The 120,138-nt window shown below is 29.3% G+C and overlaps 2 protein-coding genes and 1 long non-coding RNA gene across 7 annotated transcripts; 2 read left to right on the top strand and 1 right to left on the bottom strand.

Annotated features, from left to right (window-relative positions):
- Window positions 1-20,294: 20,294 nt before the first annotated feature.
- Window positions 20,295-21,552, bottom strand: LOC135955863 (uncharacterized). Its single transcript, XR_010576311.1, has 4 exons — window positions 21,146-21,552; window positions 20,919-21,074; window positions 20,681-20,846; window positions 20,295-20,565 (listed from the first exon to the last, which is right to left on the bottom strand). It is a non-coding gene; the product is annotated as an uncharacterized LOC135955863 (long non-coding RNA).
- Window positions 21,553-23,095: 1,543 nt separating this feature from the next.
- Tgi (Tondu-domain-containing Growth Inhibitor) lies at window positions 23,096-77,643 on the top strand. 2 transcript variants are annotated; one of them, XM_065504650.1, is made up of 4 exons: window positions 23,096-23,212; window positions 32,792-33,411; window positions 74,038-74,646; window positions 74,713-77,643. In XM_065504650.1, exons 2-4 carry the CDS (start codon window positions 33,351-33,353, stop codon window positions 75,723-75,725), a joined length of 1,683 nt encoding a protein of 560 aa, XP_065360722.1. In that variant the 5' UTR covers window positions 23,096-23,212; window positions 32,792-33,350; the 3' UTR covers window positions 75,726-77,643. The 2 variants fall into 2 exon arrangements, with proteins under 2 accessions (XP_065360722.1, XP_065360721.1); XM_065504649.1 differs by lacking the exons at window positions 23,096-23,212; window positions 32,792-33,411 and adding an exon at window positions 55,619-55,997.
- Window positions 77,644-83,636: 5,993 nt separating this feature from the next.
- On the top strand, window positions 83,637-113,749 carry Spt20. Of its 4 annotated transcripts, none has more exons than XM_065502995.1 (8): window positions 83,637-84,109; window positions 85,168-85,547; window positions 85,611-86,858; window positions 107,112-109,526; window positions 109,593-109,824; window positions 109,894-111,720; window positions 112,329-112,703; window positions 112,773-113,749. In XM_065502995.1, exons 2-8 carry the CDS (start codon window positions 85,512-85,514, stop codon window positions 113,204-113,206), a joined length of 6,567 nt encoding a protein of 2,188 aa, XP_065359067.1. In that variant the 5' UTR covers window positions 83,637-84,109; window positions 85,168-85,511; the 3' UTR covers window positions 113,207-113,749. The 4 variants fall into 4 exon arrangements, with proteins under 4 accessions (XP_065359067.1, XP_065359068.1, XP_065359066.1 ...); XM_065502996.1 differs by having other exon boundaries at window positions 109,891-111,720; window positions 112,803-113,749; XM_065502994.1 differs by having other exon boundaries at window positions 109,891-111,720.
- Window positions 113,750-120,138: the final 6,389 nt, after the last annotated feature.

Genomic DNA, 120,138 nt, shown 5'->3' with positions numbered 1-120,138 from the left:
ATCATATTTCTGATCAATAAGCTTTTAAACAATCATATTTCTAATCAATAAGCGTTTAAACAATCATATTTCTGATCAATAAGCGTTTAAAACACTTATATTTCTAATCAATAAGCTTTTAAACAATCATATTTCTGATCAATAAGCGTTTAAACACTCATATTTCTAATCAATAAGCGTTTAAACAATCATATTTCTGATCAATAAGCGTTTAAACACTCATATTTCTAATCAATAAGCTTTTAAACAATCATATTTCTAATCAATAAGCTTTTAAACAATCATATTTCTGATCAATAAGCGTTTAAACACTCATATTTCTAATCAATAAGCTTTTAAACAATCATATTTCTGATCAATAAGCGTTTAAACACTCATATTTCTAATCAATAAGCGTTTAAACAATCATATTTCTGATCAATAAGCGTTTAAACACTCATATTTCTAATCAATAAGCGTTTAAACAATCATATTTCTGATCAATAAGCGTTTAAACACTCATATTTCTAATCAATAAGCGTTTAAACACTCATATTTCTAATCAATAAGCGTTTAAACAATCATATTTCTGATCAATAAGCGTTTAAACACTCATATTTCTAATCAATAAGCGTTTAAACAATCATATTTCTTATCAATAAGCGTTTAAACACTCATATTTATAATCAATAAGCGTTTAAACAATCATATTTCTGATCAATAAGCGTTTAAACACTCATATTTCTAATCAATAAGCGTTTAAACAATCATATTTCTGATCAATAAGCGTTTAAACACTCATATTTCTAATCAATAAGCGTTTAAACAATCATATTTCTGATCAATAAGCGTTTAAACACTCATATTTCTAATCAATAAGCGTTTAAACAATCATATTTCTGATCAATAAGCGTTTAAACACTCATATTTCTAATCAATAAGCGTTTAAACAATCATATTTCTGATCAATAAGCGTTTAAACACTCATATTTCTAATCAATAAGCTTTTAAACAATCATATTTCTGATCAATAAGCATTTAAACACTCATATTTCTAATCAATAAGCGTTTAAACAATCATATTTCTGATCAATAAGCTTTTAAACACTCATATTTCTAATCAATAAGCGTTTAAACAATCATATTTCTGATCAATAAGCGTTTAAACACTCATATTTCTAATCAATAAGCTTTTAAACAATCATATTTCTGATCAATAAGCATTTAAACACTCATATTTCTAATCAATAAGCGTTTAAACAATCATATTTCTGATCAATAAGCGTTTAAACACTCATATTTCTAATCAATAAGCGTTTAAACAATCATATTTCTGATCAATAAGCGTTTAAACACTCATATTTCTAATCAATAAGCGTTTAAACAATCATATTTCTGATCAATAAGCGTTTAAACACTCATATTTCTAATCAATAAGCGTTTAAACAATCATATTTCTGATCAATAAGCGTTTAAACACTCATATTTCTAATCAATAAGCTTTTAAACAATCATATTTCTGATCAATAAGCGTTTAAACACTCATATTTCTAATCAATAAGCGTTTAAACAATCATATTTCTGATCAATAAGCGTTTAAACACTCATATTTCTAATCAATAAGCGTTTAAACAATCATATTTCTGATCAATAAGCGTTTAAACACTCATATTTCTAATCAATAAGCTTTTAAACAATCATATTTCTGATCAATAAGCATTTAAACACTCATATTTCTAATCAATAAGCGTTTAAACAATCATATTTCTGATCAATAAGCTTTTAAACAATATTTCTGATCAATAAGCGTTTAAACACTCATATTTCTAATCAATAAGCTTTTAAACAATCATATTTCTGATCAATAAGCATTTAAACACTAATATTTCTAATCAATAAGCGTTTAAACAATCATATTTCTGATCAATAAGCGTTTAAACACTCATATTTCTAATCAATAAGCGTTTAAACAATCATATTTCTGATCAATAAGCGTTTAAACACTCATATTTCTAATCAATAAGCGTTTAAACAATCATATTTCTGATCAATAAGCGTTTAAACACTCATATTTCTAATCAATAAGCGTTTAAACAATCATATTTCTGATCAATAAGCGTTTAAACACTCATATTTCTAATCAATAAGCTTTTAAACAATCATATTTCTGATCAATAAGCGTTTAAACACTCATATTTCTAATCAATTAGCGTTTAAACAATCATATTTCTGATCAATAAGCGTTTAAACACTCATATTTCTAATCAATAAGCGTTTAAACAATCATATTTCTGATCAATAAGCGTTTAAACACTCATATTTCTAATCAATAAGCTTTTAAACAATCATATTTCTGATCAATAAGCATTTAAACACTCATATTTCTAATCAATAAGCGTTTAAACAATCATATTTCTGATCAATAAGCGTTTAAACACTCATATTTCTAATCAATAAGCGTTTAAACAATCATATTTCTGATCAATAAGCGTTTAAACACTCATATTTCTAATCAATAAGCGTTTAAACAATCATATTTCTGATCAATAAGCGTTTAAACACTCATATTTCTAATCAATAAGCGTTTAAACAATCATATTTCTGATCAATAAGCGTTTAAACACTCATATTTCTAATCAATAAGCGTTTAAACAATCATATTTCTGATCAATAAGCGTTTAAACACTCATATTTCTGATCAATAAGCGTTTAAACACTCATATTTCTAATCAATAAGCGTTTAAACAATCATATTTCTGATCAATAAGCGTTTAAACAATCATATTTCTGATCAATAAGCGTTTAAACACTCATATTTCTAATCAATAAGCGTTTAAACAATCATATTTCTGATCAATAAGCGTTTAAACACTCATATTTCTAATCAATAAGCGTTTAAACAATCATATTTCTGATCAATAAGCGTTTAAACACTCATATTTCTAATCAATAAGCGTTTAAACAATCATATTTCTGATCAATAAGCGTTTAAACACTCATATTTCTAATCAGTAAGCTTTTAAACAATCATATTTCTGATCAATAAGCATTTAAACACTCATATTTCTAATCAATAAGCGTTTAAACAATCATATTTCTGATCAATAAGCTTTTAAACAATCATATTTCTAATCAATAAGCGTTTAAACAATCACATTTCTGATCAATAAGCGTTTAAACACTCATATTTCTAATCAATAAGCTTTTAAACAATCATATTTCTGATCAATAAGCATTTAAACACTCATATTTCTAATCAATAAGCGTTTAAACAATCATATTTCTGATCAATAAGCGTTTAAACACTCATATTTCTAATCAATAAGCGTTTAAACAATCATATTTCTGATCAATAAGCGTTTAAACACTCATATTTCTAATCAATAAGCGTTTAAACAATCATATTTCTGATCAACAAGCGTTTAAACACTCATATTTCTAATCAATAAGCGTTTAAACAATCATATTTCTGATCAATAAGCGTTTAAACACTCATATTTCTAATCAATAAGCTTTTAAACAATCATATTTCTGATCAATAAGCGTTTAAACACTCATATTTCTAATCAATAAGCGTTTAAACAATCATATTTCTGATCAATAAGCGTTTAAACACTCATATTTCTAATCAATAAGCGTTTAAACAATCATATTTCTGATCAATAAGCGTTTAAACACTCATTATTCTAATCAATAAGCTTTTAAACAATCATATTTCTGATCAATAAGCATTTAAACACTCATATTTCTAATCAATAAGCGTTTAAACAATCATATTTCTGATCAATAAGCTTTTAAACAATCATATTTCTGATCAATAAGCGTTTAAACACTCATATTTCTAATCAATAAGCGTTTAAACAATCATATTTCTGATCAATAAGCGTTTAAACTCTCATATTTCTAATCAATAAGCGTTTAAACAATCATATTTCTGATCAATAAGCTTTTAAACACTCATATTTCTAATCAATAAGCGTTTAAACAATCATATTTCTGATCAATAAGCGTTTAAACACTCATATTTCTGATCAATAAGCATTTAAACACTCATATTTCTAATCAGTAAGCGTTTAAACAATCATATTTCTGATCAATAAGCGTTTAAACACTCATAGTTCTAATCAATAAGCGTTTAAACAATCATATTTCTGATCAATAAGCGTTTAAACACTCATATTTCTAATCAATAAGCGTTTAAGCAATCATATTTCTGATCAATAAGCATTTAAACACTCATATTTCTAATCAATAAGCGTTTAAACAATCATATTTCTGATCAATAAGCTTTTAAACAATCATATTTCTAATCAATAAGCGTTTAAACAATCATATTTCTGATCAATAAGCGTTTAAACACTTATATTTCTAATCAATAAGCTTTTAAACAATCATATTTCTGATCAATAAGCGTTTAAACACTCATATTTCTAATCAATAAGCGTTTAAACAATCATATTTCTGATCAATAAGCGTTTAAACACTCATATTTCTAATCAATAAGCGTTTAAACAATCATATTTCTGATCAATAAGCGTTTAAACACTCATATTTCTAATCAGTAAGCTTTTAAACAATCATATTTCTGATCAATAAGCGTTTAAACACTCATATTTCTAATCAATAAGCTTTTAAACAATCATATTTCTGATCAATAAGCGTTTAAACACTCATATTTCTAATCAATAAGCGTTTAAACAATCATATTTCTGATCAATAAGCGTTTAAACACTCATATTTCTAATCAATAAGCGTTTAAACAATCATATTTCTGATCAATAAGCGTTTAAACACTCATATTTCTAATCAATAAGCGTTTAGACAATCATATTTCTGATCAATAAGCGTTTAAACACTCATATTTCTAATCAATAAGCGTTTAAACAATCATATTTCTGATCAATAAGCGTTTAAACACTCATATTTCTAATCAATAAGCGTTTAAACAATCATATTTCTGATCAATAAGCGTTTAAACACTCATATTTCTAATCAATAAGCGTTTAAACAATCATATTTCTGAACAATAAGCGTTTAAACACTAATATTTGTGAGCAATAAGAGTTTAAACTTTAAACAATCATATTTCTGATCACTAAGATTTTAAACACTAATATTTCTGAGCAATAAGCGTTTAAACACTCATATTTCTGAACAATAAGCGTTTAAACACTAATATTTCTGAGCAATAAGCGTTTAAACACTCATGTTTCTGAACAATAAGCGTTTAAACACTCATATTTCTGAAAAATAAGCGTTTAAACACTAATATTTCTGAGCAATAAGCGTTTAAACAATCATATTTCTAATCAATAAGCGTTTAAACAATCATATTTCTGATCAATAAGCGCTTAAACACTCATATTTCTAATCAATAAGCGTTTAAACAATCATATTTCTGATCAATAAGCGTTTAAACACTCATATTTCTAATCAATAAGCTTTTAAACAATCATATTTCTGATCAATAAGCGTTTAAACACTCATATTTCTAATCAATAAGCGTTTAAACAATCATATTTCTGATCAATAAGCGTTTAAACACTCATATTTCTAATCAATAAGCGTTTAAACAATCATATTTCTGATCAATAAGCGTTTAAACACTCATATTTCTAATCAATAAGCGTTTAAACAATCATATTTCTGATCAATAAGCGTTTAAACACTCATATTTCTAATCAATAAGCGTTTAAACAATCATATTTCTGATCAATAAGCGTTTAAACACTCATATTTCTAATCAATAAGCGTTTAAACAATCATATTTCTGATCAATAAGCGTTTAAACACTCATATTTCTGATCAATAAGCGTTTAAACACTCATATTTCTAATCAATAAGCGTTTAAACAATCATATTTCTGATCAATAAGCGTTTAAACACTCATATTTCTAATCAATAAGCGTTTAAACAATCATATTTCTGATCAATAAGCGTTTAAACACTCATATTTCTAATCAATAAGCGTTTAAACAATCATATTTCTGATCAATAAGCGTTTAAACACTCATATTTCTAATCAATAAGCGTTTAAACAATCATATTTCTGATCAATAAGCTTTTAAACAATCATATTTCTGATCAATAAGCGTTTAAACACTCATATTTCTAATCAATAAGCGTTTAAACAATCATATTTCTGATCAATAAGCGTTTAAACACTCATATTTCTAATCAATAAGCGTTTAAACAATCATATTTCTGATCAATAAGCGTTTAAACACTCATATTTCTAATCAATAAGCTTTTAAACAATCATATTTCTGATCAATAAGCGTTTAAACACTCATATTTCTAATCAATAAGCGTTTAAACAATCATATTTCTGATCAATAAGCGTTTAAACACTCATATTTCTAATCAATAAGCGTTTAAACAATCATATTTCTGATCAATAAGCGTTTAAACACTCATATTTCTAATCAATAAGCGTTTAAACAATCATATTTCTGATCAATAAGCGTTTAAACACTCATATTTCTAATCAATAAGCGTTAATCAATCATATTTCTGATCAATAAGCGTTTAAACACTCATATTTCTGATCAATAAGCGTTTAAACACTCATATTTCTAATCAATAAGCGTTTAAACAATCATATTTCTGATCAATAAGCGTTTAAACACTCATATTTCTAATCAATAAGCGTTTAAACAATCATATTTCTGATCAATAAGCGTTTAAACACTCATATTTCTAATCAATAAGCGTTTAAACAATCATATTTCTGATCAATAAGCGTTTAAACACTCATATTTCTAATCAATAAGCGTTTAAACAATCATATTTCTGATCAATAAGCGTTTAAACACTCATATTTCTAATCAATAAGCGTTTAAACAATCATATTTCTGATCAATAAGCGTTTAAACACTCATATTTCTAATCAATAAGCGTTTAAACAATCATATTTCTGATCAATAAGCGTTTAAACACTCATATTTCTAATCAATAAGCGTTTAAACAATCATATTTCTGATCAATAAGCGTTTAAACACTCATATTTCTAATCAATAAGCGTTTAAACAATCATATTTCTGATCAATAAGCTTTTAAACAATCATATTTCTGATCAATAAGCGTTTAAACACTCATATTTCTAATCAATAAGCGTTTAAACACTCATATTTCTAATCAATAAGCGTTTAAACAATCATATTTCTGATCAATAAGAGTTTAAACACTCATATTTCTAATCAATAAGCGTTTAAACAATCATATTTCTGATCAATAAGCGTTTAAACACTCATATTTCTAATCAATAAGCTTTTAAACAATCATATTTCTGATCAATAAGCATTTAAACACTCATATTTCTAATCAATAAGCGTTTAAACAATCATATTTCTGATCAATAAGCGTTTAAACGCTCATATTTCTAATCAATAAGCGTTTAAACAATCATATTTCTGATCAATAAGCGTTTAAACACTCATATTTCTAATCAATAAGCGTTTAAACAATCATATTTCTGATCAATAAGCGTTTAAACACTCATATTTCTAATCAATAAGCGTTTAAACAATCATATTTCTGATCAATAAGCGTTTAAACACTCATATTTCTAATCAATAAGCGTTTAAACAATCATATTTCTGATCAATAAGCGTTTAAACACTCATATTTCTAATCAATAAGGTTTTAAACAATCATATTTCTGATCAATAAGCGTTTAAACACTCATATTTCTAATCAATAAGCGTTTAAACAATCATATTTCTGATCAATAAGCGTTTAAACACTCATATTTCTAATCAATAAGCGTTTAAACAATCATATTTCTAATCAATAAGCGTTTAAACACTCATATTTATAATCAATAAGCGTTTAAACAATCATATTTCTGATCAATAAGCGTTTAAACACTCATATTTCTAATCAATAAGCGTTTAAACAATCATATTTCTGATCAATAAGCGTTTAAACACTCATATTTCTAATCAATAAGCGTTTAAACAATCATATTTCTGATCAATAAGCGTTTAAACACTCATATTTCTGATCAATAAGCGTTTAAACACTCATATTTCTAATCAATAAGCGTTTAAACAATCATATTTCTGATCAATAAGCGTTTAAACACTCATATTTCTAATCAATAAGCGTTTAAACAATCATATTTCTGATCAATAAGCGTTTAAACACTCATATTTCTAATCAATAAGCGTTTAAACAATCATATTTCTGATCAATAAGCGTTTAAACACTCATATTTCTAATCAATAAGCGTTTAAACAATCATATTTCTGATCAATAAGCGTTTAAACACTCATATTTCTAATCAATAAGCGTTTAAACAATCATATTTCTGATCAATAAGCGTTTAAACACTCATATTTCTAATCAATAAGCGTTTTAACAATCATATTTCTGATCAATAAGCGTTTAAACACTCATATTTCTAATCAATAAGCGTTTAAACAATCATATTTCTGAACAATAAGCGTTTAAACACTAATATTTGTGAGCAATAAGAGTTTAAACTTTAAACAATCATATTTCTGATCACTAAGAGTTTAAACACTAATATTTCTGAGCAATAAGCGTTTAAACACTCATATTTCTGAACAATAAGCGTTTAAACACTAATATTTCTGAGCAATAAGCGTTTAAACACTCATGTTTCTGAACAATAAGCGTTTAAACACTCATATTTCTGAAAAATAAGCGTTTAAACACTAATATTTCTGAGCACTAAGCGTTTAAACACTAATATTTCTGAACAATAAGCGTTTAAACAATCATATTTCTGAACAATAAGCGTTTAAACACTAATATTTGTGAGCAATAAGAGTTTAAACACTCATATTTCTGATTAATAAGCGTTTAAACAGTAATATTTCTGAGCAATAAGCATTTAAACACGCATATTTCTGAACACTAGGCGTTTAAACACTCATATTTCTGAGAACTAAGCGTTTAAACACTAATATTTCTGAGCAATAAGCGTTTAAACACTCATATTTCTGAACAATAAGCGTTTAAACACTCATATTTCTGAACAATAAGCGTTTAAACACTCATATTTCTGAAGAATAAGCGTTTAAACACTAATATTTCTGAGCAATAAGCCTTTAAACACTCATATTTCTGAACAATAAGCGTGTAAACACTAATATTTCTGAGCAATAAGCGTTTAAACAATCATATTTCTGAACAATAAGCGTTTAAACAATAATATTTCTGAACAATAAGCGTTTAAACAATCATATTCCTGAACAAGTAAGAAAGTATAGTCGGTCAAGCCCGATCATATAATACCCTACACCAAGTAAATGAGTAAAAATATTTTTCTTTTAAAATTTCAATAATTTATATTTTTGAGTGATTTTTCGAAGGGGCCTTATATGGAAGCTATGACCAATTATGGACCGATCACCATAAAATTGGGTCGTGTGATTTATGTCTATATGAAAGTTATTTATGTTGAATTTTGTGTGTATACCAACATTTTTAAGTGATTTATGCACGTTAAAGTGATTTTCGGAAGCGGGTCTATATGGGAGCTATGACTAATTATGAACCGATCGTAACAAAATTTGGTGACATGAATTTTGTATATATAAAACTTATTTGGAGCGAAATTTGTGTAGATACATAGATAAATTAAACATTTATGACCGATAAAGTCCAATTTCGAGGGGACATTTGTATGGGGGCTAGGTGAAATAATGGACCGATTTCAGCCAGTTTCAATAGGCTTGGTCCTTGGGCTGAAAAAGTAATATGTACCAAATTTGATCGAAATATCTTCAAAATTGCGACCTGTACTCTGCGCACAAGGTTTACATGGACAGCCAGCCAGCCAGCCAACCAGACGGACGGACGGACGGACATCGTTTAATCGACTCAGAAAGTGATTCTAAGTCGATCGGTATACTTTAAGGTGGGTGTTAGACTAATATTTTTGGGCGTTACAAACATCTGCACAAACGCATAATACCCTCCCCACTATGGTGGTGTAGGGTATAACAATAAGCGTTTAAACACTCATATTTCTGAACAATAAGCGTTTAAACACTAATATTTCTGAACAATAAGCGTTTAAACACTCATATTTCTGAACAATAAGCGTTTAAGCACTAATATTTCTGAGCAATAAGCGTTTAAACAATCATATTTCTGAGCAATAAGCGTTTAAACAATCATATTTCTGAGCAATAAGTGTTTAAACAATCATATTTCTGAGGAATAAGCGTTTAAACACTCATATTTCTGAACAATAAGCGTTTAAACACTCATATTTCTGAGCAATAAGCGTTTAAACACTAATATTTCTGAGCAATAAGCGTTTAAACACTCATATTTCTGAACAATAAACGTTTAAACACTCATATTTCTGAACAATAAGCGTTTAAACACTAATATTTCTGAACAATAAGCGTTTAAACAGTCATATTTCTGAACAATAAGCGTTTAGACACTCATATTTCTGAACAATAAGCGTATAAACACTAATATTTCTGAGCAATAAGCGTTTAAGCACTCATATTTCTGAACAATAAGCGTTTAAATACTCATATTTCTGAACAATAAGCGTTTAAACACTAATATTTCTGAGCAATAAGCGTTTAAACAATCATATTTCTGAGCAACAAGCGTTTAAACAATCATATTTCTGAACAATAAGCGTTTAAACAATCATATTTCTGAACAATAAGCGTTTAAATACTCATATTTCTGAAAAATAAGCGTTAAACACTCATATTTCTGAGCAATAAGAGTTTAAACACTCATATTTCTGAACAATAAGCGTTTAAACACTAATATTTCTGAACAATAAGCGTTTAAACAGTCATATTTCTGAACAATAAGCGTTTAAACACTCATATTTCTGAACAATAAGCGTTTAAACACTAATATTTCTGAGCAATAAGCGTTTAAGCACTCATATTTCTGAACAATAAGCGTTTAAATACTCATATTTCTGAACAATAAGCGTTTAAACACTAATATTTCTGAGAAATAAGCGTTTAAACAATCATATTTCTGAGCAATAAGCGTTTAAACAATCATATTTCTGAGCAACAAGAGTTTAAACAATCATATTTCTGAAAAATAAGCGTTTAAACACTAATATTTCTGAACAATAAGCGTTTAAACACTAATATTTCTGAACAATAAGCGTTTAAACAATCATATTTCTGAACAATAAGCGTTTAAACACTAATATTTCTGAGCAATAATCGTTTAAAAACTAATATTTCTGAACAATAAGCGTTTAAAAACTCATATTTCTGAGCAATAATCGTTTAAAAACTAATATTTCTGAACAATAAGCGTTTAAACACTCATATTTCTGAGCAATAAGCGTTTAAACACTCATATTTCTGAACAATAAGCGTTTAAACACTCATATTTCTGAACAATAAGCGTTTAAGCACTAATATTTCTGAGCAATAAGCATTTAGACAATCATATTTCTGAGCAATAAGCGTTTAAACACTCATATTTCTGAACAATAAGCGTTTAAACACTCATATTTATGAACAATAAGCGTTTAAACACTAATATTTCTGAGCAATAAGCGTTTAAACAGTCATATTTCTGAACAATAAGCGTTTAAACACTCATATTTCTGAACAATAAGCGTTTAAGCACTAATATTTCTGAGCACTAAGCGTTTAAACAATCATATTTCTGAGCAATAAGTGTTTAAACAATCATATTTCTGAGCAATAAGCGTTTAAACACTCATATTTCTGAACAATAAGCGTTTAAACACTCATATTTCTGAACAATAGGCTTTTAAACACTAATATTTCTGAGCAATAAGCGTTTCAACACTCATATTTCTGAACAATAAGCGTTTAAACACTCATATTTCTGAACAATAAGCGTTTAAGCACTAATATTTCAGAGCAATAAGCGTTTAAACAATCATATTTCTGAGCAATAAGTGTTTAAACAATCATATTTCTGAGCAATAAGCGTTTAAACACTCATATTTCTGAACAATAAGCGTTTAAACACTCATATTTCTGAACAATAAGCGTTTAAACACTAATATTTCTGTGCAATAAGCGTTTAAACAATCATATTTCTGAACAATAAGCGTTTAAACAATCATATTTCTGAACAATAAGCGTTTAAACACTCATATTTCTGAACAATAAGCGTTTAAACACTCATATTTCTGAACAATAAGCGTTTAAGCACTAATATTTCTGAGCAATAAGCGTTTAAACAATCATATTTCTGAGCAATAAGTGTTTAAACAATCATATTTCTGAGCAATAAGCGTTTAAACACTCATATTTCTGAACAATAAGCATTTAAACACACATATTTCTGAACAATAAGCGTTTAAACACTAATATTTCTGAGCAATAAGCGTTTAAACACTCATATTTCTGAAAAACACGCGTTTAAACACTCATATTTCTGAACAATAAGCGTTTAAACACTAATATTTCTGAGCAATAAGCGTTTAAACATTCATATTTCTGAACAATAAGCTTTTGAACACTCATATTTCTGAACAATAAGCGTTTAAACACTAATATTTATGAGCAATAAGCGTTTAAACACAAATATTTCTGAGCAATAAGCGTTTAAACTCATATTTCTGAACAATAAGCGTTTAAACACTAATATTTCTGAGCAGTAAGCGTTTAAACACTAATATTTCTGAGCAATAAGCGTTTAAACAATCATATTTCTGAACAATGAGCGTTTAAACACTCATATTTCTGAACACTAAGCGTTTAAACACTAGTATTTCTGAGCAATAAGTGTTTAAACACTCATATTTCTGAACAATAAGCGTTTACACACTAATATTTCTGAGCAATAAGCGTTTAAACAATCATATTTCTGAACAATAAGCGTTTAAACAATCATATTTCTGAACAATAAGCGTTTAAACACTCATATTTCTGAACAATAAGCGTTTAAACACTCATATTTCTGAACAATAACCGTTTAAACACTCATATTTCTGAACAATAAGCGTTTAAACACTCATATTTCGGAGCAATAAGCGTTTAAACAATCATATTTCTGAACAATAAGCGTTTAAACAATCATATTTCTGAACAATAAGCGTTTAAACACTCATATTTCTTTACAATAAGCGTTTAAACACTAATATTTCTGAACAATAAGCGTTTAAACACTAATATTTCTGAGCAATAAGCGTTTAAACAATCATATTTCTGAACAATAAGCGTTTAAACAATCATATTTCTGAACAATAAGCGTTTAAACACTCATATTTCTGAACAATAAGCGTTTATACACTAATATTTCTGAGCAATAAGCGTTTAAACACTCATATTTCTGAACAATAATCGTTTAAACACTCATATTTCTGAACAATAAGCGTTTAAACACTAATATTTCTGAGCAATAAGCGTGTAAACACTAATATTTCTGAGGAATAAGCGTTTAAACACTCATATTTCTGAACAATAAGCGTTCAAACACTAATATTTCTGAACAATAAGCGTTTAAACAATCATATTTCTGAACAATAAGCATTTAAACACTCATATTTCTAAACAATAAGCGTTTAAACACTCATATTTCTGAACAATAAGCGTTTTTTTTATCATATAAGGATTTTTTGAAATCCGAAAAATTGGCCAAAAATGGAAAGGAGCTCCTTATCTACTTAATGGGGTCGAAAGCCACTTATTCATAGATTACAGAACTATATTGCATATATTCAGAATCAGTATAGCATTTTCAAATTATGAAATTTGTCATATAAATATTTTTTGAAATCCGAAAAATTGGCCAAAAATGGAAAGCTGCTCCTTATCTAATTAATGGGGTCGAAAGAAATGTATTCATAGATTTCAGAACTGTATGGCATATATTCGGAATCAGTATAGCATTTTTGTAATAAGATTTTCAAAATTATGAAATTGTGAATTTTGTCATTTCAGGATTTTTTGAAATCCTAAAAATTGGCCAAAAATTTAAAGGTGCTCCTTATCTACTAAATGATGTCGAAAGCCATATATTCATAGCTTTCAGAACTGTATTGTTTATATTCTGAATCAGTATAGCATTTTTGTAATAAGATTTTAAAAATTATGCATTTTGTCATATAAGGATTTTGTGAAATCCGAAAAACTGGCCAAAAATGGAAAGGTGCTCCATATGTACTTAATGGGGTCCAAAGCCATATATTTAGACTTCAGAACTGTATAGCATATATTCAGAATCAGTATAGCATTTTTGTAATATGATTTTCAAAATTATGAAATTGTGAATTTCATAACGAATTACAAAGCTCTTGAAAACATTAACTAATACACCTTGGTACTCGAGTTCCAAATAACACCCTGTTAGTTAATTATACCCTACACCACCATAGTGGGGAGGGTATTATGCGTTTGTGCAGATGTTTGTAACGCCCACAAATATTAGTCTAACACCCACCTTAAAGTATACCGATCGACTTAGAATCACTTTCTGAGTCGATTAAGCGATGTCCGTCCATCCGTCCGTCCGTCTGGTCGGCTGGCTGGCTGGCTGGCTGTCCATGTAAACCTTGTGCGCAGAGTACAGGTCGCAATTTTGAAGATATTTCGATGAAATTTGGTGCATATTATTTTTTCGGCCCAAGGACCAAGCCTATTGAAACTGGCTGAAATCGGTCCATTATTTCACCTAGCCCCATACAAATGTCCTCCCGAAATTGGACTTTATCGGTCATAAATGTTTAATTTATATATGTATCTGCACAAATTCCGCTCCAAATAAGTTTTATATACACAAAATTCATGTCACCAAATTTTCCTACGATCGGTCCATAATTAGTCATAGCTCCCATATAGACCCGCTTCCGAAAATCACTTTAACGTGCATATATCGCTTAAAAATGTTGGTAAACACACAAAATTCAACATAGTTAACTTTAATATAGACATAAATCACACGACCTAATTTCATGGTGATCGGTCCATAATTGGTCATAGCCCCCATATAAGGCCCACTTCCAAAAATCACTCAAAAATATAAATTATTGAAATTTTAAAAGAAAATTTTTTTTTGCTCTTTTACTAAGTGTAGGGTATTATATGGTCGGGCTTGACCGACCATACTTTCTTACTTGTTTTTGTATGAATCCAGGAACCAACGTTAAAAAAATTATCAAAATTGGCTTAATAATTTCAAATATAATGTATTTTCCCGATTTTATCCCCTTTTTGGTACCTTTTTTATCCCCATTACGGTGGTAAAATTTTATTCAAATAAAAATCTGCATCGTGGTGGGAGTTCATAATAAAATATTCGTATGTCTATGTCATATTATAGAAAAACATATTTTATGAAAAAGTACCAAAAATAAACACAATTTTTATCCCATAAGGGTTCGAATTTCCAAAAAGTACCAAACTTATATTTTTTATTTTTTGATAAGTAAAGAAAACGATTTAAAATTTGATTCTATGTTTATTGGTTTAAAAGATACATAGGGTGCCAAAAAAGTACCAAAATACCGTTTTTACCCGTTTTCTCCCCTAAAAGTTTCGAATTTCGAAAAAGTACGAAACACCTGTCAGCTTATTTTTTAGATGAAGTAACATGCAATTTTAAGTTTTTTTGTATCTTTATTAGTTTTGAAGATATAAGGTTACCGAATTTACCCGTTTTTACCCTTCTTATCGGATCGTTTTGGGGAGAGAGGAACCCACAGTTAAAATTTCATGATTCTAGCTTCAGCCGTTTGGGCTGTGCGATGATGAATCAGTCAGTCAGTCAGTGAGTCAGTAACGTTACTCTTTTATATATATAGATTGTAGCTCTACCTTCTGCCATTACGGTTTCAAATTGCTTCCCAATGCTGATTTAATGTTTTTAATTTCTCTAATCACAACTATTTTCAATTTTTGTATGAGTCGTTGTCAAATATCGAAAAGACTCGTTTTCAGACAATGTCGACTTTAACGCGTCTTAGAAAATTTCAAATTGCTGTCAATAGTTATCAATTGTTATCGATATTGACTTCGCAAATATCGTTTTAGCGCCGTCGACGTGACTTAATGTCGACAACGACATACATAATAGGGGTGAATAGTTTTAAATAAAGCAAAAGGTACATCAAGCAACACAAGCAAAACCATTCTTCTTCAACATTATAATAAAATATTTGATTCGGGAATAATTCCACACTCATGGAAAACTGCTATTATAGCCTGCATCCCAAAACCTAACAAAAACCATTCGGATTTCTCTGGATATAGACCCATCTCATTATTGTCATGCCTTTCTAAACTGTTAGAAAGAATTATTGCGAAACGTATTTCATGGTACATAGAAACAAATAAACTAGTAGCTATAAATCAAGTTGCATTCAAATCCAATCGTGGTTGCGTCGACGCATTACTCCATATCGACTTTTATATTACAATAACCCTATCATCAAAGAATCATACGACATTTTTGGGCATAGATTTTGAAAAAGCGTTTGATCGTGTAGGAATTCATATTATATTGGATACTTTGCGAACCTGGGGTATTGGTACAAAAATCTTTAATTACATTAAGTCATTTTTATCGGGAAGAGACATTAAAGTTCAGATAAACCAAGAACACTCAAATAATTACCCACTTACAAATGGAATTCCACAAGGATCTCCTTTATCCGTTGTACTATTTCAAATTGCATTTAACCAAATCAGCAATATTATAAATAAACATAAATATGTTGACCATTGTCTCTATGCCGATGATCTCTACATTATGTGTAAGAACAATGATACGTCAAAAATAACAATTTGCTTGAGAAAGTGGTAATTGATATTGAAAAATGGTCAAAAACATCAGGCGTTATAAAAATCATCATTATTACATATCTGTAGAAAACACAAATGTAGCTCCACAAATCTAATTGTTAATAACACGGTAATTCCTATTGCTACTAAGCAAAAAATTCTAGGTGTTATAATAGAAAAAAATTATAGTTGGAAAGAACACATTTCATACCTGAAAAAATCACTTGGACCTAGAGCAAACCTCATAAGATATCTTGCAACCAGAAGTTACGCTCACATGAATACACTAACGTATTTAGTAAAAACACTCATTATAAGTAAAATAGATTACGTGCTATTCCGTTATGGGAAATCTGCTAAAAGCAATTTAAATACTATTAAAACAACTTACCACCAAACTGTTAGATCCAGCACTTACGCATTCCGTACAACACCAATACAAACTATACTAATCGAATCGGGAATGGAACAAATAATTTTAGAAGCAAAAAACCTACTGTTACCAAAATTATTGTCGTACAACAACTCTGTAATAGATGGTGATGTATCCAAAGTAATATCCTACAAAAAAGCTCCCAGGATTCAGTCAACTATTCATCAATGCATTAATAACAATGTAATAAATTACAAACAAAAACTAAGTTCATTTTACATAAGACACTCAGCTTGGAAATTTGATAAAAATCTATGTGATACTTCTATATCAAACCTACCTTTTTACAGATGCATCGAAGGACAAATGTAGTACTGCATATGCTGTAGTTGATAATAATGGTAACACACTTTCTACAAAAACTCTTTCAAACATTGCATAAATTTTCACTGCTGAAGCAGCTGGTATATTGCAAGCTATATACATTGCTAGCAAATTTAAGAAAAATACTATAATATTTTCAGATAGTCTATCGGTTATATCGGCTATACAAAACCCAACAAACAATAAATGGCGTTCTATAAACAAAATTCAAGACTTACTAATTACAAATAATATTAAAATTAAAATCATTTGGATTCCAGGACATGCAGACATATATGGAAATAAATTTGCAGACTCCGCAGAGAAATATGCTTGTTTAGCTCCAATATATAGAGATGAATTAAGTGAAAGGATAGACATTAGAAGTGCAATCACGGACGAACTTCAACATAGAAGAAAAGATGAAATGAAAAATTACTATCACCCACATTATTCCCAAATAAACCCAGAATTATATACCCAACAGATGTCAGCAAAAATAAAATAAAAATATTCTCCCGTTTACGTATGGGTCACACAATTTCCACACACAAACACCTTATTAATAATCTCCATACAAATAACTGCCAATACTGTGGATCCACAATTTCGGTGGAACATATATTATCAATTTGCCCTAAACTAACAAATCGACAATCTAAATATTTACTAAATAATGGTATCAATCTTCTTAAAAACCAACTAAAGATAATATTCAACATACAGTATTGGCCATAACTGCAGCACCCCCTCAATGAATTTTTTTCATATGGTATTTTTTTGTATAAAATCAAAGTTTTAAATATCTATTATGTTTTATTTTCATTTGTTAATATGTTTATTATTGATAAACAAATACTTTCAAAGTTAACCTTTCTATAAGAGGTAACTTAAAATCAAAAAATATTTTAAGGTAGAAAATGAAACGGACAAAACTAAAGCAACCCTTCAAGGATATACTATAAAAAAAAATTTTGTTAATTTTTTGTTGCAAATCCTTTGTTTTGGATGGCACAAGAACATCTCTTGGCATAGAAGATAATATGTTTTTATGGCGTTTTTCGATATTCCTTCCAAGGCTATTTTAACAGCGTGAAATAAATCGTGAAAATTTCCGATCCTTATTTCAACAATTTTCACGATTTATTTTCATATTAACAATGTGCCACAAGTTCTCTATAGGATTGAGATCGGGAGATTGACCAGGCCAATGAAAAACTTGAATCTTATTGCTGTGTAGCCAAGTTTTACAAACTTTGGAGGGGTGCTTAGGATCGTTATCCTGTTGGAAGCTCCCTATAATTGGCATCTCTTCACTGACATAAGGCAACATTACAGCTTTCAATACATCACGGTACATGAACCGATCCATAATCCCATAAATTTTATGATTTGGCCCAAATCCTTGACCAGAAAAGCAACCCCAGACCATTACATTGCCTACTCCATGTTTAATTGTTCCTTTGCAATACTTAGGATTCAGTCTTCCTCCTTTTGGTCTGCGTACACGCCTTATTCCAGCGGAACTTTTTAAGTTGTATTTGGATTCGGCAGGGAACAGTACTGTCTTTAATTTTTGGACACTCCAGTCGATGTAGGCTTTGGCAAATTTCAGTCTAGCTTTCTTGTTCTTAGCTGATAGAAATGTTTTTTTTTCTGGTCTTCAGCTGAATAATCGGGCTTCTACTACTTTTCTACAGATTGTTCTTTCGCTAACGCATAATCTTAAACATGTTCGTACTTGAATAGCTGATGCTATAGGATCTTTTTGTATTGCTCTTTTGATCAAGGAATCATAATATCGTGTTTCGACCAGTCTTAAAAATTTTTGAAGCGAGCCTGGAAATAACTGATCTGTTAATTGAATATTTTTTACTAAATTCATGTAGTGATAAGCCCGTCTTCCAGTTTTCAATATCTTTAATTTTAAATTTACTGGAGTACTTGTTCCTTGTCATTGGTTGTTTTCACAATAAACTGTATAAAACTTAAATTTTGCACACTACGTCTTCCTATATTTTTATCTTTTGGAATTTTTAAGTCCATTCATTGTGATTCCCGATAATTCACATTGCAAATATGCAGTACCGAGTCAAATTTTTAAACATCTTATAAGAGGGTGCTTTTGTTTTGTCCGTTTCGTTTTGAGATTTTATATGATTTATCATTTTAAATTAATTTTTAATAAAATTATCTTTTACTAAATAAATATTAAATGAACATTAACAATATTAGTTAATAAAATATATACAAAATACATCCCAAAAAAGCCGTTTTTATCAAAAAAAATTATGATTTGAAAAAATCCATTGAGGGGGTGTTTTAGTTATGGCCAATACTGTATATACAATTTTATATCTAATTAAAATATCAAAATTTAATATTGTAATCTCCATACCATACATAGCTGATGGCCCTGGCAGCTATGTATATATGTATGTATATATTATTCTTGTATTTATCTATAAGATTAATATTAAATAAATAATTTTATTATTATAAAATATTCGGACCAAATTTCGTATTTTTAGTTCCATTAGTTTCGGTCATATCATGTTATTAACAGCGGATGTTCGCTGAAGCTTAAGGATTTGTTTGTTTCACTGGAATCCAATAGAAAAAGGCATTTTGCTAATGTGTCCAAGAAAAAATATGTTTTAAAAAAAGTACCTTGGCACTCGATAATCCCCGATTATTTACAATCATAATCAATTATTAATCACAAATTTTCTACAGGATAATTATATAATCATTACAATTATTTTGAAAAAGTAATTTAATTGATTACCAATCGTAATCAAAATTTAACAGCTATGCCTTGTATTAATCATCAAATAATAGACAAATTTTAATTCGGTTTAATGATTTTTTCGATATTACGAATGGAACTGACATTATATAATCCGTTAAACCGGGAAACCACTGTATTATTAAATCTAAAATTAAAAACTTGTAAAACAGGTAAATCTTAACTTTATAATTGTAGTGACTGGGGCTTGACCACTTATTTTGTAAGGTTCCAGAGGATTAAGGTTTAGACTGGTGATGTTTTGAATACTGATGTTGAGAAGTTTGACTTTTCCCGACCAAAAGTCCTTCCAAATGTCGAACAGCTTACTGAATACAAAAAAATATATGTACATTATTAAATTAGACAAAAATAACACAAATATGTATGTATGTATGTATGTATGTATGTATGTATGTATGTATGTATGTATGTTAATCTTACCTTTATAACTATCTGTTAAGATTTTGTTGTAGTGATTGGGAATTGACCATTTATTTTATAAGGTTCCGGTTTTAGGCTGGTGATGTTATATGGCTTCACTTGAATACTGATGTTGAGAAGTTTGTCCTTTCCCGACCGAAAGTTCTTTCAAATGTCGAACAGCTTACTAATTACAAAAAAATATATGTACATAATTAAATTAAAAAATAACACAAATATGTATGTATGTTAATCTTACCTTTAAGATTTTGTTGTAGTGATTGGGGCTTGATCACCTACTTTGTAAGGTTCCGGAGGATTAAGATTTAGGTTGGTAGTGTTTTTTGGTTTCACTATAGTGGCCATGCGTTCGGCTGATACAAACCAGAAGACCCTCCAAAAGTTGAACAGCTTACTATACGTTTACATGTAAATTATGTGGAAATAAAATAACAATGAAATAAAATAACAAAGAAATAATCTTACCTTTAAATTTATCTGTTGAGGTTTTTTGCTGTTTATCAAAGTAAATTAATAAAGTAGCGACAGTACTACAACAAATACAACATTTACAAAAACCACAAGCAATTTTGTTTTTGGTTTAAGGTCTGAGCTGTCAAAGTTGCCTGTTGTTGTTTTTGCTTTTGGGCTTGTTGTATTTTTCGCCACAACAACCACAAGTGAATTGACAGTTCAGACCAAAGTAAAAAAATAGTCAGCTGTTCTACTGAGTCTACTTTATTAATTTACTTTGCTGTTTATATTTTTTAATATACACAATACATTATGTTTACATTTGTTATTGTAAATAACATAGTAATATTTTAATTCGCCTTGATTTTGACATTTACCGTACATTTTAACAAAAACAAATTTCCTGTTGTTTTTGCATTGTTGTATTTGTTGCCGGGACGCACTCACCTTGTTAATACGCCTTGCTATAAAATGTTTACCTAAGGTGCAAAAGAGATAGAAAGATAAATTTATATGTTTGTCCCTCTTTTAAATCTACCTTGGTTTATTATACATTTTCTTTTGTTAATTTTTCGTAAATTTTTTTTGTTTGCCTCCGCCATATTGCTAAAAACAGCTGATTCGGGTCTATGTTAGTCTATGTTCACAAGTTAACAACAATGAAAACCTAGTAAGTTGGCAACGTATGAAAACATATTTAAAGAATAAGAACAATAACAAATTTTATTTTTTATATTCACTACAACAAAACAATCAGCTGTATCCGGTTTGTTTTGTTTACGGGCGTTCTATAATTTGTAAAATATTCGGTATGGATGCAAATTGAACACGGCAAACAATTTTTATAATCAACTCTGGCGGAATTAAATGGAATTAAAATGCAAAATAAAACACTGGAACTCGTTGAACAAAATAATAATTATGTAAAATTCTCATTTATCAGCTCGCAAAGACAATTGAAATTTTTCAAATTGTTGATTATTTTAATAGCAATTTTTCGGCTGAATATTATTAAAACAAAGTGTTGCTGAACATTTGTTTGATTAATGTTTCTTCTGATTTCATTTATTTATCTTCAATTTATAAAACCAGCCTTATAATGTGAAAGTACATAACTTTTAAACTTTGAGAAATAGTTAGAAGAAAAAAAACTATTATAAATCAAGAGTAAATACATAATTCATTAGTTTCCTTTCAAAGGCATGAGGCGAAAATGAGAAACATCTTAGATCCCTAGGTGCATTCCATAATCTTAATAATCTTATGTAGAATAATCTTTCAAATAGTATTGCGGAATGAAAAAGTGGATATAAAAACTGAGGGTTCTATCAGAATTTAATAAATGAAAATTATTTCCTATATAATCAGGGAAATCTTTAAGTCACATAATTATGAAATGAACATCAAAGAAATCTGTACACAAAGGGAGTTACATGGTGACCTATTCTCAAATGTAAAACAAATCTCACGATCCTATTGAAAATTCTTTTTAATGAAGAACTTAAACAATCGGGACTATAGAACTAACCAATTAAATATTAATAATAATAATAATAATAAAAGTTTCAGTTCTATTCCATAAATTCCAAATAATAGTCACAGTGTTGATTTTTTAATTCCGCCATGGTAACATATGGCAACTCTGCACGAAAAGGTGATAAGTGAATGGCAATAAAAGTGAATATTATGTGGAATGTGCTAAATTAGCAACAAAGCAAAATTCCATTGAGATTCTTCGCATTCCACTTATAAAATTCATACAAGAAAATACATCGAATTGGTTTTTTTTTTGTTAATTTGTTGCGAAAACTACTTTAAAAAAGAGCAAAAACAAATATTTTTTTGTTAATATTAATGTCAAGTTTTAAACAGTGCGAGTTGTAAAAAATTAAATTTAGCTTTTACAAAATAAGATTGTACCCGCGATAATGCAAAATTTTTAAATACCTTATATACGCTTGTGTTCGTTAACAAAATATTTCTTATATATATAAAAATATACATTTATATCTATATTTACATAAATGCATGTATACATGTATATATAACATACATAAGTAGATATATTCGCTGAATAAGGTAAATAAATTAAATATTGTATTTATATTTAATGTAGAATTTGTATTTTCGATTAATAAATACTACTTCTAATTACATACTACTAAAATGGGTATAAATCAAGATCAGCGAAACAGCTTGCATTTTTATAATTTCTTTGGTGTTGATAGCTCTCATAATTAGAAGCACAAAAACGTTAATATTTTTGCCTGCTCTCTCTTAGTTTAAGAGTTATATGAATTTAAAGTCAATACATATAATAGTACATTTCTCATATATTTGGAAAACAAACTGATCGTTGTGGGTATCATTGAGTAGTGCTTCACAATACCTTTAATATGATATATAATATGGTACAGTTTATTAATATTGTGAACCAAAAATTCCTTTTTGATTTTATATGACAGTACTTCAGAAAATTTTGATATACAGAAAAAGTGATTTTAGCGAAGCCGGTGTTGGATACACCCCAGAGTTAAAGTGAATATTAACAGAAAAAAAATTATGAAAATATAAACTGTTACGCGGATCTTGATTTGTTCCCTAAAATGTTCTTGCCTAAAAAAATAGTCTCAACTTTCACCACTTGTTTTTCTAGAGCTTGCCAAAAAAATATTTGCAAAAGTTTTATAAAAACTGAACAAAATATGATGCATAAATATAACACAAATTGCTAAGTAATAATAGTGTACAAATACCTACTTCATTAGAAAGAAAACAACATTCAAATTTGTGAAAATTTATTTATAAATTAAAAACAAAATGTTTTTTACCACAATAATCTCTTCAATCTGTTTCAAAAATTAAAACAAACATTTTGATATCCATAATGTATATTTTTGAAACATGATGTTTACCCGATTGAATGTCCGATAACACGATTATAGGAACAAAATTAATAAACTAATTATTAAATCAAATAAATTTTTAAATATTTCCATTTACTATAAAAATAATTATTTTCATAAAAAATTCTTTGAAAAATCGTATAAATTATGGAATATCACATATTAATGGTAAGCTAGGACTTGACAAACTTAGCGTTGTATGCGGCTGCATGATCGCTTTCAAATGACACCCAATATCATATGGGTACTTTTGGGTGAAAATACAAGTACATACAGTCAGCGTCTAAAGAAAGTGTACAACTTGTTTCTACATTTAAAACATTTTATTTACATATTAAAAAACTATTTGTTCTCCAGTTATAGTATATTTAACAAAACATTTAATTGTTCTCTTGCAATATATAAACAAAAAACTAAACTAGTTCAACTGCAACAAAAACAGTAACAACAAAACCAAAAATACTCCATTTTTAACGCGTCAAAAGAAAGTGTACAGTTTAGGGAAATTAGAAGAAAAAACGTGTTTAGTATTTTATTTGACATCTTTTGGGTTTTAAAACAGTTTCAAGCCTCCTTGGCATTGTTTCTACCAATTTTGATGTCACCGATGTTGGGATGTTGAACCACTCTTCCTGCAGGATTTCGTGTAGAGAGTCATTGCTGGTAATATTTCATTTTCTGATCTGTCTGTCCAAATGCTACCACAGATGTTCAATGGGATTAATGTTCGGTGACCGTGGGGGTTGTTCCAGTTGTTTCGGTGTATGATACAACAACCATTATTTAACAAGTTAAGAAGTATGCTTCGGATAGTTGTCCTGTTGGAAGATCCAGGTTCGGTCTAGATTTAATTTTCTAATGATGGGTTCCATATTTTCTATAAGAATGTTTAGGTAATCGGTTTTGCTCATCAAACTATCAATAAATATGAGTTTTCCCATGCCACTTGTCGCCATACACCACCACACCATCACCTAACCACCACCATGCTTTACGGTGGATAGTACATTTTTTGGTCGAACTCTTGATTTTTGCTTCTCCAAATTTTACTCCTTTTTTTACTTCCGAAAATCTTAAACTTGCTTTCGTCCGTAAACAGCACATTATTCCAAAACAATTTTCTTGGTTTTTATACCTGTTTGCGAATTCTCGAAGTCGCTCTTTATTTCGTTTGAAAATGTGGGGTTATTCTCTCGGAACTCCACCATATAGAGCATTTGGGTGTAGCGCTCGGCGAACCGTACTGTTACTAACTCTCACTCCAGACGAATCTGTTAATTCTTCGTATAATTTTACTGCACTTACTGTGAATACTTTCTTCACTGCTCTCACAATCGATCGTATTTCAAGGTTGTTAAGGAGTTTTGGTGTTCCGGCACGTTGCTGATCTTCTAAAATTCAAAATTTTTTTGTTTGTCTATAATTTTTTTTTACAGTATTATGGCTTCTTCCTATTATAGAGGAGATTTCACGTGACGATTTGCCTTCATTTTTAAATTTTATGACTTACTTTCTTGTTTCAATTGCAGTTTGTTTTCCCATTTTGGTTTTAAAGTTCTCGCGATCAAACAAGAAAAGCTACTATCTTAAAATCTCATGAGACTAGCAGCAAGATCCACAAAAAATTATAATCTAGGCAAAAATAAAAAATAACAATATATTTTTTTATGTAGCTAGAAAAATCTTATTGCAATTCTAAATGTGTACACTTTTTTCTGACGCGTTAAAAATGGAGTATTTTTGGTTTTGTTGTTACTGTTTTTGTTGCGGTTGAAATAGTTTAGTTTTTTGTTTATATATTGCAAGAGAACAATTAAGTGTTTTGTTAAATATACTAGAACTGGAGAAAAAATTGTTTTTTAATATGTAAATAAAACGTTTTAAATGTAAAAACAAGTTGTACACTTTCTTTTGACGCTGACTGTATGTACATTAGACCGTGCATTGAAACAAATTTCCCGTATTAGTATTTCTGCAATGCAATAGAGTATTTCTGCAAATGCGAACGTATCCTTTTTAAATTCTTCATTATACCTATATTTGGCATTTACAGCCGGATCTTAAAGTATCACTAGACCCAAAATATTTTTTGGGACATATAAAAACGAACCACAGTCTATTCTGATGGTTGTAACAAAAATAATTTTTTCTGTGAATCGGTCTAATGTCGAAAAACTATATTCTATAATATACTATATAATTTTGTATCGAAGAATTTTATTCATTACTCTCTATCGTAGGTTTTAAAAGTTTTGATGGCAATCAATTTTATTGACATTGTTTGTAATTTATAATACATACATATGTACAGTGACGGACAATACAATAGAATCACTACAAATGAATTCGATTAAAGCGGTAAAACTACAAAATTTGATTTCAAAATTTAAAATTTGTTCATTATATATTAATGCTCATAACGTAAACAATAAATAGAAAAAAATAAAATAAAAAAATAACACATTCTTATGTTAAAAACGATGTCAAATCTAAAAGACTAAGGTCATAGAGAATTATACATAGAGACGAGTCACTACGATTTGTCAAACAAATATACAACAAAAAATATGTTTGACACAACAACAAAATACATTGACTAGCATGTATTTTGTTGTTGCGAGAGATAGGTTTTTGACAACAGACTTAGGTTTTTGACAATTACGTCTCGTCTCTATGTTACCCTATGACTAAGGTCCTAATTTTGTAAATCACGTCACAAAGTGATATTTATATGGAAAGCAAAAACAAAATTTCAAAAATTCCAAAAATTTGTTTTTGTTTATTTTTGCAAATGTTTTTTAATTTTTTTTGCCGAACGTAGGGTTCGCCTATATCTTCGCCATTTACAGTCCGATCTTAAAGTATGATATATCAATGTTTTGTCTCGAGGAGGCCAATGTTTTTCTCTAAGTGCCATTGACCTGAAGTATCCTGTTTTAGTATTTATCCACCAGATCTGTGTTCCTACCACCATAATGTCAGAAAATTAAAGCTCGCAAGAAATCATTCCCGAGACAAAACCATTGATATATCATACTCTAAGATCCGACTCTAAATGGCAAAGATATAACGAAAAATGTAAAAGGTATTTTAAAATTGGATTTTATTTCTTGTTTCGTTTTACATTCTCAGTTAGACATTTGACATTTGAAAATGAAAAATGTAAAAATTACAAACGGAATGACAAACTTATATGTATACTAGCTGTCCCGGAAAACGTTGTTCTACCATAGCTCACACACAATTTGAAGACTCCCACTATAATAGTACTCCAGATATGCAATAATAAATGTTTACTTTGTATGGGAGGTGCCATGCCCATTGTTCCTATATAGGTCAATTGTGAATCTAAACCATTCAGGGACCCACTCAAACACACAACAAATTTCATCGAAATCAACCCAGCCGTTAAGGAGGAGTTCAGTTACTAACACACGTACAGAAGAATTATATATATAAAGATATGCCCTTGCCACTTATGCTGAAGGCGTTTTTACTGGAATTCAGTGAAAGCTAGTGTTATTCAAGCCTTGAATTATAGCCAAGCAAATAAATTATATTTGTATTATACTTTATATCAAAAGCATTCTCCAGTAAAAGTTAAATTTTATTGAGCCTTTTTTTAAAAAAATAAAAGTATGTATTTGAAACATAAATTTGAAAAATATTTAATTTTTTCAAGTTTAAAACATAATTATATTTGCAATCAAGTCAAATTCCAACAAAATGTTCAAGTGCTTGAATTTGTTTGGGTTTTGGTGCTTATTGGGGTATAATTATTAAAATATAACTTTTTGAAAACTACTTTCTAGAACTTGAAGCCTACATAAATAAAAAATATTTTTTTAAATAAATAAGTAATATAATTTTTTATATTTTTTACATGTTTAAAATTCCTTTAGAATTTTCTTAGGAATGTAAGAGTTACGATTTTTTGACATCCTTTTATTTTTTGGAATTTGTTTTTTCGTTATGAATTCTGCACTATATTTAAATATAATTTCGTCCCCTTAATAAAACAATAGTGTATAATTTGTTTGCCATTTCGAAATAATTGAGTTTAAAATTTTTGTGTTAGTAGACATCTAGAACAAAAGTAATATTTCAATTGATCTTTTGACCTTTGTGGAAGTAGAATTTCATCAAATTTTTACCACATATAGAATCACTTATGTAGATTCTTATTAAGCAATAAACAAATAATGGTGTATATGCTTATACACTATTGTATTATTGAGGGGACGATTTATGCAATCTGGTCCCACAATTAGTAGTAAATATTAGTTTTTTTTTTTAATGGAATGAATCAATTAAAATTAATATTTTAAAAGTATTTTAAAAACAATTTAGTTAAAAATGTAACACTTGAAAGCAATGAAAGATAAAAATCGTAGGGATTTCATATAATTCAATAGCATTGTACACAATATTTTGCTCATAAGTTTCTTTTAGTTATAAAAGTTATATTGTGCTTAAGTTTTGTTTTATACATATATACATGTGTGTATGCGTATATACAGTGACGGACATTACAATAGAATCACTACCAATATTTCATTTAAAACCAGGAGCATTCATAAGGATTGGTGTCGGCCAGAAAATATAAAAAAGTGGCAAAATGTGTTGTGGACGGACGAAACGAAAATTAATTTAATTGGTAGTGATGATAAGACATGGGTTAGACGTCCAAAAAATGGCAAAAACCAAAAATGTTTAAACATGGTTGGGGAAATATTACTATATGGGGATGCTTTTCTTGATATTGCGTTGGTCCAATTTATTGGATTAAAGAAAATATGGATAAGCATTTGTATGTAAATATTTTGGAGAATGTTATAAAGCCACATGCAGAATGGAATATGCCCTTAAAATGGCTCATCCGGCAAGATAATGACCCAAAGCACACATCAGGTCTTGCCAAAAAATGGTCTTTATATAACAAAATTCATGTTATGGAATGGCCGTCTCAATAACCAGACTTAAATCCTATGGAAAATAGTAAAAGACAAACTCGGACCTGAAAAATTGAAAAACAAGGAAGAACTTTCCTGATCTACATGCGAAAATTTGTTAAATTCAATCCCCAAAAGATTTGATGCTGTTATTAGAAATAATTGATATGCAACAAAATATTAAGAAAACAACGAATTCTTATGATGATTTTTTATTTTTAATAATTTTAAGACTGATTGATTCTATTTGAATGTCGCATATTTTATTTAGTCTTTTAGATTTGACATCGTTTTTAACATAAGAATGTGTTATTTTTTTATTTTATTTTTTTCTAATTATTGTTTACGTTATGAGAATTAATATATAATGAATTTTAAATTTTGAAATCAAATTTTGTAGTTTTACCGCTTTAATCAAATTCATATGTAGTGATTCTATTGTATTGTCCGTCACTATATACACATCTGCTCAAAATAATAGATACACCAAAATTTATTTTTTAAAAACGAAAAAAAATAATGGTATATTGTAAAATTATAAAAAAAATTCAGTCGATTTTTATTTATAGTTAAAAGGAGAGTAAAAAACAAAAACAAAATATTTCATAATTAATAATAAATATTATAAAGTAAATTAAATTTCTTAAATTTCGAAAAATTTGGTGCTCATAATAATAGATACATTTTTAAAAATTCTTATTAAACAAAAGCTAATAAATTTTATCTTAAAAAAATTAGTTTATTATTAAAGTAAAGCTAGTATCCAGTATATCCACCTTTGTTTTGTAAAACTTTCTCCACTCTTCTGGGCATACTGGATATCAAGTTCTGACACTTCTCCAATGGAATCTCGTACCATATTTTTTGCGTTTTCTCCCATAAATCGTCTTTATTTTTGAAAACTTCCTTCGAAAGCCTTATCTTTAATTCACTCCACAAGTTTTCTATTGGGTTTAAATCAGGGGATTGGCTGGGCCAGCTTAAAACAGGTACGTTATTCTCCAAGAACCAGTTTTTAACTAATCTTGAACTATGTTTTGGGTCGTTGTCCTGCTGGAATGTCCATATTAATGGCATATTTTCCGATGCATATGGAAGCATTACGTTTTCCAATATGTCTCTATACCCACTAGCATTCATGGTATCTTCTATTCGGAATATCGGACCAACACCATTCCATGAAAAGCAACCCCAAACCATTATGTTTCCCCCGCCATGTTTTACCGCCTTTTTTGTAAATTTAACGTGGAATTCTTTTCCTTTTGGTCGGCGTACATTTCTTTGGCAGTCGTTTCCAAACTAATTTATTTTTGTTTCGTCGCTCCATAAAATATTTCTCCATTTTTTTTCGCCTTCACACCCGGACCATTGTAAGTGCTCTTTAGCAAATTCTAATCTTGTCTTGATATTTTTTTGGCGCATTAGTGGCACTTTTCTGGCAATTCTTCCCGGCAATTTAGCTTGTAAAAGACGACGACGAACTGTTTGTGGACTGATTTCGTTACATAGCTCCGCAGAAATAGCTTTCGATGATATGAAAGGGTCTTTTTTAACCATAAGGACGATCCGCCTATCTGTTTCTGGACTGGTTTTCTTTGGTCTACCGCGAGTTTCTCTTTTTTGTTTTTTAGATAAAGCATTTTGGACAAAATGTAAAGATCTTCCTATGCTCTTTGCTATTTCCCGTAATGATTTTCCTTGATTTCTCATCGTTTGAACAATTTTTTTCTCATCTTCGGTACAATGATGATTTCGTCCCATTTTCTTCAAAAGAGTCCTATTTTTTATAAAATTGTTGCTAAAATTTAAATTATACTTACTGTTTCACGTAAATAGGAACAAAAAATTGCACAAAAAAAAAATTGTATATAAACAAATTACAAATTACTGATGTGTATCTATTTTTATGAGCAAATAATTTTTTGTAATTCAAATAAATTCGTTTTTAAAAATCAACATGAAAGCAAATAGTTGCCAGATTTTTGACTGACATGACATTGCCAGATAGAAATTTTAATAATATGATGTATTCTTAACGCTTGCGAGGAAATTTTCAATGTTACCGCCATTTAAATTTTTTCCAATTAGGTGTATCTATTATTTTGAGCAGATGTGTATATGTATATGAACATTTATATTCAAACCTGTCCAAACTTCATCGTGCTTATTACTTCTTTTACGTCCCACTGACTTTGTTGAGTTTCCATTAAAATATAGAGTTTAAAACAGCTGCCTGACTTGTACATATAACAATTTCCAGCTTTTTTGTATTCTTCAGTACTCTATGACTAACTGAGTACATACATTTATAAAAGGAACCCATACATACAAAACCCAACTACCACCAACAAAAATATTAAAAACAACAAGTTGTTACCATATGGGCTCGTTGGCTTATTGATATCATGAGACGAATACTTTGTCGATGACGACCACAACCAACATCAGACATCAGCGTTTTATTTTGTTTTGTTTTCCTCTCCCTTTAAGGCATTTGTCCCTTTTTTGAACCTTAAAAATTACCCCTTCCTCCAGTATGTAATTTCTAAATATTAAATCTTGTTGAATAAGTATTGTGCGTCATATCTGTGTTAATGAGAATAGTATTTCAAAGTAACGACAGGAAGTGTCAAGATCCTTATTGTGTTACTACTCATTCAAAAATTTATTTTATTTTCAAAAATGTGTTATGTAAATTAAAACTACATATAATAATATTAACAATATGTATTGAGTGAAAGGTGTATTTCAGTCGGTATAGTCTGAATATCTAGATGAATTTATGTGCATGTGTGTGTATGAGTTTATATGCTTTTCTACTTTTGGTGTTTTCTTAAAGTGTATGAGAGTGTTTTCTGTTGTGCTCATTTGCCGGTTTTTTGCTGAGTCGTTTTGGTTTCCTACAATTCGGTTGCTTATACAATTTCGTTTAACTCCGACAAGTTTCGTTTGCTAAGGAATTGCATCCCAAAAATAAAACAATATCAACTATCAGCTACTACAACAAGACTTGAGAAGTAAAAATAAATGTACTCCCATTAATTGTTATTATTATTATTATTATTATTATTATTATTATTATTATTATTATTATTATTATTATTATTATTATTATTATTATTATTATTATTATTATTATTATTATTATTATTATTATTATTATTATTATTATTATTATTATTATTATTATTATTATTATTATTATTATTATTATTATTATTATTATTATTATTATTATTATTATTATTATTATTATTATTATTATTATTATTATTATTATTATTATTATTATTATTATTATTATTATTATTATTATTATTATTATTATTATTATTATTATTATTATTATTATTATTATTATTATTATTATTATTATTATTATTATTATTATTATTATTATTATTATTATTATTATTATTATTATTATTATTATTATTATTATTATTATTATTATTATTATTATTATTATTATTATTATTATTATTATTATTATTATTATTATTATTATTATTATTATTATTATTATTATTATTATTATTATTATTATTATTATTATTATTATTATTATTATTATTATTATTATTATTATTATTATTATTATTATTATTATTATTATTATTATTATTATTATTATTATTATTATTATTATTATTATTATTATTATTATTATTATTATTATTATTATTATTATTATTATTATTATTACAATTTATCATTATTATGATTCATTAGCATTAGAATTTTTAAATATTGCTGTAAAATAAAATTTAAATCACATATTTATTTTCTAATATTTTCAGGTTTCTGTAAAAATGCATACCACCATATAATATTACTAAATATTGTTTGCTCATTCAAAGTTATCATGGTGAAAATTTAAAAATTCGATAATAGACATTGTTAACGTATTTAAATAAATAAAAGTTATAAAAAAAACTGTAGTTGTCGCCGCTATCCTCTTTAATTATCACGGTGTTTAATCAAAACTTTTTCGGAAATTTACGCGCTTTTTATTACTTAATTATTATTTGTTGTTCGTGTTTGTTCGTGTATATTTTTATCTCCCACTCTCATCTACAAACGTAAACAATTTTTTTAAATAAAAATATATGTATGTACTTTAAAATTGAAATAAAAAAGATAAAATTTAATACGGAGCCTCGCCAGACATTTTGACGTCGTTTAATCGAAAATAATTATTGGTTCTTTTGCATATGTTTGTGTTTAACAGAAAAATAAAAACTTGTTTCAATAAAAAAGGATTTATAAAAAAACATTTAAAGTGAAAGTGCACAGAAAGTGTTTTTCTTATCAACTTTTTAGGGTAATCAAATAAATCTTCGAAGGCTGTTTTATACAATGGAATCTGCGTTGGATGTTTTATCACGTGCTGCTACTATGGTGCAGGATAATGCAAATGGTATGTACTCGTTTTTTGTTCTTATTTTAATTTTAATTCAAATTTAAAATAACTATACCATAGTAGGCATTGCAATAACAAGAAAGAGTAATATATTCGGCTGTACCAATGCGTATTAACAAGGTGAGTGCGTCCCGGCAACAAATACAACAATGCAAAAACAACAGGCAATTTGTTTTTGTTAAAATGTACGGTAAATGTCGAATTAAAATATTACTATGTTATTTACAATAACAAATGTAAACATAAACAATGTTTGACATATAGTGTACATAAATCCACAGCGAATTAAGAAACAGCTGATTTTATGCACTCACCTTGTTAATACGCCTTGGGCTGTACCCTTCACAAAATTATACTAAAAAAATAAATTTTGTTGAAACAATCTAGATTTTAAATAGCAATCTAAATTAAACAAATAACTTACATATGGACAATTTTATGAGTATGACAACCACGACTGAAACTTTTTTCAAGATGATTTAAATAGGAGAAAACACTAAAATTTTGCTATTTAGAGTATTTAGAGCTTACTACAATATTTTAAAGGCAAAAATAATAGTTTCATCTGACTGTATTTAATTTTTTAATTTAATTAGTATGTTTTAGGCTAAGGTGGCGGTTAAAACTAAGAGCCAAATTAGCATGTCTATAGTATGAAATGAATTTGACTCTGATTGTGTTTTTGCTATTATCATCACCTTGTTTTTTGAAAAGGAATATACATATATTTTTTAGTTTTTGTATATTTACAGAATATATATTGTTTTACTATAAGAGAAAAATATGTCGCATATGGTATGTCACGCACGATATTAAATTTTTTATTATAAAATCATCAACGATTTTTTTATTTAAATATGACGGATTGTAAAGGAAAAACATTTGATTTAGTGTAAGAAATTAAAAGGAAAAAAACGCTTCTCACGATTCGATAATTTTCGCATAAACATTAATGATAGTGAGTTAAAAAATTTTGCAATCAAAATTAAATTATTTGATTTAAAAAAATCAATCTTCAGTTTATTGCTACTTTTTTTCTCCACTAATACTTCATTAAAAATAACAAAAAACATTTAAAATATTTATTATTTGTATATAACTTCAATAATTTCATGAACACCTATTTTTGAAAATTTTGTGAGAGTATGTTTAATGAAGCTTTTTTTTTGATTGCATGTTAAAATTTTGCATTAACTGAGTGTAGTTCAGGTTTTTGCACTAAGTCTGCGTTTAGTGGTAGTGAAAAATTATCACTATTACTAATTTTTTTAGTGCTAGTGAAAAAATAACCATTAAACTGCGTTACAAAAAAAAAAGTTGAATACCCGCTTTGAAATGTATTTTTTTCTTATTTATACCTATCATTTATTAAACATACATACACATTATTTTCCATCTCGTCTCATTTTTCTTCCGTAAGAATGTGCCAAATTATTTATATCTTTCTCATATATAAATAGGCCACACGTTTTTTTTGTGGTAAACTTTTAAGTATGTTATTGTCCACCAATATTGATGAAACATACACACCGTCACAAAAGTATACATACGATTGACTTATTGGGCTTTTTTTAAACATCTATATATTTAAAAATACAAGGCCTGACTCTTTCATTCACTCATTCACTGACTCATCAGTGAGTGGGTGAGTGAATTTATGCACAATGACAATAATATAGTGTACACTGACAAACTATTTTATTCAAATCTTGGGATACTTTTGGGACACCATATATAACATATACATATATACAGTCAGAGTCAAAATTTAGTATACAACGCGCATTTTCATCTATGAAGTTAAATACATATTTTAATTAGAGAAAGAAATATATAAGTTTGAATAAATTTATTATGCAGTGATGGATAACGCTCTATTTTATATTAAGGAGTGAGATCGAAAAATTCTTAACATACATATATGTTTATAAAAAAGAAACCACTAAACTTACAGCTTTAATTTTTTTTTTATTTGATTGAAATTATTATTACAATTTACAAAAAAAATTATTTTTATAGTTTTAATCACTAGTGATGAAATTTTGAACCTTTTTCGGAAACCCTTCCATTAACGTTTTTATAGTGCTTTCTGTCACTTTGCTCGAACATGTAGTCCATCTCCGTTTAAAATCTACCACACTTTTGGACACCTTTTTTGTACTCTTCAATTCTCTTTTAACAAGAGCCCAATATCTCTCCACTGGCCTTAGCTCCGGGCAGTTTGGAGGATTTGCCTCTCTTGGTACAAATACCACATTATTGTTCTTGTACCACTCAAGGGCTTGTTTGCCATAGTGACAGGATGCCAAGTCAGGCCAAAAATAAGTGGACACATTATGAAGTCTTATGAATGGAAGCAGCCTTTTTTGTAAACATTCCTTGATGTAAATTTCGGTATTTATAGAGCCCGTTGTAACAAATGAGTGGCTTCTTTTGCCGCAACTGCATATTGCTTGCCATACCAAGAACTTTCTGGGAAATTTTGTCTGCTTTTGGGTCCTAAACTTTTCTTCAACATTCCCTCGAGCATCAGCAACATAAAATTTTTGACCTGGAAGTTGCGAAAAATCTGCCAGAACATACGTTTCGTCATCCATTATGCAGCAAGAATATTTTTTTATAAAACTTGACTTCAATTTCCGTGCTCTGTTTTTGGCCTCTAAATTTTTAGTAGCGTTCCTGTCAGGAACTTTTTGAGCCTTGTATGTTTTTAAACCTGCATTAGCTTTAACTTTTCGTACCAAATAGTCCGAGCACTGAGCTAACCGGGCTGCTTTCCTACCGGATGTGTTGGGAGCTCTTTTGAAAATGCGTTCTATTTTTTTGGCTTTAGAAACATCATGTGGACCATTCCTTCTACCTGAACCAGGTTTTCTATCAACTGACAAGTTCTCCCGGTACTGTTTAATAACATTGGAAACAGTTTGACGGCAGACCTTTGTATGCTTGGCCAACTTTTTGTAAGACCAAGTTGGGTTTTGTTGAAAATATTTAATAATTTCAGTACGCACTTTTTTCTGGTCACTCATTTTAATCAGATTAACAAAAAAATTAATATAATTGACATTACACATAATAACTGACATGTTTTTCAAAGGTAACTTGATCAAAAAAAAATTCAAATAATACTTGGGTTAAAAAATGTAATGAAAAACGTGTGTTAAGAATTTTTCGATCTCACTCCTTACCAAAATCCGAAAATAAAAAGTTAATATCCTCTTGTCACATTTTCATGGAGTTTACAAGATGTTCAGTTACATCGTTAGTAATTTGACCCCACTCTTCCGGAGTTCGTCCTTAGATGAAATGCTTCATTTTCTAGTATTCCGGTCTAAAATTTCACACATGTTCTCTATTGGGTTAAGGTCTGGAGACTATACGAGGCACGTTATACAATAGCCACTCCTTTACAATTCTGGCGGTTTGCTTTGGGTCATTGTCTTGCTGAAAGACCCATGGAGTTACAAGGCATACATTTTCAGCACTTCCCACCGCCATGTTTTGCGGTAGCACTAAAGTTTTGTAAAGGTAATGACCAGGGAAACCGGAAATATGCTCTAAAAAAAGTGTTTTAAGCGCTTTAAATATGCAGTAAAAACTTTAAAATATGCTCTTAAAATTTTAAAAATATGCTCTTAAAAAACAAACTTTTACATAATTTTTAACCAAAAAAAATTTATACAATTTTAAAAAAATCAATACATTTACAGCCGTATTTATAACCAAAATTTAGCATGGATTTAACATACAAGTTATTTATAATGTATTTCTTATCCACTCGCTAAACGCATGTTAACGAGCGATCAAAGACTTGCTAAGTCTTTAATCAACAGCTGTTTTGTGTCAAAGTAAATTTGTAAATAAACATATAAAAGTTTTGTGGGGGAAAAAATTAAATTATTTAAAAATGATGCAAACTCTTGACCAATTAGACAATTTAGAACTAGTTTCTTACTTGTCAGTTAAACTCAGCTTAACACGCTGTTATATTAATCCTGAAACATATTTTGCCGGAATTTAACCAATGATTGTGTTTCTCACTAGTGGATTAATTTTGTTAGCATTGATACTTTTCAGTCAAATCACATGTTTATTCTTCAAATTTTTTCATATACATATGGCAATACTATACATTTTATAAGAAAAAGCAACCGCGTTACATAACTTTTTTTGTAAATTTTAACTTCTAAAAGAAAAAGCGACATAAAAGTATATAAAATGTATATTAAAAATTATATTGATGTTAATAAAGCAAATAAAAACAAAGAGCTGCTGTGCTGAATTGTTTATTTTATTTTCCATCTGTGCTTTGGCATTTTATACTTAGGTTTAACTCACCAATGATGCTCAGTTAAACCTAGATTATATAGCATATAAACAATAAGTGAGAAACACAATTTTTAGTTTAATTTAGGTTTAAGCGAAGAATGTAGATTATCTCTATCCCAGAAACTAGCTCTTAGAGTTCTTAAGAGGTGAAACCCAACGTCGGTCAAAAAAAATTTACATTCAAATTTCAAAATTTGAGGGAAACAAGTTAAATATAAATGTCAAGAAATACATCAGAGTTGATTTTTTTCATTTTTTTTTTAAATAGTTGGCAATACATCACACTTTTCAGAGTTGATTTTCATATAAATTATTGACAGACAAAAGTGCATTATAAATAAACTCTTTGCTAACTTTCTGCTAAGCTTAATCGGTCTGCTAGTTAGCAGATCGTTGTGTGCGATGTATACACAGCGGCTAATTTTTCGTTATAGATACGGCCGTTAATTTCTAAAAAGGTAAATTAACATAAAATAAACAAAAATAACATGAACCAAAACAGGTATAACAAAAAATAAATACAACATAAAAACTATAGGAACTTAAGCTATGAAAAGGCCTCGAGAGGTATTTTTTGATGATATTTTATATAAATATAAAGTCACTTCTTCAATTAAGGTTATTATTGCAATAAATTACAAAATATTGACTTAAAATTTCAAATAAAAATCGTTGTCTATTGGATCTGAAAACATTTTTATACATAGAAAATGTTCTTTCGACTTCAACTGATGTTATAGGAGCAAATTTAAAAGACAATAGAACTAAAATTTGATATTTAGATGGCGCTATTATTAAAATAGTGCTTATTTTATATTAAAAAGAAAGCCATCTATTTTTCAATTTTGAATTTTAAACAATGTAAGTAAAAACCTGTAACACAACAGCGAAAAATAAGTAAGACAAAATTTGTTTTTGATAAAGTCAAAATATGCTATTAAACAGTAAAATATGCTCTAAAACGCAAAAATATGAAATAAATATGCTCTTAAAACAAATATATGCAAAAATATGCATTTAAGGGTAAAATATTTAAGTACAATGAAAAGCCGAGACTACTTACAAATTTTAAAGGAAAATTTGAAAGTAAATGCTGAAAATTTAGGCCTTGTAACTCCATGGGTCTTTCAGCAAGACAATGATCCAAAACACACCACCAGAATTGTCAAGGAGTGGCTATTGTATAACTTGTCTAAGAATTTAAATTCACCTCCGCCATCTCCAGACCTTAACCCAATAGCGCAAGGTGGGAAATTTTAGACTGGAATATTGGAAAATGAAGCATTTTACCTAAGGACGAACTTCCAACCCACTTTAACGAAAGAGGGGGGTGGCAAATTACTAAAGATATAACTGAACATCTTGTAAACTCCATGAAAAGGCGAAAGAGCTGAATAGAGGACTAACAAAATATAAATTTTGTATACTAAATTTTGACTCTGACTGTATATTAACATGTAGCTTAAAAATCGCAACGATTTAATTCCAAATGAGCGTTATCTATGCATTTCTGTTTATTGAGCTATAATTTTATAATATAATTAATTAAAGCAAAAAATTGTATAATTTTTAGCAGAATAATAATAATATTATTCTACATAGTTTTGGATTTCTAAATTCCACTGACGGAATACCAAACTATCAAAATTTGTTTATGCATAAGCAGAAAGAAATCGTGACAAATTAAAAAATTAGAAATGCATAGAGAATAGACATAGAGCGGAAACTCTCCTGTCAAAGACCTAACTCAGTTGTCAAAATCATAAGAGGTGAGAATGTATTAGTAGAAAAAACTATGTGAAAACAAAAACAACACTCGTATGCAGGGACATAACTGTTATAACCAATATTGGAAAAAATCCTGAAATAATTGTTTATCAAGAATTTTTGAAAAATGGTCCCTGAATAACAGTTAAAAATAACCAATATTATTTTGGTCTTTGGTAACCATTATAAACGATTTTTATTTTATTTGGTCTTCAATAACCATTATGAAAGATTTTTATTTTTTTAGGTCTTTAATAACCATTATAAAATATTTTTATTTTTTTAGGTCTTCAATAACCATTATAAAATATTTTTATTTTTTTAGGTCTTTGATAACTATTATTAAAGATTTTTATTTTTTTTGGTCTTCCGTAAACATTTTGAGTACCGACAAAGTTTTTTGGTCGCATGGACCTGGTTTTCTTGTATTTTAAAATAGACAGAGAAATATAAATTGGTTCAGAATTTCATAAGAATTAAGAATATTTATGATTATAAACAGTTTTCTTTTAAAATGTGCAATATGTGGGAGCTATGACTAATTATGGACCAATCGGCATAAAATTAAGTGACATGTCTTCTATATATATGAAAGTTATTTGTGCTAAATTTTATTTGAATACCAACTTTTTTAAGAAATCTATACTCGTTAAAATGCTTTTCGGAAGTGGGCCTTTTATGGGAGCTATGACTAATTATGGACCAATCGTCACAAAATTTAGTAGTGAGAGTTCGGCTTATATAAAACTTATTTGTGCTGAATTTGGTTTGGATATCTATATAACTAAGATATTTATGAGGGATTATCTATTTTCAGATAGGACAATCGTTTGGGGGCTAGGAGAAATAATAGACGGATTCTAACCAAATTAAATAGACTTCGTCCTTGGGGCACTATACGCTATATCACTATGGTGGTGTAGGGTATAAATATTTGTAATGGCTGTAGTCTATCGAAGACCAAAAAAATAAATTTTTTTTATAATGGTTATCAAAGACCAAAAAAATAAAAATCATTCATAATGGTTATTGAAGACCAAAAAAAATAAAAATCTTTCATAATGGTTATCAGAGACCGAAATAAATAAAAATCTTTCATTATGATTATTGAAGACCAAAAAAAATAAAAATCTTTCATAATGGTTATCAAAGACTTAACAAAATTAAATTTTTTCATAATGGTTATCATAGACTAAAATTTTTTTGAGTTATTTATAATTGTTATTACGGGACCTATTTTTTTGCAGTTATTTTTTCTATAACCAATTGCTTGTTTAAAAAAAAATAACAGTTATTTCGGGTCCCTGCTCGTATGTGTGATTATTTTGAGTAATTTTTTTTTTTGTTTGAGTTTTTTTCTAGTTTCCGCTCTTGTTCTCTATGTAGAAATGTAAAATTAATGTGCTTTTTATACCCTACACCACCATAGTGGGGAGGGTATTATGCGTTTGTGCAGATGTTTGTAACGCCCAAAAATATTAGTCTAACACCCACCTTAAAGTATACCGATCGACTTAGAATCACTTTCTGAGTCGATTAAACGATGTCCGTCCGTCCGTCCGTCCGTCTGGTTGGCTGGCTGTCCATGTAAACCTTGTGCGCAGAGTACAGGTCGCAATTTTGAAGATATTTCGATCAAATTTGGTACATATTACTTTTTCGGCCCAAGGACCATGCCTATTGAAACTGGCTGAAATCGGTCCATTATTTCACCTAGTCCCCATACAAATGTCCCCTCGAAATTGGACTTTATCGGTCATAAATGTTTAATTTATCTATGTATCTACACAAATTTCGCTCCAAATAAGTTTTATATATACAAAATTCATGTCACCAAATTTTGTTACGATCGGTCCATAATTAGTCATAGCTCCCATAAAGACCCGCTTCCGAAAATCACTTTATCGTGCATAAATCGCTTAAAAATGTTGGTATACACACAAAAATCAACATAGTTGACTTTAATATAGACATAAATTACACGACCTAATTTTATGGTGATCGGTCCATAATTGGTCATAGCTCCCATATAAGGCCCACTTCCGGAAATCACTCAAATATCTAAATTATTGATATTTTAAAAGTAAAATATTTTTACTCATTTACTTGGTGTAGGGTATTATATGGTCGGGCTTGACCGACCATACTTTCTTACTTGTTTTCTATAGCGAACGAGTACTTTGAGTGGAAATTTAACATGTGTTTTGTTATTGTAACAAAAACAAAATACATGTAAAACGTCCACTCAAAATGCTCATTCGCTATAGAAAAACAGCACATAAAATGTGTATGTTGAAGAATATACATAATACAAATTAAATTATTATAAAAAATTTAGCTTGCCTTGGAATTTCATGTATTTTTTCAAGCACAGTTATTTTTAATTATTTCTTTTAAAACTTTATTCAATTTAATTTAGATGTATAAAGTATTTATGACTGTTTGTTACTGCTACTATAAATGTAGGGTAGAAGGGGGACCACACGCCACGTTTTTTTTTATGCGATCTCAAATTAAAACTAAAATACATACTCTTAAATTTTTTCTTGTTTCGGATACTCAGATATGTTGGCTTTAGTATTTTTCATTTCAATCTTGCAAATTTCATCTTAATATACATATTTCTTTAACATTTCTGGACTGACCAAAAACGGCGAACCACCCCACCCATGGGGTAAATACGCCAAAGGTGTCAATTGTAAAATAAAACAAAAAAATCCAAAAATATAAACGTATTTTACTGTTTTATACCTTAATTCACAAAACAAAATTTAAACAATTTGTGACAGATTTTTTTATATATTTTATCAACATTTTGGCCTACATCATAGGGATTCCTTGTATCTGGTGAATGTGCCCCAGGTGGAGTTTTGAGGTTTGAAATACATTTTTTTCCTACTTCAAATAAAATGATCACTTATTGTTCACTATTATTGACATTCTACCACCAACCAATATAGTTTTTGTATCACAAAAAGGGTGAATTCCAAAATGTATGTATGCAATGCAACCTTAAAAAGTCGAGCGATTATTAACGCAACCGTGTAAACTTTGATAATGTTTCATATCGCAAAATGTATGAAAAAGTAAAAACAGGCAGTATGATAAGTTTTTTTTAAAAATTTAACTACGCGTTTGCATGCTTTGTCTTGATAAAGTTATGACTGCATTGCATACATACATTTTGGAATTCACCCAAACTTAAGAAGTTAGCAAAAAAATGTATACGATGAAATATTTTCAGGAATGGTAAATAATCGATAAACGAAAACATAACTTGATAATGCAACAAAATCGATTACTCGGCTTTTAAGTTATTCGGTGTTGGCAGATGTGCTCCTATGGCGAATGAACCCCAAACAGTTTAATTTTGAAACAGTTGAAATTAATTGGAATCTGGATCTTAAAATCAGTTCAGATAAATATTATTTATTATTTTCTTATCCTGAAATAATTTCAGATATTGTAGATATAAATTTGTTTATTACAAGTAGGGTTTTTATCCCGAGAATTCCCGGTATTTTTGGTCGGGATTCCCGGAAAATAAAACCTGATGAAATTACAAAGAAAACAACTTAGAACTCCATTTTTTTTAAAGTGAAAAGTTTTTTTTACAGTTTTTCGTTTATATCTCGGAAATAATAGGTCACTTAATATTATTATTTAGTTGGGGTTTAACGAATTGACATTTAAAAGGACATATGGAAAACTGGACGATCTAGAAATAAAAGTGAATAATCTTCAATGCCAAAATGGACCGGTGCGAATTATTCCACAAAACTCTAGTAGAATAAAGGCCCCCACTTTTGATGGCGGCACACGCTTTGGTATTTTAAAGTATAGAATTGATTTTGGCTTTGAAAGGAAACACAGCAATAGTTCTTGGTAACAATGACATCTTTATAATGAGTGTGTTTTTTGCAAAAAAATTCATTCTGTATTATAAAAATTCATTATTCTTCATTTTGTGAATGAACACCTTTGAATCCAATAATTTGGAAATTTTCATCTTTAAGCTTTCCGTCATTATATTTTTTAAAAATTATTTGTATAAACTTTTATATTTTGTAAATAAGAAGGTGTAAAATTTTGTTTCAGTATATTTTTTCTTTGGATATTTGCGTAGGTTAATGTGGTTCTTATATGGGCCGATCATCAAAAATTTGGCACAGCGATTTTATATACATATGTATGTATATTGGCATTTTTTGTTTTTAATTTCAACTTGATAACTATATTTTTAAGACATTTATGCATGTTTAGGTGATTTTCAGCAATGAACTCTATATGGGGGCTATGGTCAAATAAGGGCCGATTCACGAAAAATTTAGTCTTGTGATTTGTTTTAGCACGAAACTTATTTTTCCTGAATTTTGTGTGGATACTGCAATTCTGTAGGCATTTATAGACCATAAAAACATATTTCGGGAAGAAATTAGTATGGGGGCTATGAGAAATCATGGAGCGATTCTTATAATTTTCAGCAGAGTTAGTCCATTTATCATAAAAGTAACGTGTAAAATTGTATCACATTTTGGTTCATAACTTTGAAGATTCATTTAAAAGAGTGATCAGGTTTCTTTCCAAACCCGTTAACAAATTTGAAGTCGGAAAAAACTGACTGAGTTACAGGTCGATAAGTTGACGAACATCACTGAAAACGGTTAGTTTAGAATAACTTCTGAATTTGAGGGTTCTTCAGTTATGTAAATAATAATGCAAGTACTGATGAGATTTGGCAAAAATCTGATTTGCAAGGGATGCATTTATTTTTTTAACACGCCCTTAACATCTTCAGCTCCAGTTGAACGATTGATTTCTTTTGCCGGGATCGCCAACAGTGCAATCATTGACAGATTTTTCATTTGAAAAATTAGTTGTTATGAAAGCCAGTTGCAATATTTGCAAATTATTTGTAAATTATAGCCCTTTTTTGTGTAAAATGATTTAATGTACACTGAATGTATTTGTTTTTCTTTATTATTTTATTCATGTATTTTTCCCTTTTTGTTGAGTCGGGAATTGCAAAAATTGTTATTGTTTGTGTTATTATTAAATAAATATATTAGTATATTTTTTTTATGAAAAAATTATGTAAATTAAAATTTTGGAAAATAATCTAAAATAATCAAAAGTAATCTTTGAAAATAGTCGGATTATTTTTTGATTACTTTTGATTATTTTCTCGTAATAGCAAATAAACTTGATTATTTTTTGATTATTTGTAATCCTAATCAATTAGTAATTAGAAATTGTTCTAAAGACAATTATATAATCCATTAAATTATTTTTAAACAAGTAAGAAAGTATGGTCGGTCAAGCCCGACCATATAATACCACTAAGTAAAAGAGCAAAAAAAATTTTCTTTTAAAATTTCAATAATTTATATTTTTGAGTGATTTTCGGAAGTGGGGTTATATGGGGACCAATTATGGACCGATCACCATGAAATTAGGTCGTGTGATTTATGTCTATATTAAAGTTTACTATGTTGAATTTTGTGTGTTTACCAACATTTTTAAGCGATTTATGCACGTTAAAGTGATTTTCGGAAGCGGGTCTATATGGGAGCTACTAATTATGGACCGATCGTAACAAAATTTGGTGACATGCATTTTGTGTATATAAAACTTATTTGGAGCGGAATTTGTGGAGATACATATATAAATGAAACATTTATGACCGATAAAGTCCAATTTCGGGAGGACATTTGTATGGGGGCTAGGTGAAATAGTGGACCGATTTCAGCCAGTTTCAATAGGCTTGGTCCTTGAGCCGAAAAAATAATATGTACCAAATTTGATCGAATTATCTTCAAAATTGCGACCTGTACTCTGCGCACAAGGTTTACATGGACAGCCATCCAGCCAGCCAACCAGACGGACGGACGGACATCGCTTAATCGACTCAGAAAGTAATTCTAAGTCGATCGGTATACTTTAAGGTGGGTGTTAGACTAATATTTTTGGGCGTTACAAACATCTGCACAAACGCATAATACCCTCCCCACTATGGTGGTGTAGGGTATAAAAATAATCTAATTGATTACTAATCGTAATCCAAAATTAACAGCTATGATTATAACACTAAGTTTTTATATGAAATTTTGCTATAATCACCCTTATCGTGGTTGGCGTAAACGTCATACGCCTACGACAGTTTCGTACTAGATTAAAGACACAGTTTGCATTTTATCTTTAATCTAGTATGAAACAGTCGTAGGCGTAAGACGTGTACGCCAACCACGATAAGGGTGAATATTCATAATTCACAGTTCGTGAGTAACTTAATTATTTAACCATAAGTGTAAATACTTCTTTTATATGATGAAATTAGATTTTGTAACTAAAAATTCGTAATAAAATATTTATGTACAGTATCGGCCATAAATAAAGCACCCCAACAATGAATTTTTTTCATATTATATTTTCTTTTATAAAAACAAAGATTTAAATTTCGAATATGTATTATTTTCATTTGTTAATATGTTTATTATTGATAAACAAATACTTTTAAAGTTAATCATTGGATTTCCATAAGTGGTAACATAAAATCAAAAAATATTTTAAGGTGGAAAATGAAACGGACAAAACTAAAGCACCCCTTGATGGATATAATATAACACTAATTTTAATTACTATTTTGTTGCAAATCCTTTGCATTGGATGACACAAGCACATCACTTAGGCATAGAAGATATTAAGTTTTTTATCTTGTCTTGCAATATTCCTTCCCAGGCTATTTTAACGGTGTGGAATAAATCATGAAAATTTCCGATCCTTATTTCGGCAATTTTCACGTTTTATTTTCATATTAACAATATCCCTCAAGTTCTCAATAGGATTTTTATTGGGAGATTGAGGAGTTCAATGAATAACTTAAATTTTATTGCTCTGTAGCCAAGTCTTACAAATTTTGGAGGTGTGCTTAGGATCTTTATCCTGTTGGAAGCTCCCTTTAAGTGGCATCTCTTCATTGGCATAAGGCAACATTACATCTTTCATTATATCACGGTACATGAAATGATCCATAATCCCATTAATTTTATGAATTGGCCCAATTCCTTGATCAGAAAAGACACCCCAGACCATTACATTGCCTCCTCCATGTTTAGTTGTTCCTTTGCAATACTTAGGATTTAGTCTTTCTCCTTTTGGTCTGCGTACACGCCTTATTCCATCGGAACTTTTTAAGTTGTATTTGGATTAATCAGTAAACAGTACTGTCTTCCAGTTTTGGACACTCTAGTCCATGTGCACTTTGGCAAACTCCAGTCTAGCTTTCTTGTTCTTAGCTGATATAATGGGTTTTTTTGCTGATCGTCAACTGAATAATCCGACTTCTACTGTTCTTCAACGGATTGTTCTTTCGCTAACGCATAATCTTAAACTTGTTCATACTTGACTAGATTATGCTGTAGGATATTTTTGAATTGCTCTCTTGATCAAGGATTCATAATATCGTGTTTTTTTCGCGGACGTCCTCCAGAATGCACCGTTGATATGCGACCAGTCTGCAAAAACTTTGAAATGAGCCTGAAAAAAACTGATCTGTTAATTGAATATTATTTACTCAATACATGTCGTGATAAACCCGTCTTCCGGTCTTCAATAACTTTAATTTTAAATTCACTGGAGTACGTTTTCCATGCCATTGTTTTTATTACAATAAACTGTATAAAACTTAAATTATACACACTACGCCTTTCTTAATTTTTATCTTCTGGAATTTTTAAATCCATTCGTTGTCCGTCCCGTCAATTCACAATGCAAATATACAGTAGCGTAGTCAAATTTTTAAACATCTTATAAGGGGGTGCTTTTGTTTTGTCCGTTGCGTTTTGTGTTTTTATATGATTTATCATTTTAAATTAATTGTTCATAAAATTATCTTTTACTAAATGAATGTTATATCAACATTAACAATATAAGTTAATAAAATATATACAAATCAGAATTCAAAAAAGCATTTTTTATCAAAAAAATTATGTTTTGAAAAAATCAGAGACATAACTGTTATAAGAAATATCTAAAAAAAATTTAGTCATAACTGTTATATTGTAGACATAAATTTTTGTTTCTTTAAATAATAGTTATTATCAATGAAAATAAGTTTTGCTTTTCAATAAGTGTTATTCATAATAAATATTTTTTTACGTTACTCATAACTTTTATTTTCGATTTATATTTTTTTACGTTGCCTAATAAGAGTTATTTATAATAAATATTTTTTTTCGTTACTCATAACTTTTATTTTCGATTTTACTTCACCTAAAGTATCTCCACTTCAACCAATATCCGATTTTCGAAACATAAATTAGAGAACTTGAAGAGGATTTATCTTCAGAAGATGGCAAAGGCAATACATCGCGAGAGTTATTAGCGCTATAGCTGAAATAGAGAGCTTTAAACCTATGAGACTGGACGTAGAGCCGATTTGTTGAAATATTAGGAAGAGAAAAAGGCTACTTTTGCAATTTTTAAATAAATTGGTTCATATTGTCTATGCACTGCCGGCTAAACGGCTTTCTGTTGAAAGAGCATTTTCCTCTTTGCGTATTTTGTTGACTGAGAAAAGGTGCAACTTGGCGGACAATGCGTTTGCTAAAACATTGATTGTGAAACAAAAGTCTTCATAATCAAAAAACACACAATAAAAAACATCAATCTCATACCAATCTTATTTTTTGCGACTTTAAAGGTTAAATTCAATGTATGTACTAATAAAATGCAACCAAGGTGGCGAAAGAAACTTCTTTTGAGTTATGAGCAACGAAAAAAATATATTCTTTAGAATAACTCTTATTAGGCAACTTAAAAACATACAAATTGAAAAAAAAGTTATGAGCAACGTAAAAAAGTATAAATCGAAAATAAAAGTTATGAGCAACGAAAAAAATATTTATTATGAATAACTCTTATTTGAAAACGTAAAAATTATTCATTGATTTATGCCTAACTTTTTCAGTCTCAAAAAATTTAATAACAGTTATTTTTGGTCTCTGGAAAAATCTATTGAGGAGGTGCTTTAGTTATGGTCAATACTGTATGTGTTTTGAAAATATTATTTGTCCACAATGGGGTATTTCACTGTACGCATATGTAAGCAGTTTTTACACCTTTGTTTTCTTGTTTGTATTTTTCGTATAAGTTCTTCTAGTTAGAATGGCAAATGTTCTGATATGACTTCTTTCTACTTTGTTTTTCATTACATATTTCTAGTTTTTGATATTATTATTGTTGTTGTTTTGCTATTCTCTTCACCATTTATTTAAAAGTTGTTGAACAACTTTTCCTTTGCGCTGCTGATGCTGTTGACCATGTTTTTTTTAAAGAAAAAAAAGTAATTAATATTGATTTAAAGCTTTTATAATAATATTTTGTCTTATCAAAAAATAAATAGCAAGATACATTTTAAGGGCATTTGGATTTATTAAAGTATATAGTTATTATTATATCGTAGATAGTACGTAGTCATATCTTGTATAATTGTACCTTTTTTTCTCTAATTAGGATAGCAAAAAAACTCATTCTTATGTAGGTATGGTGTTTATTTTTAAGTTATTTCTTAAAATGTTATCACGTTATGTTCTTCAAAATATTGAAGGACTTGGGTTTTACATACCTATTACATTTCATAAATATTGAAAAATATTGACATTCAATTAAAATTAATATGGTCATTATGATGTTACAAGTTCCAGAATTATTATTTAAACTAAAATTAACGTCTCATCTTGCTCTAATATATTATTCAATTATATTTTTAAGACAAGATAAAATGGCTATGGCACTTTAAAAGAAAGCACATAGAAAACTAAAAAGCTATAAAATCGAAACTTACAATCATTTTTTAAGCATTCGAAAAATAAAAATATATAAAAAACAGTCAAATAATGTGACAAACGTTAAGCTGTTGAAAACCACAAGGAATTGCAAAATAACCAAAATTTTCAAAATAGCGAAAAGCGCAAAATATAAAAGTAGAAACAAAACAAAAAAGAATACGAATACGAATATTTACCAAGGTTGCCAATTAAGCCATTTTCCGGCTAGATCTAGCGATTTTATTTTCATTTAGCCATAAAAAATGGATAGAATTAATCTAGCCGGAAGATCTAGCCATTTTATTTTGTCTTAGCCTTTCTTATTTTATACTTAGTTTGAGCATTTTTGAAATTTTTTTAAAAATAAGACATTATTTTTTATCAAATGACAAAGAAACAGTATTTTTAAACAAATTCGTCTGTTGATGATTTGATGAGAATATTGTTTCCAAAGCAAACTCATGTGTTTCCAAAGCAAACTCATGTGCATATTTAAAAATCTATTTTACATTTCTTCAATGGATCCGATTTTGAATGTAAGTGCCCAGAAATATGTTTAATTTATCAAAAAGGAAAACAAAATATTGATATTACAATATTTATCCGCATTTTCTCAATCTCTGGTTATTTCTCATCGTGACTGATATACTGACAGTTCTCATACAAAAATTCTATTAATTGGAAGTATATCATCGTTATGAAAAACGATAACCGGAGATTGAGAAAGTGGGGGTTAATCTACTACACCCCATTACTACGAAGTCGGTAAAAATTATTTTTCAAAACTGTCAGTATAACTATTAATTAACACATAACCAGACTCCGTGGTAATGGGGGCAAGAAATGTAATATTTATGAATTTGTATTCAGTTATTTTTGGGTTTTAGCCATTTCTAGCCATTTTTAATTCAAAATCTAGCCATTTTCTGAGCTGAAGAGTTGGCAACCTTGATATTTACAGCAACAAAAAATTAAAAACGGAAATTACCTAAACAACTAAATATAAAAAGAGAATCTTAAACAGAAGAGAAATAATACAAGAAGAGAGAAAATAAAAGCAAACTGTGTGTAGGTATCTAGAAATTTTTCAAATACATACTCGTATATAAAAATACATTCCGCATTCTCTAAAATATATAGGTATATGTATATATATTTAATAAAGTATTATATCGGTTTTAAAATTTAAGAATTGCTAATAAAAAGTAATGTATGAATCTCACAGCAGCTTGAAGTTGGATGTTTATGTTGGAATATTTCGAATGATCAAAATTGGTTGCCTTCGTATAACATTTGAGAAGAGGCTTTTAAACAGAGAACTAACAAAGAAGAACTAATTATAGAGAACTAACAAAATTTAATAAAATTTTTTTTTTGCATGAAATTTAGTCAAAATCGGACAACGGAATCGGGGTTATTCGTTTCTGTGGTATTTAGGTTTACAAAAATCTATTATAGAATCAACAATTTGGAAAGTATTAATAAAATATTAAATAAAATTTCTATGTTAGTATCTAGATAGAGGTAGTATAGCCAAGACATTGTTTTAATTTTTCGGAGACATTAGCCGATTTTTCAAAAAAATTTAAGATTCGGCACTTTGACTTCTTTGTACTTTATCTTTTGGGAATTGTTCTGCCCTTGTTACATATTTGTAAAAGGTTGGCATCACGGTTTCAGAGAGTATTATTTGTTTTGTTGTTTGCTTCATTTTCTTAAAGAAATTGAGTAACAATGGAGAGTCTAAGTAAGTGAGCTTCAGTCACTGTTGTATGTTGTTAATTAAAGCACGAGTTAACGGCGTTTTAAAGCCTGCAAACAAAAGTTTTAAAGAATAAAAAATATATACAAAGATAAAAGATTTTATTTTGCACATTTTGTTTAAATTGTGAAAACTAGACAAATCTTAGAAATGATGTATATATGCATGCATATAAATACATACATAAAGTGCAATTGAAAACCATATTCAAGTTTAAAAACAAATAACTTATAATTAATTATGATGATGTTACAAAAAAAAAAAAATTATAATAAGATATAGAATAGTGCCAAATAAAATATTAATACTAGGTATAATATACAAAATATAAAAATTAAAGGATTAAAAACAATAGATTTCGAAATCGATTAAAAAGAAAAGTTTTTAAATTTATATTTCAAACTCTTTCGCTGAAATTATAAGAGAAGATTAAACACCCACTCTAGTTTATTGCTTCACCAGTCGCCTAAAGCGTTTCTCTCAATGAATTGCCATCATCATTACAGTCATCAGAAGTAAAAACATCGATCGTAAAACGCCACCATAATTGTTTGTGATTTTTAAATGTTTTCACAATATTTTTAATTCAAATTAAGTTCTTAGTTATTGCGAGTTGGCAATGTACATGTACATATACATATGTTAGTATGTACAGTATATCTTCTATACATTCAAATATATATGAATATCAACGTACATACATATGTAAAAACGTGTACTTCAAGAAAGTCAGCAAAAAAGTAAATTGAAAGAATCGTTTTGCATAACATATCCCAGCGGGAAAATATGATAGGACTTCAGTTTGTAGGCCTTATAAAAGGCATACTTACACATTCTAAAATATCCGATACTCATTCCACTCTGTCTGCTCTTAGAAGGTGTTCAAGAAGGCCTATGAATCCCCTTCTAATAACAAGTGGTTAAATAAAAATAGTCTACATTAGAGTTCGACTATTTTCGTTTTTTAAAAAGTCGACTTTTCGAACTTTCGACTATTTTCGTTTTTTAAAAATTCGACTTTTCGACTTTTGGTAATTTATGAAAAGTCGATTTTTCGAACTTTCGACTTTTTAGTTAAATCGACTTTCCGACTATTTTCGACTTTATTCAACATATTACAATTTCTTGTAAAAAATACCTGGTTTCTACATTTATTGATGCGCGTTTTGTAATGTTAACAATAAAAATAAAATGTATCAAGGCAGTAATAGGTATACAGTGAGTGTCACTCAAAATCGTACAACATATTTTTTTTAAAATATTATGAAATTATACAGGCAATAATAGGAGATTATATAAAAAATTAAAAGTCATTTTATTAATTGAAAGAAAAAATATGTATTTCAACAGAAAAGTTAACAAAACCTCAATTCCTTAAAAAAATATTGCTGAAAAATAAAAAAAACATCACAAAATTCATATTTCAATTAAATTCGTACACTTATATTAAATTATAATTAAAACTTTAAAAATTAAAAAAAAATGTTAATATTAAATAATCCTAATACTTTGTAGGGTATCATTTGCTATTTTTTAGTGCCTTTACGATTTTAAATGAAGCGTTGATATTCTGGGCACTGACAGTTGTACCCAATTTTGTTATTTGTGGATAAGGACAATTAAAATTATACCCAATTTTCTGATAGGTAATAGCACACACAATATAAAAATAGCATTTTAAAATATTTCCAAAACATCAACTTTCTAAAACTAATGAATAAAATTTGACTACGATGGTATACGATTTTAAGTGACATTCACTGTATTTCAATTTATAAAATAGTAAACAAATTTACATTACTAATTTGACATGTTTATTATCAAACACATTCCTAAAAGTTTCTACATTTATTTATTATTTATTGTAGCATACACTAGAAAAAATGTAAGTGTACAAAATTGCAATAGTTTTAGTATAATGTTGCAATTAAATTGCAATTTAAATTTTTTAAATAGGACTTCCATGGTAGACGTTCTATAAAATGCACGACTTTTCATAGGCCGTCATTGCACACTGGTCGATCCCATAGTCCAAAAATAAAAAAACAAAGTGAAAAGTTTGTCACCAAATGTGTCATCAATATTTCTTATAAAAACAAGGTTTTAAAATTTATAGTTGTCTTTGTTTTATTCCAACTATACTCTTCAGGAATAGCTTCAAAAGTGAGAGCATGTTGACAGTTGGTTTTTGCAGAGTGAAAAAGTGGAAAATTAAGCGCAACTTTAAATTAATTAAAACCGTATAAAAAAATGTTTTTTTGAAATAAATCAAAATGAATATTGAATTGGAAGGTATTAACTTAATTTTAAGATAATTACAATGTGTTTAGCTTCTTGTGTATTTTTTATAAAATTAATATTTGCCCAGTGTCATTTTTAGTGTTCGTTCGACCATATATTTCAATTTCAACTAGAGTTTTAGTTGTGTTTCCCCCTGATGTCTCCAATGGGATTTTTTCTGGTTTATTAGTTAATATTCCAAGATTCTAAAATTGGAAATTTCGGCTGCATCCTTTTGCATCTCTTTGATTTATGTCCCATACACCAAAGCGGCCTCGTTGTTTTCGATGTCCAACTTTGAATTTTTGTGAGGTGTTTTGTTAGTTTATGTTCGCGTTGCTTTGTTATTGTTATGCATGTAAAGAATTGTGTTTGTTTTTTTCTTTTCCACGGACTTTTAATATTTTTACTTTATGAATTTGGTCCTTATTATAAATTGTTTTTGCAGTAGTCACATCTTCTAATTGCAAACTTTCGCGCTCACATATTTTTGATATTTGGTGCTTAAAATGCTGAAAAAGCTCGAAAAGTGAAGGATGTCGTGAAAAACTATATTAAAAATGAGGGCTACACATTTGAAGAAAGTAATTTAGAAACACGCTCAAATTATAATTGCAAAAAAATTTCAAAATTTTGGCAAAAATGCAATCGTATAAAAACAAAAGTTCAAAATACATATTCTGATTGGCTTGCCTAAAAGGAGTCGATTTTATTAAACTCACATGAGCGGGCGGACCACACCCAGATTTAGTTTGCAATTTTTTTAGTAAGAATTCTTATTGATTTTTAATTTTTTATCAATTTTAAAATGTTTATAGTTTCACTTATATGGGGAGTGGGTGTGGCAGTTGTACAATTACGCCCATTTTTGAAAAAATTTGTGTAATATCCTTATTATATATTGTACCAAAAATTATAAATGTACTATTATTTATTACCGAGATATGGAATTTTGATTAACTAGAATGTCATAACCTCGCACTGATCGTTGTGGTGAATTTGGATGCTAAGGTATGGTAGGGGGTGGGTATGAGTCATCAAACACTCCCATTTTATCATTAAACAGTTCTGACATATTTATAAAGCCGTGACCGAAATTACAAGTTGATACCTACACTGGAAGTATTTTTGGCCGCCGACTCCATACAGCACCGACCACTGTGCATTGGTGCCTTATTCTAAAGCTTTTTTCTCTTTTAGGCACTTTATTAGGCAAAGTCCATAAGATTTTGCAGGCTTTGCAGTAGTCCTACCTTTCTAGGCATTCCATACATTCCTCTACAGGCCTTTCATTAGATCAGTAATAACAGGTTTTTGTACAGGCATAAGACCATATAGTAGCCCTTCGAATAGCCCTTCCAAAGTAGACCTTCTAATAGCCCTTCCCAATTAGGCCTTCTAGAAGCCCTTGCAAAGTAGGCCTTCTAGTAGGCCTTATCTCAGCCCTCTAACATCAGCGAGTATGCAAGGCATTGGCTCGCAATGACACGCCGTGTAAAATTTAAATGATTTTGCAATGCGGCTAGAAGTCCTTGTGTCTGCAAAAGAAAGCCTTTTTACTGCATATTTTTCCCGCTGGGATACTATATACATATGTATGTATGTTTGTATATGGATATACACACACATACAATGCACATATGAATGTATCTTTGTATTTGCGTATGATTTATTCGTTCGTTGCTTAATAGATACCCAGCGGCGAAATTTTTGAGGCCTTCAGCTATAAGGCCTTCTGTAAGACCTTCCTGGACCTTTTTTTAGATCCAGTACTCATGCTCGCTTGCCATCTTAAAAACTCACATTCAAAGACAAAACTACAAATACAAAAAAATGCAAAAAGTGAAGAGAAAAAAAGAAGTAAACTTAAAATAGTTTTGCTTAAATTCTTGGACAAAGCGGTTGTGCGAATTTTTTACTTGGTCATTATTGGTTTTTATTATAAAGAAATTAAAATAAATAAGATATCGCTTAGGCCGGGTAAGTTATTAAATTTTAAACATAGTTTAGGCTTAATCAAAGATACATTTTAATTTATTTACAAAGGCCTGAAAACAAGCCAATGAAGAAGGCCTGCTACCAGGCCTGTTAAAGATGGTAAAGCAGAAGGCCTTGGCTGGCTAGGACATCGTGTGTAAAAAAAGTATGAGTATGGAATGGGGCAATAAGTCCTTGTGTCTGCTAAATAAGGCCTTCCAGAAGGCCTGCTTACTACTTCTTTTCGCCGCTGGGTAGTAATGAATAATAGTATAAGATTTATAAAAAAACAGTTGAAAAACTTTTAAAGAAACAATATCAGACCTGGTATTGAAAGAAGATAGTAAAAGGATTGAGATATGTTTGTTGCCGTTTAACTCAAATTTCAAATAAAATGGATTATCTTTATATTGTTAATGCTTTCAAACAACAGCAACAACAATTTTTGCTGCATCAACACCAACTGCAACAACAAATGCACAGTCATTCTACTACAACAAACACTTTATCACTTCAACAACAATTAGATAACTCTAATATGTCCAATAGCTTGATATGGCAACCTTGGCGAGATTTGCAACAAGCTGCTGTCCACCACCATTTATATCACCAGCACCAACAAAAGCTACTCTTAAAAAAAGGTTTGTTTCTATGGATATAAATATGTATGTAGATACGCACGATTGTATATTAGGATAATAACAAAAAAACTTTTTCTGCCACAGCCGAAAAGATCTTAAAAATATAAAGATACATACAGTTACGGACAAAACATTACGTACTATATTAATTATATGTATATACACGCAGAGAAAAAATATAGTTGTGCATGTTTACTGTAACAATTTTAACATTGTTACAAGTTTTTTAACAATATTATAGTCACAGTAACTATTTACATGATTATGGTAATCATAATATGGTTAATTTACGATTCACATGATTGTATATCAACCATATATATGGTTACAGTAAATAAGTATACGTTTGTGACAACTATATTTATGATGAATAATTTTATCATAATATGTTGTTCTCAGATTATGATATCCATAAGCCGATAGCAACATAATATAATATGGTAAGTCCTTCATCATATAAATGGTTGTCACAAACATATACTTGTTTACTTTAACCATATATATGGTTGATACAATCATGTGAATCATAAATTACCACAATCATGTAAATAGTTACTGTGACTATAATATTTTTAAAAAAACATGTAACAATATTGAAATGATTACAGTAAAAATGCACAACTATATTTATTCTCTGCGTGTATATACACATCTGCTCAAAATAATAGATACACCAAAATTTATTTTTTAAAAACGAAAAAAAATAATGGTATATTGTAAAATTATAAAAAAAATTCAGTCGATTTTTATTTATAGTTAAAAGGAGAGTAAAAAACAAAAACAAAATATTTCATAATTAATAATAAATATTATAAAGTAAATTAAATTTCTTAAATTTCGAAAAATTTGGTGCTCATAATAATAGATACATTTTTAAAAATTCTTATTAAACAAAAGCTAATAAATTTTATCTTAAAAAAATTAGTTTATTCTTAAAGTAAAGCTAGTATCCAGTATATCCACCTTTGTTTTGTAAAACTTTCTCCACTCTTCTGGGCATACTGGATATAAAGTTCTGACACTTCTCCAATGGAATCTCGTACCATATTTTTTGCGTTTTCTCCCATAAATCGTCTTTATTTTTGAAAACTTCCTTCGAAAGCCTTATCTTTAATTCACTCCACAAGTTTTCTATTGGGTTTAAATCAGGGGATTGGCTGGGCCAGCTTAAAACAGGTACGTTATTCTCCAAGAACCAGTTTTTAACTAATCTTGAACTATGTTTTGGGTCGTTGTCCTGCTGGAATGTTCATATTAATGGCATATTTTCCGATGCATATGGAAGCATTACGTTTTCCAATATGTCTCTATACCCACTATCATTCATGGTATCTTCTATTCGGAATATCGGACCAACACCATTCCATGAAAAGCAACCCCAAACCATTATGTTTCCCCCGCCATGTTTTACCGTCTTTTTTGTAAATTTAACGTGGAATTCTTTTCCTTTTGGTCGGCGTACATTTCTTTGGCAGTCGTTTCCAAACAAATTTATTTTTGTTTCGTCGCTCCATAAAATATTTCTCCATTTTTTTTGCCTTCACACCCGGACCATTGTAAGTGCTCTTTAGCAAATTCTAATCTTGTCTTGATATTTTTTTGGCGCATTAGTGGCACTTTTCTGGCAATTCTTCCCGGCAATTTAGCTTGTAAAAGACGACGACGAACTGTTTGTGGACTGATTTCGTTACATAGCTCCGCAGAAATAGCTTTCGATGATATGAAAGGGTCTTTTTTAACCATAAGGACGATCCGCCTATCTGTTTCTGGACTGGTTTTCTTTGGTCTACCGCGAGTTTCTCTTTTTTGTTTTTTAGATAAAGCATTTTGGACAAAATGTAAAGATCTTCCTATGCTCTTTGCTATTTCCCGTAATGATTTTCCTTGATTTCTCATCGTTTGAACAATTTTTTTCTCATCTTCTGTACAATGATGATTTCGTCCCATTTTCTTCAAAAGAGTCCTATTTTTTATAAAATTGTTGCTAAAATTTAAATTATACTTACTGTTTCACGTAAATAGGAACAAAAAATTGCACAAAAAAAAAATTGTATATAAACAAATTACAAATTACTGATGTGTATCTATTTTTATGAGCAAATAATTTTTTGTAATTCAAATAAATTCGTTTTTATAAATCAACATGAAAGCAAATAGTTGCCAGATTTTTGACTGACATGACATTGCCAGATAGAAATTTTAATAATATGATGTATTCTTAACGCTTGCGAGGAAATTTTCAATGTTACCGCCATTTAAATTTTTTCCAATTAGGTGTATCTATTATTTTGAGCAGATGTGTACATATATATTTTTTTTGGTGAAAAAAAGGAATGTTGTAGTAAGAAAGTTTGTTTTATCTCGCTTATTTAGTAATTTATTTAAGGTTTTCAACAATTGGTCGATTCACAAGGTATCCATCCTATCATATAATATTGTCATAATGTTTTAATATTTCACGTCTCTGCGGATCTACTAAACCGACTCTTAGGAGTTCGGCGCAGGTATCTGCTGGTTGGTTACGATAACACAATAAACAAAGCATACATAGTAGTATTATTTTAATGCATTATGATAATATGACATGATAGTAGGGTAATCGAATTATTCGATTTTTCTCTTGTTCGAATAAAACGAATAATTCGAATAATAAGAGATTTTTACTTGTTCGAATAATTCGATCACAAGTTTAAAATTAATCGAATTATTCAAATAATTCAAATTTTTTTAAAAAAGTAAAGAATGAAGTTTTGATGTCGGTTTTTTAATATTTTATTGTTAAAGAAAAACAAAAAATAACCTTAAGTTAACAATTCAATTACACGGTGCTACGATGGAAAAAAAAAACTTGGAAAACGACCTAGCGTGGGTTATAGGGCTTGCTGAGTACATTACAAATTGTGTCAAAAAATTTCAAAAACACCCTCAAATTCAGATGTTTTCTGAAAAAAACCGTTTTCATTGATGTTCGTCAACTTGTCGATCTGTAACTCAGTCAGTTTTTGTCCGACTTTAAATTAGTTAACGGGTTTGGAAAGAAAACTGATTACGCTTTAAAATTACGTGCAGTTTTTTATACATTTGTAAGTTATAAGTATTGTTTTTCTTAAAAATATCTAAAAGAAAAACTAAATTTATCAACTTTTTTGATTTTAGTCGTTTTTCATTGCTTATTTTGATATGAAAGTTTATAAAACTTTATACCAAAATATATAGGAAATTTAAATTAAAATTGTAAAAGTCATTCAACTTTTAATTAACAACATTTTTAGTATTTTCTCCCCCAGCGCATATGAATAAAAAAAAAAACAAAAAACTGTAGAAAAAAAATATTTGTAAAATTTTGAATTTACAAGGTAAATTTTTTCGAACTTTTTTCAAAAAAGTTTAATAACTTTTGCAAATATAAACCGACTTTAACAAGTAATATCTAATTTTTTTCCCATATAAAGTTGTCTTTAAAACACTGTGCAAAAACGAAGAGGTTTTTATAGAAAAAAATTAAAATAACTATTGTTGAATTTGAAAAATTATTAAAAAAATAAAAAATAAAGCGAAACTTTTTATAAAAACTTATTATTATTGCAATTTTATGCATACATTTTATGAAAGCTTAATTCTTTGTCTATCCATAATTGTTTAAAATTTTGAAATCGGTCTAAAAATGTGTGAGTTAGAGGTACTAAAGTACTATGACCTACCCTAAAACAGTTTTTTCAAAATATCTCAAAATTTTGAGGGTGTTTCTAAATCTTTGAAAATGGTTTTAATATGTCCTCACCTAGGCCTACAACCCCCCTTAGTACGCTTTTCAAGTTCTGACAAAAAGTGTCATTTTGTAGCAGAGTGTTATTGATAATGTTAAAAAACATTCGAAAACAAAGTCCATCATTAAATTTTCATCAGAAATATTCTGATCAGATTAACTCCCGAACAATCTACAAAACAATTGACTAGCAAACCCTATAGTTTCCCTTTAGGAGCTATGCTTTAAAAAATTTTAGCTAGTTGGACATGATCCTGAATTCAAATACAATATAAACGTATTAAGAACTTTTTTGTCGTCCATTAATTCGGGGTTTAAATTAAGTAACTAATTCTTCAGTAAATTAATTATTCACTATTTCTATATTATTTATAACAAATTGTATTATACATCAAGCTCTATCAACGTTGCCGAATCATTGCTTAATAAAGCGGTCTTGGGGAATTACACAATAAAGGGAATCTGTCCAAAGTTTGATTACACTGTCAGTGAACGTGGCTAATTTGAAGTCAGGCAGTGCATGATTGACGCATTTACAAATACTCAAAAAGTTTATTACCATGTTAGACAAAGATGTTCAACGATGTTCAAAATCATGTATAGTTTGCAATATTTGTGTTTATCATTCGATTTATTAAATATTTTGCAACACTTACGTATGCGGTTAGTCATCCTCAATATCACTTTCGATGATCATTACAAAATCACATTCTCCATCACATTCAAATCTACTTTAATCTAAGTTAATATATTTATTATTATTTTCAATTCTTCTAATATTTCGCCAGCCAAATAACAAATATTTCATTCCGTACCTTTTATTTTCATTGGTTCTAGTCCTAAGTTAAAAATTTTAAAAGATTTGTTTTTCGAATTGAAACTTCTTGCAGTAATATTTATATATTTATAGAAGGAGCTATCGGAACACTCATCTACAGTGATCGAAAGTCGCTTTGTCTTTGCTTATTTGTCGAATTTCAGAAATAATACAATTTTTGTAAGTCATTATTACTTATTTAAATTTGAAATTATGAAAAATTTTAAGCAATTTAATAAATTTAAATATGTATATATGTACATTTATTCGTTTTATTCGATTATTCTACATAAAATTGTTCGTTATTCGTTATTCGAAAATGGCCATTTTTAAATTGTTCGAATAATTATTCGTAAGAAATTATTCGATTAATCGAACGATCATTAGTCGAATGAATGCCCTACATGATAGGATACCTTGTGTATTGACCAAAAATCTCGGACATTATTTAAATTATAGTAAAATGTAATTATATTTGACTTATACAATTATTAATAAATAATCTCATTTCAGAATAATAAAAATGTTAAAAAGCTAAATATTAGAACCCGACCAAATATTCGGTTTCGGATTAGGCCAAAAATAGGCATAATATCAATATTCAGTATTCGGTCAACATCACCATAGTAAGGGTGAGTATATAGCGATTGTGCTGATGTTTGTAACATCCAAACATAATAATCACTATCTGAGTCTGAGACTGATCAGCACAAAGTACAGGTCGCAATTTTGAAGATATTTAATACAATTTTTTCGGCCCAAGGACGAAGCCTATTGAAACTGGCTGAAATCGGTCCATTATTTCATCTAGCAACCATACAAATATCCTTCCGAAATTGGACTTTATCGGTCATAAATCTTTAATTTATATAGGTATCTACATACATTTTGCTTTAAATAAGTTTTATGTATACGTAATTCATGTTTTTGCTCATTTACTGAGCGTAGGGTATTATATGGTCGGGCTTGTCCGACCCTACTTTCATTCTCGTTTTTTTAATAAAAAATTGCAATTAAATGCAATTTCTAGTGACAGTGGCACTGCTACGTTTTGAGTGGTACAGTCTATACCATTTAGACACTTTTTATAATTTTCAATATAAATTAATTTTGGAAGTGGATATTAAAAATGATCAAGTTTTCTTTGTTGAGCAACATTTTAAAAATAACGAAGGTTTGATTTATACCATGGATGATATATTCAGCACTTTTTCCAAAACAAGTAGAAATTATAAAGAACTGTGGTACTAAAATGGTTGATTAAGTACTATTTTGAATTGAGTCTTTAAATTAAACATACTAAAGTTCGATTATTGTTTATTAATTGGATGAAAATCTATGTAAAATGTATCAAATTTAGTTACAAATCAATGATTGCCACAAAATATTCCAAAAAAAATTATATTTTTGAATTTATATTTTTGCTTAAAATTTGCCTACATTTCCTAATTCATTTTAAAAAGATTGGAGTGAAATTCAGTTAAAATGTTAAATTTTCATACACATATAAACAAAATAATGTAAAAATATTAAGAATATTTAAAATTCTATTTCGTATAGCTATTTATCGTAATTATAAAAGTGTAAATTTTATAAACTTAACTTAATTAAATAAAAGGTTATGAATACAATCCACATTTTTTAGAACAGTTAAAATACAATTTTTATTATCTTTATTACAATAAGGAAAATCTAATGTATCAATCCAGAGTTGGAAAGAAAATCATTATTTCCATCTTGATGAATCCGTTAATCATTATTATAGCCACATTTAGTTTTAACTTGAAGATCAAATGCGTAGGAATAATCAGTTTGGGTTATACATACTTTAAAGTTGGCAATATTGAAAATGTCACATTTTGTTATCAAAACAGAGTATAATATGAATAATAAGAAGAACATTGTAATACAGCTAGTCTAGAAAATAAATTGAAAAAAATTCATTAAGTCTCCTAAATCTTCCGTACGTTTTCGTACACAAATATTTTTTCATCAGCAGTTTGTACATTCGGATTTACCCCGCCAAACTAGTAAATAAAAATAAAATAATCGACAACCAAATGCAATATCCGTAGATTTAACATAAGTTAATCATGTGTGTGAAGATCACTTAACAGTCATAATACTTGAATTATAATAAACTAATTTATATCTGAAATAGTTTCAGAATAAGAAAAAAAATGGAAAAAATTAAAAGAAAACTATCCATCTGAATTAATAGATGGATATTTTAACCCATCGTAATATCAGGATTCCAATAAATTTGAGTTTTTTGAAAAAATAAATCTCTTATGTCTGGAAACCAAAGACTAGTTCATAACATTTTGTTTTCCAACCGACATGTTTTCTCTCAGAGGCCTGTCTTTCTTGGTCCAATGGTCATGTTTCGCTCTGCTGTCTCATAAGCATATATCTGCTGTCTCATAAGCATATATTTTTGATTGTTTTGATTGATTGTAGGAATTATTTTTCAATTTTGACCATTTAGTCAAGCTTTTTGTATTGTTTCTTATTATTGGACTAAGGAGTGAGATCGAAAATATCTTAACATACATAAATATTAATAAAAAAGAAACCTCTAAACCTATAGTTTTAATTTATTTTATTTGATTGAAATTGTTATTACAACTTACAAAAAAATATTATTTTTATAGTTCTAATCAATAGTGATGAATTTATGAGCTCTTTTGAAAATGCTTTCTATTTATTGGCTTTAGAAACATCATGTGGACCATTCCTTCTACCTGAAACAGGTTTTCTATCAACGGACAAGTTCTCCCGATACTGTTTAATAATATTGGAATCAGTTTGACGGCAGACCTTTGATTGTTTGACCAATTTTTTGGGACCAAGTTGGGTTGTGTGAAAATATTTAATAATTTTTGGGACCAAGTTGGGTTGTGTTGAAAATATTTAATAATTTTAGTACACACTTTTTTGTCGTCACTCATTTTAATCAGATTAACAACAAATGAACATAATTGACATTAACCATAATAACTGACATAATTTTCAAAGGTAATTTGATAAAAAACAAGTAAGAGTGCTATATTCGGCTGTGCCGAATCTTATATACCCTTCACCAAATTATACTTCAAAATTTTAAATATTTTTAGGTAAACAAAATAAAATTTTTTTTCCAGTTGTTTTTTTAAATTTTTTTAAAAAAAAAATTTCGATCGTTATTTTAAATTTAAAAATTTTTTTTTTAAATTTAAATTTTTTTTTTTGAATTTTAAAATTTTTTTTTGTTTTTTAAATTTTTTTTGTGAAAAAAAATTCGGGTTAAAAATTTTTTTTCCGATTTTGACCCATTGTAGGTCCAACTTACTATGGTCTTATATACGTCTTTGAAATATCTATCATTAGATATCCATATTGTCTATATTAATGTCTTAGTAATCCGGATATACATAGGTAAAAAATCGAGGTTGTCTTGGTTTTTTCCTCATATCTCAGCCATTTGTGGACCGATTTTGCTGATTTTAAATAGCAAAATTCTCGAAAGCATGTCTGACAGAATTATTGAATATTTGGATCCCGAAGATATCTGGGGTCTTCAGAAAATTGATTTCAACAGACAGACGGACGGACATGGCTTAATCGACTCCGCTATCTATAAGGATCCAGAATATATATACTTTATAGGGTCGGAAATGAAAAATGTAGAAATACAAACGGAATGACAAACTTATATATACCCTTCTCACGAAGGTGAAGGGTATAAAAATCAAATAATACTGGTGATGAATACAAGATATTTTTAAGTATATTTAAAGACATAAAGGGATTATTATTTTTTTTTGGAATATTATATTATATATATAAAAATTAATTGATTAGGGGCTGATGTTTTATAAGTTCTATTACATTTTTTTTTGGGACCACCCTTTATCAAGCCTTTATAATTTTTCTTGATTTATTTTGCCAGAGTATTTCGAAATGTTTCGGTGAATCAGCGCATACTGACAGAGCTGCGAATATAAGAATGAGCAAAAGCGCTTGTGAGGAATCACTTTTTGTTAATACATACTAATTGGACGCTTATTTTTCGTCATAGGACTTTAATTAAAAAATTAAATATAGTCAGTTTAAACTTTTATTTTTGCTCTTATTAAGTTGTACGAGTGATAAGCTCTAAATACCTTCATATAGTAAAATTTGAGTGTTTTTTCCTATTCAAGTTTCAAGGGTTTTATTTTTCAGTCGTAGTTGACATACTCATGGAATTGCCCATATGTGCTACTATGTTCTGCATTTAAAAAGGATACTTTAAAGTTTTCTTTCCCCATTATGGACTAATTATTGGGGGGAAGCGGCATCTGTAACATATTTGAAGAAATCTCAAAAGGTACAAAAAAAACTTTCATTCGATTTTCGTAACGGGTTCTCGCATCTGTTAGTTTTAGATAATAAAGAATAAAATAAAACCAAATCCAAAGCAAATCTTTTTTATATGAAATATCTGTCTAATGTAAATTCATCATACAAATTTATGTATGTATGTATATATTGATACTGTTATTGTTTAAGCATTTGTTTTGTTAGTGGAAGCTCATGATTTGTAAATTTTCTGTTTTGTTTTCATTTTATTCATATACATATGCGCGTACATACATATTACTTCAAAAACCACCAATAGACCGAATCAGGGATGGCAGCGTTGGTACAGTCATTTTCGTGTCACCGGTTTTTTTTTAATAATTCATTTAATTTTACTTTACAAACTATTTTACTACAACAAACTATTCCTATAGAAGTTGAAAATGTTTTTGATTTAGATTGTCCCAATGTTTATGGTATCAGTAGGGAGAGGAAGTTCTGGATGAATGTGTCCAAATGTTTCTATTATAAATGCAACTTTTTTACATTTGAAATTATGTTATGCAATGGCTTTTAAAGCATTCACCATGTATGTAGTCATCCAAGATCAATATAAAACATTTTTATATTAGTGGTGCACTATAAATGCCGAAATTTGTGTCAACTTAAGAAGTTGTCCACAATTTCATAACTTTAAAATTGCTTTTAAAGTTTTCTTTGTTTTATACTTAAGAAATTGTCCGTTTAACGTTTTTTCTATTTGATTTATTTGCAAAAAAAAAATATGATATATTCACAAACATTTTTCATTATGAAATTCATGTGTGCACATTTTTAAATCAAATCATAGATTGAGCTTGTTTTTCGCATTTTACAATTTTTTATGGCGTTTTAAAAAACAAAAATTTCGAAATTTTGCAAAAAAAAAATTTTTTTTTTGCCAAAACAAATTATATATTTTTAAAACGACTGCGAAGATTAAAAAAGTTTCAGTCTTACTTAAAGGTGATTTTATTGCGGAATTTAATTTGTTTAGTTTATTCAATAAACTAAATATATGTTGTGCAACCTCCTCCATTTTCGAAATATACACATCTGCTCAAAATAATAGATACACCTAATTGGAAAAAATTTAAATGGCGGTAACATTGAAAATTTCCTCGCAAGCGTTAAGAATACATCATATTATTAAAATTTCTATCTGGCAATGTCATGTCAGTCAAAAATCTGGCAACTATTTGCTTTCATGTTGATTTTTAAAAACGAATTTATTTGAATTACAAAAAATTATTTGCTCATAAAAATAGATACACATCAGTAATTTGTAATTTGTTTATATACAATTTTTTTTTTGTGCAATTTTTTGTTCCTATTTACGTGAAACAGTAAGTATAATTTAAATTTTAGCAACAATTTTATAAAAAATAGGACTCTTTTGAAGAAAATGGGACGAAATCATCATTGTACCGAAGATGAGAAAAAAATTGTTCAAACGATGAGAAATCAAGGAAAATCATTACGGGAAATAGCAAAGAGCATAGGAAGATCTTTACATTTTGTCCAAAATGCTTTATCTAAAAAACAAAAAAGAGAAACTCGCGGTAGACCAAAGAAAACCAGTCCAGAAACAGATAGGCGGATCGTCCTTATGGTTAAAAAAGACCCTTTCATATCATCGAAAGCTATTTCTGCGGAGCTATGTAACGAAATCAGTCCACAAACAGTTCGTCGTCGTCTTTTACAAGCTAAATTGCCGGGAAGAATTGCCAGAAAAGTGCCACTAATGCGCCAAAAAAATATCAAGACAAGATTAGAATTTGCTAAAGAGCACTTACAATGGTCCGGGTGTGAAGGCGAAAAAAAATGGAGAAATATTTTATGGGGCGACGAAACAAAAATAAATTTGTTTGGAAACGACTGCCAAAGAAATGTACGCCGACCAAAAGGAAAAGAATTCCACGTTAAATTTACAAAAAAGACGGTAAAACATGGCGGGGGAAACATAATGGTTTGGGGTTGCTTTTCATGGAATGGTGTTGGTCCGATATTCCGAATAGAAGATACCATGAATGCTAATGGGTATAGAGACATATTGGAAAACGTAATGCTTCCATATGCATCGGAAAATATGCCATTAATATGGACATTCCAGCAGGACAACGACCCAAAACACAGTTCAAGATTAGTTAAAAACTGGTTCTTGGAGAATAACGTACCTGTTTTAAGCTGGCCCAGCCAATCCCCTGATTTAAACCCAATAGAAAACTTGTGGAGTGAATTAAAGATAAGGCTTTCGAAGGAAGTTTTCAAAAATAAAGACGATTTATGGGAGAAAACGCAAAAAATATGGTACGAGATTCCATTGGAGAAGTGTCAGAACTTGATATCCAGTATGCCCAGAAGAGTGGAGAAAGTTTTACAAAACAAAGGTGGATATACTGGATACTAGCTTTACTTTAATAATAAACTAATTTTTTTAAGATAAAATTTATTAGCTTTTGTTTAATAAGAATTTTTAAAAATGTATCTATTATTATGAGCACCAAATTTTTCGAAATTTAAGAAATTTAATTTACTTTATAATATTTATTATTAATTATGAAATATTTTGTTTTTGTTTTTTACTCTCCTTTTAACTATAAATAAAAATCGACTGAATTTTTTTTATAATTTTACAATATACCATTATTTTTTTTCGTTTTTAAAAAATAAATTTTGGTGTATCTATTATTTTGAGCAGATGTGTATATATCGAAAACAAGAGCTAACCTGAAAAAATATGCTATAAAAAGCATATTATGCAAAACATGCTGTTAAGAACAAAATATGCGTAAATATCCACTAACAGATTAATGCCAAAATTCTTAAAATTGTCTGAAACGAATAAATAAATAACTAACACGAGTACAACAAAATACATGACATGGTTATGGCAATTAATACAAAAGTTTTTGAAATAAAGATGCAATAGTGACATTTGACCGGTCTTGCCACACTCGCAGTTTCAATAGTTTTTCAAACTAGAAAGTGCATAAACAAATTTAAACCTCTATTATTATAATTATTTTCTCTAAACATGAATATCCTTAGAAGTTGTAATGTTAAGCACTTTAATTAAATTAATTCCTGTAGGAATTTCAAATTTTAATTTCTATTAAATAGAAATTTTATTGTTTTTAATTTGTCTGCTGTGGCTGAAGCATTTTAGTTGGGTGACAAAACCTCGGTCATTTTAACAGTTCCAGAAAAAAAAGCTGCGTCCTAGGATGCAATACAAATTTTGGAAGCAATACCATAGTTTACATTGGCCCATAATCATAGTCAAACACTAAAGTCGGTTCTTTTTAAAAACAACTTTAAAATAAAAACCTGCTTTTTATTAATTTGCAATCATAGTCAAAATTAAAGTATGTTTTAAATTGAACCGACTTTAACTGGGTGCCACCGCAAATGTAGAAAATGTTTTCATACAATATACAACAAAAAACAGACTAGTGGCAACGCTGAACAGCTGACATACAAAATTAAAAAAAAAATCCAAAAAACGTAAACAATAAAAGTAACCGGCACATTTAAAGAAAGAAAGTTGTTTGTTGTGGAAAAATGGAAAAGATAAGATTAATATCATAATTACGATATTTTGGTACTAATTTTATTGATAACTGTTCAATAATTGCAAAATCTCTACCAATATCTTGTAACTTAAACATTTTTTACTTTGTGACGAACTTTTTTACTCGACGAAGAACATCTGATGCTGTTGTTAAACGAGTTAAAAACAACTTCAGCTAGTTTTATATTTAAAGTCGACTTCAGCGTCAGAAATATACTTTAACTTGTCTATGATAGACCTAAAGTCCACTCTTAAGTAAAGTCGAGTTTAATTCTCTTAAAATGTACTTTATTTTTGACTATGATTATGGGCCATTATATCCATGGAATCAATCGATCAGCAACAAATTTGGTTATTACAACTGAAGCATATTGTAACTTTATGAAGAAAGCATAAAAATATATTCCCGGGAAAATTTTTGCGACTACGAACCATAGTTTTGTACAATTATTATCGAATTGGTACAATTTTTAAATTCCATTTGCCATCCCCGGACCAATTGCACAAAAACGAGAATGCCATTAGGAAAACAAAAACAACACCAAAAAACTTGTTTTAAAAAGAGAAGAAAAGAAAATAAGCGAATCAAAGCAAAGCAAAGGAGACGATAAAGTTTAGTATAAATATCACGTTGGTTGCCAAAGTCTTTTGTTTTTATTTGAATATATGTGTGTGTGTATGTGTGTAGTACATATTTGTATGTGTATTTTTAGGTTTTGCCGCAAAACCTTATATACTAGCTAACAAAAAAATAAAAACATTAAAATGTATAATATACATATGGATATTTCCACCGAAATGTCTACCGAGACACTTTGTTTTATCATATTTTTAATAGACAAAACAATAAAATTTAACAAATGTAATACAATTGTATATTTAGTTTAATAATTTGGATAACTCCGTACCCCCTTGGCAATCGCAAGGGATGGGAGAATTATTTGGCTGATCACTAAGGATATAACCAAGGTTGCCAACTCTTCAGCTCAGAAAATGGCTAGATTTAGAATTAAAAATTGCTAGAAATGGCTAAAACCCAAAATGACTGAATACAAATTCATAAATATTGTCTTCTTATTTAGTGAGATCGACTTTACTAGTATGTATATAAAATATTACATTTCTTAGCAGATTAAAAATTCTAATATCAATATAAATTGGTTCCTTTTGATAAATTAAACAAATATCGGATCCATTAAATAAATGCAAAATTGATTTTTGAATGTGACTGATGTGTTTGCTTTGGAAACAATTACGCTGCCTGTTCTCATCAAATCCACTACGTAAGATTTTTTTTTTAAAAAAGACTATTTCTTTGTCATTTGATTAAAAATATTGGTATATTTTTTAAAAAATTTCAAGAAAAGTTTAAAATAAAAAAGACTAGGACAAAATAAAATGACTAAATCTTCCAGCTAGATTAAATATAGCCATTTTGTATTGCTAAATGAAAATAAAATCGCTAGATCTAGCCGGAAAATGGCTAAATTGGCAACCTTGGATATAACGTTTATCACTTAGGATATAATGAAGCTTCCTCCAGGAATAACCAATCGATCTATACATTCGTATAGGAAGCTGGCCTTACGGAACTCCCAATTTGTTCAATTTTTTCCCAATGCAAAGCAAAAACTTGCAGTTATTTGCAATCGCATAGTTTCTTATGCATTCTTTTTTTACTCTTTGTACCCTCGGGAGTATTTTAGAGAGCAGAAGTCAATGCACAATCTATCTCTTTAAGAACTGTGTATCAAAACAAAACGTGCAACAGAAATATCCAAATGAGAAAAGTTGTGCTTGTGCGGCTTTGCATTTGAATATCTCGTAATGGGTTTGCCGATTTTATACCTTAAAAATAGCAAAGTGCTGATTTCGCGATTTTTGTTCCAAAAATGCCGATTTTTTACTTAGTTCTAAAAACTTGGTTACTTTATATATTTTGATTATTTTGGCAACTCTAAATACTTCAACAAAACTATTTAACATACTATTTGTATGTTATTTTGTTAGAGAGTGAAAATTAATTTACCCACGTTTTGGAAACAGTCTGTGGACAAAAGCGTGGCGTAATTAAAAATAATGAAAATTCAGACATTAAATTTAAACATTAATATGTTGATTGCTGAATTGATTTCTTTTGTTTTGATGTATATTTTTTTTTAATAAAAATGTTTGATTTCATATATAACAAACGTTTTTTTGAATTGCCGATAATTTGCCTATTTTTTAAAACCAAAAGTCCTATAAATTCCGATTTTTTTTTTTGACAAAATTGCCGATTTTCCTTCACCTGGCACCCCTGGTTATGAATAAATAAACAATTTTTGAGGAATCGTAATTCAGCTCTGGGTGGAGAAAGAGCTTGCGCAATGTTTTATTATTTCTAGTGTTGGAAATTATTACAAATTTAATCTGCGTGAAATAGTATATGGCGGATCTCACCAAATATATGAGCAAAGTTGTCGACGCACTGCCGTATTAGACTAATGAATGTACTCCAGAGTACCACCATCTCCCACCCCAAATATTGTTATAATTTTTCGTACTCTATAACGAAATGCATAGATGCTACAACACGATTTCGAGTTACAAATAAATTCGAACATGTACCTTTAAAAATTATAGCGTTTGAAAATATATTTTCAGAAGATAGTGGAATTGACTTTTATTACATTACATTTTCATTAATACATGGCACTTTTAGGTGACTACTGTATCTATAAATGTTATTTCAATATTTAAAAATAAATTGTGAAATGGTGTTTTTTTTTACAAAATTGCCGATTTTCCTTCACCTGGCACCCCTGGTTATGAATAAATATACAATTTTTGAGGATTCGTAATTCAGCTCTGGGTGGAGAAAGAGCTTGCGCAATGTTTTATTATTTCTAGTGTTGGAAATTATTACAAATTTAATCTGCGTGAAATAGTATATGGCGGATCTCACCAAATATATGAGCAAAGTTGTCGACGCACTGCCGTATTAGACTAATGAATGTACTCCAGAGTACCACCATCTCCCACCCCAAATATTGTTATAATTTTTCGTACTCTATAACGAAATGCATAGATGCTACAACACGATTTCGAGTTACAAATAAATTCGAACATGTACCTTTAAAAATTATAGCGTTTGAAAATATATTTTCAGAAGATAGTGGAATTGACTTTTATTACATTACATTTTCATTAATACATGGCACTTTTAGGTGACTACTGTATCTATAAATGTTATTTCAATATTTAAAAATAAATGGTGAAATGGTGTTCACGGTACACAGAGATTGTTTTTAATTTTATAAACATAATTATAAAATTAAAAACATTACATTATATTTTTGTTATTTTATTGATACAATTAATACAAATATTAGAGAATATAAGAATTTGTTTAATTCTAAAAGTAACAAATGAAACTTAAAGATATAATACTGATCTCGAAAATGTTTGTTATTTAGATAAATAAAGTCCGATATCTATGTTTATATTATATATATCACATAATAATAAAAAGTCTCATTACATCAGGTATTTATTTGATTTTATTTATACATGAGGTATACATTCAGAAAGAACATACTAAATAATATGTAATCAATTTGCCAAACTTTAAAAATGAAAACAACATTTAAAAGTTGTAATTGTTTCATTATTATAAAAAGTGTGAGTTGAATACAAATACAAATTTATTCTGAATACTCTCACTGACATTTTTCAATATTCACCCTAAAAGATACACCTATAAAGATACAGTACAAATAATGCTTATATTACTTGAAATAATAATCATAAAATAAGAAAATTTGTGATCTTGGTACTTATAAAATAAATCGTAAGTGTTTAAATTTATTTTATTCTTACTACCCTGAAAAAAACGGTGTACTATAGAGTTTCGTGTTCGGTTTTAATCGAAACCCAAACCGACAATTATTCTTCGGTTTTTACTTTTAATCTATTTTCAGTAGAAAAATTCAAAATTTAGAAATAAACTTTATCATCCAATATTCCTAAAAACAGATCGGTAAAAATATCTGAAGATTTCTTAAAATTTGTTAAATGGTATAATTGCTTCAGATGATGTATCAGGCTACCTTTCGCAGGCTATGCAAGGAAACCTGTTAATAAAGAATAACACAAACTCATTTAAAAATATTGATCACACGAGAATTTCCTGATAATTAAACCAAATTACCAATTATTTAATTTAAAAAAAAATAATGCAAAATTTTTGTAACAAATACTTAGTTGTTTTCAAATATCTGATAAAAGCATGGAGTAAATACTTAGTTGTTTTCAAATATCTGATAAAAGCATGGAGTACTTGCTGACTCCGTGCGCTTCGCCACCCCAATTGGAAGAAAGAAATAGTGCTATTAAGTCTCCCTTAGTGAATTAATACTAATTTAGGCTAACATGTCTCTAGTTTCATGTTTATTGATTCATTTTAATGTGGATTCTAGCTCATTCGAAACGTATTTTTAGAATAAAAAAGGTACCATAAATACCCACATTATGTATTCCTAATCAGCATCATGATTCTGGCTCCATTATTATAGAAAATCCTAAAGAAAGGTACCACTAAAGTCTCCTTTTTGAATTCTCATATATCTAAAAAAATAAATGTATTTGAATTGTTGTAGAGTTGCACAGACCTTATTAATAGACCTTGCTTAAGACAGTATTCATAAACTATTTTTAAATTTAAACAACTTTTTAAAATCAAATTTTGCTTGAAAACATTGTTTAAATTTAAAGTTTTTTTTAATGAATATGGGGGTTAATATTTAAAAAATGTTCTCAAAACCGAAAAAAAAATCGAAACCGATCGGTTTTCAATTTTTTAAAACCGAATCCGCGGTTTTTTTGGAAATTCTATGTATGATACTATATTCATTTTAATTCTTTATTCATACTACATAATTTTGGTAAGTTTGTAGTTTGTTGTTATTATGTGAAAATAAATACATTGAATACTTCTGTTGATTTAAACATATTTTTACTAAGCTTGTTTATAAATACATAATTTCGTTAAAAGTGCAACAGCAGCAACATAAATATCATAATGAAAACAAATGTAACGTGCGACATTGATTCAAATTAAATTAAAAAAAAATAATAATAATTTTTGGTTACAATCAAAAAAATTTTTAAGAGACGTCAAAGCACAATATTATAAAATTAGTCACATTGAAATATTGTCTCAGATTTCGCTGAAATCGGGGTTTGAATTGTTGGCCACGTCGCGTTTTTTGCAATTATCTTGAAAACGAAAAATTTACCAAAATCCACCATAGCACAAATTATAGAGTTAATTAAGAGCTACAATGAAATTTAACTTGAAATGTGTTCGACGGTCACGTTCGCATAATGGAATTGCCGATATGTACATTTTGTTTTTGTTTAATATGTATAAGGTTATGATTCATAATGTATCATAACGCCCACTTGAAGTAAATTAGTATATTTTTAAGTTTGTTGGGAAATATTTCACGAGTATGTTGTTATTTTTATGTTGTTACAGAAACCCGTTTAACTTCCAAAGAATTGCCAACTACAGCTTGGCGTCGTGAAAGGCGTTTACGTACGGGTGAGTATCATCATCCACATCATCATCCATCAGCTGGCTCTTCAACAAGTAGTGCACGTGCTTCGTCTCCCAATTCGTCGCCGCCGCCAGCTGCTCATATCCAACATTCTCCCATACCCTCTAGTTCAGTATCTAATACAAACACACACATGCATTCTAATGCGCATCAAATTTCAATAATGATGGCGGCCGCAGCAGCGGCAAGCATGCGTCCTTTAAGCGAATCTACTAATCGTCCGTCAGCAGCGTCTCCACCGCCGCCGCATTCAACTTTAGGAGGTCAAATTCATTTGGGTCAAATGGCACACACTCAGGTTTTGCAGCATATAAATTCGGTTGAAAATGACGATGCGCCTTTGGATATGTCTGTTGGTAATTTAAAACAGCGCAATTCTCCACCACCTCCCTATCGGGAACCTTTGCCTGGCTCACAATTTGCTTCATCGTTAGCTCGACCAAGCGTAATAACACAAGCACCACCAAAACGGGATGTTAGAGATTCTGCGTTAGTAGCAAATCGAGAAAATGACAATCGTAGTTGCGGTAATAGAAATTCAAAGCCAATCAAGATTTTAAACAATGTTAATAATATTTTTTTTTGTCTTTTAGAATCTATTGATGAACATTTTCGTCGTTCTTTGGGTAATGACTATTTTGCATTATTTTCAAAGAGGTCTCCTGCTAGCCAGTCGACGAAAACACCATCACCACAACCGCCAACAGCTCATATCAGAAGTCCTTCACCAACATTGCCGCTATCTTCAGGTGCATCAGCTTTGCCCCCACATTCTGCCTTAACACAACTGGAACTAATTCCTCCTCCTGCTTATCCAGCAAATTTACCCACAGACAATCATCAGCAAAATTCACAGCAGGCACACCAAAACCAAACACTTGTTACACCCAAAGCCAAATCTGTCTTGTTATCACCAGCTGTCATAGCAGCTCAAATGAAAATATCAACAGGGCCAAATTCTCCTCCTTTGCCATTGGTGGTTAGAGCATGTGGACAGCCAAAACATAAACATCATCACATTAGCTTGCAGAAGTCTACATCGTTAATAGCAATTACTCCATTAACTTCACCACAATCACCTGCACCAATTCCAGGAGTTAAGTTGGGAAACACAACACAAACACACATATTTAGTGCGACTGGATCCAGAACAGCTTCTCCTTTGCCTTTACCGTTGCATCAGCACCAATCATCAGCTATAGCGGTGACTCTGTCTCATTTTGCTTCAGTTGATATATCTCCGTCATCATCACCTCGCCACACGCCTGCTGTTGTAAACGTGCCAGTTCCGAATCCCTCACCCAATTTGCCAGCTATAATGCGTATAAAAACTGAGCCTGGAATGCAAAATGTTAAATCCCATAATCCTACACCTCCGGCTTCCCCTACTTCAAATACTAATCATAATATCAATTCTAACTCCACAAGTTATTCTTCCAATACATCTTCTCCTTCACCTTCCTCCCCTATAACTTCAAGCTGGAAATCTTCTGTCAATACCGGCAACACAAGTGCCGAAGTCTTGGCTTCAGTAGATGACCATTTTGCAAAAGCATTAGGAGATACTTGGAAGAAGTTACAAGAAAGTAAAGAAATCCGCAAATGATGATAATAATATAATTTTAAAAACTGGCAGTTCATTCGAAAAATGAGGCTGCTTAATAAGGTAGAACTTTACAAAATCAAAATACATTTTTAGAAAAACTATTTTCAAAATACAACATCAATATGCAATTTAGAGAAAAGAACATTTTTGGAGTGATATTTTTTACAAAGTGATATTTGAATAATAAAACTAAAAGTTTTTATTTGAATATTTAAATTTTAAATTTACTTACCAACTAAAAAACATAATATATTAACTATATATAGTAATCTATAAAATAAATATTAAATACATACATACATACATACATACATACATACATACATACATACATACATACATACATACATACATACATACATACATACATACATACATACATACATACATACATACATACATACATACATACATACATACATACATACATACATACATACATACATACATACATACATACATACATACATACATACATACATACATACATACATACATACCTAAATATATGTACATTAGACATGCCCATACATGTATGTATGTACATACATACATACATACATACATACATACATACATACATACATACATACCTAAATATATGTACATTAGACATGCCCATAAAAAATAGATTTGCTTTGGATGGATCTTATTTTGTTCATTTAGCAGCTAAAACTAACTACTGCAAAATTTAAGTGAAATCGGATAACTAGAACACGTGGCGGAAATTGATTGAAAGTTGTAAAAATGGGTAAATAATGGTACTTTTTCCGATATCTAAAAAAATTCCATATTTGAATACTGTTTTTTTTAAACATTTGCAATAAACCTAAGCTTCTAGAGAAAATTATCTTTTTAACAAGGTATAAAACAATAATTTCGAATGAAAAATAACAAAGTTATACGAGTTTATCTGACCAAATATTGAGCAAAAAGTGCTAGTTTACTCATATTTTACTCGCATTTCTATTGTTTACATAACTTTTGCATGCAAAACAGTGAGCAAATAATACAAAAATGTCGTTTTTCTTGAATATATGACGTAGGGAAATGCTAATAACTTGGTTATTTTTAACTCGATGTTCATGCTTTATACCTTGTTAGAAAAATTTTCTCTAGAAGCTTAGGTTTATTGAAAATGTTTAAAAACTGTATTTAAATAGGGACATTTTTTAAGATATCGGAAAAAGTACCATTATTTACCCAATTTTACAACTTTCAATCGATTTCCGGCACGTGTTCTAGTTATCCGTTTTCACTTAAATTTTGCAGTAGTTAGTTTTAGCTACAAACGAACAAAATAAGGCACATCCAAAGCAAATCTATTTTTGAAGGGCATGCCTAATGTACATATATTTATGAAAGATCTCAATTTATAATTTGTTTCGTTTAAACAGTTTATACCTATTTGTTCATGTAACAATTTTATTTGCTATAGCTATGAGAAGTATCCAAAAAAAATGAGATAGAAAATATTTAAGTATTACTGCATCTGAAATTCCCTTTAATTTTCTATTCTTCCATGATGAACGTAAAATCATTTTCTGTTTTTGCTTTGATGATTTGTAACTTAACAATTAGTTATATTCTGATCTGTAAAAATTTGTTTAACTATGTTTAATAATATTATTAAGGCGGATATCCTTAAACTTCTCTTGGCGTAATGTGTTTAAAATAAAATGTTTTATTTGTTTTAACATTTTTCCCATATTTAAATTAATTAAACTAATATAAATTATTCTAACACTAATAGATTAAAACATGATCTTTAAAATAAAATATATGTATTTCCTATATGTTTTTTATAATTTGAATAATTTATAAGTTTTATAATGAATTCCTATTATTTGCTAAAAAAAAATTAAACTTTTTAATTCAAAAAGTGGACAAAAATAAAGAAATTTTGTAAGGTTTCAAATGCTGGAGTATATAAATTTATTTAGTCGTAAGAACTAACCTTTTAATAAAAGCTTAATTGAGTCTTTAATTTTATCCATTTACATAAGTAGAATTCATTTTAGGTTTTATTTAGATTTTTGTAACGACAATTCATTTCTAATTATTTAAGTTACCTTTTCTTGTTTTTTAATTATAATTTATTAATATCAATAAAAAATATCGAACTATTAGACAAAAATATTTAAGTTACCACTAATCAAATCATTGTATAACAAAACATTTTTGTTATATAAATGTCACAAGTAGGGTTTTTATCCCGGGAATTTTGCCAATTTTTCACTACCCGATTCCAGGGATTTTTAGTCGGGAATCCCGGGAATTAATAACTGACGACAATACATAGAAAACAAGTTAGAACTCTATTTTTTTCACCAAAAAAACAGTGAAAAGTTTTTATAGTTTTTTGCTTATATTTCGGCAATAATAGATCACTTATTATTATTATTATTTATTTGGGTTTTTTCGTATGAAAATTTAAAAAGTGAATTCATTATTTATAGAATTTAAATTTAATTGTAATACAATTTTGTTATAATTTTTAAGGTCGCTTTTTTACAACTCTGTGTGTTTGAGGAGTGTGGTGAAAGTGGTTTGAAAACTAATACATATAAACAAAATGTTACCAATACATGCATAGAGTTATGTTTTTTATGACAACCGACTCAGGTTTTTTTGACAGCGTTTCACTTCTTGTTAGTATTCTTTGGTCAAAACCATAGCAGAACAAGCAAGGTACAATTATTAGAAAGTACGTTCTCAATTATACATTCCCTATAACGTCAAACAAAAGAAAATTAGAAAAAAACAAAACGAAATGTCTAAGACAAAAAAAAATAATTAAACAAATTTTTGTGTATTTACTTTTTTTCCTAAAATATTCAATTCAAATAAAATTTTTTCCAAATAAATATGTGTTAGTTTTAATATAACGTGCAAAACATTGAGAAAACAAAATAAAAAGTGATTAGAGTAAATGCGTTATTTGACGTTGTAGGGGTAAATATTGAAAACTCTCCCTAATAATTGTACCTGGTTGGTTCTACCATGGTCAAAACTAAATAAAGTTTTTAATATGATTATTAGATTTGTTTTCAACGTACGTTTAAGGGAGCATATCTCACAATATTTCAAACGTTTCCTTGGTTATTCCCATAGCAGAACAAGCAAGGTACAATTATTAGAAAGTACGTTCTCAATTATACATTCCCTATAACGTCAAACAAAAGAAAATTAGAAAAAACAAAACGAAATGTCTAAGACAAAAAAAAAATAATTAAACAGATTTTTGTGTATTTACTTTTTTTTCGTGAAATATTCAATTCAAATTAAATTTTTTCCAAATAAATATGTGTTAGTTTTAATATAACGTGCAAAACATTGCGAAAACTAAATAAAAAGTGATTAGAGTAAATGCGTTATTTGACGTTGTAGGGGTAAATATTGAAAACTCTCCCTAATAATTGTACCTGGTTGGTTCTACCATGGGTTATTCCCAAAGTATACCAAGTAGTCCAACTCACTATTTTTTAAAATTACTCTCTCACATATAAGGATACTGTGTAAATTCAACACCCTTGTGAGAGAATTATACACATCGATAGTCTCGAGATTTTAACTATAAATTGTCGAATAAATATAGTTTTATACACGTAAATTCACTAACACACATTATTTTATAATTTTTTTCAACACAACACAAACTAAAAAATATTTTTTTTTATTAATTTTGACGTTTTATTTTGTTTGTGGTAGGTTTTAAAATATAGAACAGAGTTTCAATTTTTGGTACCTATTGAAAATAGAACAAAATTTAAATAAATTAAAATTTAAGCATTTTTATAGAACTCTGTGTGTCTAGTGAAAATTAAAAAAGAACCAACACATGTACATTTTTGTTACTAACATATATTTAGACTTAGGTACTTTTTCACTAACACATGTATAGAGTTAGGTACTGCTGTCAAAGAGTTGGACTACTGGGTATACACGTTACGATAAGTCGTACGATAAATCGTACAAGTATGAAATTAGTAACGTGTATCATGTTGTCGTACTATCGAAGTATGAAAATCAAAAATTTTTGATTTTTTGAGGGCGGAGCTTCGATAAGTACGATAATTAGTATCGTATATCATGCTGTCGTACTACGAAATTTATTTCTTCAACAGTTGATTCACATTTGTCAGTTTTTTTGTGATACATTTTAAATAATTTTATTAATAATTCTCATTTTTTTATAAGCCACTTTGTTAAAAAAATGAATTTTCATTAAAATGTCAATAAACGTACGAAACATACAAATATTAATACATATATGACATTTTTTTTGTGATGAAATAATTAAATAAATAATTCGCTTTATATCTATATCGGGTTCTGTAAACCATTTATTTTAATAAAATGTCAATTCCTAATACCATAAAAGGTTGAGAATTCATTGAAGCATACAAAAGCCATATATGCCTTTGGAACTCAAGAGATGGCAGATACAAAAACAAAAATTTGAGAAATAAAGCTTACGCCGATTTATTAACAATTTATAAGGATATAGACCCAGAAGCCACTTTAGAGCAAATGAAAAAGAAAATAAACAATGTACGTTCGTCTTATCAAAGGGAGCTAAAAAGGATACTGCAGAGCGAAAAATCTGGGGCTGGTGCTGATGAGGTTTACGAACCTTCACTTTGGTATTTTCAGGATTTGCAATGCTTGAGGGATTTAGAAACACCTCTTAAAACCACTTCATCAATGTCGGAAACCGGTATTTTAGATGACTATGATGACGGTGATGGTTTGGCAAGTCATACAAATGGTTTTTTACTTTAAAAAAAAACTAATAAATAATACGTTTGGTTTTATAGGCCGCCTCAGTTAATAAGGTGCCATCGGCAGCACAGCTGATTATAGAAATAGCTCGCACAAATGTCAAACTACATATATAAAAAATATTCGCTCGTACGTCCGTATGTCAAACTCTATATATAAAAAATAAGTGAATTCGCCTGTATTTATTTCAATTCGCCACTACTGTCACCTTGTTAAATACGCCTTGGTGACAGCAGTGGCGAATTGAAATAAATACAGGCGAATTCACTTATTTTTTATATATAGAGTTTGACATACGGGGGAATATTTTTTATATATATAGTTTGACACAAGGCAAGGCGAATTCATACAAGGTGGTGTCAGTTCTACAAAAACAACGATTGGTCTTAACAAATGTCAAAAAACCAAAATGAAAAATTAAACAAATAAGTATTTAAACTTAATATAGTGTAGATAATTGAATAGTGAGGGCTTTACTTATTTATGTAAACAATAAATATTATATTAATACGATTGGAATATGTAGATATTTAAATATAAAAACAAGCTTTGACAACTGTTAGAACCAAAAAGCGAAAAAAAAAATTATCAGCTGTTTGACTGACTCCACCTTGTATAAATTCGCCTTGACACAAGGTATATTAATTATAAGGTAGTGTCATCGGCGAATTCAGAATACCGAGCGAATTGGTTATATTTTTTTTATATGTAGTTTGACATTGTGCCTGCATTTGAAGGCGAATTGGCTGGCAGGGAAAAATTTCAAAAACAGCTCACAAATAAATCAAAGCGAATTTTTGTTAAACAAAAAATGTTTATAAATTTGAATCTGTTTGTAATTTAATTTGATGTTTTTAAAAATAAAACTAATTTCGTGTAGTATTATTATTGGTTTTAAAACATAAACGAATTTAACAGCAAAACAAAGTTTGACATTTATAATGCACTACGGCGAAAAATGAACATATTAGCAAAAAACGATCAGCTGGTCTGATAACACTACCTTATAATTAATATGCCTTGGTTTGACATTTGTGCGTGCTATTTCTATAATCAGCTGTGCTGCCGATGGCACCTTATTAAATGCAGCTTGTCACCTACCTTTTAACAAAAACAAAGTACCTGTTGTTTTTGTATTGTTGTATTTGTTGTAGTGATGCAGTCACCTTTCCAAGGCGTATTTAACAAGGTGACAGCAGTGGCGAATTGAAATAAATACAGGCAAATTCACTTATTTTTTATATATAGAGTTTGACATACGGGCGTACGGGCGAATATTTTTTATATATGTAGTTTGACATTTGTGCGAGCTATTTCTATAATCAGCTGTGCTGCCGATGGCACCTTATTAAATGCACCTTGCACCTTTCTAAGTGTGCCCTGGGATAATTCTTACAAGTAGAAAAATTCCTACTAACAATTTGTAACTCTTTTCAAAAAAAACTTCTACTACGCATGTCGCCCAAGGCGATTTTATCTATAGATTCGCATGCCGCCATAAAAGATTAAAAGCTTGTAAAGGGTGTCTAAGTAAGAGTGCACTTTTAAAATTTAGTGTCATTTTTGTTTGTTCAAGTGGCAGCTGTCACGAATGCCTATTCCGTTTATTAAACAAGGAACTCAAACCAGCAGACCGTGGAAAGCGCCCGCTATTTGTTCAATGGGTAATGAAGCAAAGTGAAGTCAAATTCAATTTTTCAAAAAAGTCTCCTATAAAGCGCATTTCCATCTGAATGGCTCTGAAAATCCTCAAAAAATCCATGAGAAATAATGCAACTAGTAACTGCATGGTGAGGATTTTGGTCACTCGGCGAAATTGTGCCTTAATTTTTTGAAGATGAGGCGGAAATTGATAATCAAAACGAATTTATATACAATGATTACCTATAGTGCTAACATTAAGTTAAGTTTTTATTGTTAATGGGGGTTAATATATTAAAATTCTTTGTTCGCTTAATTGGTATTTATTAGGGATGCCGATCCCGAAAATCCCGGGATTTTTCGGTATTTCCCGAATCCCGGGTTTTGTGAAAAAGAATCCCGGGATTAACAAATCCCGGAATATTATGAGATTTTTGATATTTTAGGAAGATTTTTGAAGCACCCAAAATACTTAGAAAGCTAAATTTCAGCATATTTATAATACTAATCTCGCTTCAAATCCAAACGCAGCAAGATTTTTTCATTTGAATCAGGGAGCAGCACGTCTCCCTTGCATTGAAAGACCTTTACACAATTTACACTTTTACGAAATTATAAATAAAAAATTCAGCGGGAGTTTGTTCCCCGGGAGTTTTTTCCCATTCAAATTGAATAGGAAAAATGAGAAAAGGGAATTTTTATTCATAATTGGGCTGATATTCTGGATATTTAAAATGTAAAGGCAGTGGCATTATTTTTTATTTTAAAGTACTAAATAAATATACATATATTTAAAATCACCGTAAATAAAAGCCACGGGATGTTGAGTTACATAGTTCATTTTCGAGCTATTCTAATAATTCCGTTGTCCAACAAATTAAATACATATAACGCTGCAACCACACGATCAAGTTCTTCTTGATAGTCTTTCACATACACTGATGGACAAAAGTCACCGCCATTTCATTTTAGAATGTTTAAAGGACTACCACGTTATAAAGATAATTGAAACACAAAATTTTATTTTTTCAACAAAAACAATAATTCATTTTAATTATACTTTAGTTAAAACAAGTCTTTAACTTATCCAAATTTTTTTTTTTTTTTTTAAAAAGAGAAGTAACACTCAGGCAATTAATATGCCCAAAGTAAATTAATAAAGTAGACTCAGTAGAACAGCTGACTATTTTTTTTCCTTTGGTCTGAACTGTCAATTCACTTGTGGTTGTTGTGGCGAAAAATACAACAAGCCCAAAAGCAAAAACAACAACAGGCAACTTTGACAGCTCAGACCTTAAACCAAAAACAAAATTGCTTGTGGTTTTTGTAAATGTTGTATTTGTTGTAGTACTGTCGCTACTTTATTAATTTACTTTGCCCCCAAGTAACAATCACCAATGCATTTAAAGAAAAACTTAAATTAGGGGTTTCAAAATAAAAGCCTAAATCACATACTATTTTTTTTACTTAGACACTTATGAAACACAAAATTGAAACACTGCGTTACCGACAATTGTTTAAGCAATTGTCACAAAATAACACAAATGTGTCATAAATCTCAACTATTGGCAACACTTATCAATCGTCGTTTCGCTGGTCGCTTTGTGTAAGAAATTTTTCGTGGGTTTAACGAAACAAAAAAGTTAGAAAACATCATAATAAATACGGTTCAAAGTGTATAAACTAAAAAATACAATGTAAAAAGTGAAATGTTTAAAGAAATTTCTTAAAGTATCTTCATATTTTAATAGGAGAAACGGCATTTTTGTAGTTTTTTTCTTCTACACTTCTGCTGTCAAAAAAAAAAAAAACAAATTTGACAGATTGAAAGAAATGTAAAAAAGAGGAAATATAAAAAGAACAAATATTAAAACAATACATATATAGAAATAAAATAGATTGAAGTAAATTTATTTTACAAAACAGTAAGCGTAATATATTTAAGAATTAAAAGTAGAGTAAGTAAAAATAAAACAACAAAAGTTGTAAAAACAAAAATAAATTAATTACAAAAAAAAAAAAAATGTGAAATGGGAAACAAAAAAGGTGAACATGCAATATGAAATGTCAAACAAAAGAAAGAACGCTATTTACAGCACTGCCACACCAAAATTAGTTATAAAACATTAATTATAAATGATGAAAAATAAATAAAAAGTAAATATTTTTATATAAAACTTTGTTGAATTTGCTTACGCATTTTTTCATTTTGTTTAAAATCTTGTTTATATTAAATATAAATGGCAATATTCCATCAGCTGTGGTTGTCAAATATGTTTTTCTATTAATGAAGAAAAAAAGAGAGCTTGAGTGTTATAATTCAAAAGAGTGTAAAAGAAGTAAGAAAGGAAAATCACAAAAAATCGTGTCAAATGCAAACAATTGCAAAACAATTTTCTCCCTTGAAAAAAAAAGAAAAATATAATTTATAAAATTATACAAAATAAATACATTTATAATATTCCTATGCAATTTATAATAAAAATTATTTAATACGTTTGTCTAATTATTTTAAATTGAAATAATATTCTACTTTTTTTTTTTGCTTAAAAGTGAAAAAAGGTGATGTGCGAAAAGTGCGTATGATGGATAATAATGTATGAGTGTAAAAGGACCACAAAAATTTATAAAAAAAATTAAACAAAAATATTTTAATTATTTTATGAATTCAAAAAATAACAATTAAAAGGTGAATTATACATTTTAGAAAATTGTTTTTCATATTTTATACGATTATTAGTGTCGCGAAAATAATAGAAATTAATGTAGAATTTATTTTGATGTGACAATTAATCTTTAAGTAAAACACAAATCGCCATAAAAATCCATATAATTTTAGAGAAAATAATTTTTAATAGAATGTTAGCTAATATATAATAATTTAACTAAAAAATAATGCTTACATTAATCCTGCTAAAAGGCATTAAGCAATATAAAAACTAATATCCATCAAAACTAACAATAACATAATATACCTCTGCAGTAACATTAATTAGAAATATATTTTTTTAATAAGCAACTCTGGGTTTTGTCTGCCCCTTTTACTACTGGAGCCTTTATACGTCAACTTTACATGTTTTTATAAAAAAAACAAAAAACAACACGAATAATCATAAAGGATTATTAATGCCTAGGACAAAAAAAAGAACTAACAAAATATACATTGTATTGTGAATTGTAAAGTAAAAAAATAATCTGTGAAGGAATTATAGTTCTAGACATATTAATTATATTTGAAATCGTAGGTGTTTATAGAAAAAGTTCCTTATATGTTTTATAAATGAAAATTGAATCAACCGAAATCTAAAAGTCCATGTCAATGCTTCAATTGATTGGTAAACGAAAGTCACTACTGGCACAATGCAAAGCTTGGATTCATCATGTCAAGAAGCTGATGTAAGTAATTAATTCAAATAAAAATGCTTTAAAAGCATCTATATATATATATTTTAATTACAGTTCATAATAAATGACACATTGAAAAAGCTTAAAGGCTCATCTAACTCTGCAAACACAAACGCAGGGAATATAGTATCTACGTTGGCTTCAAATAATCCCACAACGGCGACAATACTCAGGCAACAGCAACAGCAACAACAATTAGCCTACCAACACTTACCAAATTCATCATCATCTCATCAACAGCAGCATAAATTTCAGCAGTATCATCAATTGCAAACTGCTTTGCAGGGTACAAATGTATCTTCAACAGCTATTAATGTTGGAGGTGGGAACAACAATTTTCCAACAACCTGTATTCAAAATGTGGCTCAACAACAATTATCTCCGACAGCTCCACCTTCTCCTCCATCGTTGGTATCTTCGTCGTCATTTTCTGTTACGTTTCCCCCAAAGTCGTCACTCATAGACAACAGTTTATTGCACTGCAATATTTCACAAATTCCCAGCCAACCACCTCTTTGCATATTTGAAGATGATGAGGAACCCTCAAATCCAACAGATCAACCCCCTGTAGAGTTATTGGCTCCAACAAATCCGTTACCAACGTCTTCTATATCGAATAGCGCCTGTCTAAATCAAAATTTAGATACTTCCATTAACTTGGATAATATCGTAATTTTAGCGCAGCCTGCTCCACCTTCTAATCCTTCTATACAACAACACATACCGCTAGCGCAACCATCTCCACAAGCGGTGCAATCAACATCTTACTCTAACTTTAATTCAATTACCTCACCATCCCCCATCGTACCGGATTTATTACTATCAACGCCCCCAGGTGTACACAATAGTGGTTCCCATAATAACAATAACAACAGTAGCAATCACAATAACAAAAAGGCTGATAAGCGACCTTCCTCATCATCATCGTCTACAACGGTGAATCACCATCATCCACACCACCATCAACATCAGCACAATCATCATTCTCACCTCTTAACATCGCCGGGGACAACTGGATCGCCTACCTCGTCGCCTAGTAAGAGGCAGAAAATTAAGGACTCAACCTCTACAAAATGTTCACATTCTCCATCGTTGTCACGGTCTACATCCACATCTACTACTTTGGGGCTTTCTAGTGGGCAAACAACTACCACTAACACATTTTCGTTATCATCCTCAACAACTAGTGTTTCTAAGCGAGAAAATACTTCATCACACAAATTTTTCAACATACATGAACGTATTAAGGATCACTATTTACAATTGTTAGCGAATGATTTAAATTTATTTGCTGAAGCTGGGGTAAGTTTTTTACATATTTTCATTACTTGTATAACTATTTATATTTCCTTTTATATACAGTGGGGAGCTCAAATGAGTACATGTTTCTATTTTGTGCACTTCTTATGGAATAAAAATAAAACTAATAAAATAAATCCAAACATTTTTTCTGTCATTTATTTTATGTTTAATATGCAACAAAATGAATTACAATTCAAAACAAAAAACATCCAGTTATAAATATAAAAACACACAAAACTAAAATAACTCGCATGTACTCAATTTTGGACCCCACAATAACTTTAGGGAAGAATTTCTTTTTTTAAAAAAATTTTCAAAATCCTTTATTACGTAAATAAAATTTTACACGCATTGGCATATTTTCTATAAATGTTTCATTAACTTTTTTTGGAATACTCTCTCGCTCGTGCTCAATCCGCTGTTAAAGCTCGTACAAATTGGTAGGAGTTAATCGGTGTTGTTTCAACCGCCAATTCACCATTCACTAAAAATTCTCAATAGGATTGAACTCAGGACTTAATAAGAAATTTTTCTAGGAACACCATTCTTTACGATTTTTGACGTGTGTATCCTATTGAAAAATTACTTCTTCTGCAGGATAAGCGTTAAAATCTATAAAGTCAAAAGATGAATGTGAAAAATACAAAGATGATTACGTATTGAGGTCGGTATATCGAACTGGACACTATTTCGCTAGAAATTTTGCTCACTAAACCATTTTTCAAAGTTTTTGATGAGTGCTTTAATTCGCCGTCCTGCTGTAAAATAATTTCTTCGACATGATTGGCGCTCTTATCTACAAAATCGGAATGGTAAGTCTATAAATTCGGTATGATTAGTCTTCAATATACGCAGATAGTCTTCTTAACTCATTATTTCGCCGATTTTTTCAAAATTGGTGACACAGTAAGGAAACAGTAAAACACGGTAATGATATGGGGTTGCTTTTATGGCGCAGAAAACCATCTGCGTATTTTGCAGACTCACCATACCGATTTTGCAGTCTCATCATCACGTTTTTGTATATAAAAGAGGAAATCCTGCAGAAGAAGTAATTTTTCAATAGGATGGTGACCCAATACACACGTCAAAAATCGTAAAGAATGGTGTTCCTAGAAAAATTTCTTATTAATGCAGTTATCAGCTCAATGTCTTGAGTTCAATCCTATTGAGAATTTTTAGTGAATCGTGAATTGGCGGTTGAAACAATACCGATTAATTCCTACCAATTTGTACGAGCTTTAAGTATTCCAAAAAAAGTTAATGAAAAATTTATAGAAAATATGCCAATGCGTGTAAAATTTTATTTACGTAACAAAGGATTTTGAAATTTTTTTTAAAAAATGCAATTCTTCCCTAAAGTTATTGTGGGGTGTAAAATTGAGTACATGCGAGTTATTTTAGTTTTGTCTGTTTTTTATTTAGAACTGGATGTTTTTTGAATTGTAATTCATTTTGTTATATATTAGACATAAAATAAATGACAGAAAAAATTTTTGGATTTGCTTTATTAGTTTTATTTATATTCCATAAGAATTACACAAAATAGAAACATGTACTCATTTGAGCTCCCCACTGTATATGAACAAAACGAATACAAATTCTATAAGATACGAAGATATCTTTGAAAATGTTTGTAAATAAATATGTTATACTTTATGCTTATGGTGATGATAATGAAATACAATGTAATAACAGTTAAAACTATGAAACACAAGTACAATTTGGTGGCAAATAAACTATGGTGCAAAAAATGGATTTTATCGAGTTTAAGTTTTCATAATGATAGTTATAAACATGTGGTAACGAACGTACGCAAAATAGAAGTCAACTTAGGCTGACAGTAGTGAAGTGTAAAAATCTGCGAAATGGAGCGGAATATTTAAAAGCGATTAATTTATTTTAAAAGTATTAATGTAGGTCTCTATACGGTATTTCATAATAAAATATCTCTATTGATTTTTGTTTAAATTTCTTAAGTACATTTCTTTTTATTATTATTATTATCACCATGCATTTTCCCATAAATATCTCCAAATTTCCATAACAAACAAGTAAGAAAGTATGGTCGGCCCGACCACCACAAAAACATTTTTCTTTTAAAAATTCAATAATTTATATTCGTGTGTGATTTTCGAAGTGGACCTTATATGCGAGCTATGACCAATTATAGACCGATCACCATGATTAGGTTGTAGTTTATATCTATGTGAAAATTATTTATGTTGAATTTTATGTGTATACCAACATTTTTAGAAGATTTATGCTCGTTAAAGTAATTTTCGGAAGCGGGTCTTATATGGGAGCTATGACTAATTATGGACGGATCATAATAAAATTGGGTGACATGAATTCGGTATTTGTTATATTTAATTGTTATAATTATAATAATTGTTATACTTACGCTGATGATATTCAACTTTTGGCAACTTCACAAATTTCTGATTTGCAAATGTTTCAAAACCGTATTAATGAGGATCTTGGACATGTAGTGGAATGGTCTAGGGAAAATTATTTTGAATTGAACCCTGTGAAATGTAAAGTAATGATTTTTTCGAGAAATTTGGATGTGAACTTAAGAATAATGATCGATAATGTTCCTTTGGAGATTGTGTCCCAATATAAGACATTAGGTGTTATTTTGGACAACGATCTTTCATTTAATAAACATGTAAATCTTGTTATTAATAGAGTTTGTTTAACATTACGTGGCCTTTATAGTGTGGCTTGTTACTTGCCATTGGCTGTGAGACTTCGGGTTGCTGTTTCCACTTGTCTTCCACACTTTCTATATTGTTTGGAGGTTTACTCGGGCACTTCTGCCGCAAATATTTTAAGACTACGGAGATGTTTCAATAGGGTAATTCGATATATTTACAGTCTAAGTATTCGGGAACATGTTTCGGAATACCAAAAACTAATTTTGGGATGTAAATTTGACCAATTTATAAATATGAGAAAAATTTTATTTTTCTATAAGACAGTTAAATATGGAAATCCTTCATACCTGTTACAAAAATTTGTTTTTGGTAGTTCTAGTAGAACGCACACGATGATTATACCTAGACACTTCTCACTCGTTATGAGTCGTTCGTATTGTGTGACTATATCTAGATTATGGAATACAATGATTTCATATGAGGATCGTAGATTTTCACATAGTTTGTCAAATTTCAAAATGATTTTTCTATCTAATTTATGAAAGAATTTTGAATCGATATTTTTGCCAGTCGAAGCTGACTATGATACACTCAAACGGGTAAAACTATTAAAAGAGTCAATATTTAACAACACATCATTTTGTATTGCTCTAAAAAATTTGTTTAAAAGTATTTAATTGAATACGCTCTTTTTATAATTTTAATTTGTTTATTTTACCATGGGCTATCAATCTTTTTTTTTTAATAATATTTAAGTTTGTGCAAATAATAGGGAATTTCTTCATATTCTTTTTTTTTTCTTTCTTCTATTTCACTAATTTTGTAAGTCATATAAATGTTTGTATTAATACTTTTATTAATGTAATTAAATTGATTTAGTTGTAGTCCTGCTAATTTTGGCCCTAAGGGCTTGCGGCATTTTTGAAATATAAATAAATAAAATATATGTATAAAACTTTTTTGATACAATATTTGTGTAGATACCTACATAAATTAAACATTTATGACCGATAAAGTCCAATTTCGGGAGGATATTTGTATGGGGGCTAGGTGAAATAATGGATCGATTTCAGCCAGTTTTAATAGGGTTCGTCATTGGGCCGAAAGAATTATACGTACCAAATTATATCGAAATATCTCCAATAAAACACGATGATTATCAACATTTTATTTTTCGATCCTGGTTGACTAATCGAGTTTTAAATACCAAAAGAAAAATAATTTAAAAAAATAAAAAAACATGAAATCGCAAAATAATTTAAAAATTGAAAACAGTGAGGTCCTTAAATAGCTTTTGTCCGTCAAGATGGAATACTTTTTATTATCTGTTGTCGTCATTAAAAAGCAGTTGGGATGAAGTTGTTTTCATATTACAAGAAAGGCATGAAATCCATCGAATACAGAATATTGATTTAAGAAAAATAACTGAGGGAGAGAAATATCCAACAATTCATTTGGTCTACATTTATGTAAACAGCCTTCTAAAGAAATGCGCTGAAAACAATGAATATAAGTATTGCCAAGGCTTTGAAACGCAAGCTTATGCACTACTTGGAAACTCGTTTTTTCTAATTTGACCATCTGGCATCGAGTTGAACTATTTCTGTTACCACCTGCAAACAAATGTCTAAGTTTCTCTGAAGAAGATCGAAATCTTATAAAGTTAAAATGTATTGAGTTGATACAAAGCCTAGTACAGAATTGTGAGCCTTTGACAGAACCACAACAACTATCAGTAGCCCCAATCTCATCGAAAAATTTAGAATTGTTTTCAGATTTTATTCGATTATCTGATTAAACCAACGAGAATTTAGAGGTCTCAGAGTTGAGACGATACGAAAACACACTTAAGTGGTGGGATTCGCATAAGAGCGGTTCCCCTTTTTAAACAAATTGAGCTACCGAATCTTAGCACGTAACGTAATTTCTGAAAAATGATGCTCCATTGCCTCAAATGATATTGCGGTAAATCAAATTATTTTTTTACACATGATGCTCTCAGTGCTAATATATAATTATAAAAGTCCTTATGTTTCATATTTTTCACTTTGCAGTAGTTTTGTTTACATCTCTAAATAACATTTAAATATAATTATTACATGAGTTACATTAATAAAATATACATGTAAACAAAGAATCAGCACACTAATCTTAACAAAAAAAAAATAATGCGTTTTATTTGTAATCTCGCTATAAAAATTCATAAGAATGGTAATTCGTTCAAAGAATTGCATTCTAATTAAATCACATAAAAAATCCCTCTATGATTCGATTCACTCGCTGTTTTGCACTCGATTTGAAACACAGAAACACTCTCAATACTCATATAATGCTATCAGCGTTGCCACTCATAAAATATTTTTCCTACCAAATTTCTAATTAAAAACTACCAAAGCCTACCAAAACCTACCAAATTTAAAATATTTGAGAAATGCTATATGGATTCATTTCAAAATTAATATACCCAGAGGAAGAAAGTAAATAACACTACAATCATAAATATGTTAAAATCGTTCAGTTTTCGAGATTTTATTTTTGAGTCGATTTAACGATGTCCTTCCGTACGTCTGTCTGGCTGGTTGTCCATGTATTTCACATAGACCCCATATAAATGTCCTCCAGAAATAAGACATTATCCGTCATAAATGCTTGATTTATATAGATATTAAATAACATTTTTACAAATAAATTACACCAAAAAATTCAATTCATAATTGATCATAGCTTTCGTATAAGGCCCTCTTCCGAAAATTACTTAAACGAGCATAAAACTCCTAAAAGTGTTGGTATCCCGAACAAATTCAACACAAATAAGTTTCATATAGAAATAAATTACGTGCCCTAATTTCCATAATTAGACATTTAAAGTGTCAGAAGCAGAGTTTAACACATATTATTAGAAAATAAAAGTTTTGAGAGCCCTTTGGCATTTTTTGAACTTAGCACTACTAAATAAATACACATTTACCTGACTAAACTAAATATTTAAGAAAATTCTATCTTCATATTTTGCAAATATGTAGTTTTATTATTTTGGCTTAACATAAGTAGTTTTTTCGTTATTATTTTAATTATTTTGTTCTTAAAAATACTTATGTATTCAGAAATATCGTAGCCTACCAAAATACGACAAATATCGGAACAAACTAACCAAACTACCAAAAGTCAATTAACTTCAAACTACCAATTTTGGTCCAATTGGACTAAAGCGGCAACGCTGAATGCTATACTCTTTACCATAGAATAAACGCATAGAACGGAAGGAGAGAAGAAAAAATTACTCTATTTTCACTACGCTTATGAAAAAAAATCCCTTTTTTCCCTACACTCACTTTTGATTTTCCCTACATTTTTCCCTACACTACTAAAGCAGTGGTACGCAAAAAGAGGCATTTAATTTATTTATAAAAAACTTTATAATCATAATAAATTATGAATACAAAATAAATATTTTTACATAGGTACTAACAACTAAGATTTTTGACCTAATATTTGTTAAATAAGATTGTATATATTACAGTATGTATTTTAATAGTAAGATTACAGTCTTTATGTTTTCTATATTTACAGTTTTTAGGAGATCTACTAAGCAAATTTTACCAAAAAGATGTATCTGAGCTTGTTTTATAAAATTACAAAAGAAAATTAAGTGTTCTGTGTTTAGAATTGATGTTGTATTACAAAATTGGCAATGGTTTTGGTTAGAGTTATTAAATAAATGTTGTACAGTTAAGCGGGTATGTCCTAATCTTAATCTAATATATTTTTGAAGATCACTTCTTTTAGCTTCATTCGGAAATATTGGTGGATTTTTATCTGGGTTGAATGTTTTCTATATGTGTTGGTAGTTGGTCCATTTTTCAAATTAAATTTTTTTAATGGATGTTGAAATTGCTCTTTTGACATCGCACTTATTTGATGAGGTATATGAAAAAATTTGTGCAGAAGAAGCAAATTTTGCTGCTTCGTCCGCTAAGGTGTTTCCTTTGATACCAGAGTGGCCCGGAATCCACATTATTTTAAATTTAGTGGGGTATTTTATTAGTATATCTCTTATTTTTGAGATTGTTGTATTTTTATTTTTTAAGTTTTGGGTGGCAGTTATTGTAGATTTTGAGTCTGAACAAATAATATATTTACCACGGAGATTTTTATATTTATTGAGGGTGTAATAAATAGCGGTTGATTCTGCAGTAAAAATTTAACATTCAAGATTTAAACTAGCAAGAAATTCTATTTTTAATGTTTTATCTATTACTGCAAATGTTGTAGAATAGTTTGTTTTTGAGCCATCTGTATACAAGAAGTTCCAATTTTTGTATGTTACAAGTATTTCTTTAAAAAGTGAAATGTATATATAATTGGATGTAGATTCTTTAGGTAGGTTAATAAGATCCGAAATAAAACTATACTTTTTCAATTTCCATGGTGGTTCAGTGGGTGTATAAGCTTTTTGCTGTTTTATGTTCAAACCAATATCGGAGGCGAATTTAAGTGAGTTGTAGATCGTTGAAGGAATGCGCATTGGTGGCTGTGATAGCAGGTTTGATAATCGATAAATAAGGTGTTGATCTGATGGAAACATAATTTTAATTATTAAATTTGTAGTAAGCGTTGTTTACCTTTGGTCAATTGTGGATATTCCGGCTTCAGCAAATAAATTCCTAATAGGGTTGTTTGACGAAAATCATCGTAACCTCAACAATATGAACGCCTACCATGGAGCTAAAGCTCCATTAGACTTTGCGTTCTGTAACGTTTCTGTTCTGAATGTTGTTATATTGTAGTTAGTTTTTCCGTAAGATCGTATCAGCTGTTTTTAAAATAATAACCAAAAAAACTTGGTGATTTTGTTACTATTTTTAGTGTTTTTTGTATTAGACCGTCAACATATTATTGTGAACATTTTTATAAATACATACATACATATATTGTCTGTTAATGATTTAATTTAAACTAATTTTTTTTACATACATTAGAAGAAATTTATATTTATTATATTTTTGTATTCTTTTGTTAATAATAAATATTTCCCTTTCAAAAATGTTGGCACCACTGCTTTCATATTGATAGCATTTTTGTGTGTATGTGATATCAGCTGTTTTAGCTGTTGCATTGAACACATTGAAGACAGCAGGCTACACGACTACACGAACACAAATTCTGCTGGCTGGAGTTGTAGTCGTGTGGCAGCTACTGAATTATTTTAAAGACGACAGCTTCAAAGTAAACAGCTGATTTATAATTCAGTGGTGCCACTTCAATAAAAAATAACCGTACAAAATTCCAAAGTAATTATGATTTAAACAATTATTTTGAGTAAAAATATATATATGGTTATAATTAATTATGTACCTGTTATTAATTTACATAATATGGTTATCAAAAACTTCTCTTAATTAAGTAAAAAAAAATATTTTTTTAAGCACTAATATGATTTACATGTTTTATTATATTAGCAACACTAACTATTTTTGTTTTGTAGTTGACAAAAATAGAAATTAGCCTAATTCGGCTACAGCGGCCAAAACAATCGTATGGCCGTGTAGCTGTGCTGTCGTCAAAAGAATCGTCTTCATATAAACGTGTGTATTCTAATTTTGACAGATTGTAGTTGGTAGCCTGCTGTCTTCAATGTGTTCAATGCATGTCAATTAACGTTGCGGACAAAATTCTGTTTTCAACAGATTCAACCGCAACAGAACGGCAACGTTACAGAAAAACTAACGACATACACAACTTTCCCTATGCTAAAAACAAAACAGCTGATTCGTTACGGAACGGAACGTACAAGGCTTAATCGGATTTTGAAATTGGCCACATCATTGGTTTTTCCAGGACTTGCTTGCCAAAAAGAGAATCCATTGTTCGCATTTTTGTTTTTGAAAGATTTTTTGGTGCATTTGGGTATTAGCATACAAGCCTTGTATCTGCATTTAAAGTCGTCATCTTTGACCGGATCCAGCCATCCCATTAGCTTCTCGTTTCTCAACCAACTTGAGCATCATTATCAGAAGATGAATCGGAATTTTTTTTCTAAAATTTGTTGTTTTAATTTATAATGACATTTATTTATTAAAATCTTACTTATTAAAATCAATGAGACCTGCGAAGATGGAGTACGTATGTATGTAAAAAAATGCACAAAACCAAACATGTGTTTACTTCAAAAGAAAATTTATTGTAGAATCTACTCTTGTAGCTAGTTCTTTAAGGAAAGGCGTATTAACAAGGTGATTGCGTGAGTGAGTTAATACGCCTTGAGATAATCACTATATACAGTGAATGTCACTTAAAATCGTACACCATCGTAGTCAAATTTTATTCATTAGTTTTAGAAAGTTGATGTTTTGGAAATATTTTAAAATGCTATTTTAATATTGTGTGTGCTATTACCTATCAGAAAATTGGGTATAATTTTAATTGCCCTTATCCACAAATAAAAAAATTGGGTAAGACTGTCAGTGCCCAGAATATCAACGCTTCATTTAAAATCGTAAAGGCACTAAAAAATAGCAAATGATACCCTACAAAGTATTAGGATTATTTAATATTAACATTTTTTTTAATTTTTAAAGTTTTAATTATAATTTAATATAATTGTACGAATTTATGTAAAATATGAATTTTGTGATGTTCTTTAATTTTCATCAATATTTTTTTAACGAATTGAGGTTTTGTTATATTTTTTATTGAAATACATATTTTTTGTTCCAATTAATAAAATTACTTTTAATTTTTTATATAATCACCTATTATTGCCTGTATAATTTCATAATATTTAAAAAAAAAATATGTTGTACGATTTTGAGTGACACTCACTGTATGTATGTAGTTTGAAAGCGGTGATGATATTAAAGATGCCACATTATTACTTACTTCATATTACAGACTTCAGCAAAGCTTTTGACAAAGTCAATCATATGCTTTTGAGAAAGAAACTTTGTTTATTGGGGTTTTCCAACAGTACAATCTGTACTTTTTAAGAATATTCGTTCTAGAAATATAGAGGTATCATCTGGTGTACCACAGGGCAGTCATCTTGGTCCTCTTCTTTTCTCACTGTTTATAAATGACCTTCCTCAAGTTATTCGTGGTTCCAATGTCTTAATGTATGCAGACGACGTTAAAATATTTTTAAGCTATCGTCAAGTTCTTGATCAGCAACTTCTTCAAGATGATTTAAATTCGTTTTATTCATGGTGTAAAGAAAATCATATGGAATTAAACCTAAAAAAGTGCAAATATATGCGATTTGTTAGAAAGAATCCAATACCGGCACACTATGTTTTTGAACTACATCAGCTTGAAATGGTCGATAAATTTTTAGATCTGGGAATTTTACTGGATTCCAAGCTAAATTTTATTTCACATATAACAATGACAGCAAATAAAGCCAGAGGTTTACTAGGATTTATGAAACGTTGGGCTAGGGAGTTCAATGACCCTTATGCCACTAAATCTCTATACACATCCCTGGTAAGACCTATCCTGGAATACGGATCCGTAATATGGCACCCTATATATAAAAAGCATTCTGATGCTATTGAATCTGTACAAAAACAGTTCCTACTTTTTTGTCTTCGTGGATTAAATTTCAACCCAATAAATCTACCTTCATATTCTGCAAGATTGGATTTAATTAAACTTCCAACCCTGAAGAGCCGAAGATCAATGTTAAACATTTCATTTATTTGCAACATAATCAATGGTAGTGTAAGTTCCGGTTTTTTAATCCAAAATATCTCATTTAATGTGCCTCAACGACCATCACGTCATTTTGTTCCATTATCAGTGAAATTTATTAGAGCGAACTTTGCCAATGCTGATCCAATAAGGAGAATGTGTATGGAATTTAATAAATTTTACATGTTAATTGATTTTTCATTAAGTAACAATATAATTAAAAACAACATTATTGCTTATTTGAATTCATAATTTTTATAAGTTTTTTTTATTACATTTATACAAATAATTTTTAATTGCCTGTAAGGATAATTTTCCATAGGCTAATAAATAAATAAATAATAATATACCAGATTTACGAATTTCTAATGATATGCTTAAACAAATTTTATGTTTTTTTAATTTTATATTTGGAAAATACATAATATGTAGTTTTAAATTGTCATTGCAAAATCCCTACAATTCGACAAAAGTAAAAAATCTTTCCCTTTTTCCCTACATGTGAAATTTTGGGAAAAAATCCCTACAAAAAGGGAAAATTCCCTACACTTGGCATCACTGCATACGGGTGATACAAAAACAAAATATATGTAATACATTCTCATGAATTAGGTTTTTGACAACAGACTTAGGTTTTTTGGCTCTCAGTTACCTATCTGTTGTCTATGCTCTTTACATTCGTGTATTTTACTTTATTTGAGGTGTCAAAAAAGGTACTTGAAAAAATTAAATGTTTTAAAATATTATTTAAGTCACTCATGCAGGGCTCTAGTGTATATATAATAGTCAATATGTATTTGTTTGTATGATTATTTGCGTATTTGTAATGACAATCGACTTACAGTAAGTAAATTAATTAAAATCTAATTGGGCGACTTTTATAACTGGGAAGTATAAAGGGACAGGTGTATTGCTGCACGTATTTCGATTATAACTTCAGAAATGCCATTGATTTTAATCGATTGCAGTTTCCTATTTGCTTAGCATTTGCAATGTCAATTGATAAAGCTCAAGGTCAGTCTTTGCAAGTTTGCGGACTAAGTCTAGAAAATTTATGTTCGCGAGTGGGAAAACCCACAGACTTATAGGTCTATGCATCAGATGGAAAAACCATAGATATTGTATCCTAAGTTATTAGAACAACAAATAATTAATACATAATTTTATATATTAATCATTAAATAGAAATATGTTTTGTTCTAAACTTTTCTATTTTATAGCAATTCACATTAAACTTAGAAAATATGAAATAAATGACGTACTTTTTATTACATTAGAAACTAATTTTAGATATACTAAATATATTGTACGGTACGGGTAGCGAAGCACACCGTGTTTTAGCTAGTTACAAATAAAAGCGATCAGTACTTTTAAAAATTGTAACAACTCTTTATTTATTTAAATTAACACAGCAATTTAAATGGTCACTCTCTATAAATACACAAACTTTAATAATTTACAAGAATACACTTGTAATACAGTTGATGTTAAATATTACAGCGCCTACAATAATCTGACTGATCTTCAACACGTTGTTACTATGTATTTATATATACAGTGCCATATTCTAGAAGTTTCATGAATTATGTAATAGATCCACCTGAGCTCATTACAACTCAAAGGATTAGGGAACCGCCACCGAAATTTTTCATATTTCGGTTTATAAATAGAACTAAAAGTAATCAAATGAGTGCAAAGGATTATTATCTGATGCCGTTAATTTCAACAAATATATATCTACGGTACAAAATATTAATTTCAAATCAATATCTACGGTTAAAAATTACCAAATATTTTTACTCCTTAAGGTATTTATAGACGGCAATACTGAGTATTAACATTTGTCAAAAATTCAAGTATCATAATACAATTTCATAGTCTAAACCATTGGTAGGCGTTCATATTGTTGAGATTACGAACATTTTCGTGAATTTACACGTACACAACCCGACTGTAAACAAAACACACAGAAAGAGCGTAAAAATACAAATAACTCATTTAGTTGCAAACAATAGAGCGTAAAAATACAAATATTTCATTCTGTTGCTTGATGTTGTTGCGATTTTTTTATTTTTAACCCATACATGCACGCAAACTACAATTTCTCTTTTTGCGCTTCCCTGGTCTAAACCATGATACAACCATTAGAAGGTAGAATCACTAGGGAGAGAGTTTAAAATGCTATGCCTTGTTACGTCAAATAATAGAAAAACAAAAAACATAAATAAGAAATTACGAATAATAACAACTGAAAATTGAGAAATATTTTGTTTATATTTGAAATACGTAAAAAAAATCACTTACGCCTTTTACTGGCTCAAGATAAGATGTCGCATTTGGTATTAGACGTGCACGATTTGTGGCTTGATGCTGTTCAATATAATCGGAGTCATTGAAATGATGCATGCAAATCCGGGAGTGTTTCTTCAGCTCAACACCGCTGGCTGCACTCCATTCTTTAATTTTATTTTCAGGACATTTACACAAAGACAAAGATTTACACAACATTTAACACGCATGTTTCTTCTTATATTTTGAAATTGAATTTAAATTACATATTTTTCAATTTATGTATGTAGTTAATTTTTGATGTTTTATTTCAATTGTACTTTTATTTTTTATTTTATATTAGTCTGACAATTCAAGGCATGTATAACTGAGAACATATAATAACATATAATGTAATATTTAACATCAACTGTATTACAAGTGTATTCTTGTAAATTATTAAAGTTTGTGTATTTATAGAGAGTGACCATTTAAATTGCTGTGTTAATTTAAATAAATAAAGAGTTGTTACAATTTTTAAAAGTACTGATCGCTTTTATTTGTAACTAGCTAAAACACGGTGTGCTTCGCTACCCGTACCGTACAATATATTTAGTATATCTAAAATTAGTTTCTAATGTAATAAAAAGTACGTCATTTATTTCATATTTTCTAAGTTTAATGTGAATTGCTATAAAATAGAAAAGTTTAGAACAAAACATATTTCTATTTAATGATTAATATATAAAATTATGTATTAATTATTTGTTGTTCTAATAACTTAGGATACAATATCTATGGTTTTTCCATCTGATGCATAGACCTATAAGTCTGTGGGTTTTCCCACTCGCGAACATAAATTTTCTAGACTTAGTCCGCAAACTTGCAAAGACTGACCTTGAGCTTTATCAATTGACATTGCAAATGCTAAGCAAATAGGAAACTGCAATCGATTAAAATCAATGGCATTTCTGAAGTTATAATCGAAATACGTGCAGCAATACACCTGTCCCTTTATACTTCCCAGTTATAAAAGTCGCCCAATTAGATTTTAATTAATTTACTTACTGTAAGTCGATTGTCATTACAAATACGCAAATAATCATACAAACAAATACATATTGACTATTATATATACACTAGAGCCCTGCATGAGTGACTTAAATAATATTTTAAAACATTTAATTTTTTCAAGTACCTTTTTTGACACCTCAAATAAAGTAAAATACACGAATGTAAAGAGCATAGACAACAGATAGGTAACTGAGAGCCAAAAAACCTAAGTCTGTTGTCAAAAACCTAATTCATGAGAATGTATTACATATATTTTGTTTTTTTTGCGTGTTAAATGTTGTGTAAATCTTTGTCTTTGTGTAAATGTCCTGAAAATAAAATTAAAGAATGGAGTGCAGCTAGCGGTGTTGAGCTGAAGAAACACTCCCGGATTTGCATGCATCATTTCAATGACTCCGATTATATTGAACTGCATCAAGCCACAAATCGTGCACGTCTAATACCAAATGCGACATCTTATCTTGAGCCAGTAAAAGGCGTAAGTGATTTTTTTACGTATTTCAAATATAAACAAAATATTTCTCAATTTCCAGTTGTTATTATTCGTATTTTCTTATTTCTGTTTTTTTGTTTTTCTATTATTTGACGTAACAAGGCATAGCATTTTAAACTCTCTCCCTAGTGATCACAGATTATACAGATATGCAACTAATGATAGGTGTCAAATAAGTAATATCGAACCGTATGGTAATTTTGACGTTTAAAACAATTTTATTATGGTCGTGTTTTACAGGGCGAGAAAAAAAATAATATTTTCTCTAAAAGTAATGAGTGTGAGAGACCATCTATATAATTGCAAAAAACAAAAACAAACATTGACGTTTATATATTAAAATAATTTGTATAATTAAAATAATATTAATAAAATTATGTATCAGCAAAATATAAACAAATACATATTGCAAACAAAACTCAAAGACTATGGAATGGACAAATAATTTGCATATAATTGACGATAAATATACAACCAACTATTATTAAAGGATAATCTGGAGATGAACTTTTGTCAGTTGAACCTATACAAGGAAAATCTATGCTTGTCACTTAAATTCCGATCATACGAAACGTGCTGAATGTGTCACGTAATGCGGGAACATTGGTCTAATGAAGTTGTCTATTGTGATAAATGTTGCAAGTCATTTAAAGATACTAAAATTAACACATTTGTTGGAAGCGGAAAAAAGTTTCACTGCAAGGAATACGGCAAATTGTAAGGCATACCGTAACCGATTATATGCTGTGATATCCGCGGTTTGTGAGTGTCTACATCAAGAGGACTAAAGCGGTACAAAAAACATTACATCCAGTGAATGAAAAACCAAAAATATTTTCAAACTAAATTGGCGATTCCATTTACCAAAATGGTACTAACGATGGCAACAGGCAGCTATCATTTTCTGTTTCCAAATAGGCAACTGAAGTTGCGTTGGTTTCCATTAATTTATTGCAATAGAAATATTGTTAAATCTTAAAACAAATTAAATTTTTAACACAATTTTTTTAAATACAAATTAATATTTTTTTATTGAAAAAAGAATTTGAAATTTTTTTGAAATATTGTACAATACATACATATGTACATTAATAGTAACGTATTTTGAAAAGAGGGACAAACAAATATTATTATATATTTGTCCCTCTCTTCAAATCACGACAATTTTGACATTTATTTATTGCCTGTTTTTTAGTTGCCATATTCGTAAAACAGCTGATTCATATCTGTAATAACCTGTGCTAGTGATTCTACCTTCTAATGGTTGTATCATGGTCTAAACAAAATTTGTATTAGATTTTCAAAAAATACGAATGATTTTTTTGATTTACGGTCGGTATTCAAATTTTTTTTAAAACAATTATAAGGCAAACAAAAATGTCAAGAAAATAAAAAAATAAAAATAAAGTTTTCAGAAAAATATCAATCAACATTGAAATAAAATATTTGTAATACAATCGTGTAAACAATAAATGTTTTTTCGAAACGATTTTTTGGAATACCAAATGATTTCAATAATATTTTAAATTTGATAAGTGTTAATACTCAGTATTGCCGTCTATAAATAACAACGTATGAGCGACAGGTATTTTACCCAATAGTACTAATCAATACTATTTGTATTTTTGGATAAACAGAACCTAAATTATGTGACCTTATTATACCCTTCACCTTCGTGAGAAGGGTATATATAAGTTTTTCATTCCGTTTGTAATTTCTACATTTTTCATTTCCGACCCTATAAAGTATATATATTCTGGATCCTTATAGATAGCGGAGTCGATTAAGCCATGTCCGTCTGTCTGTTGAAATCAATTTTCTGAAGACCCCAGATATCTTTGCGATCCAAATCTTCAATAATTCTGTCAGACATGCTTTCGAGAAGTTTGCTATTTAAAATCAGCAAAATCGGTCCATAAATAACGGAGATATGAGCAAAAAACCGGGACAACGATTGACCTATTTGTGATCTATATCTGGATTACTAAGTCATTAATATAGACAATATGGATATCTAATGATAGATATTTCAAAGTCCATTGCAACGATGTAGATAAGGCTATAGTAAGTTGGACCTACAATGGGTCAAAATCGGGAAAAATATTTTTTAACCCGAATTTTTTTTTCATCAAAAATTTTTTTTGTCTACATTCTTTTTAGAAAAAAAAATTAAAAACTAAAAAAAAAAAAAATTTTAAAAACCACATGTAAAATATAAAAAACAACGTTAACAAAAATAACCTTAACGCGCAAATTATTTTGCATCAATTTAATGCTTTTTCAGCACTATCGTTAACGACACTTAGGTAAAGTTCCATGGTAGCCACTCTTCAAGCAGCTCACTTGGGTCCATTCAAAACTGATCCCATTGTGATACTTAAGTTTTTGATGACTTTTCATTAAAATAAATAAATCTACATATTTCAGTAAAATATTACAGAAAGTTAACGAGTTTCACAAATTTATTTCATATAAATTGAAAAATTTGCATATATCTGATCTTTGTCCTCGATGGGCGTTACAATAACATCGTCCGATTTGGCTCGATTCTTGGTACAGAAATTTTAGACCTAGTGTCACAGTAATCCGGCCGGCACCCCTCAATATTTGAAAAACATTTTTTTCATACGAATGACTGTCACTCTGATGTTCATATCGATGGCTTAATATAGTTACTTTACAGGAGAAGGAAAAAACTCAATAATATCAGAAAGTGAAATTGAAAAAAACAAGTTAGAACGGTATATTCGGCTTTGCCGAATCTTAAATACCTTCCACCTGCATACATATTTTTTAGGTTTTATATATGGGAGCTATAACCAATTAAAGGTCGATCATCATAGAATTAGGTATAGCGATTTTGGTATATATGGGGATTATTTATGACGAATTTCAACTTAATAGCGATATTTATAAGATATTTATGCTAATTTAATTGATTTTCGGAAGTGAACTTTATATGGGGGCTATGGTCAAATATGGGTAAAAAAATACACAAAAATTTAGATTTCTTTTAGCACGAAACTTATTTTTGCTGAATTTTGTATGGATACTGCAATTCTGAAGGCATTTATAGACCATAGAACCATATTTCGGGAAGAAATTTGTATGGGGGCTAGGAGAAATCAAGAACCGATTCTTATAATTTTCACCAGGGTTAGTCCTTTTATTATAAAAATAACGTGTGTAAAGTTTTATGGAATTATCTGCAATATATTTACACAATTAACCAAAAATATGTGAAAATTGTAAATTTTTTTTTACAATTTTCACATATTTTTGCTTATTTTCAATACCAAACTGCTTAGGACAACAATAAACATATTTTTTGCAAGTCTACCAATTTTGTTTGCGTATTTTGGACGTGAGCGTGTTTTACATAGACACACAGACGGACAGACATGGCTCAATCGACTTAGAATTTCATAATGATCAAGAAAATATATACTTTGTTGGGTCTCAGATGAATATTTCTCAATGTTACACACGGAATGACAAACTTATATATACCCTCATTAACCACTTGTGGTGGTGGAGGGTATAAAACTAAAAATTGTGATATACATATATATCAAAATATATTTTTAGAAAAATTCTTTATTTTAAGTAGAAATTTATAACCGGTTATGACCAATAATGCTAGGTTGCTGAAAATAAATAAAAATAAAAAGAAATAATATAAACCAAAAAATATGCATTCAACTTAAAATGAGTTAGGGGTTTTTCTTTCAAACGATTTTTTAAATGAGTTAGGGGTTTTTTATAATTACTGTAAATCTGTTATTCGTCAACATAGGAAACTGATTTTTTTTAAGGTAGGTCTACTTGAGTTTTGTCTACCAGAATACGTAAAAAACCCGATTTTGTAAAAAATCGAGATACGACCTTTCTATATTAAGTCATATATTAACAAAATATCTTTATTTTTTACTGATGATTTTGTTCTGAATTCGGTGTTTGGAATATTTTTGTGATGTTATTAGAATAAAAAGATAATCGTGAAAAATGTTAAATACCCATTAAAAGGTGCTTAACAAATTATAACAATGGTTTATAATGAAGTACAGAACTTGGTGCAACAAATTATTATCAATACAATGGTCATAGTTTTTATAATACCCATTACATGATAAATCCATGATATATTTAGGTTCATCTTTAAATACCGATAGTTTTTAATGTTGTAGTCTAATTGAAAATATCATTAAAATACATGTATAAAGAGGTATCCAAATACTAAAGATAAGGGAAGAAATGAGAGCAAAATAAAAAAACGATTATCTACAGGACAACAAACAACAAATCGATCGAAAGATAATGTGGATCAGGTCCGAAATGTAGTTTGCAAGACTCTAAAGTTCGGTTTAAAATAAAATCTGAAACAGCAGGTTGTAGTGCAAATCGTATCGCCAATTGGGTAAGAAATATGATTGTGATCAAAATGCAATTACAAAACATTTAGAATCGATGGGATCTAGAAAAAAAAGAAAAACGGCACCATTTACCACTGAAAGACAACAAGTGGTTATTAAATGCAGGCTACGCTAGTTCTCCAAAAATTACTTTTCTTGCTCATCAGAGTACAAATGCTTGAAGGATCACGAGTCATATTTTACCGTCGAAGGCAATGAATGGCATCCAAAATATTATTTTGAGTCTTCCAGTCACAAAGCACATGAAAGAGCTAAATTTATTCGGAAGCCAAAGTTTCCAGAAAAAGTTTTGTTGTGGTTAGTCATAACAGAAAGTGGCATCAGCGAACCAGTTTTTTTTAAAGGTGGTTTAGCTGTAAATGTCCAAGTTTATAGTGAAAAATTTGTGCCAGCATTTAGCAATTTTATCGAAAAAATATCACAAAAAAAATAACATTTTTTTTGTGATGTTTTTCCAAATGTTCTACAATTGTGACCCATTAAATTTTTTTGGGCTAATTTAAAAATAACAGTATACGAAAACGGATAAAGAGCCAAAACTATTGATTCCTTAGTATTAAAAATAAAAAAGGAGCTAAAAACCATAAATACATAGGGTATTCAGATATCATTGATTGAAAGACCAAAGAAAAATAAGAAAGTAAATCGCGACGGAGCCAATTTTTTCTTTAAGTTTTACTTAACATGTAAACATAAAAACTAATTATAATTGAACTTAGAATGATTTTTTGAATAGAGGTATTCACAATGTAGAGGATCACGAGTCATATTTTACCGTCGAAGGCAATGAATGGCATCCAAAATATTATTTTGAGTCTTCCAGTCACAAAGCACATGAAAGAGCTAAATTTATTCGGAAGACAAAGTTTCCAGAAAAAGTTTTGTTGTGGTTAGTCATAACAGAAAGTGGCATCAGCGAACCAGTTTTTTTTTAAAGGTGGTTTAGCTGTAAAATTCCAAATTTATAGTGAAAAATTGGTGCAGCATTTAGCAATTTTATCGAAAAATATCACAAAAAAAATAACATTTTTTTTGTGATGTTTTTCCAAATGTTCTACAATTGTGACCCATTAAATTTTTTTGGGCTAATTTAAAAATGACAGTATACGAAAACGGATACAGAGCCAAAACTATTGATTCCTTAGTATTAAAAATAAAAAAGGAGCTAAAAACCATAAATACATAGGGTATTCAGATATCATTGATTGAAAGACCAAAGAAAAATAAGAAAGTAAATCGCGAATTCTTTAAGTTTTACTTAACATGTAAACATAAAAACTAATTATAATTGAACTTAGAATGATTTTTTGAATAGCGGTATTCACAATGTAGAGTACTTGGCCTAGTAAAAAAGCAGAAAAGCTATTTATTGACAAACATTTCAATTTCTAATGTATTTTGTTTCTATATTTTTGATATTGTGCTCTTTTACTACATTACCAGACCAAGTACATTGCGAATACCGCTAATGTGTTTTTTTTTTAATTTCATAATTGTTCGTATTTTATTCACCATGAACTAACTTTCATGTAAGCAGTTTTCTGATATGGCTTAAATTAGTAACTTTTATAAATAAGGACATAATTGACTATCAGTGTTAACTAAAATACCTTTACAATTTTTTTTTTATAAATTTTAGCTTAAACAACGTACACGTTCTTTTGTATTAGAGCGTGTTGTTGAATGTGAAAAACTTAATACCATTGTTATTAATTTATACCCCGGCAATAAAGGCTATGCGTTGGGTCTGTACTACGATGATCGCCAAGTAATACCCGACACAGAAGGGGAGTTGTCGACCTCCCTCTCGACATTGACTTCGTCGTTATCCTCATCGATGAGCTCGGTGTCTGCAAAAAACATTTCTAGTCGCAGTTCAAACATCATGATCAACAGCAGCAGTTTTAATTCAAGTAAACTATATCCATCATCATTACCACCAGATTTAAAACAAAAGACATCTTATGATCATTTACCTATAATATTTGATGGCTCATCCACTGACTTGAGTAACTCGGCTAATGAATATTCTTTGGTTGAAGTATTGCGATGGCCATATGAAAATGACCAGTTGCTTCAGTGTATCGATCGTGAAGTAATACCTGATTTTTTAATGGATATGCTGGCAGCTACCACAATAACTTTACAAGCTCCACAAGATGACAGCACAGGAACACCACGTATCTTCTTTAAACCCAATGTTTTTTATGCCGGTTGTGTAGTGGCACAAATACGTGACTTTCGACAAACATTTGCCACCTCAACGAATATCTGTGATACGAGGCACGTGTTATTAAGACCCACCAATGCAACACTGTTTGCTGATGTCCAGCATGTTGCTACAACGCTTAATCAATCCACTTCTGCTTGCGCGCCCGAAGATAAACTTGCATTGGAGAGTCAAATGGTGTTGGCCACAGCGGAACCACTATGCTTAGATCCTGATCCAAATATAGGTCGAAATGCTATTAACTCTCAACACGAGAGGCAGCTCTTCAATACTCACGAACTGAGACGACAAATGAAGAAGTATACACAAATTTCAATAAATCGTAAGAGAAAATTGGATCAGTTTACTCAACATTATGGCCTCGAGTTGTGCGATTACCTAACCAGATTACGAACCAGGCCAAGGGCAGGTATGGTGTCTACTGCCGCAGCTGCTGCTGCCAATACATCATCTACCAACGGTGGTGTTAATCCTTTAGTCAGTGCCACAATGTTAACTTCATTTGCCTCGAAAGTCCCGAAACGGCCTAAAGATGTTATACGGCCTATACGGCCACCAAGACTCGACTACCCAGCCAATCTTATGGTTCCAGATCAATTAATAAGTGTTGAAAAATACGCAAAGACTAATGAAAGGCCTCGAGAGACTACTGATTGTCAGCCGCAATTGATTGAAGAGTATATTTTGGAAACGGAACGTGATGACAATGAGGGTCGACGTGTCGTTTATCATATTAAGTTATCAATTTTTCAAAGACCATCAAATTCAGAGTACCTGGGTGAATTGTATGTCGATCGTGATTACAGGGAAGGTATAAGAAATGGTGAATCTTGTCGTTTCGCCTTGGGTACACGAGTACATGCAAATCGATATATACAACAATTTACGGAAATATTTACAGAGGAAGGACGCAAAGCTGTCAAGATTACACATTTGGTATCAGGTCATTTGCCAAAAGTTACTCACACAGGAATTACACCAGAACAGAGACAGGCACTCCTGCTCCAACAACAACAATTACAATTGCAACAACAACGACAAGCAGCATTATTGGCAGCTCAGCAACAACAGCAGCAGCAACAGGTTATACAACAAACAATAGCTCAGCAGCAACCAGAACAGCAGCATCAGCAACATTTGGTTGTTGTCGGTCCAAACGGACAGCAACAGCATTTATTACCCACAACTGTACAACATCTAAATACCAATACAATTCAAACTCAGTCACAAACAGTACAACAGCAACAACATGTTACTAAAAACATTAATATTGTGAATGTTACTGGAAATAATGTAGCTGCCGTTCAGCATGTACTTAGACAACAGCAACTGCACCACCATCATCAGCAGCAGCAACAAGTGGCTACAACACAATTTATAGATGCCAATGATGCAACAGTACAGTTGCAACATGCTACCCTCACTGCCACTACTTCCAATAATAGCAGCAACAATACGACAACAAATACCAATAGCATCTCAGGTGGTTCTCACCATATACAATTGCAGCAAATAACAAGTTCTGGTCCCTCGTCATCTGGAGTTGTAGGAGTTAATAACAGTGGAGCATCTACAACGACACATCAGCTCAGTTTAAGTAACGGTTCCTTGGTGCTAGTGCAACAGCATTCAGCTACTGGTTCACAAACATTACACCAACAACAAACAGCTCAAGCGTTGCAACATGCTGGTATTACCATACAACCTGCATCATCGCATCAACAACAAAAGGCTCAAGTCATTACAACCACCCAAATGAATACTGTACAATCGGCACAGAACTCTGCACTTAGAACTCAGCTTGGTTCCAATGTGCCCATTTTGGTAAGAATAACAAGTTAGTTATCAGTTGAATTTTAGTGTCATCACATTTTGTTTTATTATTAACAGCAAGCTCAATTGAAGGCAGCACCTATTGTGACTAACACGAATCAGCAGCAGTTAGTTCATAAACAAAATACTGCCAATAGTACTATCAACACAACAAATGTTGTTACTGGAAATGTTGGAGGCCCTAACTGCACCACTAACACTTTGCAGGCTAATCCAGCTATAAGCGCTATTGTTACCAGCATTATGAATAGTGCGAATCAATGGCAACAACAGCAGCAACAACAAAACTGTAAATTTATATTATAAACCCCATTTAAAAGACACATTAACATTTCTACCTTTATTTTAATTTTAGCAGCCTCTATTTCAAACACTTCCACTACTACTACGACGTTGAAAAGTTCAAGTAATGCTTCCATATTAAGTTTACTTAATAGTGCTCCCGCTGCAATGACAAGCACTCCTGTTGCAAGTGGTACGTTTACCACATCTACCGGACAAACTCAACAGCAGCAGCAACAGCAACCAACCCAACAACAGAATGTTACATTGGTTCAACACTCATCTCATTCCCAACAACAGCAGTCGCAGACAACGACTGTTGTTGCAGCGGAGAATTTTGTCCAAGCTACACAATCCCAAGCAGTGCCAAATCATTCTCAACGCAAGCAAAATGAAGTTTTGCAAAATCTTTTAAATCCGGGAAGAAAAATTAATATCGTAAGCAGTAGTGGTGCGGGAAACGGCGGAACAACTGCAACATTTCGAACAAATGCTGCGGGTAATTTGATAGCGGTGAATCTCAATCAGCCATCTAATCATCCGCAACAACAGCAAAATCACCATCATCAGCAGCAAATCCATCACCACCAACAGCAGCAGCATACACAAACACAGCAACATCAACAAGACCAGCAACCCCAAACAACGGTACGTGTATCAATGTCGGCTTTAGCATCGCAATTAGCATCTCCCCCTGCTATAATGACCAATAGCACAAATTTCGGAGGTTATACATTGAGCACAGTAAGTGGAACAGGATCAAGTGGCGGTAGTATAAAAATACTCAATAGTGGCTTACAACAGCAACGTGTTTTAGCTAATGCTCTTCGAAGAGATTCCCTGAGTAGCACATCTCAAGGTCCTCCTAATACTATAGTTGTAGGAGTTGCAGCTCCTTCTCCTGGATCGGATTCAAACGCTTCAAACGCAAGTGGATTTGCTGTACCCCAAGCCACATCAAGCTCCGGAATTAATAGCAATTCAACTACCTTAAACGCGTTGTTGTCAAATGCAGCAACACCTTCACCTTCTGGTTCAGAGCACTCTCAGTCTTCTCAAAACCAAAATCAAAGTCTACTCGAGAGACTCAATAGTGGTGGTGTAACAGCTGGCGCAACACTCCCCAATATGTCACCCCAACAACATCTTCCAGCCACACCACAACAACAGTATATTACAAAAACTTTAGTACAATCTCCCGCCACATCATCAATACATTCTCCAATGTCTAGTCCACATCCACAGCCCTCGCCCTCACCGCATCTTCCACCACCACAACAACAGCAACAACCTCAACAGCAGCAGCAACAGCAACAACAAAGCCAAACACAAACTGCAACTCTAAACTTGCAAGGCATAAATTTTTCCACATTACAAGGGGCTATGGCAAATTTTCCTGGCCTGCAAAATGTTCAAGTTCAAATACCTGGATTCAATCAACCTATATCAATTCAACTTACCGGTGGTAGTTTACATGCCGTGCAGCAACCTCAACAATCCGGAAAATCAACCATGTCAGTAGTAGCCACAGGAGGCAGTGCAAATTCAAATAACAACAGCAGTGCTGTTGTTACGACACAAAGCACAAATTCAGCCCATCAGGGTCATCAACAACAAAGAAGCCTTCTTGTATCAGTACCAGTAAGTTCGGCAAACCAACAACAAGGCCAAACTCAACACACAATAACATTGCAGCCGCAGCAATTGCAACAACATAATGCTCCGTCGGCGACTGGCACCGTAGTTAACTTACCAGCTGGAGCTGTTGCTACTTCTACTGGAGGCACTCAAACTGTGCTATTAACCAATAATTCGGGTGCAGGAGTGGCAAATACATCTGGTGCCAACAATGCCAGCACTAATACTACTAATACTGGAACTACGATGTTAACGTTACCTATCGGTAAGTGTAAAACCATGTGCTGTTATGATTATAAAAGCGATTCAAATACAAAAAACTGTTTAAGTTTGCTTTTAGAATTAAATATGAATGAAAAGCAAAGTATTTACATACATAATTTGGAAAGAAAGAATTCTTCGCTTTTCTTAAAAAGTTTACGTTCTTAAGAAAAATATAATTTATTTAATTTTATTTTATATTTTTTTTGTTTCCTTTTTTACTTACACACAACTTTCGTTTAAAAAATTTATTCATAAACTTCTTTATTAACAAACAAATTAACATTATTTGTCAAACAACATTATTTATTTATTTGTTTACATACAAACATACCCTTTCTCCACATCTTAATTGATTCCCTCCCCCAACATACTATTACAATTTTTGCTATTTATCATAAAAAAATTAATAAAACAGTTTAGTATTCGATTAAAAATTCGTGCACTATAACTTCTTTGTATATAGAGAACGAAATTCAAATAACATTGAGAAATAAAAAAGCTTTGTTTCATTATAATGAATTTAACAACTAAATAACAAAGTTCATGTTGCCAGTTCAATCAATCGAATCAAACAAAAACCAAAACCCGAAACTTCCCCTTTTGTTACAGCTCAACTGGTAGGATCTGGCGTGCAAAAGTTAAATTCAGCAACCTTAAGGACATCAGCTACTGGTACTTCAACAGGTGTTGCAACAACGAATGCAAATACGGCCACCGGTGGTAGTATTATTGTACAGCAGCAACACAGTGTTCAACAACAGCAAAAAACGTCCCATCAACCGCAACAAGCTACCATAACAGTGAGCAGCACGGGAACAGGGAATCAAACTAATCAAGCCATACAGCTAGTGGGTACCATACAACAAGGAGGTCGTAATATACAAGTTGTGGGTACAAAACAATTGACCGGTAGTCGCCAGTTAATAACCCAAAGACAGATTGGTGGATCCACTTTGAAAATTGCAACTGCTTCCCCAATCAATGGTAATTAAGCGTTAATTTCGACACTAAAAATTTCAGACATAATTGTATATGCATTTTATTGACTTTCAGCCAATTCTAATACAAATCTTACCTCTTCAGCAAATTTAACTGCCACGCCTATTGTAATGTCAACGCAAAAATTACAATTAAAAACGATAAAAGCCTCTACACAACATCAGGCTCAACAGCAACAACATCAACGCATTTTAAATCAAATAACAGCTTCTCAAACAACGCCTCAACAACAAACTCAAACTGTAATTTTAGGTCAACAACAAACGACACTAGCATCAGCACACCAGCAATCTACTTCATCTCAGCATTCGCAACAGCAGCAACATATTCAAATTCAGGCAAGAGCTGGTAGTAATTTAACCCAACGTACCATTTCTGCTATTGCTATAGCAAAACAACAGCAGCAGCAACAAGCTGCGGCTGCAGCAGCTGCCGCTGCAGTTGCAGCAGCCAATCGAAGGCGTCCCGCAACTGATGTAAGTAAATAATAGACGAGTAAATAATAATTATTCAAAAACATCTCAAATATATTATGTATTACTCCCACTATGTCTTTTTCCATATTATACCATCCCTCCATTCACTTGGAAAAAACACAATTGTAATTTGTTCTAAAAGTTTTCCTTATTATTTTACAAAGAATTACGGATTACACTAGTTACTGTTCGAAATATTTATTATGTATTTCTAAAAATAATGATAAGTATGAATGTCCGAAGAAAATGTGGCTACATTTAAAATCATTCACAGTATATTGTATATTAAACATGTTATTTTCACATTGAGTTGCTAGTTTAATTTTGATGTCATCAAAAGTCTATTTGGAGACCTTTTGAAGTGGAATTGATTTTTAAAGATATGTGTGTGTATCTTTACGGCTCTTAGACATCATTAATTCTAGAACATTTGATGTTTTAGTCTGAAATAAATATCAGTAAAGATGATTTTAAACAATTTGTGAAGATGGGGAATTTTGAATAAATTTATCATTGAAAATTTAAATTCATTTTGAAAGGTTAGACTTTATTCTTCAATCCCTCCAATAACTTTTGTTTTATTTTTTTATGTTGTTGACTCGTTGAATTAAATATTTGTAAAGACTCTTACAGTAAAAAACAATGCGTTACAATATAGAAGTATAAAATTAAACTATACATTTAAAAATAAAAAATATTTTAATAGAAAACAAAATGAAAAATTCAAAACTAGCAATAGTATGGAACATATTGATATTTGTATAATTGTAAAGAAATGAATAATAAGCATAAAAAATAAATTTAATATAACTCTAAATTAAAATATTAATTAAAAACAAATATAAAATTATATAAAGGTGCATACACATAAAAATATATACATTAACAAACATAATTATTATAACAAATAATAAATGCTTAAAAGTATCATATATAAGTAATTGTATCTTATTAATGTTTGGCTTTTAAAACAAATTTAAGTTATTGTAAAACACTGATAAAGAAATCAATTTTCTTTTAAAAAGCAATATTTGAGCATGTTAGAAAAAAATTACATTCATATAAAGTTTATAATAATAAATTTTTATTATTAATTTAATTTATTAATAAATGTAAAAAATCAATTTAAATTCGGAATGGCCGAATTGTCCATATCCTTTGAAAAATTCTGATGAACATTAAATTATTATTACTATTCATACTTGCACAACAGCAGACATACATAGATACAAAATAGAAGCAATTAACATATATATATTTATATATATATATATATATATATATATATATATATATTTATATATATATATATAGAAATTACATATTTACATACATACACCATCTCTATTATGTATAAAAACTAAAAGATTAAATGATATTAAACAAAACAAATCCCTTAAAATATTAATTTTAAATAATTTATTTTTTTTTTTCAAATTACATAAATATACCAACAACCTTTATATATACCTTCTTTACAGATTTAAGTATATAAATTTAATTAAGTAAAAAAACAAAATACAAGAAAAAACATTAATTATAAAAATTTTTCAGACCCTTAGCCATTAAGTCTTATTTAATTAATTGTCTTAAAAACTAAGTTTTATTTGGCTTTAGTTTATTATGTGAAACGCTCTATTCTATAGATTATTTACAAATTTATATAGTTTTTTATTAAAAATAAATAAACAAATTAAATATAGAATAAATGAATTTATTATAATTTTAGTTTTTTTTAATTTTTCTTTTATTTCTTTCCCAAATCGATTTTACGACTCGGAAGGTCGAGAAGAGTTTTACAATTACAAACATTTTTAATAAAAAAAAATTAGCTTAATATTTTATTGTACAATTGTAAATCACGAAATATTTATGTATATATATAAAAAATATATTATGTGTGTATGCTGTATATTTTTTATATATATATGTGTATGTAAATATGAAATTTAATTATTAAAACCTGTTTTCATTATTTTTTCTAATATAATTTGTATAAAATTATTATTTGTATTTACAATTTTATTATTAAAATAATTAATTAACCTTAAAGTAATTATTTTCAATAAATCATCATTAGCCTAGTATTAAGCCATTATTAGCTTCAAAATTCATAAACAAATATATGAATCATTAATAAAACAAAAAACTTATAAAAAAATTCTTTCAGGATAAAAATTATAGAACATAATTTATTTAGGGTATTCACACGGTCTACTATTTGGTCATATTGTCATAATATCCTAATATATTATTATAGTTTTAACAAATTTTTGTTGTGTTTCAAACAAAAAATTTCTAAACTAATAACACTATTTGAACTATGTTTATTGTTTTGTCATAAAATAATACTTTTTTTTGTTTAAAACACAACAACTATTATAATATATTAGGACAATATGACTAATAGCAGACCATGTGAATACCCCAATTGTGTATTCAGAACAGTTACAAATTTTATAATTTTTTTTTAGCTATTCGGCATATATGTATGTATGTATACATTTATTCTCCTAAAATTTGTATAGTCTTCGCAGTATGTATATTAGAGATAAGCGATATTTCCATAACTGTGATTTAATCACTGGTAACAACAGTTACTGAATATAGCTAGTAACAGGTACATTTAAATCGTTCTTTCATATTTTTCAACATACTGTTAAATGTTATTCCTTTATATTTTTCAACATTCACTGGTAACGTTTTTGAAAAATCAATGTCACAATTGTAGTAACAGGTACTTTTAATATCGTTCTTTCACATTTTTCAATATTCTGTTAAATGTCGTTCTTTTATATTTTTCAACATTCACTGGTAACGTCTTTAAAAAATCGTTGGTAACAAATGGAGAAAGTAACAGGCACTTTTAATGTCTGTCTTTTACGTATTTCTACAAACTGTAAAATATCGTTCTTTTTTTAGGCGCATAATTTTATTTATACATAAATGCATGAAAATCCACGTCATAGATATATCTCCAACACAGTGTATAAAATAAAATGTTAAGTAACATAACGTTCTTCAAAAATCACGGGATCGCTCATCTCTAATGTATATAGCTCTTTTTACAGTAAAGGAAATGTACATGAAAATGTTGTGAAGCAAACGTTTTAAGGAGTATGATGGGAAACCAGGGAAGACTCGCGGTTATGTGATATCTCGAAGACCACTAGATAATGGAATTACAGTATTGTGATGTAGATTGGGTAAGTTATATGACAAAATGGCGTTCAAGAACGTGTTACAAAAGACATATTGATGAAATGGTGAAGTATATTCGTTAATAATATAATCATTCGGCTACAGATTCGCTGTTGATTTGATAACAAAAAGGTGTTCCTCAAATTTAAAATTATTTAAAAAACGTAATTTTAAATCAATCAAGATAGATATTTATAAAATTATGAATTTTTTTCTGGAAGTTATCTCATTTATGATTTTAGGCTTGTTTCTGATATGAAATAGAAGCATATTATATACATCGATATAAACACGTCTGTAATTTATAAAGAATCATTAAAATTAAATCATGAAACTTGAGAATCACCAATAAAAAATTAAAAAATTTATAATTTTCGATTAACATAATTGGTGATTTTTTGAAAAAAAATTTTTTTAATTTACCATTGAAATGACAGTGGACCCGTTATTTGAAGTCGCTGGTTTTTACCCGTCATTTAAAAAGCAAGACGAATATATATTCGTACTTGCAGTTCACAATCAATAATTCTAATTTTACAATAAGAAAATAAATTAAAATTTTAGTATTAAAAATATATGTGATTGATGTTTTTGGCGCTCTTATACAAAGATTTTCATTGCTTTGCCAATAAACTTTAGGTCTTTTCGGAAATACGATTAGTGTGATTAATTTGCACTGTTCCATCATCCATTTTTGTTAAATAGTTTTAAGACTATTTTATTTATTTACTAAAATGGAGCGCTTTGATGAGATGAATACGCTAATAAATAAAAATGCGTTACATCATTAGATAATTTAAAATGTACACAACCCATAATTATTATTCACAGAAGTTAGAAAATTAATAAAAAACATTTTTAAATATGAATAATTTTATTTTAAAATTATATATACATATATACTAAAAAAAAATAAAAAAATTCAGCGAAATTCGAATAAACTATTCATAAAAATGCATTTAAAAAAATATGTATAAATTTTAGTTCAATTAAAGTAAATCGTAATATTTTTGAAATATAAAAACTATACTAAATGGTAAAATTAAAGACTTATATAAATGAAAAAATTAAATATTGTTATAAAATAATGCTAAAGAGAAAGCAAGAAAATATGTAAAGAATCACTGACAAGTACTTAATATGGTTTATTAAAAATTATAATTATTATAAACAAAATGAATATAAATAAACATACAAATAAAAAATAAAAAAGGGAATTAAACCGATTATTAGTCATTACAATTCCTTTGCATTTGTATTATGAATTTCGATTTTTAGTAAGTGGGCTTTTTTTAAATTGCGCTTATTGTTTTTAAATTATTTACCATGATATAAACAAATTACAAGGTAGTTTAATTTATAATTGTCTGACAAGAAAGGAGATTGTTGAAGTTTATTTTATTGTAAATATTCCAAAAAGCGTTGCAACATTAAGAGTAAGTTCATAATATTCCGAGAAATTTTCAATGAAATATGTGAAGTATTAAACAAATAACAAGTCACAATACTGATGTATTATGTATCTTTAAAATTAATAAAAAAATTGTTTTTGTTAGGTTATACTTGTTGAAGTTATGTTTTTGATAATTGTATTGTACTTGTTTAAACAAAACTTATGTTTGTTATTATGATCAAATAGTTTTTGATATTGTAATATTTTTTAAATCAAATATTTTTCACTTCAATAAAAACTCTGCTTACAAAAGGTTATGTGCCCAGAAGTCTTAGAAATTTAAAATAAAAATTGAAAGAAATTTTTTTTAAATATTGAAAAATAATTGTGTGTGAATAATAAGATAAATTATTCAAGACTCAAGAAATTTGAAGAAGCAAGATAATTCAAGACACAAGAAAACTCAAGATCAAGACTCAAGAAATGGAATTTTGTAAAAACATCAAGCAACTATCTGGTGAGACCAATTGGCCTATATGGAAGAGAAAGGTTAGAGACCTTTTTGAATTTTATGAAGGTGCAATAGATGTAGTTGAGAATAAGCTCGATAAGCCACAGCCCCTTGAAGGTCAGTCAACGGAAGCTCAACTAAGAGAACACAAAAAACAATGTGAGTTTTATAGAAAAGCCAATTGCTATGCAAAAAGCAACATCACAAGCACAATTAGTGATGAAATTTATCAAAAAGTGATGGATAAGGAAAGTGTTTTTGAAATGTGGGAAGCTTTGAAACAAAAATTCGAGGCAACATCGAAAGACCAATTATTTAAGATGTGTACTGAACTTTTTTCATTTCAATGGAATAATAAAGAAGATGTTTCAACACATATTTCAAAATTAAAGAATTTGTTTAATGAAATAAATAACGGTTTGACATTGAAAAGGGAAAATGCGTTGCCAGATTTGTTATTAGTATGCAAAATTCTGTATGTTTTACCCAGTTCATTTGAGATGTTTAAATCAAGTTGGATGATGCTTACCCGAGACGGAGATAAGACACTTGATGAATTAATAATGCAGTTGTGCCTTTTCGAAAGGAATTTGAATAAGAGTGAAACTGACGGTGATAATGAAGAAGCTTTGATGGTAAACCAAAGAAAGGAGTTCAATCGTAAAAAGAATTTCAAGACACATAATAAGAAAGAGGACATTTGTCATTATTGCAAAAAGAAAGGAAATGGAAGACCAAGTAAGTTTCAAAAAGAAAAAGTTGAACATTCCAACGTGGTTCTCCAATCTCTATAAGAAGAAGTAAATTCGGTGACTTCTAAAGTGGATTGGTGGGTAGATAATGGTGCTACGAAACATGTGACACATTCATCGGAATTTTTCATTGAATATGAAACCTTCAAGGAACCACGCTCTATTCAAGCTGCTGGTAAAGAAACCCTTAATTCTGTTGGAAAAGGTACTATAGAGTTTTTATCGAAAATTAACAACAATAAGGAAATCAAGATTAAATTGGAAGATGTTTGGTATGTTCCGGGAATTACAAGGAACCTTTTTTCGGTTTTGGCAGCACATGATAAAAGTTCTTCAAGTGAATTCAAATCGTTTCCGCAAAAATGTTATTTTAAAGTAAATAATGAAGTAGTTTTAACTGGAAAACGTGAAGTAGGCGGATCGCTGTACAAAACAAGTATTATTCCAATAACAACAAATGAAGTGAACATGGCTCTTGATAAAAGTTCGATCTTACAATTATACCACGAAAGATGGGGACACCAAAATAAGCAACATGTGATGAATCTTTATATATTCTTCCTTCTTTTCTATCTCTAATCCAAGAAAATATGATGCGTCCTTGTTAACAATTTTGAAAAGATAAACATAAGACTAAAACAAAGAACAAAAATAATGATAAAACAAATAATAAAAATAATGATAAATCTATAACTGTAAATATAAAAGAAAACAACGAAGAAGAATTATACGATAGTGAAAGTGATTGTGAAGACTTCGAAGGTTTTGAGGATGCGCAGCAAGATGCCGAAGCGCAAACAGAAAATGAAACCCTAAGTGAACAAACAGAAAATGAAACCCTAAGTGAACAAACAGAAGATGAAAACCTAAGTATGGAAAGTAGTAGTGAATATGCGGTGCAAGATGCCGAACCGCGAAGCAGTAAACGTTTACGAGAAGGTGAAGAAGATTCCGAGAATGATGAGCCTATCACAAAGCGGTTGCGTAATCGTACAGTTATCATTGATAATATAAATCATGATATTGTACTTACATCGATGGAATATGTAAACAAAATCCAAACTCCTAGTACATACAAAGAAGCTAC

The sequence above is a fragment of the Calliphora vicina genome, chromosome 3 (assembly GCF_958450345.1).
Source record: "Calliphora vicina chromosome 3, idCalVici1.1, whole genome shotgun sequence".
In the NCBI taxonomy this organism is placed as follows: domain Eukaryota; kingdom Metazoa; phylum Arthropoda; class Insecta; order Diptera; family Calliphoridae; genus Calliphora; species Calliphora vicina.
Note: the sequence above shows the minus strand (reverse complement) of the source record. Positions and strands in the feature narration are given on the sequence as shown.

Excerpts from the sequence above, each read along its gene's own strand:
- Tgi (XM_065504649.1), top strand. The coding sequence starts at position 55,751 with ATGGATTATCTTTATATTGTTAATGCTTTCAAACAACAGCAACAACAA. Across the intron at positions 55,998-74,037 it reads AAAGCTACTCTTAAAAAAAG|AAACCCGTTTAACTTCCAAA; the intron begins GTTTGTTTCTAT and ends ATGTTGTTACAG. Across the intron at positions 74,647-74,712 it reads AAATGACAATCGTAGTTGCG|AATCTATTGATGAACATTTT; the intron begins GTAATAGAAATT and ends TTTGTCTTTTAG.
- Spt20 (XM_065502994.1), top strand. The coding sequence starts at position 85,512 with ATGCAAAGCTTGGATTCATCATGTCAAGAAGCTGAT. Across the intron at positions 109,825-109,890 it reads ACAGCAGCAACAACAAAACT|CAGCCTCTATTTCAAACACT; the intron begins GTAAATTTATAT and ends TTTTAATTTTAG. Across the intron at positions 111,721-112,328 it reads GATGTTAACGTTACCTATCG|CTCAACTGGTAGGATCTGGC; the intron begins GTAAGTGTAAAA and ends CTTTTGTTACAG.